Below are 110,158 nucleotides of genomic sequence, written 5' to 3'. Positions count from 1 at the left end.
TCAACCCAATGCTTTCATCGTGGACACGATGGCTTGATGTATATTTTATAATTCCTCATGGTAATCCCATCTGATCCCTACATCTCACCCTTTTTTATTTATTTATTATTTATGTACAGGAATACTTAAGAGATGAGAGGCGTTGTGTCCTCATAATCTGCCTGCATGTGTTTCTGTATCACAGAAAGATCTCTAGCAGACATTCCTAAAGAGAGCGTAATAACCTTTGCCTATTCTTTTCTAAAACTGAGCAACTAGGCTGGACCCATGAGGCAGCATTGAGCATCAAATAAATTTGCGGGAATGTAGTTATAACTTCTTTGATTACACATGAAAAACCAGCCATCTGGTAAACACACATGAGCATAATTAAAAGTAATCTGCTGAACACGTGAACAATTCCAAGTTGGCCTTCCTGTGTCCAGACAGTGAGTTGCCCCAGCTGCACTGGGCAGCTCCCAAAGAAATATTAAAAGCACAACTTGGTGCAGGGGACAGTGGGGGGGGGGGGGAGGTTGCAGAGAAAAGTCACAAGGAAAAGAATGAGCAGCAACTGACAGCTGCAGAGTTGTGAGGGAACCCCAGAGGTCCTCCAGCCCAGCCCTCTGCAAGTTGCAGGAGGCGAGTCAGCATGCATGAAAAGGAGCAAGCCACGTTTCCTTCTGGGAGGAAGGATCGTCCTTTTCTTAGCCACAGAAAAGTTGGACTAGGTGGTTCTTAGAATCCCTTCTGACACGGCCCTTCTTAAAAATCCAGCGAACACCTGGCGAAGAGCCGGAGGCGGCTCCACCTCGCTCCGCATCCTGGTTTCAACTGGGAACAGCCCAGTTTGGAGAGAGGGCAGGAAGGAGCTGCTGCTTCCCAGGAACTGGTGCTTCAAGATAGACTGCCCCTAAACTGGGAGCTCTTAACTGACCATTCTGTAGAGCTGGAAGGGACCCCGGGGTCATCTAGTCCAAACCCAGGCCACCTCCCAATCAATGCTTCTTTCTCCCCAAATTGTCTGATGCTGCCTGCTCTGACTGGCAGTGGCCCCCTGGGCACTCTCTTCCCTTGCCCTTCATGGGGAAGCTGCAGATAGGCCCTGGGCTCTATTCCTGCGTTAAATGAAAAGAAAGGTGCCAGTCCTCATGGGGGTTTTGTTTGGCGGTGATGTCTTGGGGTGGGGATTAAGCAGGGATCGGAGGAGAACCTTGCCCCTTCCCAGCCCCATTTGGGGAAGCTGTCAGGACACAGCCCTTTTTGCAAGCAGGGTATGTGGATTAGGGTTATAACTTTTTTTTACTCCTGTAGAAAAACAAAACCTGTATCAGAACTTTTCTCTGAAAGGCACTGAAAAAGGGACCCCAAAAGGAACAGTTGGAACCACTGTACTATGTAACATTACTACTCCATGAAAATCATTTCAAGAACTTGTCAGAAATGTTGAAACCTTGCAAAAAAGCCTTGCGGGTTTGGGAGAATCCCTGGAAGCAGGAAGAAGAGTTTGGATTTGATATCCCGCTTTATCACTCCCCTTCAGGAGTCTCAAAGCGGCTCACATTCTCCTTTCCCTTCCTTCCCACAACGAACACTCTGTGAGGTGAGTGGGGCTGAGAGGCTTCAGAGAAGTGTGACTGGCCCAAGGTCACCCAGCAGCTCCAGGTGGAGGAGCGGAGACGCGAACCCGGTTCCCCAGATTAGGAGTCCACCGCTCTTAACCACTACACCACCCTGGCTCTCAGGAGCCATCCGTCCTCCAGATCCCGAGAAGGGATCGGTGCGCAGAAGGGGCAAGCAAAGTGGTGTGGGAACATTTTGCTTCCTGCAGCAGAAACAAAGACCAGCAGCAACTTCGCTTGATTGTAAGCAGTAAAGTGGGTTGTGCAACGTACAAAATGTTGTACTAGTATTAGAAAATCTGCAATCTCTGTTTTTCCTGTATGCATGCTATGCATATGACATAATACATTATGCAGTTCCCTAGGCAAAAATCGCTTTATTGCTTTTGGGGTGACCTTTTTCCAAAATATTTGGAAATGACCGTTCATTCCTTTGCTTTAGGCAAACTTTTCTCTAACCTGGCTCCAGGAATAGGAGGTTGTAGAAAAGCTATAAGCTTTGTGCGGATCCTGCTGAGCTGCATCCCTGCCCCCCTAACACAGGGTGCTGTTTGGGACAGAGTGAGGCCCTTGAGCCATCCAGCTCGGTGTCGTCTGCACTGGCTGGCAGCAGCAGTGGCTCTCCAGGGCGTCAGGCAAAGGGGATTTGCAGCCCTGCCGGGAGACGCTGCCTGAGATTGAACCTGGAACCTTCTGGATGCCAATAATATATTTTTTAATAATATATTTAATTTGTATCCCGCTCTCCCCAGCCAAAGCCAGGCTCAGAGCGGCTAACATCATATAAATAAGGCAATATGCATAATGCAATATACAATATGCAAATAAAATAACATTCAACATTCATTAAAACAATATAGAATATTATTAAATATCAGCATTTCAGAATTAAACAGAAATCCACTCAACAGTTACAATATTATTTCTAAACTCCAATCCTATATAGTTCTCGTGAGTTGACCGTAAAACCCTCTTCGCTGTATTCCTTTAATGGGCAGACCAGTTTCCTGAGCCCGAGGTCTCTCGGCCGCCGCTTCAGCCAATCAGCGTTAGCGAACAGGGCTGCTCAGCCCGCGGACGGGTTTCGCCCAGCACACGCAAACGTCGCCGGAACCAGGCATGTCGCGGCCGCTGTTCCGCGCCGGCCGCCGTTCGGCAGGCACAGCCACTTCCCTGAAGGTTGGAGGACACCCTTACTTGCTGCACAGCAGAAAGGCGACTGTGGGGGGCGGGGCGAGAGGGAGGGAAAGGCCCGCCTAAGGGGCGGGGTCCACAGCGGACGGGCGGGCTGCTCAGCCAACGGGCGCCGCCATGACGTCAGTGGCAGCCAATAGGCGTCGCTTCGCCGCGGTTGCCAAGGCAGGCGAGCGAGGTGGGAAAGGGGCGGAAGGAGGAAGGACGGGCAGCGGCCGCGCAGGTGAGGAGGGGGCGGGGAGGAAGAGGAGAGGGGGCTCCCGCACCCCCCGGGGCCCGGCGCCCAGGACTGCCGGAGGGGCGGGGCCTGGGCGCCAGGGGCGAGGCTCCTCCCCGTCGGCGCCTCCATGAGGACTAGCCGCTTGGGTCTGCAAATGGCTTTGCCCCACTGCGGCCAGGGATGCGCCGTCGGGTGTGGGACATGAGAGGAGGAGGAGGAGGAAGAAGAAGAACAGCAGTGATAATCGTCATAATAGCAGGCTATTGCATAGGGTTGTGCAATCGAAGGGGCCGCCAGGGGCCATCTAGTCCAGCCCCCACTTGGGCACAAAGCAGTCGCAGGGCTGCAGGACTGCCAGCAGACGGACCTCTGCTGAACAGCCTCCAACAAAGGAGAGGGAGAGAGAGAGAGAGAGAGCTTGCCAGCTTGTGTGGTTTGGAGGGGTCAGAACTTCATCATCATCATCATCATCTTTGAACTGTCTTCAAGGACATGAAGAGCAGGTTGTGGTACTCTATCCGGGGCATAACTTAATAATAATAACAACAACAACGACGACAACAATAATAATAACAATAATAATAATAATGGCACCCAGTCTGACCCCTGCAACACAGGGATCCCCAACATGTGGCCATCCCAACTCTGCTTAAAAACTGCCAGTGAATTGTAGGATCCTAGATTTGGACTGTTAACGGAGAAATCTGAGGGCTCCCTTGGACAAAAAAACAAGGACACCAGCCAGGAATAGCAGAGCAAAACAGCAGCCAGGAGGCTTGGTCTTTATTGAAGACTGTCGCAACAGGACTCCCACCTGCCACCAGGTGGAACAAGATGGAAGCCCCAAACAAAAGAGCACCCAAACTTTTATTAGCTGCTAAACCCCATGTTACAGCCCCCCCAAACTACATCATGGTGGCATCATGAAAGGGGAGGTCTGGTGGCAGTAATCTGAGCATCCTGGACCCTGCCCCATGGTTCCCCTTGCCCTCCACCAAACACCCATCAAGTGAAACAAAAGAGATATTTACATTTCCCAGCCAAGTTAATCACACCCTTTTGTCTTCATCTGGGTTTGGTATTTCTGGAATGGCTACCTGTCTGGCACTCAGGTATCAGGATGCCAGGAATAATCACTCAGGCAGAGGGGCTGCTGAGGAGCTGAGCTCACATGTCTGTATGAATTTCTAAAGTTTTCCCAGTGAGCCAGTACATAGATACATTTATCAGTGAATTGTTACATTTGGTATCACGCAGCAAAGGCCTTTGAATAGATAGGAAGAAACTGTGATAAAGTGTTTTGTGGGGACAAGTCACAAAAGTCACAAAAGTGATGGTGCTGATTTTGGTAGTGGGCTGCATGTGTGTGATATCTGCTGGAGGGGCAACCCTCCCCCCAACCTACACATAAATTCCTGCAACAGGCTCCCCCAAGGGTCATCCTGTGCAACCTCCTCTGCAATGCAGGCATCACATGGCTGAAGTATTCCCAACAGAAGTCCATCCAAATTCTGTTAAAAAACCTCCAATGAATCATAGAATTGTAGGGTTGGGAGGGTCAGCCAGAGGGCATCCAAGTCCAGCTGCCTGCAAGGCAGGGATCACAGACCAAGCATCCCTGACGGGGCTGCCCAAACTGTTTAAATTTAGACTGGTCTCAACTAGGGCCAGGGCCTTTTCAGTACTGGCCCCGATCTGGTGGAACGCTCTGCCTCATGAGACCAGGGCCCTGCAGGGCCTGCAAGACAAAGCTGTTCCACCTGGTCTTTGGTTTGGACTCAGTCTGACCCTTATGTTTCCCTCCCCTTATGGTTTTAATCTATGAGCTACTTTTAAAATGAGGCTACATTTCAAATTGCATTTTAACCTGTATTTTAAATTAGTTTTTTTTCCCTTTTATATTTTTACTGTAATTTTACTAGTGTTAGCCGCCCTGAGCCCGGCTCCGGCTGGGGTGGCCAGGGTATAAATAAAATTTATTATGATCATCATCATCATTATTATTATTATTCAAGACCTCCAAGGAAGGAGAAACCCAGGAATAACAATGGAATAATGGAATGCATTTGTGAGCATAGATCCGCTCCATGCCTTCAAAGCATGAAATCCCCCTTGCCAAAGATTCTTGGGAGCTGTAGTTTCTCTTCGCAGAGCTGCATTTCCTAGCACCCTTAACAAACTAACTACAATTCCCAGGATACTTCTGCAAGGGGGAAGCCATGTAAATGTGCTTTAAAGTATGTGACTCTGCTCTTAAGTCTTCTTAGAGCGCCAAGTGATTCTCTGCTTTTCTAAATATTAGTATTATTGGTGCTCTCTTGAATTACACCCTGGATAGAGTATCGCAATCTACTCTTTGCGGGGTTGGCCTTGAAGATGCAATATTAATAATAATAATAATAATAATAATAATAATAATAATAATTTCAATTTATATACTGCCCTTTATCAGAAGATCCCAGGTGGTGTTCCACATTAAAAACACATTACAGAACATCAAGGATAAAAACATAATAATAAGAATACTGACAGGAAGCCTATTAAGGAAACAGTCATCATAATAACTAGTTATTACTGATACATTCTTTTTATGAAATTGCTTATTTATTTAGTCAAATTTATACACATCTTGATAGTTAAAAACAAACAAACCTCAAAGCAGTTTAGAAAATAATAACGCCGTAAAATCAAGAAAAATACGCAAGCTTTAAATGAAACAAAACTTTGTTTCAAGTACTAAAACAGATTCAAATCCCCGCCCCCCCCTTTCCAAGCATCCGAACAGGCTGGACTAAATGGGACGATGCCTGCCTGATATCAAGAGGCAGGGAGTTCTAAAGTCTAGGTGCTGCCATACTAACTGATCTTACTGTTCTTACTGTTGCAACTGGCGCATTGAGCTGAATTGAACCTGGGCAAATATTTCACTGCCGGTGCGTTTTCCCTGTGTCTTGAGGGCAGCATGCCCCAAAAGTCTGCTTTAATGTATTTTACATAAACAAGAGTTTAGTAGTAGTACGGGGGTTGTTTTTCTTCTTATTTTTATTGTCTTTTGTGTTTCTTATACTGAAATGTGATGTTGTGAACTGGATCTAGGGAGGTGTACAAATTTTAATAATAATAATAATCATCATCATCATCATCCAGTGGTACCTTGGTTTTCAAACATCTCCGTTGACGAACATTTCGGTTTTTGAATGCTGTAAACCCGGAAGTACAGTCATACCTCAGGTTACGAACACGGCAGGTTGTGCATTTTTGGTTGCGGACTGCGCCGAACCTGGAAGTACCGGAACGGGTTACTTTCAGGTTCGGCGCTTGCGTGTGCGTGGAAACACAAAATGACGTCACATGCATGTGCAGAAGCGCCGAATCGCGTCATGCGTGTGCACAGATGTAGCACTTCACGCTGCGGGTTGCGAACGTGCCTCCCACATGGATCACATTCGCAACCCAAGGTATAACTGTAAATGCTTCAGTTTTCGAACACACCTTGGAAGTTGAACATGCCAAGCAGCTTCCACTGAGTGCAAGATCCTGAGGCCTAGCTGTTGGCTATTGAGTTTTCGGTTTTCAAACATTTCAGAACTCGGAATGGTCTTCCGGAACAACATACGTTCAAAAACTGAGGTACTGCTGTAATAGTCATGAGTAATCATTTGTCTATTTATAGAAAGGATCTGTTTTGTTGCTGCAGGAAAACCTGCATCCTGGTTCCTTCTCTCCAGAAAAAGGAGTTTCTCAGAGCTGCTAACAAGGTATAAACCACAGTGAAAATTAAACCGCAGAATTATCCCTCTCCAAAAAGGGAAACACACAAGCGGGATTCAAACGCAAGAGCACCTCTCCCCTCCTGCAGTTTCCAGGAACTCTGATTCAGAAGCATTGGTGCCTCTGACTGTGGGTGCAGGCCATAAACATCCTGGCTAGGAGCCCTCCAGAGCCCTCTCCTCCTCCGTTTCATATTATTATTATTATTATTATTATTATTATTATTATTATTATTACTATTTTATGCCACCCATCTGACTGTGTTGCCCCAGCAACAGAATAGTAAAATTTGAAACCCTCCAGCATTAACAAAGGAATGTGTCCCGTTTTCTTTTAAAGCCATCCAGGATGGTGGCCTTTCTCCTGTGGCAGTCAGTTCCACAGTCTCACTGCCAAGTTGTTTCAATCCCATCTGTTTTTCTCTCATCCCCCCTTGCAGAGCTCCATGGGTTTGGTGGCCGCCCCCTACGCCTGCCGCCCGGAGCCCCTGGCACCCTCCTAACAGATGCCCCCGGGCACCACGCCACCATGAATCTCCTGGTGACCAAGGTGCTGTCCCTGGTGGGGGTCTTTGTGCTGATGCTGGGGGGGTCCTTGCTGCCTGTCCGCTTCATTGCCACCGACGGTGAGAAGGCAGAGCGCTCCCAGCGCATCATCTCCGTCTGCAACTCCTTCGGAGGCGGCGTCTTCCTGGGCACCTGCTTCAACGCCCTGCTGCCGGCTGTGCGAGAAAAGGTGGGGCGCAAATCGGGGGGGGGGGGCGATGCCATGTGGAAAGGACCTTGAGGGCCACGTTGAGCCTCCCGGGGCCTGAGGTTTCCCCATCCCGGATCTGTATGGCCATGCAATGGAGCCCCCCTATTCAGAGGCACTCTACCTTTGAATAAATAACTTTACTCAATCTGGGCTTCCCTCCCTGTCCGTTTGTGGAGGGCAGGATCAACACAACCTGTATGTGAGGGGGGTTCCCAAGGGGCGCCTTCTGGGGGCCATGGAGTGGGCAGGGCTTGGCCAATCTTCTTTTAAAGCCATCGCATTTGGTGGCCATTTGTGCTGCTGCCACCAAGGCGGCCCTGAGACCCTCCTCCCCTCTCCTGGCTGGGAAAGAAGGCGCCAGTCCCCGCTGAGGATGCCAAGGGGTGATCCTGGGGGTTTGTTCCTATGACGGTTCCCACCCTGTTAGCGGGTCTGAGAAACTCCTCCTGGGAGACCAGGATGTGAGTTTCCCTGCAGCCAAGAGACACTGGACCTTTCCTTATTGCTTGGCTGTGGTGGGCAAAGGAGAGGGAGGGGCTTTCCTTTGCAGGCTCCCCAGACGCTCGTGGGTGACCCCCAGGTCTCAGGTGCCATTGGCCTGATCCAGCCAAGCTGATCTCCACTGAGCTGGGCAGAGGGGATATTTGGAGAGACAGCAGACAATTGGCTCAGTCTGCAGACCATAAGACTCTTAATCTCAGGGTTGTGGGTTTGAGTCCCATGTTGGGCAAAAGATCCTTGCCTTGCAGGGGGTTGGGCTGGATGACCCTCAGGTTTCCCAGGGAGTTCCGCTGCTTCACAGCCTCTTCTCTCCCCTCCGCAGCTGGCGGAGGTGCTCAAGGTGGGCAACGTGGTGACCGACTACCCTCTGGCTGAGACCATCATGCTGCTGGGCTTCTTCATGACGGTCTTTGTGGAGCAGCTGGTGCTGACGGTGCGCAAAGAGCAGCCGTCCTTCATTGACCTGGAGACCTTCAATGCCGGCTCGGACGCGGGCAGCGACTCTGAGTTCGAGAGCCCCTTCCTGGAGCCGCCCTCCAAGCGCCACCACTACCACCAGGGCAGCTCAACCAGCCACAGCTCCAGCCAGTGCGGCCTCAACGTCCACGAACTCTCGCGCTCAACTCCGCTGCGCCTCTTCAGCCTGGTCTTTGCCCTCTCAGCCCACTCCATCTTCGAGGGGCTGGCGCTGGGCCTGCAGGAGGAGGGGCACAAGGTCATGAATCTCTTCCTGGGCGTGGCCATCCACGAAACGCTGGTGGCTGTGGCGCTGGGCATCACCATGACCAAGACGGGCCTCACCCTGCGCGAGGCGGCCAAGCTGGCGGGCGCCGTCAGCCTCATGATCCCGCTGGGCATCGTCATCGGGATGGGCATCGAGAGCCGCCACAGTGTGGCCTCCAGCGTGGCCTCGGTGCTCCTGCAGGGCATTGCCAGCGGCACCTTTGTCTTTGTCACCTTCTTTGAGATCCTGGCCAAGGAGCTGGAGGACAAGAGCAGCCGCCTCCTCAAGGTGCTCTTCCTCGTCCTGGGCTACGCCGTCATGGCCACCCTTGTCTTCTTCAAGTGGTGACGCCGTGGCCTCCAGGCGGGGAAGCTCTTTCCCACCGCTGCCACCCTCAGCCACGCCCCAATCCACGCCAAAGAGTTCGGAGGGCCGCGCACAGATTGCACGGCGTGATGTGGCACCGGCTCCGTGGCCTCGAGGCTGCGTGGAGGAACGAGACGCTTCCCGCTGCCCCCTTAGACACACACACTCCGGAGCAGGGGGACCAAGATGGGACATGGCACTGCCTTGCTCAGCTCCCCTCGCTCTCAGGGAGCTTGGCACTCATGCCTTTCTCCTCCCTAGATCCTGGGCAACCCCTCTCCTGCAAGGCATGAACCAGTCAGGAGCAAGGTGGCAAGGGCCATGGAAGGTGGCAGAGCCTGATCAGTTCCCGCTCCTTTTTCTGCCCTCCTGGCAAAGCTCTTGGCAGCCAGCTAATCTGTGGCGCCTCTTCAGGGTCAAGGGCGCAGAAAGGGTGTCCTTTCCCCCTCTGGCTCCCCCCTTCTTTTCCTGGAGGTGAGGATTGTGGCGGCAAGAGGGGAGACCTGGCTGCACAGAGTTTCCCTCCAGGCCTGTGCAGTTTCCCCACAGATTTTGCTCTTGTGGACGCAAAATCCCGCTGGGACGGTCGTTGGGTTTCTTAGGGGCGCAGGGAGGAGATCCCCTTGTGGGCTTTTGCCAACGGTTGGCTGGTGGTCTGGCCCAGCCAAAGCTCACTGGCTGCCAGGAAGCCAACATTCGCAGTCTCTCTCCCTGCAAAAGGTTCACCTTCCCCTCTCTCCAAAAGGCTCCTTTTCTCTTTCTCTTTTGCTTTGAGCAGATTTGCCAGAGAGCCCAAATCCACAGTCTCTGTCTCTCCTTTTTCATTTTCCTTTGATTCCCACCTTGCCAAAGCCAGCCCCCCTTTGAGCAGCCTCCTGCTTTCTCCTTCTGGCTTCTTCTCCTCTCCCTCTTTGCACCTGAGGGCGCAGGTGACACCTCAGCCTCTCCTTCCTTCTTCCCAGTCAGGGGACCTGCTGCTCCCTGGGCCTCATGCACTTTCCTAATCTCTCCGGCAGCCGGGGATTTGCAGCACAGACAGAAATCTCCTCCTGGCCCCCAAATTCTCTGCCTCCTTGTATTTCTAACGCTTTCCTGGAAGGGGAAGGGGTGGTGGAGCAGGGCTGTACCCCAAAAAGGTGGAAAGCCGGTTTGCTGGGACCCTTGTGGGCTGCAAGGAGGAAAGTTGCCATTGCTGTTCCTTTCATTTATTTGTTCATCTGGGGTCTGAAGCCAGAGAGAGAGAGAGAGAGAGAGAGAGAGAGAGAGAGAGAGAGAGAGAGGAAGAGGAGGCCTCTCGGCTGCTGAGTCCAGAGGCTTGGATGGGCTAATGGGCACAAAGAGGAGGTGACATGCAGACTCTTTCCTGCACCACTTTCAGGGTGGAAGGACATGAGGGGGGCGAGGGGGGGGTCCCAGTCTTCCTGCCACTGCTTCCCACCCCCAGCTCTGGCACCAGAGTTTTGGCTTTGATTCATGCTGGGAGAGAGACTCGAACACGAGGCTCAGAAGTAGCAGCTGGCATGTGCCGAGGCCTCCCTCTTCTCCTGTGCCCACCCTTCAGTTTCTGCAGTGGGAAAGGGAGCTGTCCTCAGCTGCCAGCCCCCTTCTTGCTGACCCAAAAGGATCCGGCAGAGCTGTCTTGTCAAAACAACATTGCGCTGGGGCTTTTGGCCACCTGACGAAAGAGGCTGGTGTGACCCGGAAGCTTGCACTGTCCTTTGGCCCCACCATCTCTGGCGGATCTCTCTCTTTTTCTTAGGGGTCTGGGATTAGGGTTCCATCGCCCCCCAACCAAGTCTGCAGGTATCCTGTGTTGACTTAGCTTGGCTGTGCACCTTCTGCAGAGGATCTGCTGCCCCGGCCCACGTTTTGCAGGGGATCCAAGTGCCTCCCTGGCTTTCCTTGGGTGTGGTGAGAGAGGGAGCCTTGGACTCTGGGGCTTCAATGCTGGGAAAAGTTACCTGCTGGTGAGCAGAACACGTTGACGCTGCTTTTCCATTTAAAGCCACATCCTTTCCCCCCACCAGGACTTTGAATTTAGCACAGAGGAAATTGTGCACATGTGATATTTTTGCATTCTGCTCTGGGGACAGGGTTTTTATTTTATTTTAATAATTCAGTGTAATCTCCACAGTGCTAAAAAATGATAATAACAGTCACCGGCCTTTTATTCAGCCGCTCTTTAAATAAAACACCTTTCAAATTTCGCCACTTTTCTCTGGCTCTGTTTATTGGGGGGAGGGGAGCTGTACTCTGTTCCAGGCCAATTTTTGCAAGTATAAAACTCCCAAACCAAAATTCCTCTGGAGATGTTTGGGTTCCTCTTTGCAGCGCGATTTCCTGCAAGATGTTGTTGGGGCAGGAATAAGTGCACCAGCGGTGGATTTACACTGGACTGTCCAGACTCCAACCTGCTTTATTCGTTTTTCTGCAATGCTCCCCCCAAACATGACCCCATTATTACATGGGCTTAAATGGTCCAGTTCTGCAGCAAAAAAGTGGGGTCAGAAAAATAAACGGGAGCATTTGCGGCCTGGCTGAAAAGCTACCGGGTTTCACCTGGAAGTTACCAAGCTCCCCAACAAGTTTGCATGTGCAAAGAGATTTCAAAAAGTGTTAAATTTATACCACAAAATGCATAAAAAGTGGGGGTTGTTTAGAGGCACCACAACACCATCCTGAGCACAATAGAAAGCGAAATTTGTCCTAAACTTATGGGGTCCTGCAGTTTTTGTGGGGGTTTGTGAATTCTGAGCCGCCCCCTGTGGAAGTGACTGTCGGACAGAGCTGCACCCCTTCCTTTTTTCTTGAGGGGGGCTCTGGAGTCTCATCCGGCTCCCCTAAGGACTCGGGAATCCAGAGGGACTGCCTTTGGGCCTGAAGGCTCCATAAGAGCATAGGAAGAGCCTCTGTCCAATCTTCGTTCATCTGCTGGAGCCGGTTCCCACCAGGGACACTTTCTCTGAAGTAAACCTTCATCCCGATAACCTTTTTGGTGGAACTGCGAACAACAACCCTGCGAGGCGGCAGGAAGCAGGGGCACCCAGAGATTGCAGGGCCCACCCCCATCTCCCTCCATCCCCAGCAGACGGCACAGTCAGGGCCAATGGAGGCAGCGCAGCCCGACAGCTGGGCGGTTGCAGGTGTTCCTTGCGCGCACACACAAGTCTGGCTCCTTGCCCACTCCCCGCTTGGCTTCCAGAGCTGTTGACACACACACACGCACGCACCCCGCCAGTGCGAAGCTGCTGAGCAACACAGGTGTCCCGCAGGGGGCTTTGCTCAGACCAGTGGGCCGCCTTGTCCTCTGCCTCTTGCGGGGAGGGGCTCCCCGTTGCTCCCCACAGCTGGCTGCTATATTAATAACAACCCCAGATATTAATTAATTGGCTGCATGAGTCACCCGGCGCTCTGGGAGGAATTCTGCAAAGAGGTACAGTGCATCCCCAGAGTCTGGCTTCCGCCTCTCCAGTTTGGGAAGGCATTGCCGCCCAGTGGTTACTGCAAGGGGGGGGGGGAGTAGGGCAGAAGGCCTGGCCTTGTACGTCACAGTGGCATCTTTTAAGCCCAGAATTTGGGGGTTTGGTTGGGCTGAGAGTCTGGCAGAAGCACCATAGAATTGTAGAATTTGAAAGGGACCCCCCAGGGTCATCTAGTCCAACCCTGTGGAATGCAGGAATCTCAGCTAAAGCATCCATGGCAGATGGCCACCAGAAGTGCCCACACTGGCTGGCAGCAGCAACTCCCTAGCTCCCAGGCACCTTTGGAACTCCTTGCCCAGGGAAACCAGGCAGGATCCCTCCTTGTCCTTCGGGGAGGTGGAGACGGCTTTCTTCTGTGGCCGCTCAACCCCTTCTTCACTCTTACCTGTTCTAAGTTTTTGGCTTTCTGCATTTTATCAGTGTTTGCTTTAGCTGTTTTTTTTTTTAGCCCCGCTGAGTCCAAATTCTGGCAGAAAAGTGGGGTTTTAGTAAGAGCAGGGTGGTGCCGCCTCTCTCAACCCTGGCGTCCTTGAACTACAACTCCCCCCATCCCTGACTGCTGGCTGTGCTGTCTAGAAAGGATGGGAGTTTTAGTCCAGCAACATCCTGCCTTGCGGGGGCTGGTCTTGATGACCTTTGGGGGTCCCTTCCAACTCTACAATGCTATGATTCGAGGGAAAGGGTGGGATGGGTCTGCATCTCCTCGGCCCGGACACTCCCTGGCTGCCTCTCACCCTGGCCCACCTGGCAGCTCTGTTGTGGGGAAGAGCCAAGCAATGGGGCAGAGTTTGCGCATGGCCCAGACGCAAGCTGGGGCTGCCTGGGAAGCCTTTCCTAAGCCACAGTTGCCACACTTTGCAGGAAAGTGGGGTTGAGAGGCAGTGTGGTGTAGTGGTTAGTGCTGGAGATGGGGGACCGCAGGGGGTGGCGCTGGGGGCCAGCTGCTGCCTCTCAGCCTGGGTGTAGGAGCCATTCCTGGGGGCCGAAGTCCCTTTGGTCCCCCCAATAAAACAACTGACATTCCAATGGAGTGTCTTGTGATCGATTAGGCAGGGTGGGGCATACCTGGTCCTGCCCAGTATTTTATTCAAGTTGGCACGCTTGTCCTACCTGGCAGGGCTGTCGTTGCAGGGATGCCCCTTCGGAGTCCAATGCGGCGGGAGAGAAGCGCAATTAGCTAATGAGCTAACTAGCCATGACAGATGGAAGAGATGGAAGCCCCGAGGTGGGGGCCCTGCGAGGGGCGGGGCGTGAGGCGAGGCCCTCCCCGCCTCCCTATATCGGCGACGTTCACACGTGACGCGCCTCCTCCTCCTCCTCCTCCTCCGCGGCGTCTCCGGATGGCTGCTGGGCGGCCGCGCTGCTGCTGCTGCTGCTGCTGCTCCGGTCCAGGCTGAGCCCCGCCAGGCAGGTAAGGGGGATGCAAAGCGGGGGGCTGGCCTGGGGGGAGGGCTTTCTTTGGGGGAGGTCGGGGGTTCCTCTGGGGTCGCCCTCTCCGCAGCCGCCCGTCCATCTGCATGCAAGCGACCCCCTCCCCGGGGATGCGTAAAAATATTCTCCCCTGCGCGCCCCGGATGCATTTTGGGGGGGCTGCGAGGGATGACGCGAGTGATGCAGGCAAGCCAGCGGGGGGGGGGCGCTGTTGGAGGAAAAGGGTGGGGAGGGGGCTCGGGCACCTGCATTGCCCCCCATTGAATGTCCTCATTCGGGGGACTCTTGGGGGGGGGGAGCAGAAGCAGCCGCAACATCTCCCATTTGGGGGCATCAGGAAAGGGTCCCCTCCGCGCACTGCAGAAAGGGGGGGACCCCCAAACACAAGACGCCGCACCCCATAGCCCAGCTGCCTGCCACTGAGGAGGAACAGCCGGCTGCCCCCAGGGTGGGGGGCAAGGGGGCGGAAGCTGCAGCAGCTCCCTCTTCCCCCAGTGAGATGCTGCTGCTCCTGCTCATGGGGGTTCTCTTTGGAGAGACCTGGCCGCATCCGGCTCAACAGCTCTCCCCCTCTCCCCCCCCCAACCGCCCTGGACCTGGAGGCTGCCGGCCAGTGTTGGTTGTGTGGCTTCTCTGCTTGGGGTGCCTCCATCTTTCGAGTGGGCAAGAGAAGGACATGGGGTGACCCTTGGAGATACAAACAGCAGCCCCCGCCAGGGCCAGGAGAGGGGCTATCTGAGGCCACAAAGGTAGCTGCTGCCTTATTGCCAAGTGTCCCAGCACGGACTGGCAGCAGCGGCTGTGTGGGATTTCTGACAGAGAGGTGCTGCTGAGGAACCTCTTCCTAAAGATCAGGTAAGATGCTGGTCCTCATGATTTGGGAAGGAAGCCAAGCCCAGCCCCTGCTCTGACTGGCTCAGGGTCACCTGACAGGCACATGGGAGCAGGAGGGCAGGGGGCAGCAGGCCTCTCCCCCCTCCCCCCTGCTATCCCAACTGGGACTTGGAGGCAGACTGCTTCTGGGCCTCCACAGACAGCCTTTCTCTCCTCCGTGAACTTGGCTGGTTCTGTTCCAAGAAGGGCACCCTGGGCTGGGTCAGCCTCCTCTTCGCCACAGGCCCCACCCCTAGAGATGCCCCCCATGGCCCTCTCCCTCCCACACGCTCCAATACCAGTTTGTGACTGACAGCCCTTGATAGCTCTACTCCCCCCCACCCCCACCCCCGCTGCCTCTCCTGCATTACTTTTCCTGATCCCCTTTCACAGCTGCTCAAGCTGGTGGCTGTCATGAAATCTTGTGGCAGTGAGTTCCACAGCACGTGCGAAGAAGTCCTCCTTGCAATGCAGGGGTTGGACTAGATGGCTCTTGGGGGTCCCTTCCAACTCTACAATAGGAGAAAAACCTATTTCTATCCACTTTTCCCACCCACAATTTCCCACCCCTCTTGCCCTATCCTCTGTCCCAGAAGCATTTTCCCTGCAGGGAACTATCTGTGGTGCCGGATTATTCACAGGGTCCTCTTGGGAGAGTTTCCCAGCACCCATCCAGATCCTTTGGCCCTCATTTTTCTGCCGCAAAATGCCGCGTTTGCACCCACATTTCACCTTGACCTGACGCCCTCCAGAGGTTTTGCCTGCCAGTCCCAGCTGCCAGAGAAGAAGAAGATGGTGATACAGACACTCTGCTTGAGCTCAGAGGCACTGTTGTTCTCCCAAACAACAATCCCAACAAAGCCAGAAGGAGCAGGGAGCAATTCAGGTGGATAAGAGAAATCGGATCTGCAAGAAGCATTTAAATCGCTCTTGATTTTTTAATCCGGGGGAGGGGAGGGGGGCGGTGACTGAATGCTATGTCAACAGGTCCCCACTTGGGGGTTGGGAGAGCGTTAATGAGCGCCTGAAGACCCCCTTTCCCCTTCCAGGAGGCCGATCTCTTGGCTGGCCTCCCTCTCTCGCAGCTCTGGGGCTTCTGAGAGCGCAAAAGCTCTCCCTCTCCCGAGAGCCGAGAGCGAAACTCCTGCTCCGTAATTAATTGCTGCTGAACGGGGTCCAAGATCTGGCCCGAAACATTGCAGTGCCTCTGTTTGCGTTGCAGTGCAATCTGCTGCTGCTGCTGCTGCTTCTGGGGTGCCCTGCAAATCTCAGCACCCCTTTTGTGCAGCGGGAAAGTGCATGCCAAGAGTGGCTGGGTAAGACAGCCAAATGGATGAGGTATTATTATTATTATTATTAATATCTTGCTGGACCCCTCAAGAGTTGGTGAGCAGAGGCGGAAAGGCTTGCAGAACTAACTCCGGGACCTTCATTCCAGCTCACTCCTGGAGGGCGCAGTTGGTGCCGGGGCCCCTCAGAGGACCTGTAGACCAGCCCCTGCTTGCTGGAGCCTCCTGTAGAGGAAGGGACAGGATCCGCCACTCAGCTTTTGGGGCAATGCTGAGCCAGACGCCACTTAGCCTGCCCTGGTCACTGCCTACATCCCTTAGGCAGGACGAAGAGGACTAGAAGATTGCTGATTTTTACAGGAAGGTCCTCTTCTTAGTTGCAGAGCAGATGCTCTGCAGGCAGAAGTTCCCTGCACCCTCTGAGAGGCTGTCAGCCTGAAACTATGCAACGGATTTCTTTGGAAGGTGGCAGACTCTCATTCATCTGCCAGACAGGTGCAATGTGATCTCTGCATTGCAAGGGGTTGGGCTGGATGACCCCTGGTGGTCCCTTCTAACTCTGCGATTCTGATTTTCAGAGCTGTTGCTACCCAGCCAAAATTTCTGGGCCGTGTTCCAGGCAGATAGGGAAGGGGTTCAGCCCAAGACCCCTGGCTCCCCCTCTTCCCAAATTCAATCTGGCTGCCTTGCTGGACTGTGGTGATATCACTGCAGGGAAGTCACTGGGCTCACACATTCATGCACTGAGAGTGCCCACCTCTCAGGACTGTTGTGGATTTGAGTCCACCTCAAGGACACATAAGAGGAAGTCCATCTTGACACAGAACAGAGTTAATCTGTGGAACTCCTTCCCACAGGATTGGGCAAATTCATGGTGGAAAATGAGGCTGCTGTGATGATGGTGGTGGCAGCTTTTTCCAGCTGGAACTCTCAGGGGGGCGCCATTGCCAGGCTCAGAGGGAGGCATTCATGGAGACTTCCAGCACCTCCTTTTCTAGAAAAATAGCACAGATTATTATTATTTATGAAGTTTGAATGCCATGCTTCATCTGAATATCACTGGGGGGGGGGGGGAGTTCACAACATAAAAATGCAAAATGAGAACACAAAATACATAATAAAACGAAAATGAACCAATAATCCCCCTTCCCACAACACATTTAAAAAGGCATCGGATGTCAATCAGCCAAAGCCCTGGAAGAAGAGGAATGTTTTTGTCTAGTGCCTAAAGATCTATAATGAAGATGGCAATTGAGCCTCGCTGGGGAGAGCATCCCACAAACCGGGAGCCACTGCAGAAAAGGTCCCGTTCTCTGGACCTCTTGTGGAAGGAGGCTCATGAAGAAGGGCCTCTGAGGATGATCTTAGCATCCCAGTCAGTTGATATGGAGAGAGGCAGCCATAGAATCATAGAATTGTAGAGTTGAAAGGGATCCCAAGGGTCATCTAGTCTAACCCCCTGCAATGCAGGAATCTGAGCTAAAGCACCCTTGAGGTATTGCAATCCTGAGTCATTTAAGGCTTTATAGGTCAAAACCAGCACTTTGAACTGGGCCTGGAAACTAATTGGCAGCCAGTGCAGTCGGAGCAGAATCAGTGTAATAGGCTCAAACCATCTTGCTCCAGTCAGCAACCTGGCTGCTGAATTCTGCACCAGCTGAAGTTTCTGAACCGTCTTCAGAGGAAGCCCTATGTATAATGCACTGCAGTAGTCTAACCTTGAGGTTGCCAGAGCATAGACAACAGCAGGCTCTCCCTGTCCAGATAGGGGTGTAGCTGGGCCACCAGCCGAAGCTGATGGAAGGCACTGTGGGCCACTGAGGCCACCTGAGCCTCGAGGGACAGTAAAGGATCCAGGAGGACCCCCAAGCTATGAACCTGCTCCTTCAGAGGAAACATAACCCCATCAAGAGCAGGCAATCTCCTGCCCATCTGGTCTAGGGAACCCCCCACTAACAGCGCCTCCAGCTTATCTGGATTGAGCTTCAGTTTGTTGGCTCTCATCTAGTCTGTGAGGCAAGACATTGGTCCAGCACTTCCATTGCCTCACCTGCAGATGTAAAGGGGAAACAGAGCTGAGTGTCATAGAATCAGCATACTGCTGACAACATACTCCAAACCTCCAGATAACCCCACCCAGCAGTTTCATGTAGATGTTAAACAACGTGGGGGGTAGGATTGAGCCCTGCGAAACCCCACATTGAAGGTTCCACAGAGCTGAAAAGCATTTCCCAAGTAACACCCAAGTAGGACTGGAACCACCACAGAGGAGTCCCACCCACCCCAGACTCAGACAGCCATCCTAGAAGGAGACCCTGGTTGATGGAATCGAAAGCCGCTGAGAGGTTGAGAGCTTGGCAGGGGGTTGGACTCGATGGCCCTTGTGGTCTCTTCCAACTCTATGATTCTATGAGAATTGAGAGGGACACATTTCCCCGTCTGTCTCCTGACAAATGTCATCATGCAGGGTGAAACTGTGGTCTAAACCACAGAGCCTAGGACTTGCTGCTCAGAAGGTTGGCGGTTCAAATCCCTGCGGTGGGATGAGCTCCCATTGCTTGGTCCCTGCTGCTGCCAACCTAGCAGTTCAAAAGCACATCAAAGTGCAAGTAGATAAATAGGTAACACTCCGGCGGGAAGGTAAACGGTGTTTCCGTTCACTGCTCTGGTTTCACCAGAAGCAGCTTAGTCCTGCTGGTCACATGACCCGGAAAAACTGTCTGCGGACAAACGTTGACTCCCTCGTCCAGTAAAGCAAGATGAGCGCCGCAATCCCAGAGTCGTTTGTGACTGGATTTAACTGTCAGGGGTCCTTGACCTTTAGGGTGACCAAAGCAGTTTCTGTGCCAAAACTGGCCTAAGCCCCAATGGAAATGGATCCAGAAAATCAGTTTCCTCCAAGAGTGCATGGATCTGGTCTGTGATCACCTGCTCTAGAACCTTGCCCAAGAAAGGGAGATGAGCAACTGACTGGTAGTTAGTTAGGTTTTCTGAATCCAGGGATGGTTAAGAAGTGGTTTTACCACGGCCTCCTTCAAGCAGGCAGGGAGCATCCCCTCTCCTAAAGAGACCTTGATCACCTCCCTGGCCCGGCCAGCTGTTCCCTCCCTGCTGGTTTCTATCAGCCAAGAGGGGCCAGGGGCCAGAGTGCAAGTGGTCGCCCTGACGTGTCCAAACTCCTCAGGTCTTACAAACTGAAACTCGTTCAATGCAACAGGCCTAGACTGTGCTCTGGACCCCCATGAGATTCATCTGCTATAACGGCAGTCAAGGTCTTGGTGGAGGCAAGCAATTTTATCCTCAAACTGCCTTGCAACCAAGTCACAGCGAGTTGCCCCTGGCTCTGTCACCTCCTTTGGGCCAGCCTGTAAAAGGCCCCGTACAACCCGGAAGAGCTCTCCCAGGCGACATGATGAGGATGCCATGAGAGGAGCAAAGTCGGCCTTCTTTGCTGCCTTCACTGCTACTAGGTAGGCTCAGTAAGGAGCCCTTACCAGTGTTCGGTTGTATTCATTCGCATCTTTCCTCCCCTTGCGTTCAAGCTGTCTGCCAGCTTGTTTCCTCGCCCTAAGCTCTGGAGTATACCAGGGGACCAATCAGGCTCCACAAAGTAGGAGAGGGCGCTCAGGGGCGATCGTGTCAATAGCCTGAGCCGCTCAGGTGTTCCAGAGGTCGGCCAGGGCTTCGAAAGGAGCACCAGCCACATCAGCCGGAAATGCCCCCCCCCCCGAGCTGTTTGGAATCCCACTGGATCCATCAGCCTCCAAGGGCGGACCTTCCTAATAGGTCCCCTGCCTCTGTGGAGGGGAAAAGGAGCTGACAGCCTAAATCTCACAGGAAAGCCATCTGCAAGTATCTCAGGAGCTATCCTATGGAAGAGGGAGCAAGCTTGGTTTTTTCCTGCTCTGGAAGGTAGGACTCAAACCCATAGCTTCACATTACAGGAAGGGAGATTCTGACTCAACATCAGGACGAACTCTCTCTTAGGAAGAGCTTTTCTACCACGGAAAGGAGGTGGTGGACTTTCCTTCCTTGGAGGTTTGTAAGCAAAGATTGGATGGCCACCTGTCCTGGAGGCTTTAGCTGAGTTTCCTGCATTGCAGGGGGTTCGGCTGGATGACCCTCAGGGGTCCCTTCCACCTTTATGGTTCTATGATTCTATGATTCCACAAAGTGATCTGGCCATGACGAAGGACTGGCATCAACACCCTCCATTTTCAGATCACCCTGTCTAGTCAAGAGAGCAAGGAGCACACATGTGTTGGGCTCGGGACATGTTGTCACAGCCCCATGGCAGCCACAGAGTCCTGAGCCCCCCAGAGCTGGTTGCCTCAGCATGGATGGTCAAGTTTGGGGTCCTCCACACCCCCCTCCAAGACTCTGCCAGCTCAGACAGGGAGACTGGCGGGCGATAAAGCAGCACAATCCCAAATCTGTCCAGCCCCAGGAACACCCCCTCTAGATCTCCCCCAAACTGGACACTCTCACACACGGAGAGAATTCCTCTAGGCCATGGCCAATTCCCCTCCCTGACCCCCAGGTCTCGCCAGATGCTGCACACAGGACCCAGGTGGGCACAGTGGGGTGAGACCAATGCCCAGGCCAGATGGGCCACAGTCAGATCACGAAGGAGGGGGTCTTAGTCCAAGCCAACCTGGCATTCAGCAGCCGCAGACAAGAGGGGGGGTGCTTTGAGTTAGGGGGGGGTTGGGGCGGGTTACCTGAACCCCCAATTCCCAGAGGTCCCCCAAACAGCGGCAAGACACTCAGGCACCAGGATTGCAAAAGACCAGCTCTGCTCAATTGCTCTTGCTGGTCCAGGGTGCCATATGGCCGCCCGGCAGCTCTGTCCAGAAATAGCACGGTATGCTGATCCTATTATGGGATGTCCACCTGGGGCAGCCAAGCCGAGTCTGCGCTCTGCCTCTGCCAAGGCCTGATCCTGCAACCAAGGACAGCTGGCATCCGGTGTCCGAGGGCTCAGCTGGGCATGGAGAGAGAAAGCAGCCCAGATTTTGAGAGCGGGAGAGGACAGCTTGCCTTTGGCACAGGCAGGCTCTTTGTTCAGGAAGCCCAGTGATGCCCACACAGGCCAGCAGCAGCTCTCGGGGTTTCAGACTCAAGGAGACGTCCCCCGCCTGGAGACACCACCTGGGAACTGTTTTGGAGGAGGAGCACTCACACCAGGAATCGAACCCAAGCCTCTGCTCGAAGCACCAGAGGAGAAAAAGGAGAGAGTGTGGCCTAGTGGGAAGGGTAGGGCAAGAATGATGTTGAGGGTCATCCAGTCCAAGGCAGGAATATGCAGCTGCCTCATATGGGGATCAAACCCGCAACCTTGGCATTATCAGCACCATGCTGTAATCAACTGAACTATCCAGGCTGGTGGAGGGCACTGGTTAGCCTAGACGGGTTTTGCACCCGTGCCCCTACAATAGCCGTGCAGGCGTGGGAGGCAGGAGTGCGGGTCGGGAGCTGCTTGCGCCAGGTTTTTATAGAATCGTAGCGTTTGAAGGGATCCCCAGAGTCATCTAGTTCAACCCCCTGCAGTGCAGTAATCATTTGCCCAACATGGGACTCGAACCCACAACCCCGTGATGAAGAGTCTCATGCTCTACGGACTGAGCTATCCATTGTGACCCTCCCAGAGATCTGTGGATGATGGGTGGTATACGCATAATAATGGTCATGATAACAACAGTATTATTATTATTATTATTAGGGTAAAGGGACCCCTGACCGTTAGGTCCAGTCGTGGCTGACTCTGGGGTTGCGGCGCTCATCTCGCTTTATTGGCCAAGGGAGCCGGCGTACAGCTTCTGGGTCATGTGGCCAGAATGACTAAGCCGCTTCTGGCGAACCAGAGCAGCGCACGGAAACGCCGTTTACCTTCCCGCCGGAGTGGTACCTATTGATCTACTTGCAGTTTGACGTGCTTTTGAACTGCTAGGTTGGCAGGAGCAGGGACCGAGCAACGGGAGCTCATCCCGTTACGGGGATTTGAACCACCGACCTTCTGATCGGCAAGTCCTAGGCTCTGTGGTTTAACCCACAGTGCCACCCGCATCCCTCCTCCTCCTCCTCCTCCTCCTCCTCATTGTTATTATTATTATTACTATTACTAAACCTGCCAGTGCCTGGGCAGGGAGATGTGTTTCTGGCATTTGACTCCCGTTGCAAAAAAGCCTATCCTTCCCAAAGAGTCTCTGCCAACTGCTTTTTTACAATCCCACTGAACCTCCCACGTTTGAGAATCCATTTCCCCTTTACATTTCCCCTTCTTTTCTCCACCATCCACCCATTTCCTTGACAGGAACTGGAGAGGACAAGGCTTTGGGCAGCTGCTATGCTCTGCCCTCTGCCGTCGGAGGCAGGATATGGCTCTCGTACCCGGATCCTGCTTTTGGGTTTCCCATGCTGGGCCGCTATGAGAAGAGGGGGCTGGTCCCTTTGGCCCCAGTGGCAGTCTGTCCCCAAAAGCCGGTCGCTGGCAGCTGCAAGTGGGGAGAGAAGTACTGCCGCCCTCAAGTCCCTGCGAGAGGCTAGGCGGGCTCCCTTGGCAGAGCCCCCAGCTCCAGAGGCAGTCTATCTCAACTTCGAGGCTCTCAGGGAGCATTTGGCCTCTATAGCCCAATCCGGCTGACATCCTCATACCAAGGCTGGGACCTGTGGCATTCTACAGCTGCATATTCCTGCATTGCAGGGGGTTGGGCTAGATGACCCGCAGGGTTCCTTCCAACTCCATGATTCAGGAAGAGGCTTCTCCTGTGGCGGTGAGCTCCCCTGCCCACTGTGTCTCCCAGGGTCGGGACACACCCCCCCACCAGGGCTTCTTGTGCCCTGATAGATGCCTCCAGAGGGACGAAGCCACCTCTCTCTATCTGCCCCCCCCCCCCAATTCTGCACTGCGGGTTTTCTCCCTGTTGCCAAGACGGCTCCTGCTTTGTGCCGGAATGATGAACCAGCCTCCGCTCTTCCCCACCTTCTCCTCTATTGTCAACCCCAGAGAACGACCCTGTTTTTTGGGGGGGGGGCAGGAATGAATGGGGAAACAATGAATGGGTGAACAATGAATGGGAAATGCAGTCTCTGTGTCTGCTTCCTGTCTTTTCCTCTTCCCCATTTCAAGAGGAGCAGCTGCCAAGGAGGCAAGTCCCCCCTCTTTTTGCAAACGCCTCCCAGAGATTAGTCAGTGGGGCTTTTGTGGGGAGGTTGGGTTTTTTTCTGGCAGACAAGCTGCTGGCTCTTTCTCTCCCCGCCCCCCTGCAATGGTGCCAGCAGGAGAGGTCTGCTCCGTAGGGCAGGATCCGTCCTGGCCAAACCCCTGACTCCATGCAGCTGCCCATGAGAAATTGCAGTATTCTGTTAGGGGGGATTGCTTACCCCAAAATGCACCTATTAGGGGATTACACACTTGAAATGCAGAAATGTGATGCATTGGACTTAGATTGGGGGGGGGGCGGTGGCTGTGAATTTGCCCAATGAATTTGGAAGAGGAGAGGGCTCTTTCACTTTGACCTGCCTTGAATCTTTGCTGGGGTTGCGGGGGGAGCATATCCTGAGCCTTATTTATCCCATTATTTTATTTATTGCAATTTATTTCCCCACTAAAGGGTTGTTTGCATGGTCCTGCCGCCTCCTTGTTTTAATCACTATTCCTGCATCGCAAGGGGTCGGACTGGAAGACCCCCTATGATTTGGGCTGCTTTTCCAAGCCTAGCAGACTCCTGCGCCCCTTGTCCGTCCCCCGTCCCCCGCCTAGCTAACCCCCCTGCTCTGACTGCTATGCCCTGCTGCCTCTGCTCCTTGAAGCTGACCTTGCCTGCCCTCCTCCTCTCTCCTGGCGCAGGTGCTGCCAAGATGCCCGAGCAGAGTAACGACTACCGGGTGGTGGTGTTTGGCGCGGGGGGCGTGGGCAAGAGCTCTCTGGTGCTGCGCTTCGTGAAGGGCACCTTTCGCGACACGTACATCCCCACCATTGAGGACACGTACCGGCAGGTGATCAGCTGCGACAAGAGCGTGTGCACGCTGCAGATCACCGACACGACAGGCAGCCACCAGTTCCCAGCCATGCAGCGCCTCTCCATCTCCAAGGGCCATGCCTTTGTGCTGGTCTTCTCCATCACCTCGCGCCAGTCGCTGGAGGAGCTGCGCCCCATCTACCAGCAGATCGTGCACATCAAGGGCAGCGTGGAGAGCATCCCCATCATGCTGGTGGGCAACAAGTGTGACGAGACGCAGCGCGAGGTGCCCACGCAGGAGGGAGAGGCCACCGCCAAGGAGTGGAAGTGCGCCTTCATGGAGACCTCTGCCAAGATGAACTACAATGTCAAGGAGCTCTTCCAGGAGCTGCTCAACCTGGAGAAGAAGCGCAACATGAGTCTCAACATCGACGGCAAGCGCTCCTCCAAGCAGAAGAGGACAGACAAAATCAAGGGCAAGTGCAGCCTGATGTGAGGAGGCCACGCCCACCCACCCAGCCCCACCCCACCCGCCCCTCCAGTTGGCTCCGCTTTCCCTGCTCCTCCTCCTCCTCCTTGGCGGCGTCCTGGCGGCGCTATGGGAACTGTGCCGCGTCCAGGTGCTGCTCTGTGTCTCAGTGGCGCTTGGGGAGCTGGACTATATCCCAGCAGCACTATGGGCACTGCACCACCTCTTCCTAGCACCATGGGGACTGTGCTACATCCCGGCAGTGCTATGGGAGCTGCGCTGCATCCTAGTGGTGCTGTGGGCGCTGTAGAGCCTCTTAACAGCACAGTCTGCTACTACGTCTGAGCTGCGCTGTGGGTGCTGCTCTGCCTCTCTGCAGGGCTATGGGAGCTGTATGACATCTTGGCAACAATATGGAACTGTGCTGCCTGGGCCTCTCAGCAGCGCAGGGGGAGCCCTCCTACATCTTAGCAGCCCTGCGGACGTGGCACTGTGTCTCAGCAGGGCTTGGGGAGCTGTACGACGTCCCGGCAACGCAGCGGGCACCGGGCGGCCTCTCGACAGCACCATGGGAACTGTGCTACGTCCTGTCAGCGCTATGGGTGCCGCACTGCCTCTCGACAAGGCACTGGGAACTGCAGGACACCTTAGCAGCTACGGGAGCTGCCCCTCCGACCCACTGGCTCCCCACAAGTGGGAGACGAGACTCGCTCCGCTTCCCTGCCCCACCTCCCACTTGTTCCCCTTGAACACAAGGACTTTTCGGGGTGGGGGTCCCTTGGTGCTGCCACTGGGGAGGGCTTCTGCAACCAAGGCGGGGCTGCCGCAGCAAACTGGGGGGCCAGCAGGACCAAGGAGGTTGCCCCCCAGACTCACCCATTTTGAGTCCCGAATCTCCCTGCTGGACTCTGGAGGGGGGTGAAGAAAAGAGGATCTTCTGTGACCTCCCCATCCCGCATTTATTGCCCCCCGCGCTCACCCTCCAGACTTTGGCCTGCGAAGATGTTGGGGGCAGCCAGGGGGCTGCCATGCCGCTGGGTTTCCCTGCCCTACCTGCTTCGAAGGAAACCCCCGGTGGAGATGACTGCTGCTCCAGGGCCCTCTTCACAGGGACGTCACGGGTCTCCTTTGTGGGCCAGTGGAGGCACAGGGGGAGCGTCAAGGCAAGGGTGCCCCCAGAGGCCTGGCCAACCGGCGCCCAGCAAGGCCACAGAGGAGAAACTGAGGTTTCTGGGGGCACACAGAGCAGCTCCCCCTTCCCCAACGAAGCACCCTTCTCAACATGCCAAACACTGAACGTGGCAAACGTCCCCGTGAACTTTTGAACATGTCATTTATTTTTTATTTTCAGGGTGGGGGGGGGGGGAATGGGCTTGATTTTTAAAAGCTGCATAAAACCATAAGGCACAACAGAACATTTCTGCCAGTGAGGTGAGTACGGAGGGGAGTGAGGAAGGGAGAGGGGGCTGGGGTTGGGTTTGAGAAGGGGCAATGGAGGCGCCAGCCCGGCCTTGAGCTGGACTCCCCAAACCTGGTTCTCGCCAGGCGCTTCCTTGCCCATTCATCTTCTTGCACCTTTTCTCTCTCTCCGAGGAACTTGCAGAGGGTTGGGCTAGATGACCCCTGGGAGTCCCTTCTGACTTGGCAATTCTGCGATTCCAATCCCCGCAGTGACCCTGCAAGGTGGGCTAGGCTAAGAGGCAGTGAGTGTCCCCCAAGGTCACCCAGCAAGCTTCCTGGCCGAGTGAAAGGGATCTGTTTTATTTATTTTCATTTATTAAGTTTATGGACTGCCCTTTATCAAAAGATCCCGGGGCACTCTCCAACATTAAACGCACATTGCAGAGCACCAATAATAAAAATGTAATAAAAAGTCTAATAGCAGACAGCATAGTAATCAAATAATCAGGCAATAACAGCCCCTTCCCCAAGCTTTAAAAGGCCATAGATTATTTAATTTGAACCCTAGACTCACCCAGGTCCTAGTCTGGTGCTCTAACCATTGCACAATCACTGCCTCTCAGTGTTTTTTTCTTTTTAACTTCAGCGCCTGTCAGTATGGCTATGTCTCCCCCAGGAGGAGGCGCTATGGGAGAAGTCTGATCTGCAGCTGGGTTATTATTAGATGATGATGATGATGATTATCATCATTAATAATATCCCACCTCACCGACCCTAAATTGGGACTCAAGGCGGCTGATGCCAGTTAAAACAGTGCAGATAAAATCCAGAAACACACAAAATATAACTGATAAGGAGTAATTGAAGCTTTGGTGGAATTAGAGCAGCAGGAAAAAAATACAAGCAGTAAAAACTGCACTGGCCCATTTGAAATCTCTTTCCCCAAGGCCTCTAGGAACAAGGATGTCCACAGCTGCAAAGGAGAAGCAAGGAGGGAGCTAGGCTAGTTTCCCTAGGCAGGGACTTCCAAGGTTGCCTGCAGGGGCAGATTGAGGGGAGTGCGAGTCAACGGCCCTGCATGCAAGGAAAGGCAGGAAGGAGCCAGGTGCTGGTGTCATGTGGGGCGCTGCTGAACATTTAAAAGCCCCCCAATCCACTGCTGTTGCTTAGAAGGAGCCACCACCGAGAAAGCCCTGTCCTGCTTCCCCAACAAGTGAAGGACCTAGGAGGGTGGCAGGAGAGAAGATCTCAAAACCTGGGCAGCTTTGTTTGGGGCGAATATGGCCGTCTAGACAGCATGGACCTCTGCTCTGTAGGGCTTTAGAAGGCATAATCAGAGTTGGGCCTGGAAACTGACCGCTGGTCGGTGGGGCTATTAATAATGCTAATTATTACTATTTCTTATTTCTTTGCCACCAATCTGACCGGGCTGCCCCTGCCACTATGGATGACTTCTAACAAATTAAAAACATCCAACACAGCAAAACATCCAACATCAGAACATTTTAAACTTCTGAAAGTAAGAGCTATTCAAGAGTGGAACGGTCTCCCTTCCTGGGAGGTTTTTAAGCAGAGGTTGGACGGCCATCAGTCCTGGATGCTTTCGCTCAGATTCCTGCATTGCAGGGGGTGGACTAGATGTTCCTTGGGGTCCCTTCCAACTGCAATTATGTGATTCTATGACCCTTCCTATACAGGCTTGCATTCAGATGTTGTCTAAAAGTCAGGTGGCCATTGATTTCCTTGACATCTGACACAACAAGGGCTCGCCTGCTCTCTCTAACCAGCCACAGTCAGCAATCTGGCTGCTTAATAATAATTCATTTATTTTCTTTCTTAGATTAATCCCAAAGATCTCTGGACAGTTCATGAGATGAAATTGGGGGCAAAGTTCCTCCGGTACAAAGAAACTGCTTTAGGTAGCTACAGACAAGCTTTGCGTTTTACAGCATTGAGAATTCCTCCGATGGTGCCGCACCGGCCTTTATTCTGGAGAGCAGGAAATAGCAGGAGCGGTCACTGAAAAGCAACTCTTGCGAGGAGGAGATCCTTGGCTTCGGCTCCGATTCAGGGTTCTGCAACTCTGTGCAGACTTGGAAATGGTTCCCAGGAAATGTGTGGCAGTGTTTTTGTCCCAGACAAATGAATGAATTTATTCATTTTTGAAAGTAATTTCACATTATTTTCCAACAAATCTTTTTCAAACCTTGACATCTCTGTACCAAAACCTTTTTTATCCAGTTTGAAGACATCATTTAATTGATGGTACTGTAACCAATCTGTTAGTAGCTCTCTAATGTCTTCAAACTTTTTCCATTTTAATTGATCTTCCACTTCTGCTAACAGCTCTATTTAGATTGCCCAGTCACCTCTCATGTTTAATTTTTTAACAGATACTGCTTCTAACAGAGAGAGCCACCATGGTGTCTTCTGCTCTAATAGATTTTTATACTTCTCCCATACCTCATAAATTGATTTTCTTACCAGGTGGTTCAGGAATCGCTTATGTCCTTTCGTTGTTTTCATACCATAGCTATGCCTGCCCCCCATACCAGCTATCATGACCTTCTGGGGTGCCCTGGAGCGGGGCGGGGGGGGACGAGCTCAAGGAAGGACGTTGGCGAGGGGCAGCGCCAGGGTTGTGGGCGAAGGGGGCTCCTGCCCTGCCTAGGGGACAGCACCCGTTTGCCCTTCTCCCGCCCCTTTTCAGCGGCCCTTCTGTCCCTTTTTTTGAAAGTGCATTTTGAAATATACACATTCCTAGATCTATAACTATATAAATAATTGCAGTAAGAAACGGGTGTTTTCAAAAGGGGTTTGTTGTTGTGGAGTCCAGGGGGATCTGGAAATTATTTTTCTGTTTCTTTTTAATTATTTACTTGTTTCTGTCCTGTATTTTGTTCTGTGAACCCCCTTGAGATAAGGGCGGTATAGAAATAATAATAATAATAATAATAATAATAATAATAATAGGTCTAAGATATCTGTATTTTCAAACAATATCCTCACCAAAATCTTAGTCCTGTGAATTTTAATTGATTGTAGAATTGTAGAGCCCCGAGGCAGGCATCTCTTGCCCAACATGGGCTCAAACCCATGGCCCTGAGATTGAGAGTCTCGTGCTCTTATCCACTGAGCTCACTCACCTCTCTCTCTCTGTCTCGCTCACACAGCCAGCAGGAGGAAACCTCTGAATCCCAGTTGCTGGAGAGCTGCTCTTGTGCTCAGGTCCCGCTTGGAGGTTTCCCCGAAGTGACCATTGTGGCCACAGGCGACTGCCAGGTTGACCTGGCCTGATCCCGCAGGGCTTACGCTCTCCCAGTGCCATCAGTGTCAGTTTCCATTCTTTTAAACAACCACCACCAAGTCTCTAGTCCCTATTGATTTTGGAAATGTAAAGGGAGGATTCTGCACAAGGAGAAGCTGCTCAGTCTGTCAGGTCCTGCTTGGAGGCATCTGCTTGGCCCCTGTGAGGCCATGGGCCCCCTTTGGCCTGATTCGGCAGCCAGGCTCTTCTGCTGTCCTCGTGGAACCTCCATGTCCAGAGGCAGTCTATCTGGATCCCCAGGTTTGGAGGAGGATTTGGCCAGTGTGAGAAGAGGAAACTAGGCTAGTCAGACCTCCTCTTCCAGTGGTCATGTTCTCACCCCCAATGGCCCTAGGTCAAAGCCTGCAGTCTTTGCTGCTGCCCAGGGATGCTGGCTTTTCCGGGGTGGGCCTGGGGGGAAAACGGGTGTTTCTGCATTTGCCAAGGGTTTCTGTAGCCAGGCAGCTCCTTCTCTCCTCACTGGCAGAAACAGAAGCAGTGGAGTGACTTTCTCTGCTGCGTTGGCACAATTTATATTGGTTATTTGAAAAGCACCAGGGGTCCGACTCAGCAGCACAATTCCGCGATCCTGGCACAGGGCGTGCAGTGCCCGGTCCCTGCGCTGTTCGTGTGCCTGTTTGCCCCTGTGCCGCTGCCAGCCATAGACCTGCACAAGGCCGCCTTCAGAGGCTCCTTTGGGCAGCGGCGGCGCGCTCAGGACCAGCACAAGCCTTGGGGGTCCGGGCAGCTGCTCCGCTTTCTCCCTGGTTGTGGGTCGCTCGGATCCATCATCAAGGGGGTGAATTTTAATTTGAGTTGGATGTGTTCATTGCTTGGAAGCTGGTGCTCCTCTGGCTCCCTTTGGTCTCCCCACCCCGTGTGTGTGTGTGTGTGTGTGTGTGTGTGTGTGAATCTGCCCCATCTTCTTTGCTGGCCCAGGAATTGCACAATCCGCTCTCTGGTCTGCTGGGCCCAGGACAGTGAAGGGGGTCTCTTCTCCCTCACCCACTGCCTCCTCTCCATCTTCGCCGGCTGGGATGTCTTGTCTTGGATCATGAATGGTGCTTCTTTAAAATTTCGAACGGAGGCAGTCCTTTGCATTGTAAATAAATTGAAAAACAATCCCTCTCACCCCACGTTCCCTCTTGACGATGGCAGCATGACAACATCAGCTACTGTGCATAACTGGCTTTTTCCAGAGAAAAAAGATAGCAAAAAGGGAAAATAAAGACGACCATATTATAATAATGTAATCCAACAAAACCGATGGTACAATATGTAGCTTTTATCCTAGAAATAGTCTTCCTTGAATGAACGAATAAAAATGGATTTATTGTATCCCATTCCTTCCCCGCTCCCCTCGCCTGGCGTTGTTCTTTGGTCAAGTCGGGACCCTGCAGGGAGGTGAGGGGATCCGATCCTATCCAGGGGTGACGGGGGGGGGGACTTGCCTGCTCTCCACCCAGCGGCAGCTCCCATTGCCACCATCCCCGGCCATACTGGGAGCAATGGGCAGCCATGGAAAAGGCTTTGGATCATCAGAGAAGGAAATGGAGGCAAAACTGCCAGGATTATAAATGCCATTATACAAATCTATGGGGCAACTGTATTTGCAGTCCTGTGTCACCTCGCCTCAAAAAGGATACGTGTAACTCGCAACTTACGCAAATTTAAGATTTACGCACTTGGAGAACTAAAAAAACAAATGAGTAGTGTTAGAAAAGTTGTGTGGTACCCCACTCTCTGCAAGATCCCCGGGGGTTCCAGGTGCTCACCCAGGGTCTGTGGTCCTTTGGAGAATTGAGAGACGCCAGAGACGGTTGCAGCTTTAAGAAATATGGTTTATTTCCCTATTTACACCTTCTGTCTGCATAGAGAGAGTCCAGATCTTACAGCGTGGTCATTTCAAGAGGGGCTGCCCAAGATGGATCCCAGTCTGTCTTCCTCCTCCTTCCCAGAATACCTTGCCAAAAAACTCTCTTACCCTGGCAAACCCCCAGTCTCTGTTCACACCTCCAGTTTTCTGGACTTGCCAATGGCCTTTAATTGCCCTCTGTTGTTTCTTAATGGCCCCAACTTGGCCACCTCCATTTGCAGAGACTCCCCAGAAATTCCTCAGCAGCTTCTCTTCTCCCTTCATCCCCCAAGTAATCAAAATCCTTGCATTTGTTAATTTCTAGGGTTGAGGGTCATGCCACCCCTTAAGCCAGGAAAAGGCCACCCTGGAGGGCAAGGGGTGGAGGTCATCTGTGGGGGCAGAACTGGGCACCTCCGTCTCTCTTCTCACTGCAGCAGCCCGGAGTGATGCTTGGTGTGGGGCAATTTGGGTGCCTAAAAGGGGGGGTTGATCTGCCTGCTTGACACAGACACACAAGATGAAGGTGGGGGAAATAAAGTTGGTGGAACAGGGCACTTGGGGGCAATGGAAGACCTACATAGTGAGAAGTTTTTAATGTTTGACATTTCATTATGTTTTTTGTGTGCTGGATGCCACCCAGAAACGTAGCCTGATGGGTTGTTGTTGTTAGCCCTGAGGCTTGGTCATGGGGGCCCCTTCGCAACCAGCAACCAGGCCTCTTCTTCAATGGGGCTGTCCTACAATAGATCACTCTGCCCTGGCAACCTTTGTGTAATGGACTCTCATACTTTGGGGTTGTTGAAATACATACACCAAAAAATTAATGCATTTGAGCTGGGCAACTCAGTTGGCGTCTATGAGAACCCAGATTTTTAAGCAATGCAGACTGAAGTTGCTTCTGGGGCCCTGAAACATCACCTTCATTTGTTTCATGGGAGATCTGCCCCGGTGGGGGGCGACACCAGCGATGCATCCGTCTCTTTTTCCCAAAGGGGGATTCAATGCTCCTTGAGATTCTGCCTGAGCCACGGGCACTGCGCTGCGAGCCATGCCAATGCCGATGATTCCAGATGGAGAGGGAGGGACATGGCAAGCATCTCCTGCACCAAACAGGCTGCATCGCTCGGGACTCTGAGGGGTGTTTGCAGAGGATGGGTGCGTGTGCAAATGCGTGAAAGGCTGCGTCATCCGTGTGTGCTGCGCAGCCAAGCTTTCTCTCCATGCACCGCTCTTGAAAAAGCAAAAGTGCCATGCCTCTCCCTTCCCTCGCTTGCTGTGCTGGAGGGTCCTGCATTTGAGGCCTGCGTTTGCACAAAGGTGCGTCTGCGCATGAAGGTCACCAGAAGAGCCTGGCTGCTGGATCAGAGCCTGTCCTCAACTAATCAGGATAGACTGCTTCTGGGCCTGGAGGTTGCATAGGGACACCAGAAGAGCCGGGCTGCTGGGTCAGGCCCCAAGGGGGACCAGCATGCTGTCCTCACAGGGGCCAGCCAGACCCCCGTTATGGGACACCTGCCAGCCTTGCTCCCCGGGTGTGTGGCGCTTCTGTGGTGCATCTGTGTGTGGATCTCACAGTGTCTCTGCCCCCCTCACAATCAGAAATGGCAAGTCCCCCTTAGGCCCTGCATGGCAAATCCCGAAATGCGTCATTCACAGGGTTGCTGTGGAAACCGTTGGCTCTCTGCTGGCGTTTGGGAGCGGAGGAGACAGGGAAAGGGAGGGGAGAGCTGCAGCCCTCTTGGAAAAGGGGGGCACCCCCATGCCTCTCCCTGAGCCCCCTTTCTCCGATGGAAATAGGGACGTCCTCCACCAGGAAGCTTCTCCCACATTTGAGCTCACTGCACACAGAGATGCCTTATGCGCTTCAACCTCAGCCACCTTGAACCAAGGGCAGCCTCTGCTGAACTGACCTCACAGGGTTGTTGTAAAGGAAAAAGGTGCGAGGGAAGGAATCGTGTGCAACATCTTCTACAGATAAATGGAATGAAACAATATTTCAGCTGTAAGCAGCCCTGAGTCCCTGGGGGGGGGGGGAGGCAGGAAAAAATAATACTGGAAACAGAATGATCCTACCAGAGAGTAAATGCTATTGCTATTGAACTCAGTGGGACTTAGTTCCAAGTAAAAATGCTTCAGGTTGCAGTGTAAAGCTGCACAATCTTTATACCCAATTACTTGGTCACAAGCTCCATTGACTACAGTGGGACTTACTTCTGAGTAGGCAGAGTGAGGCTCCATTTACAATAAAGGAATAAACCTTCTCTGTGCTTCCTAAGAAATGGCAGGCTGCAGAATGACTTGCAATGAAAGACTTTAAAGTGGATGGGTGACCTTTTCCTTCAAAATTATAGGAAACTTCACCATTTCCTCCATTTGGTGCAGGGATTTTATTTTCAGTATAAACAGGACTCCATTTTAGTCCCTGCACACACCACTTTTAATTATTCTCCAAGATGGGGAGGGAAAAAGGAAAGCGGGACATTCCGGGATCAAATCAGGAACCGGGATGTCTTCTGTAATTCTGGGACTGTCCCTGGAAAAGCAGGGCCCTCCGAGGGCTGACGGAGGTGTTTGCTTTCTCCTCCTGCCCTGGGCTTTGAATTCACACCGGCCTTCAGGAAAGCTCTGTGTTAGCTCTGGTTCTAATGTGTCACGAGATGATAAACTATGTCTCATGCAAGAAAAGATCTTATTTTGAGTTGATTGGACTCCATCACACGATGGCATAAACATCCGTTGATGACAGCCTGCTGTTGGAGATGCAAAAAGGAAAACGCTTCTTTTAAACTTACGTTTTTTACAGTGTTCATTATTGGTGAATTTGCGTCTCTCTCTCTCTCTCTCTCTCTGTGTGTGTGTGTGTATGTGTATGTGGGGGAATTAGGATGTATAAATGCTGTTGTGGGGAAAGAGCTAAAAATTTCAGAAGATATCATTCATATACCTAACCTATGGGGCTTGATAGATGGTCAGCAAAATAGAGTCTCTGCCCACACATCTGCAAAAAGATTTACTGCATTGGAAGGGCAAAAATATGTCCCCCTTCGATCGATGGATAGAGGACATGACAATTCTTGCAACTAATGAACGGACAAAGATTTCGCACAATCAAATTTAATGATATTTGGAACGTATTTGTCAAAACCACATAGTTAATCAAATATTTGAGGGAAACAATGAGTTTATTCATCTACATAGATACTATATAGTTATATTTTATGGTTCTTTTGTTATTTAAAATGCTTTAAATTTATTTTTTTATGTATTCTCTTCCTCTTTTCTATTTCTCCCCTTTCTTATTTATTTTAATTTACTGTAATAAGCTCAACAAATTTATAAGCAAACATTTTAAAAAGGAGAGGCCAGTGTTGACTTGGAAGCTTGCAAGGTTGCTGCACCCGCAAGGTCTGGAATGTCACCCATTTCATGCCCTGTTTCGGGTGACACAGTCTCCCCATCGATGGGTGACTCTCCACCAATGCACCACCTGCCCTTGGCCACCAGGGGGCACCCTGCACCCAAAAGCGAAACTGGCTTTGCTCCTTTGCCTGGAAGAATTGGGAGTTGGGGGCTGAGGGTGACTTGCCCAGGGGGCGCTCTAGGGTGGGGGGCCTAATGGACCAGGGTGCTCCCCCCCCTGATCAGCGCCTGGATCAGGCCCAGGTGGGCAGGCCTAGTCTGGCCTCCTGCGTCCGACAGTGGGCAGCCCATCCCTACCTAAAGGCAGCCTTTGTGGCAGCTGCTCTCTCTCCCCCCCTAGCCTTCCTTGCAGGGCTGGTGGTCCCTGTTGAGGCCTCATCTCTTCGGCATGAGCTGCCTCTGCCCAAAATTAAGAGATAAACGTTGCTTTCTCTCCAAGAAGAAGCAACTGGTTCCCTCACTGAGCTGAGTGTACACTTTCATAGAACTGTAGAGTTGGAAGGGACCCCCAGCGGTCATCCAGCCCAACCCCTGCAATGCAGGAATCTCAGGCAAAGCATCCCTGGCAGATGGACATCCAAGCTATGCTTAAAAACCTCCAAGGAACTAACTTGCTCCAGCCACAGCCAGAGTCCAGCTTCGTTCCACTTTAAAATGGTTCTGATAATGGATCATTCAATTTCTCCTGATGCATTCTCTCCCTGCAAAGCATGTTTCTGCCTTAATATCTCAGTGCAATTCCCTTTGGCAGGAACACTTGTGCCCACAGCCCTGCAAAGGGAGTCTGTCTTCCATTTCCCTTTGTTTTCCCATGGACAAATCAAATATCCTAAAGCCTTTTGCATTCAGCTGCAGCAATTTTGTTCTGCACCCAGCTGGTAGAAATCACCATTTCCTTTTATTCTGCCCCCTCTCTGCATGCACATGGGCACAAAAGTGTGTCTCCACAGCAAAATGTTACGGCACATTCCTGGCATGGACATGTTTCCGCAGCAGGGGGCTGAGGAGGCTGGGGAAATGATAGTTTTTGTGGTCCAGGATTTCCTGTCTTATCGGCCACTCGCCGATAAGACAGGAAAAGTGAAGACGAGATGGGAGTTCCTCATCTCTTGCGGGAGTCTTTCTCCATGTGCAAAATGTGTTCATTTAAATTTTATTTTTGGGCATCTAAAAGTGCAGCCAGTCAAGGGGCAAATCTGGGAGTGGGCATTGAGCTGAATCTTTGATTTGAGCTGCAAATAACTCATTTATTGAAATAAGTTTATTGTCCAATTTATTGCCATCTAAGACAGGGGGCAGCAACCTTTTCCAGCCGTGGGCCGGTCCACCATCCCTCAGATCATGTGGGGGCCGGACTATATTTTGAAAAATGGTACGAATGAATTCCTATGCCCCACAAATAACCCAGAGATGCATTTCAAATATAAGGACACATTCTACTCATGTAAAAACATGCTGATTCCCGGACTGTCTGTGGGCCGGATTGAGAAGGCAATTGAGCCGGATCTGGCCCCTCGGCCTTAGGTTGCCTACCCCGATCTAAGAGATTTCGTTGGGGGATTGGAGATTGAGAGATTTCTCCAGGGCTGCAGGCTTTGAGGGATCCACAAAATGGCCGCAAACGGCTCTATCCTCCCTTCCTCTTTTACCTGAAGTTTAAGGGCATTTTTTTAATCTGGAAGTTTTTAATGTTTGGCGTTTTATTTCATTTTTATATGTGCTAGAAGCCACCCAGAGTGTTCTGACTCTCATTTTAAAGAACCACCTTGCATTTGGCAAGACAGATGGGAGATGTACAAACAATAAAATTATTATTATTATTAGTATTGCTTTGTGGAAGGGCTTTTCTTAAAAAAATAAAAAGAACCTTTTATGCATTAAATTTATGCACCACTGAAGCTGATTGTTTGCTTTGTTTGCCTAATGAATCTCAGGTTTTTCTTCCTGTTTGGGTTCACTATCCTCCCAAATTTGCACATATTGGTTGCTGTCCAAATACTGGAATATATATATATATATATATATATAGGGCCTCAGCTTCTCTGTCTGCGTTTCAAGGGTTGCCTTCCGGTTTTTACTTCTCTGGGGATTGTTGGGTTGTTTTCGTTCTTATTTCTAGAATGTATTTTGTGTTTTTCCTATCATGATTTCATTGCAAACCGCCCATGAAGATTTAATAAAATAAAAATAAATAACATTATTTGGCGTTTTTTTCGGTCAGTTGTCATTCTTCAAATGCCACTGCCAAATTGGGAGAAAGGTGGGAGGCAAATGCAGTAATGATTTTATGATTATTATTTGTTAAAGTTTAATAATAATTGGTATTATTTTCTCATTTTTGAGGTACTGATGCTTTTAAACAATAATAGTTAAATTATTAATATTTTTTAAAGGCTTTATTGTGGAAACTGAATACAGTGGTACCTCGGGTTACAGACGCTTCATGTTACAGACTCCACTAACCCAGAAATAGTACCTCGGGTTAAGAACTTTGCTTCAGGATGAGAACAGAAAGAACGGACCTCTGGAACGAATTCCGTTCTTAACCCGAGGTGCCACTGCCCATAAAGAGACACGGACAATCGGCACCTCGGGCTCGGCGCTTCTCTCTTCGTCGCCCTTCGCCTCGCCCCGCCCCTCTCCTTTCCCGCCTTTTCCACTCCTGAATAATGAAAAGGGGAGCATGCGCAGTCTGGCCCACCTCCGCAATCTGCATACGAGTCGCGGCCCCGCCCGTCCTCGCGGGCCCTGATTGGCCGCTTCCGCGCTCGCTCGCTCTCTCCCCCGCCCTCGCCCGCGGGGACAACCTAACGGCGCAGCTCAGCGCTCGTCCCGCCTCCGCGCTGAGGGACGCGCCGCGCGTATTGGCCGAGTGGCGCCGTCGGTCATCGCCCCTTTGACGGAGGACGGGAGCGGACGGCGGGGGGGCTGCCCTGCCCGCTTTCGGGACTTGGCAGCAGGTTGGGTTGCGCGGCAGGGCGAGGGAGGCGGCGGCGGCGGCTTCGGCAGCAGCGGCGAGGCGGAGCGGCCGAGAAGGAAGGCAGAGAAAAAGGCGAGCGGGGCAAGAGGGTAAGAGGCGCCCGACTCGCAAAGCCGCCACCGCCGCCCTCAGGGTGACGCGGAGGGGGAGGTCACGTGGGCACCTGCGAGGGGCGGGGCCGAGGAAGGAAACGCCCCTTGCGGTGGGGTCTCCTGGGGCGGGGCTTATGTGGCACCGCCCTGTGATGCGAGCGGGCGGGGCCACCGAGGAGGGGCGTGCAGGGAAAAGGGGGAGGAGGCAATGGCAGGTGGGAGGGGCTTGCACGGTAATTGAGGGGGCGGGGCTGAGAGGGGCGGGACCATAGGAAGTGGGAGGGGCCTTAAGAGGAGGGAGGCCTTTCCAAGGGAGGAGCTGCTTCTGTGCTGGTCAAAGTGGGAGGGGCCTATCAAATGAAGGAGGGGCTTCTGTACAGTTCAGTGGGCGGGGCTTGCATGTTGCTTGAGGGGCTTCTATGCTGATCCCAAAAGGGTGCTCAAAAGGAGGGCAAGGGTGTTCATGTGGTGTCAGCAGCCTCCTCCACGTTGCAGGCACAGCATGAGCTTCCGGAACTCCCCGCCACAAGACGTGAGGTGGACTGCTTTTTGGGGGGAAGGGGCAGGTTTCCCTGGCGGGGTGGGGATCTGTAGCTGGAGCTCCGCCTGCCTGGCCACTGAGGTGAAGAACAGGGCCTGGGCCGGTGGGGAGTTGTTGGGCTTTCCGTTGTGGTATCTGGCTTCTCACTTCTGGTGAGAAGGGACCCAGTGGGGAAGAGTGTCTTGCCATTTAGATAGCAGACTGGAAGCACCTTGCAGGGAGGGCGGGGGACTGTTGGGGCTTGGAACACGTAAGTAGTCATTGCAGAAGGTGCTTGAGAAGGGCAAGTGGTTCCTGTGCATGCCCAGAGCGCCTTGATGGGTGAGGGTCACTGAGGAGTTCCGGCGGAGAGGGTCCGGCCAGCTTCTGGACTCTACAGCAATCTGTCTCCACTTTGGGTCCCCAGGCGTTGTTGGACTCCCACTCCCATCATCTCTAGCCAGTGGTCAGGGATGATGGAGTTGTAGTCCAACAACACCCGTCTAGCTCAGTTGCTTAGAGTGTGGTGCTGATAATGCCAAGGTTGCAGGTTCGATCCCGGTATGGGATAGCTATGCATTGCAGGGACTAGATGGCTCTCAGGGCCACTTCCAACTCTACAATTCCATGATTCTATTATTGTGTCTCATTTATTCATATACCACTTTTTGGCCCCAGTAATTCTGGCAGTGTTAGAAACTCACATATACAGAACCTCGGTTCTTGAACGGCTCCGTTTTCTAACGTTTCAACTCCCAAACGCTAAAAACCCGAAAGTAAAGGCTCCGGTTTCCAAATGCTTTTTGGAACCCGAACATCTGACGTGGCTTCCGCTTGAGTGCAAGAAGCAGTGCCTCGGTTGTCAAATGTTTCAGAAGTCGAATGGTCTTCTGGAATGGATTAAATTTGACAATCGAGGTTTGACTGTATAAGCTAATTGCCAAATGGCACCTTAAACCTAGGTTACCATCGCCATAATAAAATGTCTAGGCTCCTCTTTTTTTACAGCGAAATTTATTTTTTGTTATTATTCATTTTATTTCTGTAGCACTTTATATTTTAAAGAAAAAGCCTCAAAAGCAGTTTACAACACATTAGAACATCAAATAAAACAATCCAGAATCCAAAAAAGTTTCAAGGGGAATATTCCAGATCCTTCTCTAAGTAGCATTTTGCTTTTCCCACTTTTATTTTACCTACTTAATTTATAGAGCTGCCCCATAGCAGAAGTAGTGTCAGCTAGGACCTGGGAGATCAGGGTTCAAATTCCAGCTCTGTCCTGAAGCTCACTGGGGGACCTTGGCGTCAGTCATGGCCTCTTAATCTACCTCACAGGGTCATTGTAGGAATTAACGGGGGGGGGGGGTCACCCATGGACTCTTTGGAGGAAAAGGTGGGATATAAAGGTAGTGAACAGGCTCTTCTGCTGACCTGCTTAAGAAAGCTGGAGGGACCAGCCAGGTGGAGATATATAATAATAATATTTTTTTATTTATACCCCGCCCTCCCCAGCCAAGGCTGGGCTCAGAGCGGCTTACAAGCAATAATAAAAATAAGATGAATGATTGCAACTTAAAAACAAAAGTAAAATACATTAAAATAATGGAACATTAAAATATTAAAATGTAGCCTCATTGAAGGAGGAGAAGGAAAAGAAAAAAGAAAGAGAGGGAGGGAGGGAATCAAATTGGCTCCAAGCCAAAGGCCAGGCGGAACAACTCTGTCTTACAGGCCCTGCGGAAAGAAATCAGATCCTGCAGGGCTCTGGTCTCATGAGGCAGAGCGTTCCACCAGGCCGGAGCCAGAGTTGAAAAGGCCCTGGCTCTGGTTGAAGCCAATCTAACTTCCTTAGGGCCCGGGACCACTAGGGCGTTGTTATTTATGGAGCTTGAGGCTCTCCGTGGGGCATACCAGGAGAGGCGGTCCCGTAGGTACGAGGGTCCTAGGCCGCGAAGGGCTTTAAAGGTCCAAAGCAGCACCTTAAATCTGACCCTGTACTCCACCGGGAGCCAGTGCAGCTTGAAAAGCACTGGCTGAATATGCTCCCATGGCAGAGACCCCGTGAGGAGCCTCGCTGCAGCATTCTGCACCCGCTGGAGTTTCTGGGACAGCTTCAAGGGCAGCCCCGCGTAGAGCGAATTACAGTAGTCAAGCCTGGAGATGACCGCCGCATGGATCACTGTGGCCAGGTCGGGGCGGGAAAGGTAAGGGACCAACTGCTTGATGCGGTGAAGGTGGAAAGATGTCAGTTGCCAGTCTGGCATCCAGAGATTTCTGCATGGTCGCAACTGAACCTGTGCCAGTAGCAAAACACGCCTGGCACCTGGGAGATTTCTAGCACTGAATCATGGGTTCATTGGATTTACTAGGCCTGTAAGTACACTGGAGTGTTTAGCTGGGGATACATCCCAAGTGGCTGTTTGGCAGAGTGGGGCTGCTGTTAACACACGTTGCCAGCATTAGAAACTGAGATATGAAAGCTAGGAGCTAAAGGGCACCTTAAACCTCCGTTATGGGTGCAACAACGGAATTTCTAGGCACGCTTTTTTGATAACAAGAATACAAAGCTGAAAATCAATGAACTGCAGCTAAAATATTATGTTCATTTTTCACATGGTCTAGTCCTTCCCCTGCCCACCCCCCTAATATTCTTACGAGGGACTCTTCTCCAGTCTTCAGAGAGTAGCTAGAAGGGGGAAGGCAGAAAAAGGTCCTCATTTCCTTTCAGTTTGCAGTTTTAATCTGAAATCTTAGGCGCAATACTGTGCTCAGAAACTGCTTGCTCTAATGGGCAAAATGCGCCTAGAACAATGGGAATTCCCAACACCAGTTATTGCACCAGAAATGAGCCCCTTGAAATGATATGCAGGAAGGTCTTGGGGGCTGGTGCCCTCTAATTAATGCCAGGGGGAAACACTCCCCACGAACCCAGTACAGTATTTGGACAAACAACTCATTGCCACTGGGTTCAGTCTGCTTGTGACTTGGCTTGCTTGCAAGCGATATGATGGAGCCAGAGGGGTTGTGTGGGGCTTGGAGAGGGAGGGGGGCTGGAGCTGAGGGGCTGATGCTCAGGTCTGTTCTCCTCTTCCTGGATGGGCGCCATGAGGATGGGAAATGGGTGCTGGAGTCCCATGGGGAGGCAAGGTCGATTTGGCTACTCCCAGCCCTGAAAGCTGCTGCAAGAAGCTGCATTTTACCTGCATGGCAAAAGCTTTATTTTGGTTAAATTTCTGCAAAGCAGCAAGGAGCATGCCTTGCCGTGTGCCAAGTGCTTTTTCTCTCTCAACTGCTTTCAGAATGTTATTAATTGTGTTTGGTTTTGGAACGTTTTGATCTGTTTCAGGACATCATTGCTGCTTTTCCAAGTTGTGGATCTGTCTGTGAAGGGAGAGGGGAACGGTTAATCATTAATATTATCTACACATAGTAAATTCCGGCACTCTGCTAGGATGGTTACACAAGCTCAAACCCAAAAATGCAGTTATTTGCAAAGTCTAAATCAGACAGGTCAGGAGGCCGTTTCCTGTCTAACCAGCTATCTGAAACTGCTGATGTTAGTTAAAGGTCAGAAGGTCGTTTCCTGCCTAGCCAAAAACTGCTGTCAACTAAAAACCACTAGCAAGATGTTTCCTGCTTTGCTTCTGCTTTAAGTAATGCAAGATAAGAAGAGATACGAAGGACACGTGTACAAGGAGGTGGGAGGGGGTGCTTAAGAAGTGCTTAGCTAACAGCCTTAGCCAGCAAATATAGATGTGCCATATAAGGAATAAGTTGGAAACTTGCCAGCTGATTGGGGGAAGTTTTGGGGGAGGTCTGGGAGGTGGGTAAATACTCTAAAGTATAAGAAGGCTTGCAGATGCGTATTGCTGCACAGTCAGATTTCAGAAACTATATTCTGCTGGCTGTCTCTGTGCACAGATTTGCAATAAAACTCTTTTCTCCAAAGAAGAAACTTTCCTGGAATTTTTTTATTCTCTTCTCGGTCCTGGGGACGCGGGTAAGCAATTCTCTGGCAAAGTAAAGGGCATAAGCCTACAGCTTGGTGCGTTGGCCGGGAAACTGCCCCACCCCAAGGGGGCCGGGAAGAGCCAGGCTCGACCAGGTGAACAGCTCGGACCGGAGTCCGCAGGCTTCAGCGCGCACCCTACTGATTCGTGGGAGAAGCCGGCCACACCGCTCCTGAGTAGGGACCTCGGTCGAGGGAGAAAAGAGGACTGGCCAGGAGGGAATCCGCAGCGGAAAACGGTAAGCCCAAGGGACAGGGCGTGGGCCCCAAGGAAAAGGGGGGCGAGGTCTGATCAAGCCTCACCTGGTTGTGCAGAGGGCCGCCAGTAAGGTTGGGTACAAGGGAAACAGAGGGGAGAACTGGCCGATTGCAGTAGTTTGCCGCCAGAAAGGTTGGGTAAAAGGGAAACAGAGGGGAAGTTGTATTGGTGTGTTTTGTGTGTTGCATGTTGAAATTATAATGGTGTGATTTGTATGTTATATGTTGCATGTCAGATACTCCAGTGACTGAATTGTTGTCAAGTGTGGGTCGGGGCCTAGCGTTCCCCTTGGCCGAGCGATTGCAGGGTTGTGCGTTTTCTGCCAGGGCGACCTCGTGCAGACCACAATCTGTATCGTGTGAACTGTGAAAGAATTTACAGCCCAGTCAGGTGCGGAGTATCTGAAAGAAAAAAAAAAAAAAAAAATGGGGTCTGGGGCAAGCCAATGTAGTCCTCTGGAATGTTTTTTAAAGAACTGGAAAGCGGCCACAAAGCATGATGATTGGGGAATCAGATTGCGAAAACAGAGAATGAGGACATTATGTGAAGTTGACTGGCCCGCACAAACTAATTGGCCGTCAGGAGGAAGCTTTGATTTGCAACTAATCAGCCCATTATACCAGAACATATTGAATGTCCACCCCGACCAAATCCCTTACATTTCTACTTGGAAAACCAATGTAGAAAAGAATCCACCGTGGTTGAAAGCCTGCCAAGGCGACGCCCCACGAAATACAATTTGTACAGTTCGACCGGCAGGGAAGGCAGAAAAGCCCCCGGTGATACCAGACCCAGAAGATGAGGAGGGGGGAATCATCAAACCGCCACCACCCTATGCTCCACCAACTGCCCCTCTAGCAATTCCCCCAGGCCCAGGTCCCCAAGCACCGGAAGGAGCTAGCCCCCAGCCTGAACCCCCCAAGGCTGATGAATCAGAAGAGGAAGAAGAGGATGATGAGGAATTTGTAAAGGGATTGGTTGAGTTAGCAAAGAAGGGAAGAGAGTGGACTCAGTATCAGTCTTTGAGATTGCAACAGTATGTACAACCCTATGCGGAAAAAGTGGATGTTAGCCCCCACGTGTTGGCTGCAGCAGGATGCTCCTCAACACAAGGGAAGAAATGGCAGAAGGAATGGATAGAAGCAGCAACCAGGGCAGCCTTCCATAAGTCCCATGAGGCACAGAAAAAGGGTGGGGTCGGAGTAATGCCCCTCCGAAGGGTTTATGACCCACCGGGACCTCCAGGGCCTGGTGGGGCGGAGGCACCACGGACCTACACGGTCCAGCATATACCCTTTTCAAGTGCAGATGTTTGTAATTGGAGAAATCAAAATCCTTCCTTTGAGGAGAATCCAGCTAAAATTATAAAATTGTTTGAAGGGATTTTTAAAACCTATAATCCCACTTTTGATGATGTGCAGTATTTGATGGATGCGCTGCTAACCACAGAAGAAACTAGGCGAATCCATGTTGAAGCTCGAATACACATGAGAGCACAGGGAACACCGGATCCAGACATTATAACAGGATACCCTGATAGTACCCCGAATTGGAATTATCAGACTGCTGATGGCCAGAAAACCCTCACTACCTACCGCCAGAACGTATTAAATGGTATGAGAAGGGCAGCCAGGAAACCCACCAACTTTGTGAAGGTCAGAGAGGTAGTGCAGGGGAATGAAGAGGCCCCAGGGGCTTACCTGGAACGCCTGAAGGAAGCCTACCGTCAGTATACTCCTGTAGACCCAGATGAGGCTGCCAACGCCCTTATTGTAAAGGCTGCTTTTGTAGCTCAGGCAGCGCCCGATGTCCGCCGAAAAATTCAAAAACACGAGGGGTTCATGGGCCACACCCTTGAGTGGATGTTAGAACTGGCTCAAACCACTTACAATCAGAGGGAAGAAGAGGAACAAAAGAAAAAGGAGAAGTATCAAGCAAAGAAGTTGATGGCATTACAGGCCACCGCACCCATCCCTCAGAAAAGAGGAAGTGCCCGGGGAGGAGGGCAAGGCCGCCTGGGGAGGAATCAGTGCGCCATCTGCCGGCAGGAAGGGCACTGGAAAGGAGAATGCCCACAGGCCCACTTAGGAGGGAGAGGACGAGGAGAACGAGCCCCAGGCCCAACCCCCAGGGGACCTGGACAGGAACTGAGACCTTGGTCATCGACAAATGCCAGCAGGGGTAGAGGACGTGGACAGGGACCTCCCTGGTACCCCTCAGCCCAAAGGCAGCCCGGCATGATGAGCCTGAGAGAGGAGGAAGAATACTAGGACAGACCGGGCCCAGCTGCTTTAGGTTCCCGTGAGCCCATGGTCAAAATACAAACAGGGAACCAAACTATCCCCTTTATGGTTGACACAGGAGCCGCCCACTCTGTTTTGCCAGTACCAGTGTCCAAGCCCACCAAGCAAACAATTAACATAATAGGAGCTACAGGCAAATCACAAAGAGCCCCATTCCTGCAATCTGTTGTCTGTCGCCTGGGTGGCCAAGTAGTCCAACACAAGTTTTTATATATACCAGAGTGTCCCATCCCATTATTGGGCCGAGACCTGCTATCAAAATTGCAAGCCCAGATTTCCTTTCAACCGACAGGAGAAGTGACAATGACTACAGGGCAAACAGGAGAGCTTTCCTTAGAAGTACCCTTAAGGGAACACTGGCGCTTAATGATGGTAAAAGAAGAGGAGGGGATTATTCCAGAAGACCTCCTGCAAAAAGTAAACCCTGGTGTATGGGCAGAAGGCAACCCGCCCGGAATGGCAAAGAACATCCCACCTATAATAGTCAAGCCCAAACCATTCGCCAACCCTGTGGCTGTGAACCAGTACCCTATCCCCCGGCGAGCTGCAGAAGGAGTATGGGTACATTTGGAACGGTTACTTCGCCATGGCATCCTGAGGCAGTGTCAATCTCAGTGGAACACCCCACTCTTGCCGGTGAAGAAGGAAGATAACTCGTATCGTCCGGTCCAAGACCTCCGATTGGTCAACCAAGCCGTGGAAACCCTCCACCCCAATGTGCCCAATCCTTACACACTGTTGAGTTTAATACCTCCTACTGCCTGCTATTTCACGGTACTGGACTTGAAGGATGCATTCTTCTGCTGCCGTCTGGCAGAGGAAAGTCAGCCCCTGTTTGCATTTCAATGGATGGATCCAGGAACAGGCACCAAGGTGCAATATACGTGGACGAGACTTCCACAAGGTTTCAAGAATTCTCCAACCCTTTTTGGGGTAGCATTGGCCTCGGACCTGTCTAGCTTCCCCACCAGCCCACACAGGGTCTTGTTACAGTACGTGGATGACCTTCTTTTGGCCTGCTCAGACGAGGACACGTGTATGAAAGCCACCAAGGATTTGTTGAATCACTTGGCTGAAGCAGGATACCGGGTATCTAAGAAGAAGGCCCAAATATGCCTACCCACTGTAAAATACCTTGGATTTGATATATCCCATCAGCAACGGACCCTTAGAGAAGAAAGGAAGCAAGCCATTATCCAGATTCCAGAGCCAAAGAATCGCAGAGAACTTCGTGGTTTCTTGGGCTCGGCAGGATTCTGTAGAATATGGATCCCTGACTTCAGCACAATTGCCAAGCCTCTGCACGAGTCAACCAGAGGAACTGAAAAGGACCCCTTTGTGTGGGGAGAGGAGCAACGGCAGGCCTTCAAGGATCTGAAAAGGGCATTGCAGCAAGCACCAGCGCTGGGTATCCCAAATCCTGAGAAGCCTTTCTCCCTGTTTGTGGATGAAGACCAGGGAACAGCAAAGGGAGTGCTATGCCAAAAATTGGGAAGCTGGCAGCAGCCCGTGGCATACCTATCTGAGCGCCTGTCGCCTACAGAACAAGGCTTACCGCCGTGCATGAGAGCAGTTGTGGCAGTAGCCACCCTACTGAACAAAGCAGACAAATTTACTTTTGGCCAAGACACTGTTTGTGTGACTCCGCATGCAGTCCCAGCACTGCTTGACATGAAGGGTACCTATTTCCTCTCCCAAGCGAAGATGAGGAAGTGTCAGATGTTATTGTTGCACCCACGTTTGAAGTTCCAGGTCACCACCGCCCTCAACCCAGCTACCCTGTTGCCGGTAGGAGAAGGTGAGGAGCAGACGCACGACTGCATTGAAGTAATGGACGAAGTATATTCCAGCAGGCCTGATCTCAAAGACAAAGCAGACCCCCACTGGCTTTCATGGTTTGTGGATGGAAGCAGCTTTGTCGAGGCTGGGCAGCGAAAAGCAGGCTATGCAGTGGTAGCCCTGGACGACCAGGTGGTCGAAGCAAAGTCACTCCCGCCTGGAACATCGGCCCAGCTGGCAGAACTAACTGCGCTTACCAGAGCCCTGAGCCTGGCAAAGGGACAGAAGATAAACATCTATACTGATTCTAAGTATGCATTCCTGACCTTACACGCCCACGGAGCCTTATGGAAAGAGAGAGGTTTGCTTACCTCCAGAGGAAACCAGGTGGCCCACCCACAAGCTTTGTTGAACCTTCTGGATGCTGTATGGGAGCCTGAAGCGGTAGCGGTTATCCATTGTTATGGACACACAACTGGACCAGGGGAAGTGGCCAGAGGAAATCGATTGGCAGACAAAGTGGCCAAGGAAGCAGCTCGGGAACTAGCCCCCATCCCGGTTATCGGAGCACTAGTCCCAGAAGAGATTTTAAGCACCGCTGACAAGCCAGCTTATACCAAGCAGGAAAAGGACACTGCAGACGCCCAGGAACTGACATTGACCAAAGAGGGATGGTACCTTACCCCTGATGACAGGATATGGATTCCAGAGTCTCTTTCGCGGCAAATAATTCAGAGGTACCATGATTCAACCCACATAGGACCCGATGCTACAACCAAGCAGCTGGAAAAATGCTTCTATATAGCCCACCTCTACCAACTGGCAGCCCAGATTTCCAGGAAATGCCTGCTGTGTCAGAAGAATAATCCCAGAGCCGGACCACTGGCTCCCCCAGGGATTCAGCACAGTGGAACGGCACCTATGGAAGATCTTGTCGTGGACTTTACTGAATTACCCCGTTGTGGACTGCACCGCTACCTGCTGGTAGCAGTGTGCACCTACACCGGATGGGTCGAAGCATGGCCCACAAAGACTGAAAAGGCATTTGAAGTAACCAGGTGCCTGCTTAGGGAAATCATCCCTCGCTATGGATTGCCAAGGTCCATAGGATCTGATAATGGACCAGCATTTGTTCATGCAGTCCTACAGGGGCTGGCAAAAGCGCTCCAGATCAACTGGAAGCTGCATACTGCTTATAGACCCCAGAGTTCTGGAAAAGTAGAGAGAATGAACAGAACTCTAAAGAATCAGCTGTCCAAGCTGACACAGGAAACCGGGTCTAATTGGGTGGCCATGTTGCCCTTGGCATTACTCAGGGTCCGCAGTCTTCCGTCAAAACGGACCCACTTGTCACCTTTTGAAGTTCTGTTTGGGAGACCAGTCCCATATGTTAGAATGTTAAATCCGTATGTTAGCCAAGATGTGCAACTGAATAATTATGTACAGTCACTCTCCCGAGTTCTTTCTTATCTCAACAGGTGGACCCAGGCTCGCACCCCATGTGTGTTGACTGAACCGTTCCATCAGTTCGAGCCAGGTGATGAAGTGTGGGTGAAAGACTGGCAGCGAGCCCCCCTACAGCCCTGCTGGAGGGGACCATACACCGTGCTACTCTCTACTCCTACTGCTGTGAAGGTTGCCGGCATCACCCCGTGGGTCCACCATACTCGAGTGAAGAAAGCCATCTCGGATTGGACAGTAACACCAGATCCAGAGAACTCCCTTCGGCTGACCATCTCCAGACGCCTGGCAGACGACCGCTCTGCTGATATCACACCGGAAGCTGATATCTCAACGCACAGCTGAAGAATTGGATGGGAGGGGCGCCCGCGGGCAGCGTCCCCAACTCCGTGCCAGGACTAACCCAGGAAGCTCACCAGGACATTTAATATTTCCATAGGGACTTTATCTTTTCTTTTTGTTATCTGCTTTATGTCCCACAGCCCTGACCCCACTGAGCCATACCGCATTTATTGGCCTGATGGACTCTGCTACGACTGGTTCGTCTTACCGGTGGTAAGATATGGTGTGCTCTATGGCTATTGGAAACTGGGATTTGATGAGATTGCCGTCTTAAAACACCCCACTGCCCCGTTGTGGCTCCTCTCCCACACCACTGTCCGGCATGCGTGGATAGTGCTCATACGGGAAGTTGCAGAGACGCTCGAACTCTATCGAGTTCTGGACCGCTTTTGCTGTTGTGGGAGGGTAGTCAACTGTTATATGGGAGGTAGAGCACTGTACCAACCTCATTTGATAGACCAGGTCCTACTCTTAATGCAGGCGATAGATGGGACGGAACCTATCTTAATGCAAGTATTGCAGGGGTGGGAACCTTAACCAGGTGTGCATTGAAATTGCTAAACAAGTGGTTCAATCCACCCATCAGGGTTAGCAGAAAAGTTGACCCACGTAGTGGGAGCATCAGCTCACCAGTGGACTCTCATCCTTGAGACTCAACAGATAGTCGGGCACAAATATCAGTGAGCTCTTCAACAATGAGCACACCCCCTGAATATTGGTGGGAGGAACCATGGAAGGATTGGGGTTGGTGGATAGGGGTTATCTCAACCGCTCTTGTCATATGGATGTGTGTTTTCTTTTGCTGGCATGAGCGTCACCGATTTTGTGGGAGGGAACAACCAGCCCCCATCCCCTTGACCCTTCTGGTACTAGCCCTACTTGGGTTGGGTCTGGGAGATGACTCACATATACGGAAAACCGGCCGGTCAGAACCCTATCATCAGATTTGGAGTAATAATACCTATGTTAGAGATATAGATCGTTTCTCTTCTATGCTTAATCTTTCTGAATGCTGGGTTTGTATGCATATCCCTCCACAATTTAAGAAGCCTGGCATACTACTGCATAGTATTCCAATAAATGAGTCATTTAGAATTAGTAATCTTATGTCAGATGGTCGCACCTATTCACCCCCAGTGTTTCTGTCACTCATGGAACAGGCACCTCGTTGTCTCCGTTTCAATCATAACAGCAGCAATTTTTTAGGTCACTATCCATATTGCAATTGGACTTATGAGTATATTAACGGATCCTCCTGCTTCCAAAAAGGTACTTCCATTTATGATGCTATGTGTGTCGATTTTTATACTTGGTTTACCTGGATGACGGCGCGCAGCAGATCTAACTGCCTGCTCCAGTCTGATTTGTGGTTGCTCTGCGGCACAAGAGCCTACAAAGAAATCCCCTCTGCCTTTTCTGGAACCTGTACTTTAGGAGTAGTCGTACCCCTGGTGTATAGGATGGATAAGCTCCCAACAGTCCGTCTGCGTAACAAAAGGGACGCGAAATCACCTATTAACCAGTATACCGGCACAGCCATCTCTAGGTCCCTTCTACCCCCTTTGGGTGTAGCCATGAATTACCGGGATCTGCATAGATTGGCAAACTGGACCGAGGCTTTGTTTAACTCCACCATCTCGGCCTTAAAAGCAATTAATAAGGAAATGTCAGAGATAAGGGAGGTAGTCCTTCAAAATCGTTACGCTTTGGATGTAGTCCTTGCCTCTAAGGGCGGAGTTTGTGCCTTAATTCATTCCCATTGCTGCATGTACATTTCAGACCAGTCAGCAAATATTTCAGCCACCATCAACCACATGGAAACAATGATAGCTGAAAACCCGCTGAAAGCCACAGGGAGTGATGCATGGGGTTGGATGTATTCCTGGCTCCCTGATGGCAGTTGGCTCAGGAATGTTATAGTATTATTAGCAGGACCGCTATTAATCCTTTTGCTTCTTTGCCTCTGTATCCCCTGCTTATTGCAATGCTTGCAGCAAATAATGCAAAGACTCCTGTCACGGAAGCTAGGACCCACAGTCATCGCTGTGATGAGGGAGTATAGGCCCATACCCCAGAACGAACCTAAGTATTAGGTTGTTCAGAAGAAGAGGAGGGAGTGAAGGGAGAGGGGAACGGTTAATCATTAATATTATCTACACATAGTAAATTCCGGCACTCTGCTAGGATGGTTACACAAGCTCAAACCCAAAAATGCAGTTATTTGCAAAGTCTAAATCAGACAGGTCAGGAGGCCGTTTCCTGTCTAACCAGCTATCTGAAACTGCTGATGTTAGTTAAAGGTCAGAAGGTCGTTTCCTGCCTAGCCAAAAACTGCTGTCAACTAAAAACCACTAGCAAGATGTTTCCTGCTTTGCTTCTGCTTTAAGTAATGCAAGATAAGAAGAGATACGAAGGACACGTGTACAAGGAGGTGGGAGGGGGTGCTTAAGAAGTGCTTAGCTAACAGCCTTAGCCAGCAAATATAGATGTGCCATATAAGGAATAAGTTGGAAACTTGCCAGCTGATTGGGGGAAGTTTTGGGGGAGGTCTGGGAGGTGGGTAAATACTCTAAAGTATAAGAAGGCTTGCAGATGCGTATTGCTGCACAGTCAGATTTCAGAAACTATATTCTGCTGGCTGTCTCTGTGCACAGATTTGCAATAAAACTCTTTTCTCCAAAGAAGAAACTTTCCTGGAATTTTTTTATTCTCTTCTCGGTCCTGGGGACGCGGGTAAGCAATTCTCTGGCAAAGTAAAGGGCATAAGCCTACATCTGCTGCCCTGGGGAGGAAGGGCAGGATATAAATTCAGTAAGCAACAATAAATAGACATGCAGGTGTTTGGCTTGTCTAATGCAGAAGGAAACTGTAAATTCTAAGGTCACTGCATCCACTGGTTTATTTTGTGTCAAATCTCCATAGAAGATTTATACTTTGCTTTTCTCCCTTGGTCACTTGAAGCAGTTTACAGTGCAATATAATGCTTTAAAAAATGGATAACTTTATATTCTTCTCATCTCCCTGTTTCCATAGCTGTACTGTTGGTGCAATTTAATTTTAAGGGGCAGCCTAGGCATGCTTCATCTGCTACATCCCACGATATGGCTTATGTGTTTTATGTGCATGTGATGCCATGGCTCAGGCAGCGGTGCGATATCTGGCCTTTAGAAAATTCGGGCTTATTCTTTTTGCTGCGGATGGAGAATTTGTAGGGAGTCTGAAGCAGAGGAAGACTCAGTAGCACAGAAAGAAAGTTATACTCTTTCAGAGGTGAGAAACATGAAAATTGGAGGCTGGTTGAAACTTCTGTTTGAATGGAGTGTACTGAATAGGATGGAGAGCAGAGCCTGGCCCAGTTGTGTGGGCAACACTTGCTCTTTAAGAAAAAACCACCTCTTTGCATCTGCTTCCGTGGAAGGCATTATTTGCATCGGATGGTTGTTGGAGAAAGAAATCTTTTCTCTTGTTCAGAATTGGTTCCAGGATCTGCGTGGTTTGTGCGCTCACAGTTGTGTCAACAGAGTTTGGGCCTCATGGCAGGCAACAAGATCTCGATGAGGAGATGTGTGCGTGCAATAAAGGAGTTTGTGTTTCGCCACAGCCTCAGTCACCAGCAGCATCTCTCGGCAGTGACAGCAGGGCACTGATGGATCCATGGGCTTGAAAGCAGCCGAATGCAGCCTTCCCTGGCCTGGTGCTGTCTGGATATTGTCGCAGGCACCAGTCCCCCAGGTTTGGGAAAGAGCTCTGCACACTTGCAGTCTCGCACCGCCCAACTTGTTGGAAATCTGCACGCCTTTGCCTCTCGTTCTCTTTCTGGGGGACTCTGAAATGCACCGCCAGAGTGGATTTCTATCTGATTACAGATAAATTACTTTTATACTATTTTTCCCTGTGATTACTTTCCTAAATTACTTTTATAGTATTTTCAGGTTCCCAGGTTGGTGAAATGCCACCCTGCCCGCCTGGGGCTGCATCACTTCAGTGATTTCCAAGTGTTACTCGTTTCTTAGAAGGAAGTTGGCCTAAATTTAGCTCTTGCCTTTTGTAACATCCGCTGTTTGTCCTTTGAGGAGGTGTGGAGCCCTTCTGCTCCAAAACGTTTTCTGAAATACTGCCTCTGTGATGTAACAAGAGGAAGGGAAGGTGTCCCTACAGTCAGCTTTAAGGAAGTGGGGTTTGTTTTGAAACCAGGATCTTGTTCTCGGGATGCAAGAAATGACACCCCCTTTGGCACATGGTAGGAGTTCTCTTTTTAAAAAAGTAAATGGTCCAAATAGACCTGCTAGTTAAGGGGGCTGCTGGAAGTCAGTCGCCTGGGCCTTGTGCAGATTTGCAGAGTTTGTCTTGGGGTTAAAAGTAGTTGGCAACTGAGTGTGGTTGCTGGGAGGACAGGAGCTTCCAAGGGAGCAAGAACCGGCTAGAGGCCAGCCTTTAAATTTGCCCTTGTGCAGAAGGACAACGCAAAGAGTTGGCACATTTCTGTACCAAGCGCCACATCTTTCCTGTGTTTTCATGACAGCCCTGGAAAGTCATTCAGGGAGTGATGTGGGGCTGTTTGGATGAGGTTCCCAGTGAATGCCACCTCTGAAGGCAGCTTCCACCATTGGCATTGAGGGAGAGAAGTTAGGTGGAAGGGGGCCACATGACTCGCTTGGAGGCCAGTGAAGCCTTTCTGCAAGTGCACTGCTTGGGGGGTCCTCCTGGATCCATTGCTGTCGCTTGAGGCTCAGGTGGCCCGGAGTGCCTAAAACCTTCAGCTTCGGCTGGTGGCCCAGCTACACCCCTGTCTGGACTGGGATAGTCTACTGGCAACCTCAAGGTTTGATTTTTGCAATGTGTTATACGTAGGGCTACCTCTGAAGACAGTTTGGAGACTTCAGCCATTGCAGGTTGCTGACCGGAGCAAGACAGTTTGAGCCTATTACGCTGATCCTGCTCCGACTGCACTGGCTGCCCAATTCCAAGTGCTGTTTTTGACCTCTGAAGCCTTAAAAGGCTCAAGACGGCATTACCTCAAGGACCGTCTCTCCCTGTATAAACCGACACAGACCCCGAGATCATCTTCTGAGGCCCTTCTTCATGTGCCTCCTCCATGAGAGGTCCAGAGGGTGGCACAGGAGAACGGGGCCTTTGTTTGTGGTACGCTCTCCCCAAGGAGGCTCTCCTGGTGCCTTCATTACATATCCTTAGGCACCAGCCAAAAGCATTTCTCTTCTCCCAAGCCTTTGGCTCATGGGACCATTTACGGCCTTTTAAACTCTGTGTGTCCGTGTGTGTGTGTGTGCGTGCGTGCGCACACACACACACACACACAAACACAGATATATAAGGGGGTGGTATTGTTTTTGTCTGTTACTATGGTATCTATTTTTGTGTCTTTATATTGTAAACTGCCCCGTCATGCTCTGATGAAGGAAGGTATAGAAATTCAGTAAGTAAACAAATAAGATTAGTAATAAATAATATTCCAAAGCCATGGCATCAACACAGCGGTCGCCCTGGCCTGGGAGGGCTCTGCAGAGATGCCATTTATTATTTGCAGAGCAAACATGGACACAGGTTGCAGGGGGTGAGAGCAGACCCTCCAAATGTCCCTATTTTCTAGGGACGTCCCTGATTTAGAGAAGCCATCCTGGAACATCCCACTTTTCCTTAGAATGTCCCTGTTTTCATTGGAGAAATGTTGGAAGGTATGGAGTAATCTGACCCCCGAGCTGTCGGAAGGCAATTCTGAATAGGGAAGTTTTTTAAATGTGAATGTTTTATTATGTTTATATATATATATTCAAAGCTGCCCAGAGTGCTGGGGCAGCCCAGTAAGATGTGTGGGGTATAAATAGCAAAATTATCATTATGGAACGGGACGTCCCTATTTTCAGCGAAGAAATGTGGGAGAACGAGAGAGGAGGGCAGTCGTAACTGGGGATAAAGCCGACCCCTGCATACTCATTCTTGGAATCAGCAGGACAGGACAGGAGCCGCCCTCGGTGAGCACAGAGAAAGCCTTTCTGTCAGCTGGGCTGAGTGGTTGAAAGGGGCACAAGCTTCTCCCAGAGGCATCTGAAGGTAGCCCTGTTGAGGGAAGTTTTTAATGTCTGGTGTTTTATTGTGCTTTTAATTCTGTTGGGAGCCACCCAGAGTGGCTGGGAAAACCCAGCCAGATGGGCAGGGTATAAATAATTTCTTGTTGTTGTTGTTGTTGTTGTTGTTGTTGTCTGCATCCTGCATTAATGCCCCTCTCTCCCGCCCAGATCGGTCTGCCTTGTTTTCATTATCAATGGAGCAGCTTAAAACCATGACTTCACCCTTCAGATATGTTCTTGGAAGTGCTGGGAAAAAGAAGTCCTCTCTCCTGCAGGGTTCAGTCGCTTTGTCTTGGGGAACTGAAGGGTGGAGAGGGGTCCTTGGCGGTGGGCCCAGCTGATGGGCATCAAACAGCCCCTGGGAGGGTCTTCTGGGCACAGTTTCCACAAGAAACCTCTCCTCAGCTGCTGTGAATTATTTTTCTATGTAGTTCTGGGCGAGAAAAACTGCCAGGAAGTTGGAGTTGTCTTTCTTTCTAATTTATTGCCTTCTTGTGAAAAACTTCCTGGCTTTCTCTGCTGGAAATGAAGGCAGCAAACTGCAGAGGGCCATTGGTGTGCAGTCAGAAAATGGAGCCTTCCTTCCCTGTTCGGCCTGGGTTTCTTGTCAGCGTTAGAAACACAGATATATAAGGCAGTTGCCAACCTTAAACCTAGATTGGGGTTGCCACCACAGAATCAGTATTAGCCATTATCCAGGCATGTTTTGCAACTGGTGCGTCCAATTGAGACCACGTGGAGATACCTGGGTGCCGGGTTGGCGACTGGGCAAAGCAAAATGTCACTTAGAGAAGGATCCAAAATATTTCCCTTGAAGCTTGAGTTTGTTTCATTCTGGATTGTTTTATTTGATGTTCTAGTGTGTTGCAAACCACTTTGAGAATTGTTCTTTGAAATACAGAGCGGTATAGAAATGAAATGAATCGCCCTCATCATCTTCAAAGTGTAAAAAATGGTGCCTAGGCATTCCATCGTGGCAACTGTAACTTAGGTTTAACGAGATACAGATTTTATATATGAGTTTCTAACACCAAACAGAATGTCTAGGTGCCGTTTCTTTTTCAATGAATTTAATTATTATGAGGTTGTTTATTTCATAAAATTTACAGAATCATAAAATCGTAGAGTTGGAAGGTATCTCAAGGGTCATCTATTCCAACCCCCCGAAATGCAGGAATCTCAACTAAAGCATCCAGGACAGATGAACATCTAAATACTGCTGGATTATGTTTATGGGAGGGGATTTTTTGTGGGGGGGCAGGAACGCTGGCAATCTTGGTTCTCCCCACTTTTTTTTTGTACTAAAAATTTCCTGCACACAAAAAATTGCAGCTCAGGCCCCCAGTTTAGGGTTATCTCCCATTTATGTAACCGATGAGGAGGAATGGTTTGGAACTGGGACGGCCAAAACATGTCCTCCTTTCTTGTCCTCTGCGACTTCTTTCTTCCTCCCTCCTTCCCTCCTGAAGCAATAGGACTGACGCTTAATGACAGTGGAAATAAATTCTTTGTTGTTACCCAGCTTGCTCTGGTCTTCCTGAGGGCAGCAGAGAGAGAAAGGGGTGGGGATGCGGATGGGGGAGTCCATTATGGGGGAACAAAGGCCCGTTTCTGCTCTGGCGCATCTTCCTTCCTGCTCTGCATCTGATGTCCATTTCAGGAGGCTGGTGGAGCCTTGGGGGCATTCTGTCCATTACAGAGGCTTAGCTCTTTCCCTGTCAATGGGATTTTCTTTGGGTTGGGGGGGCTTGTTCCCTTGCATCTTCTTCTCCTCCTGCATTTAAAACAAAACTTCACAGAAGTTCGTTAGGAAGCTCCTCCACATCTGTTTAATGATGCTTCTTCCCATGGTGCCTCCTGCCCCCCCCCCATTTTTTGAATTTTATACAGCTGGTCTCAGGGCGCTTTGCAGCATAAAACCACAATATAAAAACACAAAATGCATAATAAAAATAATAAAACAACAACCCAATAACCCCCTGCCTCCCCAACACATTTTAAGAGGGCATTGGGTGTCAATCAGCCAAAGGCCTGGTTAAAGAGGAACCTTTTTTGCCTGGCGCCTAAAGGTGTATAATGAAGGTACCAGGCAAACCTCCCAGGGGAGAGCATCCCACAGACCAGATGCCACTGCAGAAAAGGCCCTGTTTTCATTTTGTCACCCTTGAGATATTGGGGCCTTGAGCCATTGAAGTCTTTATAGGTCAACACCAGCACTTTGAATTGGGCCTGGAAACTAATGGGCAGTCAGGCAAGTATCAGTGCAAAATGCTCAAACTCTCTTGCCCTGGTGAGCAGCCTGGCCGCTGAATTCTGCACTAGCAGAAGTTTCCAAACTGTCTCCAGAGGCAGCCCCATGTATAAGGTTTTGCAGTAATCCAACCCACTCTGCCCTACCACCATGCAAGAGTTTTCCTGCTCCCTGGAGGAATCCCCTCTCTCAAAACATGGCAGGCTGCTTCCAAAATCTCCATGTTACAGTCGCCAAAATGGAATGCCCAGCTGTCATTTTTGGGCCAGACGGCTGAAAGTCTATGCTGCTTTTGATTTTATTTCTTGATTTTTGTGTTTTGTGTTGTTTCCCCCATAGTTTTGTTCGTTTGCTGAGCGACCCCAAGAACTTCATTACAGGGCAGTATGGAAACCCTGTGAATAAACAGTGACTAAATGCTAAAACAGTCTTTTTCATGCCACCTTCAGTCTCTGAAAAAAATGTGTGATATTCCGTCCCCTGAAGGTCACAGAGTTAAATGAAATCACTGGACCATCTTGATTGACACTGTGGCAGGAGCATATTTAAGAAGAGATCATATTAAATCAGATATTTAGCCTGTGAGTATAGCAGGAGTGATTTTTGATGTTAATGAAACCATGGTGTTTGGAAGTAGTTTCCCTCTGTTTTGCCCATTGCGTGGAGAATTCTTTGAGGATTTATTTCGGCCATTCCTTCTACAACCTGGTGCCCCCACCTGCTCCTCAAATAGCGACCTGGATCCTCGCTTGTGGCTGTGGCGGTGCAGAAACCTGACCCCCTCTGCCTCAGAGCTGTGCGAGTCGTGTACACTTCAACAGGTTCTTCTTGCATTCTTTCTCCTGCCCACAAACCCTTTGCAAGTTCAGATTGAGCAGGAGCTGTTTCTGAAGGTGGCTGCAGCGGCCCTCCTGTTCCAGAATTCCTGAGCAGGTGAACTGGGAGTCCCGCCAGGCTCACCTGTTGTGCAAGCTGGCCTGGAGGAGTTCTTATTTTGGAAGATGCACAGCCGCCCTTCGCTCCCGGAGGGGCAGGCAGAGGCTTGCCTGGGCGGTGCGCATGCCAGAGGTTGTGTCTCTTTGTACCTGTAGGCTCCCTTCCAAATCCAGGTAAGACATTTGCACCTGGAGGCAGAAACAGCAGGTTGGAGGGAGCAGTGCTTCTGGACACCACGTTTCTGGAGACCAGCGGGGACCGGGGGCAGGCAGCTCTCCTGCTTGGATCCTGCTTGCGCATTTTACATTGATACAGAGCTAGAAATGTGTGTTTTGCACCTGGTGTGGGTCCAATTGCAACCCTGTGAAGATCTCTGGCTGCCAGGTTGGCAACTGGCATCTCCCTCTGGCTGCCCCTCTGGCTTTCCTAAGCAGATGCGCAGAAGAGCTTGCACCTTGCATTTATATGACAAGGAGTGCATGGTTCACCCCCCCCCCCCATTAATTCCTACAACAACCCTGTGAGGTAGGTGAAGAGGCCATGACTGACTCCAAGGTCACCCAGTGAGCTTCATGACGGAGTGGGGATTCGAACCCTGATCTCCCAGGTCCTCGTCCAACACTCTAACCACTACACCCACTGGCTCCCTAGAGTCCTTCTGCTATGGGGCAGCTCTATAAATTAAGTTGGTAAGTAAATATGGAGAAAGCCAAATGTCACTTAGAGAAGGACCTGAAATACTCTCCTTGATGCTTGAATTTGTTTTATTCTGGATTGTTTTATTTGGTGGTCTAATGTGTTGTGAACCGCTTTGAGGTTGTTTTCTTTAAAATATAAAGCAGTATAGAAAACAACAACAATATAATACCCCATTGGAAAAAGGTGCCTAGACATTCCATTGTGGCAACTGTAACTTAGGTTTAAGGTGCCATTTGGCAATTCTAACCCTGGGGGACAAAGAGAGGGTTTCTCCACGGATCTGCCCTCCCCAGCCATCCCAGGCCTGGTGTATCAGCAAATGAATGCAAGCCCAGCCTTCTGTTTTGATGGGCACAGAGTGCCTCTCTCCCTGGAGGGGCACCAGGCATGCTTTCTTAAGGAGGTGCATTTGTGGGTGCAACACTCTTCCTCCCATGCCACAATATTCACACATGCATCCCCCTCTGCCCTGGATTCCTGCAGAAGGGTCTCTCCGAGTGGTCAGGCTCCCTGGGCCCACCTGCGATCCTGCATACATGTCTCCCACCCTTCGCAACAGCGTGGGCATCTGCAGAATGAAGCCCACTCCCCACCCCAGGGCCCAGCTCTGCCTCCTGAGACCCTGCTCTTGGGGCGTTTCCTACCCCAGGGCCTTGCTCCCTAGGGAAGGCTCCCCACTGGGTTGGGCCGGAGGATGGATAGATGAGTCCAAAGATGAAGGCCTTCTCTTCTCCTCCTCCTCCTCCTCCTCTAGGGATGACCAATCTGCTTCTGCTCGGCTTGTTGAGCTGCTGTTGGTTGTTTATGAGGAGAAGCTCCTGGAAGGAGGACGGGTGGCTGGCGATCTGCGACTTTTGCTCTCACTGCCGGACTTCTTGGTGGTTCCTCCCACCTTGCAAAATTAGATTTGCAGAGATCCCCAACTAATCCTTTTTTCTGAAGGAATATTAGCTTCCTCGGTCCATAATCTGGCCTTGCTGGTTTTATCTTATTAACGGGTGTGCCAGCATCTGTCTGTGGGGCTTCTCCCTCCTCCTCTTCGGGAAGCTTAATCCGGTTTTGCTGCCTTGTTTATCCTCACGAGGGATGCGGGTGGCGCTGTGGGTAAAAGCCTCAGCACCTAGGGCTTGCCGATTGAAAGGTCGGCGGTTCGAATCCCCGCGGCGGGGTGCGCTCCCGTCGCTCTGTTCCAGCGCCTGCCAACCTAGCAGTTCGAAAGCACTCCCGGGTGCAAGTAGATAAATAGGGACCGCTTACTAGCGGGAAGGTAAACAGCATTTCCATGTGCGGCTCTGGCTCACCAGAGCAGCTATGTCACGCTGGCCACGTGACCCGGAAGTGTCTCTGGACAGTGCTGGCCCCCGGCCTCTAGAGTGAAATGAGCGCACAACCCTAGAGTCTGTCAAGACTGGCCCGTACGGGCAGGGGTACCTTTACCTTTACTTTATCCTCACGAGAGGCCCCAGATAGCCTTGAAAAAGCCTGCCTGCCAGATCTCACATTATTTATTATTATTATTTGTATAAATATTGTTTGCATACATTGGTATACCACTCTATACAGTGGTACCTCAGGTTAAGAACTTAATTCGTTCCGGAGGTCCGTTCTTAACCTGAAACTGTTCTTAACCTGAAGCACCACTTTAGCTAATGGGGCCTCCTGCTGCCGCTGCGCCACTGCTGCATGATTTCTGTTCTCATCCTGAAGCAAAGTTCTTAACCCGAGGTACTATTTCTGGGTTAGCGGAGTCTGTAACCTGAAGCGTATGTAACCTGAGGTACCACTGTACCAGTAGATCTCAGGGCAATTTTAATACAGTGGTACCTTGATTTAAGAACAGTTCTGTTTTTGAACAATTTGGTTTACGAACTCTGCAAAACTGTAAGTAGTGTCCCGGTTTGCAAACTTTACCTCGGTCTACAAATGGAAACTGAATGATGGGAGGGCACTGGCAGTGGGAGGCCTCATTAGGGAAGGCACGCCTCGGTTTAAGAATGGTTTCTGTTTAAGAATGGACTTCTGGAACGGATTAAGTTCATAAACACAAAATACATAATAATAATAATAAGAAGAAAGACAACCCAGTAATGCCCCCTTCCTTAACCCATTTAAAAGGACATCATTGTTTTCCCCTGGTGCCCAAAGATATATAATGAAGGCACCAGCCGAATCTTCACAAACAGGGAGCCATTGCTGATCTCAGAGCAGGGCTGAGAGTTGGAGGGTTGGAAGGGAACCTACACCTCCTGCAGTGCTGGAATCTCAACTAAAGCTTTCATTCCACCCACCCTGGAGCAGACTCACAGTTCTGCAGGCTCCGTTGCACTGGCTGTGAGGGTTCCCCGCACCCAGAAAGGCAGCTGGCCAGGGAGCAGGAGGAGCAGGGCTCTGGCCTAGCCTGGCAGGCTGGCTTTTTCTGTGTGGGGAATTGATCTTTCTAGCTTTCTCTATGTCAGAATGAGCTTTTACCCTGCAGGCGTTTCTTTCCTAATTGGGATCATGTGGGGGTCTTCCTCTTTTCCTGTCATCACAAGATGAGCGCATTCAGCAAATAATGCTGCTCTTCTGGCTTGCTCTTGAACTCTGGTGCGTTTTACGACCATGAGTTATTTCATAAGATTTATACGCTACCTGATTGTAAAATAAGCAAAAATCTCAAAGCAGCTTATGAAAGGACCAACTGAGAATTACAAGTCACCTTGAGAACTTTTCTGCAGTAAGCCATTAATAAATGTAGTAATAGATAAATCATTTTGAAAGCAAACCCTGGATTTCGCCACTAGCGGTGCATAATTTTGGGACCCACCTTATTCCTGTTGATGGGAGGTTGTTTTAAACTGTTTTTAATATTGTGTTTTGATTCTTGAAGGGCAGGTAGTAAATAATGGTAATCATCATCATAATAAACTGCAGTTTGAAATTATATTGCTGAGATATCCTTTTAATGGTGCTGCAAATAAAAATGCTAGCACATTTGCAAACCTAGGCAGGGTCTGGTCTGGTTTCAGATTGGATGGCGGGGGGCTTAAGTTGAGATTCCTGCCTTGCAGGGGGTTGGACTAGATGACCCTTGGGGGTCCCTTCCAACTCTACAGTTCTATAATCCACACTGAGAACTAGGCCCTTGTTGCGTGGGGACGGAGGGAGGTTGAAATGCTGGTTGCCCACAGGCAGAGAAATGAGCAGGAAGTGGTCCGGGGTGATGCTGGGTGGGTCCTGGGCAGGGTAGGATTGACTGGGGTGCCATGGGCAGACTCTGCCCTGTCCCTCTTCGCCTGTGGGTCCCTGAAGCACAGAGCCACCCTCTGGCTCATTCTTCTCAGTCCTTCGCTCCTTCTGATCTCCCTTGCAGGGAAAGTCTCCCCCTCCCACCGCGCTGTCCTTGCAGTGGAGGAGAGCCCTAGCAGGAAAGGCAGCAAACACCCTGTTCTCTCTGAAGCTGCAGCAGCCATTGCTCTTCCTGACCACGTTTCTCTTCTCTTCTCTTCTCTTCTCTTCTCTTCTCTTCTCTTCTCTTCTCTTCTCTTCTCATTGTCTCTCTCCCCTCCCCTACAGCCCTGGGGTCCTTCCTTCCTTCCTTCCTTCCTTCCTTCCTTCCTTCCTTCCTCCCACCCTTCCTCTCTCCCTCCCTCCCTCCCTTCCTTCCTCCCTCCCTCTCTCTCGCAGCATCTGTGTATATGCCCCCCCCCACAGCAGTTGCCATGAAGACGGGGCTGGCAGCAGAGCCATAAATAAAAGTCCTGTTGAACTGCATCCATCGGAGGCTCTGTGCCAAGCGCATGGCTCCCCCTCACCCTGCTGGCAAAGCTCCCCGAGATTATTGAGCTGGGCTGACCTTTCAGGACGGGGCAGGCTCCCTCCCTCCCAGTGCTTAGAACCCTAGCATCCCAGCACTGCTGAGCTGGAAGGGACCTTGAGGGTCGTCTAGTCCAAGCCCCAGCAGTGCTGCACCCCCCTTGGGGAGACCTCAGGGGGTCCCATGCCTTGGAAGTGCCAGTGGGGAGAGTGCTGTGGTCCAGCTGCACAGTGAAAAGGCAGGGAGCAGCCTTGCCCAAGTGGCTGCCTCTGGAGGAGTCAGACAGCAGCTGCCCCCCCCCCCCATCAGGCGACTAGGCTGGCCAGGCCTCTGGATGGGGAAGGATCCTGAGGACTGTGGGAAGCTGCATCCCAACTTGCCGAAGTAAAATGTAAATAAATGAAATGCTACACGGATTCTCTTACAGCTCATTACGCAAAGGGCTGTTTTATGGATGGGCTGCTTGCTGGGGGGGGTCGTTGCTAAGACTCAGGCCTGCAGTGTGTTGGGGGGGGGGGGACTGCTGCTGTTCCCAATAATTTATTTGTTTGTTTACATCAATGTTAGAAACTCAGGTATATACATTATTTGCCAAAAGGCACTCACCACAACAGAATGTCCAGGTGCGATTTACAACACTTGAAAACATCAAATAAAACACTCCAAAATAAAACAAATCCAAGCTTCCGGGAAAGTATTTCAGACCCTTCTCTAAGTGACATTTTACTTTCCCCATATTGACTTACCTACTTAATTTATAGAGCTGCCCCATAGCTGAAGAACTCTCGGAAGGCAGTGGGGTGTAGTGGTTAGAGAGTCGGATGAGGACCTGGGAGATGAGGGTTCGAATCCCCACTCTGGAGTCAGTCACAACCTCTTCGCCTCCTTCGCAGGGTCGTTGTAGGGCTTAATGGAGGAGGGGTGAACCATGGACTCCTTGGGATAGAAATGAGCTGCTCTTCTGCTGAACCGCTTAAGAAGGCCGGAGGGGCCAGCCAGCCAGAGACATCAGTTGCCAACCTGGCGCCAGAGATGTCGCGAAACGCACCTGGCAGGTTTCGAACACTGCTCCCAACCCCCTGAGCCAAAACCTCCCTCCTCATTTCAGTTCTGTACACACATGTGCCTTTTCAGTATGGTTTAGCTCTTGTGTGGATTTGCTTATATGGCTTCTGCCTGACTTGAGAAGGAGTCTGATGTTGGGGACGACGTCTTCAGCTTGAGAACGGTCGCTGTTAACGGGTGTGTTGGGTTGGGAGGGAAGCATGAAGGAACAGGATCCTGCCCTGACTTGGGCCCTCTCTGCTCAGGGCTCCTTTCTTCCTTCCTGCAAAGGCGCCTTTGCTGCAGCCTGGCCATGGGGGGGGGGGGGGGCTGGGCTTGCATCGGGGCCATGGAGTGCCAGCCGCCAGCCTGCCTTCTGTGTGTGTCTCTTGGGGAGGGCTGCAGCAAGGGAGACGTCTGGTGGGGGCACTCAGCAACTGCACTCCCTCTCTTCTCTTGGCACATATGCTGGATTGCAATAACACCTCTCAGCAAAACCTGCATCTACCGCCAAAGTCACAAACCTGGCTACTCTTTCCATGCCATCTCTGTCCTGATAAGGAATGCCACCTTCCTTCGTCCGAATGCCACTCCCTGCTAACAACCGACTGATGAATGAACTTGGATCGACTTGTCTGATTGCAGGGGCAGCGCAAAAGAACATAGATCATCAAATGGCGGAGTTGGAAGGGACCCTGAGGACCATCCAGTCCAACTCCCAGCAATGCAGGAATATGCACCTGTTCCTTACAGGGAACCTTGGCGTTATCAGCACCACACTCTCACCTGTGGAGCTCTCCACAGGGGCATCGTCTCTCTGCATATTTCCCCCTGTAGCATTGCCAAAGGGAGCATGTTCCGTTTCACCAGCATGTGTGCCTGTGTTGGTTCAGGTTGATCAGATGGGAGATGCAAGTCGTTGCTCAGCAACTGCGCTCTGCGAGAAGAGCAGGATCAGAACTCCGGCAGTGCTTCTCTCCCTCTGCCTGGCAGGCAGCCCCTCACCCTTCAGCTGCCTCTGCTGCTGCTGCTGCCTCCTCTTCCTCCACCTGCTCTCACGGATCTCTGCTGAAGCTGGCTTGGCTGTGATAGAATTATAGACTTACAGAGCTGGAAGGGACCCCAGGGGACATCTAGCCCAGCCTCCTACGATGCAGGAATCTCAGCTAAAGCATCCATGACAGATAGCCATCTGCTTAAAAAGGATAGAGAGTCCACTAGAGATCTGGAAAGGGCTCCAACACAGGGGCAGAACAGCTGCTTGGTGTGCAGAAGGTCCCAGTGCAATGCTGGGGAGACCCCCCCCTTCCATCTGCATTCCAAGCAGGTGTCCTACCGTGTCCTTTTAGAACTTGGCTGCCATGCTGCTCCCCCCCCCCCCCCGGCAATTGTTTGCTGGCTTTATGATGTTATTAATTGTTGCAATGGCTTTATTGATTTGCTTTTATGTAAGCTGCTCTGGGAGAGGCTTTGTTGGCTGAAGAGCAGGATAAAAATATCTCCAGCAAACAAAGCAGTGGAGCCAATGGTGGCTGGGAGTCTTTCCGCCCCCAGCTTTCCCCAAACTGGTGCCCTCCAGAGGTTTTGGAGCGGAGCTGCTCTTGCCCCTGCAGGCAGCGTCCGGAGGGCGCATCAGGGTGGTTGCTGGGCAGTGGGTGCACCTGTCCTCTGAAACGGATCTGCCTCCCCTCCCTCTCTGGAGACTGTGCTTGAGGTCAGTTGATTGCCTTGCCCAGCCACTGGTGCCCCTTGCGCTGGCAGAGGCTGTTACGAACATTGGAGGAGCCAAGCTGCTGGATCAAGCCCCTCTTTGAGGAAAGCTCTTTGGGGGAACTCCTGCACACGAGAGCCCTCTCCCCTCCTCCAGTTCCCAGCAACCGGCTTTCGGACGCCTTGCTGGCTCCGACCGTAGAGGCAGAGCAGAGCCACCCTGGCTAGGAGTCCTGGGTAGCCATTTCCTCCTCCATGAATTGGTCCCGTCCTCTTTTAAAACATCCAGGTTCGTGGCTGTTGCTGCTTCCTGCGGAGTGCTTTCCGCAGCTCAAGTCTGTACTGCATGAAGAAGGCCCTTTTATCTGCCCCGAATCTCCCACTGCCCACGAGTTCCAGTGTGACGAGAGAGGGAGGGAAACTCTTCTCTGTCCTCTTTCTCCATGGCAGGCATAATTTTGCAGACTTAGGTCCCAGCAGCTCCCAATTTACGCAGGGGCTGCATTCCAAGGTATCTCACCTGTCACTGCCTGTGTTGTAGTGTTGGCTTCTGTTGTCTTATTGTGCTTTTTGGTGTTTCTGTTTCAGGAAGCCAGGTCTCAGCCCCAGCCTCATCTAAGGGCGCAAGATCCCTGGGATTGCAAGGAGTCCATTTTGCTGTCTGCTTAACAGGTAAGTCCTGGCGAGGCCACAATGAGCAGCTGTGCCATAGCTTGGGCTCCACCACCGGAAAGGGCTTTCTCTTGCCACCGCTGCCTGCATTTCTGCCGCCTGCAAAGGGACCGTGAGGAGAGCCTCGGAAAGCAAGTCCAGCTCCCCAAAAGGTGGCAACACGAGAACAGGCCTTTTCGGTGGTGGCTCCCTGATTGTGGGATGCTCTCCCCAGAGAGGCTTTCCTTTGGCTGTTAAATCTTCTGTGACCTGTCAAAGCTGTTACTATGATTATTTTCTTATCATGCTGTTTATTACTCTGCTTTTTATTACTTTTGTATTACTGTGCTCCATAAAAAGTGTTTTTAATGTTGGGATCTTCTGGTAAAGGTATAGAAATCAAATAAATGAATTAAATAAAAGTGCACACCGGAACTTTAGGTTTGCTCAACTTAAGTGAGTTGGCCCTTGCACAATAAATCCTCGCTCCACGGCAGTAATGAAAGGCTTTTTGCAGCTAACAGCCTAATGGGGGAAACGCAGAGCCAGCAAATCAGGGTGGCTGTTCAGCAAACAAGTTGTCTGAGATGCCAATTGCACATGACTATAACAGCAAAAAATAAAGATGGAACCAGTCACCTGAAGAGCAACATACCACAACAAAAAAAGATTCTGCAAAAAAGACAGATTAGACTGCTTTTTTTTTCTCAGGATGAGAACAGAAATCGTGCTCCGGAGGCACAGCAGCAGCAGGAGGCCCCATTAGCTAAAGTGGTGCTTCAGGTTAAGAACAATTTCAGGTTAAGAACAGACCTCCGGAACAAATTAAGTACTTAACCCGAGGTGCCACTGTATATTGCATTGCAAACGGCATTGGGAAATCCTGCAGACACCCTCTAAATCTCTGGAAACCCATGAAAATGCCTTTAAAAAACTAGCAGCACTCATCAAATCCACTGCAATCCCTCCCCCCAGCCCCCTTGCTCTCCACAGGCCTCAAAATTCAGTGCAAAGGCTTGTGGGATGACTAGGTGCTGTTTTTGCACTGTTTTGCCGTTTTCGTGCTCTTTTGAGGGCGGGCGTTTGCTCCTTTTGTGCCACTTCCCGGTTCGTGGCAATGCGCCCGTGCCTCAAGCGCGCGTAAATATGAGCTGCCTGTACTCCAGTACTAAACAAAAAGAGTCTAAAGGAAGCGTTTTCATCTAAGGAAGACATTGCATGATATCAGTTTTGGGATTTGAGAGTTCCTTTGCAATTGATTGCATTTGTTGCTCCATCAAGGAGTAGAGAGCCCCAAATCCTGCCAAACGTGATTATTAAGTTGGGAGGAGGGAGGGGGAGAGGGTCACCAAAGCCGCTTTTTATTGACCAAATGTCTGCAGTTTGTTTCTGATTTGCCTTCTTTTTCCTGATAGGGGAGTGGAGCTTGGGAATAAAAGGCAGCACTTCTAAGTGCTTTTCTTTTAGTGAGTGAGTCCCACCTTCAAGAGAGCTTTCCTGGGAAGCATTTTGGGCCCAGGAACAGGGCTGTCCCGTGACTGTTGCGCTCCTTTAATTTGCATCAGCACGGAGTGGAATCACTTAGGGGAGTTTTTGTCCTGCCCTTTCTTGGTCCTCCAGTTCTAGGTAGGGGGCAGAGCAAGCTCTTGTCATTGGGAGAATGGTGTACAGAGCCTACCATTGCCTCCTCCAGTGGTGTAGTGGTTGGGGGGTCCATATTGAATCATAAAGTTTGAATGGAGAACATGCAGTGGTGTCCCTGTCTCCAGCAGAGTCGCGAGGAGCTTCTTAGCCACTGTACGCTGCAGAGCTATCCCTCTTACAAACCCCTTTGTTAAAAACAACAACAACCAGAACACACCTCAAAGTCGTAAATAAAGCTAAGCATTCGGGAACACTGAAAACACAGGGCACTCCAATCTCTAGCATGTGGGAGATTGTGGGCTCCAGCAGAGCCCCCCAGGCTATCCTTCCCTGAGTCCCTTTTAACCTGTAAAGATGGCAGCTTGTATCCTAGCTATGTTTCATGCCGAGTAAACCCATTGAAATAAAATCTACCCAAGCTAGGCTTGCCTGCTGATTTCCCTGGGTCTGATCCAGCAAAACATCTTCCTGCATATTCTGTACCCCTCCAGACCCGGGAGCCTGTGTCGGAAGCTGCCCTGTGCATAGTCAGACCCATCACCCGCCTAGCTGAAGCTTTGCTACACTGCCAAGGTGGCAGGCCAGGGGGACGTTATCTGGTAGTGTCACGGGGGGTGGACCAGGCAGCCCCCCCCAGCAGGTGGTCCACTGGTGGTCCACTTTGCTTGGTACCAGGAAGCTGCGCCATAAAGGGGAGCAATGGAGCATACCTTGCTGAGCACGGCTTCTTCCTCGAGAGGAGATCCCGGCTTCTCCAGGGCTGATCCTGAGGATGCCTCTGAGCTTGTCCTGGGTGCATCTGAGCGTAAGATGGGGCTGGTGCCTGCTGGCTCAGGGGTAGGCTATTTTTAAGGGAGACCTAATTAGTATTTGGGTCTCAGTCGGCCACTACCAAAGTGCCCTAGTTGTGGTTCTTGCCCAGGCAGCAGCAGCAGCAGCGGAGACGCCCACAAGGGGGCAGCAGACGCCCATGCAGTGCATGAAGGAAGATGCTCCTGACGAGAAGAGCTTCCCCTGCTTCAGTTGGGGGGGGCGGGGGGGCTTTCTCTCCCTGTCTCCGCAAACAAGAGCCCTGGGCAAGCCTGCAGCCACCAGCAGGCACATGGCAGCCCTGAGGGTTTTATTGCAATATTTCACAAAGGTGAGGCTAAACCATTCAATTGGATCCAGGGTGTGTTTGCTGGTGTTCTCAAACCCCAGTGTAATGCTCGCCTTGCTGGGTGGCCTCTCGCCCTCTCAGTTCTCTGTTGGGATGAAAAGGAATCTTAGAATGGAAGCGAGTTTGGAGGGACCCCCAAGGGTCATCCAGTCCAACCTCCTCCAAGGTAGGAATCTCCCTGACAGATGGCCGTCCAACCTCTGCCGATGCACCATGGTGTCTCTTCTCTTAGCGGTCATTCCTCCTCTGGTCACTGCTGTGGCTGCATGAGCTGACCGTCTGTCTCCAGGCCCTGCGGTCGCCCGCAAGGGATTCCCACCTGGCAGGGTTGGCGCTGCCAGCCTTCAGGCCCCACTGGCAGGCACCTTTGTTCTGCCACCGGGCCTGGAGCTAGACGCCAGCTCCCTGCAGAGCATGTCCTTGGCGATTCTGCTGCCCTCCGTTCTGTGGACACGACCAGGCCAGCTGGACGTTGTTGAGAGGAGTTCTTACTGGCAGCTCTGCCTGCCATGGGACGGCCACAATCCTGACTCAGCGCAGGTGGAAGCTGCTACATATATAATATTATATACACAATCTAAAGCAGGATGCATTTGCCTTGGAAGACCACACTTTGTGTTTGGGAATTGTTTTTAAGATTTTCAGTAAAGGGGGGTGGGGAGAAAATAGGACCATGGCCCTCATGGATCTCTGGGGAACAGACTGATTTAAATATAACAGCAACAACAACAACAACAACAACATTAATATTTTATTTATACCCTGCCCTCCCCAGCGAAGACTGGGCTCAGCGCAGCTAACACCAGGTATATAAACAATTGATTAAAATACAACTTAAAAACAAGATTAAAATACAACATTAAAATGCAGCCTCATTTCAGTAGAAACTCAAATCAAAAACTTTTTGGGGATGAAAACGTCAAATCTTCACCAAGGCCAAATATCTAGACTTGTTCCATCACAGGAGAAAGGAAAAAGGAGAGAGGGGAAGGGGATCAAATTGGCTCCAAGCCAAAGGCCAGGCGGAACAACTCTGTCTTACAGGCCCTGCGGAAAGAAATCAGATCCTGCAGAGCCCTGGTCTCATGAGGCAGAGCGTTCCACCAGGCCGGAGCCAGAGTTGAAAAGGCCCTGGCTCTGGTTGAGGCTAATCTGAGTTCCTTAGGGCCCAGGACCTCTAGGGTGTTGCTATTTATGGGCCTTAAGGTCCTCCGCAGGGCATACTGGGAGAGGCGGTCCCGTAGGTACGAGGGTCCTAGAAGCATCTGAAGCTGCCGTGTCCCAAGGCAGACTATTGGTCTGCCTGGCGGAGCATTGTCTGCCTTGACAGTCATTGGCTGACCAGGGTTTCAGGCAGGGGGTGTCGCTCCCAGCCCTACCGGAATATTATTTAATCCTCATTGTTATTTATCAGATTTCTATAGAATCCTAGAGTCGGAAGGGACCCCTGAGGGTCATCCAGTCCAACCCCTTGCAATGCAGGAATGTGGGGCTTGAACCCACGACCCTGATGAGATTAAGAGTCCCATGCTCTACTGACTGAGCTGTACGTTTATAGAACAAAAAACACAAAAGTACATAGTGTAGTAACAAACTGAAACAATACCCCCCCCAAAAGGCCATAAATTGTTTAATTAGCCAAAGGCCTTCAGGGGTTGAATCTGGGACCTTTGGCCTGCAGGGCGGGATATGATAGAGCCCAAATCTGTTATGCACTATGCACTGTCCAGAATGACCTGGGGGGGGGGCTCTGCAGCCCCCCCCTTTTCCTCTGCAAGGGCTTTGTGAGATCTTCCACAGCACTTTGTACAGAGGGATGTGGGGCCAAAGTTTTGCCTGGCAATCTGCCCTAACACTAACACACACACACACCCCGCTCTTCGCTCCTCCTCCCACCCACCTCTTTGCAAGAGGGAGCGGGTGCTGGCCTGCTGCTCTCGTTCATCTTCATCCCTCTAATTAGGGTGAGCGCTCACTAATGGAATCTCATTGCCCACTGGGGTTTTTTGGGTAGAAATTGTTCTCTCTGTCATTGCAGAGAGATGATGATGGCAGAGGGCTAAAAATAGGCCTGCAGGTCACACTCTGGAGGGGCTGGCTGGGACACCAGGGCTCCCTCTGGGACTTAGGCTGCCTCTGTCCCCGGAGGGAGGGCTGTGGCTGGGGGTCCCCTGCCGTTTCAGAGACATCTGTCCCTGATTGTGCATCCCAGCAAAGGGGCGCGTGGGACTCTGAATCTCAGGGCTGTGGGTTTGATCCCAGCGTTTGGCGAATGCTTCCTGTGCTGCTGGGGGTTGGACCTCCAGCTCTACCATTCTATGATTCTAAGCTGGAAAGTGAGCAGAGGAGGGTAGCTGAGATGGTGGAGGGTCTGGAAACTAAGCCTGATGAGGAACGGTTGAAGGAGCTGGGGATGTTTCGCCTGGAAAAAAGGAGGTTGAGAAATATCTGAAGATGGGCTGTCACATGTAGAGTTGGAAGGGGCCCTGAGGGTCATCCAGCCCAACCCCCTGCAGTGAGCTATTCCAGGTCCTTGAGGTGTGCTGGGCGAGTGAGGTGGCCTCTGCAGCTGGGGGCCCCACAGTGGGTTGGTCTCGGGGGGCAGTGCCAACCTCTCCCTCTTCCTTCCAGCAGTGACTCTCCTCCTGTTACATCAAGGTTGGGTCACTCTCTGCGTCCCTCTCCCAGCTGAGCCCATGACCTTGTGGCCCAGAAGTCAGGCCGCTGGTGAGCCACCCCGACACGCACTCCCTGGTGCGTGGCCGCCTTGCGTAATGCACAGCGTTTCCCTTGCGAATCCCGTCAGGCGCTGCTACCTGTCCCTGCCTGACTCAGCTAATGAGGCCTCTGGCAATTAGCCTTCATGGGAACAGGATGCAACGATGTGCCGGGCGCGTTCCTGCGGGATGAGCCTGCCGTGTGCATGAGCGTCGCATCAGCCCAGCTGCTGTGGGCACATCCATCGCTCTGGGATGCTGAGGGGCTCGGCGGGAGGGCGGGGGCACAGCTGCGTTGCATAACTCATCCATCGGTTGCCTTCGGGGGGAACCTGACTCTCACCAGCAAGGGAGCGGTTCCTGGGGGTTGACACTCGGGAGACTCAGGCCAGCAGCACCAAGAAGAGGCTTCCCCCGTGGGAGCTGGTGGGCCCTTTCTCAGGAAGCCCCGGGGCCAAGCCATTTACTGCCGGCGGTGCATGCCGAGGTGTGTGTTTGGGTGTGGGGTGGTTTGCACCTGCCTTCTCCAGACTTACGGTATTAGGATTACATTTGTAATTACATCCCTTAGGGGCAGATGGGGCTTGTCCACCTGGGAAGGAAGGAAAACTCTGACCCTAAACCTCCACTGCCTTGTGGCTATATTAATTTATGAGAAAGGCTTTGGGAGTAAAGCCAGAGGAAGAATCTATACCTGCTGCCTTGTGGTACATTTTTGGGAGAAGAAAAGGCCCAGGAGTAAATCCTACGCAGATCTGGAGCGGAGCCCCTAAGCAACTCCTGCAGCCAGAACCCACAGACACATGGACAATCTTGCGCCCCAGGGAGGTAACTTGGGTGCTGCTCATGCAGCAGGTTGGCTTCACCCTTGGAGGCGCACTCCGTTGTCTCTTGAGACAGACAGATGCCAAGAATACAATATACCTTGGAAGTTGAATGGAATCCGTTCTGGAAGTCTGTTCGACTTCTGAAACATTCGGAAACCAAAGTGCAGCTTCTAATTGGTTGCAGGAAGCTCCTGCAGCCAATCGGAAGCCGCGGAAGCCCTGTCGGATGTTCGGCTTCCAAAAATAGTTCACAAACTGGAACAGTCACTTTCAGGTTTGTAGTGTTTGGGAACCAAAACATTCGAGAAACTGTTCTCGGTTTGACTGTACTGTCCTTCCTCCAAAAACCCCAGGGCAGTTCATGAAAGAGAAATGCAAGGTGAGAATACAAAAAACATAATAAAACAGAAACAGAAGGAAACAAATTCCCCCCTCCCACAAACCCATTTTAAAAGCCGTCCGCCTGGCCCAGTTACGTAGAATTTGGCTGTTTATTGAGTGGGGCAGGAGAGGGCCCAAACAAGGGCAGCTCCTCCTGTCTCAGGATACAGGTGAGCCTGTGTGGAAATGGGCAGGGCCTTTTCCTGGCAGAAACACCACTGCTGCAGGCTGGGGCAAGGGCCCTGCATCCCCCCCCCAAGTGCCTCACCCCCCCTCCCGACACCCTGCAGGATGGGTGCTCCTCAGGGTGCCCTGGCCCATGGAGAGGGCAGTGACTGGATCCAGTTGCTGTTTACTGTGAGTGGCTGGGATGGCGCTGGCGGCGGAGGATTCCCCAGGAGGGTCACTGGGGTCATCCTTGGAAGACGAGGGCTTGTGGCAGGATCCTGCGAACCTCTTTCTCTTTGGCAGAGAGTCCTCTCTGCATCTGGGAAACAGAGGCTCTGAGCCTCTTCCCTGGCCTGGTCTCCTGAGTCACCCGCTTGGACTTCACCTTCGCTGTGATGGCGAGAGGAAGAAAACAGGAATCACGGGGTGGTGTTATTCTGCTTTCAGCTTTGCCCAAAAGGCCTGAGATGGGGGGCAGGGAGAAGGGAGGACTCGGACAGTCCTGTTTTCTGCCTCTGGTCAGGAGCAGCATCCTCCCTCCAGCTGCTCACTGTAAACAAAAGGGGTTCATAGATGGTCATCCGTCATGGATGCTTTAGTTGAGGTTCCTGCATTGCAGCGGGTTGGACTAGATGACCCTTGGGGGTCCCTTCCAGCTCTACCATTCTAGGATTCTGATTTCTGGCTATGTCAGAAGGCAGGTCACTGAGGCGTCTCCAGGTCATCCTGCTCTTTCGCCCTCCTTTTGTGGAAATGGCTCATGCATGACTCAGACCCGCAGTTGGCTTTTGTGGTGGAATGGCCAGGGAGGTGTGCCTGTGTGTTTTGGGGTCCCTTTTTTGCCCCAAGTGTCGCCCACCCCATACCAACCCAGCCTGGTTCCTGATACCGTGGGAAGGTAGAGGGAGCAAAGCCTTGCCAGGAACGAGTCCCAGGAGGAACCTTGCCTCAAGCGAGTTGTGTGACCAAGCCTGAGCCTGAAATACCCATCTGCATGTTGCCTGCAATCTCTCTCTCTCTGCTTCCCAAGAAAAAGGGACTTCTCTCTGTATCACCTGAGCACCGGCTGGCTTGCTCTGGGAAGCAGAAGTGACTGCCATGCAGTTGACGCCAAGGGCTTGTGAAACGGGAGCCCCCGCAGAATTTCACCCTTGACTGGGCCATGGCGAGGACGGGCACAGCTGAGATAGCTCAGTCGGTAGAGCATGGGACTCTCAGGCTTGTGGGTTCGAGCCCCATGTTGGGCAAAAGGTTCCTGCATTGCAGGAGGTTGGACTAGATGACTCTGGGGGTCCCTTCCTTCCAACTCTATGATCCTGTGATTCTATCCCTTAGATGTGGCACAACTGGAAGGACTGAGAAGGGCTGTCAGGAGAGGGAAGCTGCGGGGCAAGCCTGGCGGGGGGAGCCTCTCCTGGGCCTGCAAAAAGCAAAATGCAAGAACTGAGGAGTAGCTGCAGCTGGGGAGGAACTTCTGGCTTGGAGCTCCAGGCTCCTGGTGTCGCCTGCAAGGTGCTGGCGGGGGCCGCTGTTGGGAGGGCAGCTTCTGCCACCCCTGAGTTAACTCAGAAAGCCATCGGGTGCCTTGGGGGGGGGGGAGCCAAAGGGCTGCACCTCACCGGGTGTCAGATTGCACTGAAAGGATCTGAGCTGGGCTGGGAGAGAGCCAGAAGGGGCTCGGCTGAGGCGCTTGCTTTGACCCTCCTGTGCGGGGCGGGGAGGGGCACAGCCCCTGCTCTGCCTGCAGAAGGCAGGGTGTGGGAGTCAGGGTAGGCACCACTGAGCTAGGTGAGCCCAAAGCTCTGGCTGTGTGTGGTCATACTGGGTTGGTTTTTGTGTGGAGTGCATGCGGGGGGAGAGGAGGGGCAGAGAGAGCTGGCTTGAATCCCAGCTCCGCTGCCTTCTTGCAATGGACCTGCGCAGGGCACCTCAGCCTTGCCCCCCCCCCAAGAGCCCAACCAGAAGCAGGGCTTCCGGGAAGGGAGGAAGTGGCTCTTTGGAAGAAGAGGAAGCACGCCAAAGAGCTTCCTACTCGCCTGCGTCTGCTCATGATCCAGCAGCCCTGCTTCTGGGGTGGGGAGCAAAATTTGGCTGCGATCCGGGGACTGGCAGTGATGCAGCCTCCCCTCTCCTCTCCCCCACTGCACCCCAGAGTCCATTTGGGGCTCTCCTTCAGACGCTTTCTGCTGTGGGTGCCGCTGGATCGAGGGGGCAGCTTCACGGGGAAGCACATTTGGATGTTGCACATTTCAGTGGGTGCGAGGGAGACCCCTGGATCCTGCTCTGCTGATTTTCTCGCTTCCTTGCCTGCAAATACGGCAATGGTTGGGCGCCTCTGGTTATGCTGCTTGCTTCTAGGGCAGTTTGAAGTCCATCTCGTGATATCGGTTTCATAATGGTTGACCTGGCAATATATCACAAATCATGATATGTGTGTGTGGGGGGGGGGGTGCTATGCAAAAATCACAATGCAGGAAAAACCGTGAAGCCAGCTAGTGCCTCTCTGTAGCTCCATCCTTATTTCAGACATCGTGATCTATCAGGCTGTCGTGATATTTAGGTGGTGATATATCACATGGTTGAAAACCAGATATTGCCCGGCCCTACTTGCTGCTTTGTACAACCAAAGCAACCCCAACTTGTGGGGCCTTGCAGCTTGTGTGCCTTATGTGCTCTTAGAGTGTGTCTCTCTCCTCCCGCCATTCGTGATTTCCAGGGTGCTTTGCAATCTGGGCACGTGTGCCAACACAGCCCGGGCTCTCCCTCCCCTTTGATGCCAGGTAAGCCTCCCGCTGCTGGTCCTGGGGGAGGCTTTTCCCCAGGTGGAGATGCAGGGCACCCGCTTCCTCCTGCCAGCTGCAGTTTGTGCCAGGCGCCTGGGAGACAGAGCGCCCCAGAGCTGGTTTGGAGGCAGTGCCTGTGCCAGGCCAAGCCTGCCAGTGCGCAGCTGCCATGCATCTTCCCTGGCTGACTCAGAGGCGGCATCTCTCTTCCGTCACAACCTGGACGGACAGATTGCCAGCCCTGTGATCAGTGCCATCATCAGCCCCACCGCCAATCCTTATGTAACAAGGCCAGGGAGGCTGACTCCTCTGTGGCCTGCCGTTTGATGGTGGGGATCGTTATGTAACTGCAGGATCTGCCTTGGCTCTTGACTTTCCTTGTCTAAAAGTCAGCCTGGCCAAGGTGTGGGGGCTTCCCAGACTGGCCCATGGACCACCTGGGCTCATCCAGCCTCATTCAGGCAGTGAGGTGCAGCCTTAGTTTAGTTCAGATGTGTGCCCTTAGTAAGCAGAACTCTAGGGCAGAGTCATAGTTGGAGACCCAGGTTCAATTCCCCACTCAGCCATGGGCTCGCTGGGCGACCTTGGAGCCAGTTGCTCACTCTTGGCCTAACCCTGCCTCCCAGTGTCCTCAGTTACACTGGGCTGGGTCATTTCTTTGCTGTTCTCTTGCAAACAGCAGCAGCAGAAGAGGAGTTTGGATTTGATATCCCGCCTTTCACTCCCTTTAAGGAGTCTCAAAGCGGCTCACATTCTCCTTTCCCTTCCTCCCCACAACGAACACTCTGTGAGGTGAGTGGGGCTGAGAGGCTTCAGAGAAGTGTGACTGGCCCAAGGTCACCCAGCAGCTGCAGGTGGAGGAGCGGAGACGCGAACCCGGTTCCCCAGATTACGGGTCTGCTGCTCTTAACCACTACACCACACTGGCTCTCGCCAAACAATGGACTGCATTTCTAGGGGTTTTGGGAATCCAGAGGGCTTGAGCTGGTGGGAGGGGATCTGTTTGCCTTCACCATCAAGGCAGTGCTGGGGGAGGTGGATGAAGAGGTGAGCAGAGGTTCCATACGGATGCAAGAAGAGCCTGGCTGCTGGACGAGGCTGGGATGGGGCCAACCAGGTGCTCATTAGGGGAAGCCCGCAAGCAGCTCTCCTCTCCTGCGGAGACCCCCAGCTGGGACCCATCTCTGCCTCCGGCTGGGGAGGCAGGGCAGAGGCACCCTGCCTTGATAGCCCTCTCCGCCTCCTCCCTGGGTTTGCCCAGCCATCCAAAAGTGGGTGGCCGTCCTGTAAAAGAGGGCAAGGGGTGGGCAGCCCCCTGGACGGGCATTTCGGAGGAGCTTCCGCCGCAGAGGCCCTGTCTCAGGAGGAGGCGAGCTTCACTCCCATGTTAAGGGGGGGACTTTGGAGCAGCAGCGGGGCCTGTGCTGCTTTAAAGCAGAGGAGCCACCGAAGAGACTCCGAATAGACCGGGACACTTTTGGAATCTCCTTGGAGCTGATGTGCTCAGGCTTCGTCCCAGGCGGCTTGCAGTGGCAGGTGCTGGCCACAAGGTGGCAGTAGTGGCCTTTGCTTCCCATCCACCAGTGGTAAATTTTCCATCCTGTTATTTCTGGCTGGCAGATTCCGCGCTCAGGCAGCCTCATCACCGCAGTCTAGACTGCCTGGCAGAGTTAATTCCTCCATGCTTAGGTAAGCGGGACGTAGACACCTGCCAGGCAGAGTTTCAGCTGTGGGCACCTTTAAAAAACACAAAAAACCCTCCCCCAAAACAAGGGATTTGCCGACATATCAAACATCTTAGCCAGTGTTAGAAACTCAGATATATGAGCTAATTGCTAAATGGCACCTTAAACCGAGGTTGCAGTCACCACAACGGAAGGTCTAGGTGATTTTTTTTTTTTTGGCAGTGAGGATTATTATTTTTAAAATATTTTTTATTAATTTTCCAACATACATTTGTAATATCATATCAAAATTTGTCACATATTTTCTTTTAGACTTCCTTCAGCCTCTCTGACAATCATTCATATCCAATTTTTTTAATTACGCATTTCCTAATTTTGATATTGCATTTTATATACCCTCTCACTCTTATTTTCTTTTTTACAATATTCCTTAAACATTCACAGAGCTTCTTGAAATCCCACTAGCGTTATTTGCTCATCACATATACATTCCAGATAATCTACAAATTTTCCCCAGTCCTCGATGGGGTCTCGTAGATATCTAATCTTCCCTGTTAATTTATCCACTTCTGCATAGTCCATCAGCTTCCTTCTCCATTCTTCAAGCGTTGGTAGTTGCTCCTGTTTCCATTTTTGGGCAGCAGTGAGGATTATTATTGTTAGTAGTAGTATTTTCATTTCTATATGGCTTTATATTTTCAAGAAAACAGTCTCAAAGCGGTTTGCGACACATTAAGACATTAAATAAAACAATCCAGAATAAAACAAATTCAAGCTTCAAGGAAAGTATTTCAGATCCTTCTCTCAGGGACATTTTGCTTCCCCCCTGTTTATTTACCAGCTTAATTTATAGAGTTTGCCCATAGCAGAAGTGCTCTGGGAACGCAGTGTGGTGTAATGGTGAGAACGTTGGACAAGGACCTGGGAGATCAGGGTTCGAATCACCCCTCCATCCTGCTGCTCACTGGGTGCCCTTGGAGTCAGTCGCAGCCTCTCCACCTGTCTCTGAGGAAGGATGTGAACCATGGAGAAAAAGTGCAATCCGTGAGCTCTTCTCTTGACCTGCTTAAGAAAGCTGGAGGGGCAGCCAGAGGGAGACGTCAGTCGCCGACCAGGCACCTGGTGTGGTCACAACGGGACCTGCACCAGTCACAGAATGTGCCTGGCGCCTGCGGGATATCTAGCACTGAGCTTGGCTATGCGTATGGTGCAATGGGGTCATTGCGTGCTCTTGCCAGCCTGGGTTCTGGCCCTGCACATGGGTTGCAATTTAGCCAACCACTTCCATACTCTGGGAAGGGCAGGGAGAGGTGGGGGGGCACATTCCACCAGCGGGCTCATGTGAAAAACTATTGGGATGTTTTCCAAGACTGATTGACTCCTGATAATGAAAATGGGCTTGGGATGCTTGGTTTATGCCGAGCTTTGGCAGCGTGGGGTGTTGTGCCCCCCGCTTGATATGTGGGGCCCAGTCCAAAGCTCACACACCTCTACAAATTGCACCAGCAAGAGAGCGGCTGAAGCACCCACCTTGGATTCCCCCAGACCTTCTTTGCTTGCCTACCTTTCCTGTCTGAGGAGGAGGGTGTGCTCCCACCATGACGAGGTAGCCCTAGGCGGGTGATGCTCGGCAGGCGCACCTTCTTCCCAGGTGCTCCCAATAGAGGCTCCCTGCCCTTTCTGCACCCTCCCTTCCTCCTCTAGCTGTGCCAGCCTCAGCCGCTGCTTTCCCCCCTTCTCTTCCTCCTCCTTGGCCAGGTGCAATTTCCAATTCCTGCCAGCATCTCCCGGCTGGGGAACTTCCTGTCGACAATCTTTGCAGCTGCTCATTAGGCCTGTGGCTCCCTCAGGAATGGGGAGCAGCCTGGTGCCCTGGCAGAATGCAGAGTGCATGGGCAAGATGGGCACCCTGGTAGAGTTTTGAAAAAAGCTGGTGGGGTGTAGCTCTGAGGAGGTGGCGCAGCAGCCAGCCTCTGTGGATCGAAAAACCCTCCCTCCCTCCCTTCCTTCTGACATGGGCATTGCCACACGCACAGGAGTTCCTAGCTTCTCCCCTTGGGAGACTTGGCTGTTGACCCCTGATCAGATCAGTGGAGCCTTCTTAGCAGGGCTGGGACCACTCCTCTTTGGTGCATATCCTTCGAGGTGGAGCCCATCTTTCACAGTGCCCATCTTTCTCTTCAGCTGAAAAGGATCTAGGAGTCTTGGTTGGCCACAAACTTGACATGAGCCAACAGTGTGACGCGGCAGCTAAAAAAGCCAATGCAATTCTGGGCTGCATCAATAGGAGTATAGCATCTAGATCAAGGGAAGTAATAGTGCCACTGTATTCTGCTCTGGTCAGACCTCACCTGGAGTACTGTGTCCAGTTCTGGGCACCACAGTTCAAGAAGGACACTGACAAACTAGAACGTGTACAGAGGAGGGCAACCAAAATGGTCAAAGCCTGGAAACAATGCCTTATGAGGATCGGCTAAGGGAGCTGGGCATGTTTAGCCTGGAGAAGAGGAGGTTAAGGGGGGATATGATAGCCATGTTCAAATATATAAAAGGATGTCACCTAGAGGAGGGAGAAAGGTTGTTTTCTGCTGCTCCAGAGAAGCGGACACGGAGCAATGGATCCAAACTACAAGAAAGAAGATTCCACCTAAACATTAGGAAGAACTTCCTGACAGTAAGAGCCGTTCGACAGTGGAATTTGCTGCCAAGGAGTGTGGTGGAGTCTCCTTCTTTGGAGGTCTTTAAACAGAGGCTTGACAACCAAATGTCAGGAGTGCTCTGATGGTGTTTCCTGCTTGGCAGGGGGTTGGACTCGATGGCCCTTGTGGTCTCTTCCAACTCTATGATTCTATCTGGGCAGTGCATATTTGAACTCTGGAACTCCCTGCCACAAGAGGCAATTGATGGCCGCCAACCTGGATGGCTTTAAAAGAGGATTAGGCCACAAAGGCAATGCTCTTCCTTCCGTGGTCAGAGTCAGCAATTCTTCCAAATCCCAGTTGCCCAAAACCCCCGGAGGGGAGAGGTGCTCTTGGGCTCAAATCATTCTTAGGGGTTTCCCAAAAGAGGCATCTGGTTGGCTGCTGTGAGAACAGGAGGCTGGACTGTGTGGGAGCCTCTTCCTATGCTCTTAAGGAACCTCCAGCTCCAGAGGCAGTCTATGTGGACCCCTAGTCCTTAGGGGTATTTGGTCTCCGAGAGAACAGGATGCTGGGCTAGGTGGGCCACTGAGAATTAAGGAGACGGGGCTTGACAAGCAGCTCTGCTCACTACGTGGCAGGTGTTGCCTTTCCTTGACTTTGGCCCTGGCTTGTTTCACAGCGCTTTGTTGTTTTCGCCCTTGGCCTGTGTAAAGAGTGCCTCTGAGCATGTCGTTTGCCAGGCCGGCCTTTGATATCTGGGAGGACGAGGCTGACCTGCTGGCCCCAAAGAGGACCACAATCCTGACAGCACCACAGCAGCTGAAGGGATTGTGGTCCTACGCAAGGCGTTTCAGGTCAGCACCAGTGCTTTGAATGGGGCCCGGAAACTCATTGGCAGCCAGGATAGATGGCATGGTTGCCTCCCCACTGGTGGTCAAGGTGATCCTGACCCCAAGCCCCCTCTGCCCCCCCCAGCTCCCAGCAACTGCAAGGGACTCAGGAGCCCCTCGCTTTGCCCCCCTTCTAGCAGGGGCCTCATCCCCCTTTGCAGGGGGTGGCAGCGGATGGTGCCTGCTGCTTGTCCTGCAGGGCCAAGGCGAGGGGGTGAGTGGCAGTACTGGGGGCTGAATCCGTCTTCTGGCTGCTGCCGCCAACCAGCCTCCTCCTCTTCCTCCGCTTTCCCTTTGCAGAAGGAAGTGGAGCAGGTTCTTTTAATGTGCATCCCCCAAAACAAAAGGTGGTGAGGAGCAGCTGCAGCTCTTCTTCAGCCATGCCAGGCTTGGCCTTCGCCAGTTTGGGAAGAAAGTGCCTGGGCACTAAAACATCAAGGGAGCCCCAAGGGGGACCCAGAGCCAGGGAGGAAGAGCAGAGCAGGGGCAGAGTTCGCCCACCCCTTTTGCAGGGTCATTGGCAATCCGTGGGTCTGGCCTTGCGACTGCATGGATGGCGGGGCCTTGAGAGGATGCCCTCCCGGTTCCCGTTTGACCCAAGGAGGCGGAGACACCAGTTCCCCGGGCGCTGCTTGGATGTCTTTCTCCCATTCCCCTGGGGAAGAGGTTTTCCAGGGGAGATTCCCGGCAAGGGTTCCTCTTGCCCCTGCCCTGGAAAAGGGCGGCGTTCTTCTCCCCCCTCGCTGGAGAGGGACGTCTATTCCTGCTTCCAAAATCTGCATTCTGTGCGTGCACTTTCTTTAAAAATACCTTCCAGAAATGGTTTGAAAATCCCCATCTGCCCCCCTCTTCCGTCTGTTCCACGCAGCCCCCCCCCCTCACTGCCAGCGCCAACGATGCCTCATCATCCCTTTTTGCTAATAAGGGAGTCGCACCCCCCCTTCCCTAAGCCGGTTGCCATGGCTCCTTTTTGGGTGTGGGTTTGACTTGGAAGCCCAAAATACCGTCTGATTCAGAGCCCGTGGTTGGAGCGTTGGGAGTTCTGCTCTTTGGACAAAGTGTTGTTTCATTCTCTTCAGCCAGGAGGAGGGGAGCTGGTGGAAGACCCCCCTGTTGTGGAGGCCTTGGTACCTTTTTGGCCTTTTGGGAATCGTCTCCGTGGTGTTTTCTGAACTTGCCTTCTTCCATGTGCCTGGAGCAGTCCCTTCCCAGCGGCCGCTCCTGCTGTGCCAGTTCTGATCTAGAGGAACCCTTTGGCCTGTTCTTCCAGGGCAGGAACAGTCAGCTGGGGACAAGGGTGGGGTGGGGGAGCCCCCAAAGCTGCTCCCCCCCCACACCTTCCAGCAGTGGCTTCCTGGCTGTTCCTTGCTGACCTCCTCCCTTTCTCTGTGCCAGCCTTGCTGTAGCCTCCCTGAGGTCGCGTAAGTTCAGGAGCAGCAGCTTTCTGCTCCAGAGCTATTCCAGGACATCCCGTTCCCTCAGCCTTCCTTGAAGGCTTCCCCAGCTGCCACCTTTGAGCCTCTGCTGCCCACCCTCCCAGAATCCTGCAGCCAGCAAGCTGGAAGGAAACATTTCTTAGAAAACCTCAAGCATCCAGCCAGGCCTGCAGCAGTGCAGAGGCAAGGCTGAGGCTCCCTCTGCAAAAGTGGAGCTGCACAAGAATCACAGAATGGTAGATTTAGAAGGGACCCCCAGGGCCATCCAGCCCAACCCCTGCAATGCAGGACTATGCAGCGTTCCTGCATGGGGCTCGAACCTGCAACCTTGGCATCATCAGCTCCACCTCTATCCAACCAAGCCACCTTCAGGCCATTTGTCAGCAGCATTTGTGAAGCGCTTCCCACGAGGCCTCATAAAGCGGTTTGCAGTGTCATAAAAATGCGTAAAAGCAGTTCAGAACACTTGCATGTATAACATACGCTCAAACCGGCAATGCCTGGGGCTTTCAAGGTCAGAGCACAGGCCAGTACGAGGAAACACAACAGAAGTCTTTCATGTTACGCACAGCATGGGGAAAGCGGGTGGAGAAAAGCACCCCCCCCCCCCCAGTGCTAGAATTCATCGGCACCCAGTGGAGCTGAATGCTGGGAGAATCAGGACAGAGTGCCCTCGTTCATGCAGCGCAGAGTTTAACTGTGGAACTCCCGGCCACAGGAGGCAGTGATGGCCGCCAGCTTGGATGACTTTAAGAGAGGGGTTCATGGGGGGCAGGGCTATCGATGGCTCCTAGCCAGGTTGGCTGTACTCTGCTTCCACAGTCAGAGGCAGCCACGCTTCTGAATGCCCGTTGCTGGAAACCACAGGAGGAGAGAGTTGTCCTTGTGCTCAGATTCTGCTTGCTGGGTTCTCATCATGGGGACCTGGTTGGCCGCTGTGAGGACAGCCTCACCCAGCAGCCAGGCTCTTCTTGCATCCATATGCAGGGCCAGTCTGTTTGGATGCCTAGGTCCTTAGGGCTCACCCACACTTCTCTTTGTCTCATGAGGTTTTTCCCCTCTGGGGACTGCTGAATCAGAACGTAGAATCATAGAGTTGGAAGGGGCTCTGAGGGTCATCTAGTCCAGCCCCCTGCAATGCAGGCATCCAATGGGTTTTCTGCACATCAACACTTGTTCTAATTTTGCAGCAGACAGCAGGCTTTCCTGGGACGGAAGAACCTCTATTGCCCATGCCTGGAAACCGCAGGACAAGTGGAAGGAGGGAGGAGCCCTGGCCCAGGCACCCCCCTCCCTTGCCAGGCGGCTCGCTCCAAGAGGAGACTGCGCCTGCTTGATAGTCTCACAGGGGCCCTTGCAGCCACACCTGAGGCCTGACCTGACATGGGCGGGGGATTCTCCTTGTTCCCAGTCTCCACGACCAGAGCAGTGCAGGGTGCTGCCTCACTGGCTGCGCAAGCAGACTGATGCCTGAAGAGGCTGGGTATGTTTAGCCCGGTGAAGAGAAGACAGAGGAGATCCGAATGCCATCTTCAAATATCTCAAGGGCTGTCCCATAGAAGAGGGAACAAGCTTGTTTTCTCCTGCTCAGGAGGGTAGGACTTGAACCCGTGGCTTCGTGTCACAAGAAAGGAGATTCCGACTCACCCTCAGGAAGAACTTCCCTCCAGAGGTGGAAGACTCTCCTTCCTTGGAGGCTTTTAGGCAGAGCTTGGGTGGCCATCTCTCAGGGATTTGTGCCTTGCAGGGGGTGGACTAGATGACTCTTGGGGTTCCTTCCTCCTCTACAATTCTAGGGTTCTAGGGTTTTGTGTGGCCTGGGCATCTCTTGGGACAGAAGCAGCCTGTGTGTGTCTGGCGCCTCTGCAGAGCCTGGCTTCTCTCCTGCCTTGTGTGCAAAGGCGCTGGGGGGGCCTCCTTATCGCCCGCCCTCGGCTGCCCACACCTCCCCCATGCAGCTTGGAGCTGCACGGCTTTCGGCAAGGAGGGAAAGCCCCTGGTGGCAAAGGAGCTCTTCTCAGAAACATCCGGAAGGCTGCTCTCCTTCTCCCCAGGACAAGCCTGCCAGTCTCCAGCAGGCCTCGCTTGATCTCTGCCGGGCCTGGTGCTCATGCTGCCGCCTCCGCGCCCCCCCCCCCTCGCGAGGCAGCGCCTGGCCCTCCTAGGGGCTGGGCTGCACTTATCTCATTCTTTCCAGGCCAAGCAAACCGCACACATGCTGTGTGTGTAACGGTCGGTGCTGAGCACACCCCATCACGTCTGCCTGCCAGGGGGAGTCTGGCTCAGCTGCCTGCCTGTGAGAGAGAGAGAGGCAGCGAGAGAGAGCTCTGCTTGCTCCTGGCTCCCAAGAGAAGCTCTTTGATCTCCACCTCTCCCCGCCTTGCTGGTGCCTTTCCTCCCTTTTGTCGCCATCCAGCAAGCCAAGTGCAGCTCTTCTGTGCGGCGCAGGGCTCCTGCCGCCCCCAACTGGCAGCTGTGCATCCTCAGGGACTCTGGAGGGAGGCTTTCCTCCCTGACCCCTACCTGGAAAATCCAGCCAGATGGGTGGGGTATGAATAATAAAATGTTTATGGTCACGATTATTACTACTCGGAGGCACCACGAATCGAACCTGCTGCCTATGGACAGCTGCTGCCCAACAGCGCAAAAGCAATATACAGTTACAATCGAACTTATGCAACTCCCATTGCAAATTGGGTTTATTATTGACATTTACAGGCTTACACAGTTATATTTTCAGCTGAATTTGGGGAAACCACTAGAAGCATCCATTGCACTGAGCTAGTTCAATTGCTTTTCTTTGGTTTGCTCATTGCAAGCTGCTGAAAGTCTGTACTGTAAATGTTGATAATAAACCAAATTTGCAATGGGGATTGAATAATTTTGATGGTAACTGTGGAGCTCGTCTGGTCAGTGGTCTCTCTGAGCCTTGAGCTTGGACGCAGAGCACCTCTGCGTGCACGGGGGGCCCTAGGTGGGGCCTGGGGGGACTCTCCGCAGAGCTCCTGCCAGCATCCTGCTCGAGGCCACAAGGGACAGGGCAAAGCTTTGCTGCCACTTCCTCCCCTCCTCTTCGGTTGACATTTTCCAGGCGCTTTGTTGGCAGAGCTGATGAAGGGCTTGATAAGAGGAAGGGACATTTGCTTCTCCCCAGCTGCCTGGGCTGCTCTGCAGACTTGGCTCTCTCAGCTGTGGCCCAGGAGGTCCCTGAGAGAAGGTGACAAGGGCCTTTCTGAGCAGGGGACTCTCCCTTCCCAGCTCTTCACATCTGCATCTGGGAGAGGAGGAGGAAACTGCACAGCACTTGCTCAGCATGCGGAAGACGGCAGGGTTGGGAGAGACCCCCGAGGAGTATTTCTCTCCGCCAGATATTTTGCAAGTCCCCCTTTTCCTGGCTGACTCTCAGGAGGCAAATAAACTCCCCCCCCCCTTTTTTTTTTGCAATTTTCAAAGGAATGCTGGGTGCACGGAGGACAGGCTGGAACGGTTCTATTGGCGCCTGCCTCTTTCCAGGAGCTAGGCAGCATTGCGGATGGAACAGCCCTTTACAAGGCAGCTGCAATCCTCCGCTCTTGGCACTGGGCACGGCCTGGCAGAGTCCCTGAGAAGATAGACCTGCCTGCCCAGGAATGCTGTCTCTGCCTGTGCAACATGCCTCCTGCTCTCTCGCTGCCTCTTCGCCTGTGGCTGGTGCTGGCACCCCTCTGCGTTTTCCTTCAATGGCTCTTTTGCCAGTTTGCTTCTCGCTGCCTCCATTCTGCACTGCTCTCCCCTCCAAAGAAGCAAAATTAATATTTTTTTGGCTACGATGCTGCCTGAGGTTCTGGCCTCAGCACCAAGCTGATGCCTCAGGCTGTGCTCGGCAGACGGCTCTGTTTGCAGGCCCGGTGCCAGCTTCTCCTACTCTCTCCTGTGTCCTCCTCTGCTCTGCTGCATGTTTGCAGGATGAACCCTGCCTTGTCAGCACTGCAAGGCTGCTCTCCTTGTTTGTCCTTTGACCTGGGCAGGATCAAAAGGAGTGTCCAGAGTTACGTTTGCTCCCGTTTGCCTAGCAATTCTGATTCGGTAGCTACCGGCTGTTGGACAGGGCAGAAGCTGCATTATGTCTCTGGATTCAGACCTTCTTGCTCAGTTTTGTCTGCACTGACTGCCAGCCACGGCTCTCTCCCTTTCAGATCCACGACAGCGGCAATCCTTCGGGGGATTGGTCATCACAATATTTATATTTTATTGAAAATGTTCAGTGGAGAAACGTGAAGGGGGTGGAAAACCCCCCAGAAAAAGTGCTTGAAACTGCAATGCAATGCATGGGTATAGACAGAAATAGTGCAATTATTCTGATGTGTATAAACTTATTAGCAAGTATTTGTGCTTTTTATAAATGCTTTCCAAATATCATTGTATTTATTCATACACAATCTGTGCCTAAAAGCAAGACGTCTGTATGCTGCACGTCTCTGGTGTCAGACCTCCTTTCTCAGGTATGTGTGCACTGAGCGGCAGCAATGGCTGGGTTCCAATTAACGCCTTGCTTTAAATAGGAACATATGCCGAGTAAGGCAGTGGGCCATCTAGCACTGTACTGCCCCCCGCCCTCAGTGTTTCTCAACCGTGGGTCCCCAGGTGTTGCTGAACTGCAATTCCTATCATCCCTAGCTAGCAGGGGTGTTGGGAATTGTAGTCTAACCACAACTGGGGAGCCGAGGTTGAGAAACACGGGTGGGTTTCCGGGCAGGGCAATTTCCCAGCCTGTCCTGGAGATGCCTCTGGGGATGGAACTTGCAGGCAAAGCTCTTCCTCTGATTCCGCTAAAGAGAGAGCAAGATCCCAGCCTTCTTGGTTCAGCCAGGAACGTTCCCAGGCCTGACGGGAGACTCTGGTGGGAATTGAACCCAGGGTCTCTTCCATGAAAGCACCCGCCCTAGGGCTCATTCAGACTTTTGCCACTGAATCAGAGCAAACGGCAATCAGATTCAACACGGGCTGCTGTTTGCTCCGGTTCAGGGGCAAAATTTGCATGTTCCTGTTAACGAAAAAACAAAAACAAAACCACCACTCAGACATGGCGATTGGCAGTGCGGACCTGTGCCTGCAAAAGGAGGTCTGGATGAGCCCTTAGACGTCGGATTGTGTTTGCCTCTGTCTCTCTCACCTTACCTTTGTGAAAAGGTTGTTCTGCCCCACCTATATATAAGCCAAGACTCTAAATCCCAAGGCTGTGCTTTGAGCAAAAGATTTTTGCATCATGGGGTTGGACTAGATGGCCCTCGTGGTCCCTTCCAACTCTGCAATTCTAGGATTCTATTAGAATGGGGGCCCCAAACCCCTGCAGTGCAGGAGTCGCAACAGAAGACTCCTTGGCAGGTGGCTTAAAAACCTCCAGTGAAGGAGATGCATGACCTTTTGCAGGTGAGCGGGAGTCTCTGTCTCTGCGTGTCCTCCCTCTTGGGTTGCATTTAAAGGCAGGAGGCCCCCTCCTCACCGAGAGTATCTTGCCAACCAGGCAAAGGCCAGCATGTCCCTAAGCAGCTAGCCAGGTGAGTAGGGCCCCTCTTCCACTTGCTGCCTGCTTGGGCGGCAGGGAGCCTCCCTCTGGCCAGATCCTTCCTTTGCAATCTCCCTCCTGTCTCTCTGCAGGGGCTTACTTTGCCATGCGCGTGGGTGGGGGTGCGGGGTGGAGCTGTGCCTGCCATGTGCCACCCATATATGCTTGCGTCTGCTTTGTCTCCTGAGTGACTCAGCCTCCTCTGCTCTCCTGGCTAGTTGTGCCAGGCGTCGAAGGGATTCCTTTTTGGGTCAGGCTCTGTTTCTTGCTCTTCTGCTTTGCCAAACCAGGAGGCATTCTTTCCCCACAAATAAGATTTTTTAATTGAGATTTCCCCATGAGACAATAACATTTCAGCTCCCAAAGATGCAAAACAAAGAAAAGAAACAGAAGAGGGAAAGAAGAAGGAGCAATTCATGTGAGGAGAGAAAAGAGAGAGGAAAGCAAACTGTTAGTAAGAATTACAGAAGACAAACTTCCAATTTTCCATCTGCCAGTTACATAAAATGAAAGAATGTGATTAATTTAAAACATCAGCCAGTGCGGAAATCTATCTGCTCTGCTTTCTGTTAAGGTTAAGGTGCTTCAGAATCATTCGATCCACTGTCCTGTGATATCATATATGAGTTTGTACTACTGATGAAAGGATTCTGTGGAACTGTAACAACCTTTCATGTGGACTGTTGGACTTTATGAACCGACAGGTGGAATAGACACTTTCACATATATGGACCTTATGCATAAACAGATTAGAGAATGAACTGATCCACTGGTTCTTCTACTTTTTTCGTTGAACTTTATGAGCTACTTCTGTTGAAATCTACAATTCAGTAACATGAATAGTATATCTTATTTTTTCAAACGTCTTGTGTGTTTATTGAATATCCAGAAAGGAGGGCTGCATTCTTTTCCAGTTGCTCCAGGATGGAGTTTCTCTTTCTTTCTCTCTTGGTCACAATTAGTTCTCATTGTGGCAGTTCAGTTGAATCATTAGTGAACTTTCTTGTAAAGGTGAGTTTCACTTTTCCTGAACGGGGAAGGCGTGTCTCTCTCTCTCTCTCTCTCTCTCTCTCTCTCTCTCTCTCTCTCTCTCTGTCTCTCCCTCTCTTGCAGCACTCTCTTGCATTCCTGGCATACCAATACATAGAATCACAGAGTTGGAAGGGACCCTGAGGGTCATCCAGTCCAACCCCCTGCAATGCAGGAATCACAGTTAAAGCATCCATGACAGATGGCCACCCAACTTCTGCTTAAAAACCTCCAAGGAAGGAGAGGCCACAATCTCCCAAGAGAAACCTTTTTGTGTGTGTTTTTCCCACTGCTGTTCTGGACTGCCGGGGGGGGAGGTCAGTCCCTGCCTCTCAGCCTAACCTACCTCGCAGGGCTGTTGTGAGGATTAAATGAGGATGGGGAGAACCACACACTCCACTTCAAGCCCCTTGGAGGAAAAAGGAGGGATAAAAATGCAATTATTTCCTTTGAAGGTGGTGATGGGGCCTGCATTTCTTCTGGCAGAGAAGATCATAGAATGGTAGAGTTGGAAGGGACCCTGAGGGTCATCCAGTCCAACCCCCTGCAATGCAGGAATCTCAGCTGAAGCATCCAAGACCGATGAGCACCCAACTTCTGCTTAAAAACCTCCAAAGAAGGAGAGCCCTCAACCTCCTAAGGGGGGGGGGGGGGATGAACAAGAAGGTTTCCAACTGATTGACACAAGCTTACTCCAAAGTTAATTGGCTGCATTTGCATATGAGGAGCAAAGTGCAGCCCTGTGCCTTCCTCCCATCCTTTTGGAGGTGCCCTGGTGTGTCATCACGGATGGAGGCTCCTCCTAAGTGCCAAGTGTGAGGCTACTTCTGATTCTGCTAGATCTAAATCATTGCACCCTTTTTTCCCATCCAGCCATCCAGTGGCCTCTGGTCACCTCAACTCCCCCGAAAGGTTGGTGGGGAGGAGCTGGCCTGGAGCAGCTAGGTGGACCACTGGCTCTGGCCTGGGCTGAGGAAACAGAGGCAACCAGTGGCTGCCTGTTCGCTCTGCATGGTCCACAGAGACCTGGATGATCGTGAGTTGCTAAGGTCAGGCAGGAGGAGCCCCAGGGCCCTAAGGAGAGCCACACTGGCCAACCAGAAGAAGCCCCCAAGCACGACTTGAGCAGCAGCAGCTCCCCCCCCCCCTTGCAGTCCCAGCAGCCGGTCTCGTTCGGAGGCATTCGCTGCCTCTGACTCCCAGCAGCCATCAGGGCTGGCTCCTTTGGCCTGGCGCTTGTGGGCTCCTTTGGCCCTCTGCAGGGTCTGGGGGCTGCTGGGGACCCTTCACCCCAGCACAGAGGAAGGGGCTGCTCCGCTTGCAGGGTGGATCAAAGCGGCAGGGCCCTGTGGGATGTGCAAGAGGCACCGAGTGTGTGCGTCTTGTGTGCCTCACGCCTGTCCTTTTCCACGCTGGTGATAGGGTGATGCTGTCGCTATGGGGAACCCCTTGCCAAGCTGCATTGGCTGCGTGGGCATCCCAGGGCTCCCCAGCTTAGCGGGTGCAGGTGGGTGACGTGGTTTTCTCTCCTGCGTCATCACACGGCCACCATGGCCTCCCCACTGCACCCCCCAACCTTCTTGAATGTTCTCGTACAAAGCTGCAGAAAGGACAGAAATGCTCTTGGGCAGCTGTGCCTTGCGCAAATCCCTCTTTCTTTTGCTTTCTTTGTGGCGGGGGGAGAGATGGGGGGAAAGAAAGAAAGAAAGAAAGGAGCTATTGTCTCCAGTGATTTCTGTGTCTTCCCTTGCTATGGGACTTTTGAGATTTGTGGAGCAGGGAGCAAGAGCCCCCAGGACCCTACAGGGTGTCTCTGCCCCATTCCTTCTCTCACCACTGATCACTCAAGGCAATTCCTGCCGCCAGGCGGGTGCCAAGGCTGAGAGGGGGGTCTTGTCATCTGGGCAGCCCAGGACCCCCAGTCACACAGCCCAGGCTGGTGCCCCAAGGAGGTCACTTTGGTGCTGCTGGCACAGCGATTTGGCTTCACCGCTGGAGGCACACTCCTTTGTCTTTTGAGACAGGCGGATGCCAACCACCTCACTGAGCTCTGTCATGGATCATGGAACCACAGGCAGGTCAATGTGTCCCTCTTGCTCAGCACTGCCTACTCTGGCTGACAGCAGCGCCTCGCCTGGGTCTCAGGGAGGGAGTGTCTCCCAGCCCTGCAGGAAACCAGCAAAATGGACATGAGCCTGAGAGCCATTCTCAGAACTGGGGGGGCAGAGCACATCCTGACTCGGAGCCAGCCTTTTTCTCCCTAAGTTTGACTAATCCTCTTTTAAAGCCATCCCAGTGGTGGCCTTCGCTGCCTCCTGTGGCAGGGAGTTCCACAGTTTAACTGTGCTGTGCAAAGAAGTTTATCCGCCCTGAATCTTCTGATGTTCAGGGTGTCACCAAGTTGCAGCATTACAAGAAAACTTTTCTCTCTCTGCTTCCTCCACTCCATGTATGATCTTACAAACTTCTGTCATGTTGCTGCGTCTGACCAGACACCTTGAGAAAAGCAGGGTGCCGGATTCGATGGAGCTCCCCTTGGCCCGATCCTGTGGCAGAGTTCCCCGTGCCTCACCATGTTCTGCTTTGGAGGTGCTCTGCCTCTGATGTGCAGGTGGGCCGTGTGCTGCTGCTGCTGCTGCCGCCCTCATGCCCCGTTTGCCGGCTTCCCCCGGGTTGGGCGTCTGGCTGGACACCACGGTGGGGGACCCAGGAGGCTGTGCTCAACGGAGCCCCTTTGGGCAGCGCTCAGCATAGGGCCTGTGTACTATGGGATGCCTGCTGCTGTGCCTCCTGCAGGATGCCCCTTTGCAGACCTTGAGCCGCCCAGAACTTGCAATCTGTTTCCACTGCCAGCTGCTCGGAGGAAGCTTCTCTTTGCTGCTTCTTCTCCTCTGATAGCAGAAAGCGGAGGTTGCCCTCAGATATTGTGGCTGGAGACAGACAGCACCTTCCTCTCCCGTCTCCTTGGCTGGCTCTCGGCGCTTTTCTCCCCTCCGCTCTTGCTGCTCCTCTCTGTCTGTTCAGCACATGCTGCACCAAGGCTGTAATTACGTTTCCAGAGCTTGTGAGAAAATGCTGGACTGTCTGTATATCTTCTCTCCTTTCTGCTTGCTTTCTCTCTTCTTCTTTTCTTAATCAGCAAGTATCAGTGATACAGATCTCAACAGCTTTAAAAAAGGAGGGTGCCATTGGATTAGCAATCGCCTGGCACCAGCAGTGGTGGTGGTGGTGTTTTTAATCCTTGCTTCTCTACGTTTTGACTTGCTCTCTTGGCTGCAGAAGATGGGGCTTCATTTGCAGGCAGCCAGTGATCCTGCATAAGTACGGTATATTCAGTTGAAAGGAGGTGGAAGGGGGCCGAGGGCACGGAATTCAGCTCTGCTTGCGATGAGCCAGGGCTGCCCACCCTTGGAGGCAGGATCCTGGGCTTGGTGGGCCTGCTTGGGGCCTGGCCCTCTCATTCCCGTCTCGCAAGCATGCAGTGGAGAGAAAGTGGGAGAAGCACATTTTGCAGGCAGGGCAAGCGAGGAGGACGAGCATTGCTTCATTTTTGTTCCTGAATCTGCCTTAAATGATCCTTTGGGGAAGGGCAAGGAGCTGGCCCAACCCCTTTGCTCCCCTTGTTGTTCTTGGCGGGGGGGCGGGGGATTCATCGCAGGTGAGGGTCAAGGTTCATGCTGCAGAATCTGTTTTCCCACCAGGCAGGCGGCAACAACACAGCATCCCTCCTCTCTCTCTGTGTGGAATAGTTCAGGGTGTTGGGGCGGTAAAATTCCATATGTTGCCCAGGCTGACCCCCCTCCTCCCAGGTCTGCTCTGTTCCAGCTTATCGGAAAACATCTGGCACTGCTGCGCTCCCTCCTCCCGTGACACGCCTGGGGCAACCGAATAGGCAGTCCTCAAAGGCCTTTGCTCTGTGCCAGGTGGGTCGGGGGCCACCATTTTCCAGGGCTGCCTGTTGCCCCCCACCCCAGAGACTCCTCTGTGTTTTTCCAATATTCACATGCCTTTGCAATCTCTATATCCTGCCCTGCCCTGTAACTTTGTGAGGAGCAAAAATGGTTTGACGCAGGCATGTGGAACGCTGCAGAATCCCCTGAGGGGTTTTCAGTCTGGCTCCTGAAAGGGCACCACAGCAGCCAAAACAGCCCCAGGCTCTACCCAGAACCGTGAGCCATCCTGCACTGGGTTCCTGAGTGTCTCATGGCAGCAGCCCCAAAGCTGGAGGGGCCAATCAGGGCAGAGGAGGAGGTGGCGGCGGCGGCAGTGGCCCAAGGCTAGGGGAAGCCGTGGCCTGGCTTGGCATCAGGTTGCTCCAGGTGAGCCCATGCCAGACCTGAGCTTCTCCTCTCCAGCTTTCACAGCCACAGGGCCTCGGGTTGCACTCGCATTCAGCAATCAACCAGCGGCTCAGTTCCTGGTTGTTGTGCTGTCTCAGCCTTGCCTGCAGCTCACCTGCTCCCTGAACAGGCCCGCCTTTAATTGGGTGCCAGGATTGGGAGCCTGATTTCCCACCTGTGCACAGCAGATGGAGCATCTGGCTCAGGGGTAGGCAACCTAAGGCCCGGGGACCGGATCAGGCCCAATCGCCTTCTCAGTCCGGCCCGTGGACGGTCCAGGAATCAGCGTCACACTGTTGGCTCATGCCAAGTTTGTGGTCAACCAAGACTCCTAGATCCTTTTCAGGTGAACAGATCATAGAATCATCAGAAGGGACCCCAAGTGTCATCCCGTCCAACCCTCTGTGATGCAGGAATATGGGAACAGAGCCTGCAGCCGTGGCGTTGTCAGCACCACACTCTCAGGAATGGAGCTGCCCTGCCCAGGGTCCTGTTCTCACAGTCGCCAAACACAGTTAGCACCAGGGAGCCCAGATAGACTGCCTCTGGGCCTGGAGGTTCCCTAAAGGCACAAGACGACCCAAAGCCCCCCACAGAAACTGCCACACCCATAGGATCAGGGCCCCATTGGGAGGGGGTCAGGCCTCCCCATGCACGGAGAAGCCATTTTGCACAAGCAGCTGTTACGGGGAAATCTGGGTGCGAGGCTGCTCTGCCACGCAGCTCGTCGGACTAAGTCCCTGCGGAGCAAAATGAGCGCAGCCGGAGACGGGAGCAAGATGCAGAAGATCCACGTTTATTGCGCAACAGGTTCAAGGCGAGATTGAACCCCGAGGATGGGGTGACATGAACATTTAAAACTTCCCTCCCTTACCCATGAAACAGTGCAGAAGCATCATCAATACGTCACAGTTACATCATGAATAAATCAAGAAAGGGTTGGGTTACACAGGATTAACATATGGAGGAGGGAGGGGGAATATGCAGAGTTGGGGATATGCACAGATAAAATGCTGGGACAGATTCTTCGGGCATATATAAGTATATGCCATCCCCGGAGCATTATATGGTAGCATTTAATTTGGAGAGCAAATTAAATTCCGTATCACAGCCATTTGAGGTCACAACTTGCTGCATTCTGAACTTTATTGGGAAATGACAGGCTGTTTAGAAACCGGGTTTTGCTTCATAAATAGTCCATTCATAAATGGGGACGTTGTGCCAGAGGTGGAGGGGCAGCCCCCACCATAAAAGGGGTCTCCTCTCCCTTGGGCAAGGCGGATGGAGGGTGCCGCGTTGGACAGCCATGTGCCCCCATCCTGCCCTCCCTGCGGAATCGGGCCCCTCAGGCCTCCTTGGGGCCCCGGCTGGCTGGATTCTCCCCCTCCCCCTTACGATATACGGCACTGTCCCATGCAGGACAATGAAATTGAAAAAACTACATAAAAACTGCATGACGCCTTTGTTTGCCGCTTTTGTGGGGAGCGCTGGGCGGTTAGGAGCTGAGTCTGTGTGTAGCCGCCGCAGTGACAGGAGCAGTGCTCACCTATTGAAGTTCCTGCAGCAAATTATTTTGGAATCTACTTCAGCCATGGCTTCTTCTGACATTCAGGTGAAAGAACTAGAAAAACGTGCTTCTGGACAGGCATTTGAATTGATACTTGGCCCTCCTTCAAAAGAAGCTGTTCCAGAGTTTCCCCTCTTTCCTCCAAAGAAAAAAGATCTCTCACTGGAAGAAATTCAAAGGAAGCTAGAAGCAGCAGAAGAAAGGCGCAAGTCCCATGAAGCTGAAGTGTTGAAGCAGCTAGCTGAAAAACGAGAGCATGAGAAAGAGGTGCTGCAGAAGGCAATTGAAGAAAATAACAACTTCAGCAAAATGGCAGAGGAAAAGTTGACCCACAAAATGGAAGCTATCAAAGAGAACAGAGAAGCACAAATGGCTGCTAAACTGGAGCGCTTGAGAGAGAAAGACAAGCATATTGAAGAAGTACGGAAGAACAAAGAAGGGGGGAAAGAATCTGGTGACAACGAAAGCGACTGACTTCATCCTGGAAACTGACTTTCTCCCCTTTGTCTAAATATCCAAAGACTGTATTGGCCAGTGTTTTTGTTAAGTTTCTAGAAAACTGATGTAGAGCTGTATAGTTAGATCCAACTGTACACATGCTTTGGGGAGCTAGAGGGGAGCCCTTTTCATGTTCACTCTTTTTCTAAAATGTTGTCTTTCCAGTGTAGCTATCTTGTTGCATTTCTTCTATTCCAGTGCATTTGTTCCTGGATTGATGGCTAGTGCTGTATTCAGCTCTGACATATTTGTGAAAGAAATATGTAGTGTAATGCTCATGCTGAATCTGTTACACTTCAGAATCTGTCGGTTTTAAACATATTACTGTAACCAAGTGACTTAATAAAAGCTGCACAGTGCTGTTAAAAAAAAAAAAAAATAAAAAAATAAAAACTGCATGAAACTACCACAAAACTACATAAAAACTGCATAAAACCACCACAAAACTACATAAAACCACATTAAAACTACATAAAACATTCAAAAACCCCTAAAAACTCTAAAACCCCATTTTAAAATACACTATGCTGTAGAAACCCTTTGGCTCTGGGGGGCTTGGACCCCTGGTCAACCTTGGCTTTCTTGGCCGCTGCAGGTGCCTGGGGGGGCCCTCGTCCTCGGCCCCCCGTCTTGCTTTCCTTAGACACAGCTTTCCAGGGGGCACCGGGTGTGTTTGCCGCGAGGGCCTTGGAAGATATCTGTTTCTTGAGGATTTGGGCCTCTTCCTCCCCCCCCCCCCGGGGGACCTTTTTCCCTTGGGCTTCGCTGGACGTTTGCCTGGATCCTGCGAGGTGGGAGAGAGAGGGGAAGGGGCTCAGCTCGCAGAATGGCAGAGTTGGAAGAGACCCTGAGGGCCATCCAGCCCTGCCAGTGTGAAGCCATGCTGGACCTGCTTAGCTCTGCAAATGTGCCAGCAGCCTTATTGATGCACACAAGTCACCACAGTGGCCCTTGAGGCTCTGAATCTCGGAGCCAAAGATTCCTGCATTGCAGGGGGTGGACTGGATGACCCTGGGGGTCCCCTTCCAACTCTACACTATGGAGAAGCAATGAAGGAGTTCCCCACTTCCTTGGGTGCAAGCTAAACTGAGATCCAAATGCAAACATTTGTTCCTTCAGGCCAGGGATGGGGTACACTCTCAAGGGCCAGATGCGGCCCTCCATGACTTACTGCCTGGCCCTCAAAAGGCTCTGCCAGTGCTTTTGCCCTTGGACAATTGCCTCTCATTTTGAGGAGGGGTGAGTGTGCGTCACCTGCTAACCAAAGGCAGCCCTGACATTTGCCACTCCTTCGCCTCCACCACTGGCCCCTGGAAGGTTGTGCAGATGGGCGTGCGGCCCCCGGGACGGAAAGCCTTCTGACTGAAAGGGGACCTGGACTGTGCAGGAGGCGAGGCGGCTCCATGGCAGCATCTCGGCGGCCTGAGGCCGGTTCTGGATGCTGCTCTTTGGAAGAAATTCAGAGGAGGGCAAAGAAAAACAATCAGAGATAAGTGGGGAGACAGAGGAAGCCCCTGGAGGAAAGTGTGAAGGAGCTTGCAGAGAGAGGTTCAGCTTGGAGGGGCGGAGGCAGAGAGTTAAGACCTCAGCAGGCTTTGAGGCCCAGCTGTTAGAGAACCAGAGTTGGGAGGGGTCCCCAGAGGTCATCCAGCCCAGCCCCCTGCAATGCAGGACTCTCAGATAAAGCATCCCTGACAGATGGCCACCCAAGCTCTGCTTAGAAACCTCCAAGGAAGGAGAGGCCCCCCCCCATCTTCTCAGGGACCCATTCCAGACAGAAAGGGCTTCCTCGTTCTCAGCTGGATTAGTGACCCCCACTCTGGCCCCTTCTGCCCCATTATTGCCCTTATTAACCATTATTAACCTTATTAACCATTGCCCTTATTCTCCTGCCTCCGTCCATGGAGGCACCAGCCCCCTGCAACCACAGAGCCAGGGGTGGTTGTGGCCCTTCCTCCTTACCTCCCAGCCTCGCTTTCTCCTCAGGAACCTTGGCCGCTTTCTTTGGTGTGGGCGCTGTTTTCCCCTCCGAGTGCTTTTGCGGGCTCTTCTTCCCCCTGGCATACGCTGGGCCCAGCTGGAGGCGTTGGGACACAAGAAAGGACATTTAAGAGCAGGGAGAGAAAAGGCTCCCTCTCCCCAGGAGTTCTGGGGTGTGTGGGGGGGTCTTTCTGAGCTCTCAGGGCAGATTCCACAGAGACGTTTGGCTCTAAATCAGTGTTTCCCAAACCTGGGTCTCCTGCTGCTGTTGGACTACAACTCCCATCATCCCTAGCTAGCAGGAGCCTGTCTTCACATGCAAGGGAAGCCCCAAACTCACTGAGGGTCAGAGATCCCTCAGCTCCCATCAGCTGATTCAGCTGACCAGTCGAAGCCATCCTGGGATTGTGGCCGCTGTCGCCTGCTGACAGCTTCTAAAAGGCGGGAGCTGAGTGCAGGCGGGGGGGGGGGCTCAGAAGGAGCAGGACATGTCCCCCACCAGATACCACCCCTCCACTAACCCCCTCCAGCCCCTTCCCCTCACCTTGAATCTCCCTGTGGCCCCCAGTGCGGAAGAGTTTTGTGGCCGGATGAGCCAGTCCCTTTCCAGGCCTCTGGCCAGGGCCATCTTCCGGCCGTACTTCAGGCGGATGGGTTCCACCCCGGGGCAGGTGCCCAGGATGTAGCGCTTGTTCGGGGACAATCTAGATGCGAGGCTGCTCCGTCCCCCAGCTGGTCGGGCAGAGCCCGCGGGTCCCTGCGGAATAAAGGAAGGAGTCCAGCCAACCGGAGCAAATAGCTGTAGACCAAAGTTTATTGCGCAATAGGTTCAAAAGCAAATTTGAACCCCGAGGATGGGGTGACAAAGACTTTTAAAACTTTCCCACCACATCCCAGAATACAGTTTGAAGGGGAGGGGTTAACCTTGGCAAACATGTCCAGACAAGTCCTTGGTACAAGATTAGCGTAAGCAGACATGGCGGGGCAAGACTCAGGTATAAGATGAGCATAGACAAATATGTCTTAAGTGCCCACCACCCAAAAGTACAATAGGAGTTCCTTTGCATGTCTGGAGCCTGAGGCGAGTCAAGTGATGAGATTTGGCTTCCTTTGGCTAACAATGAGCCCAGCAATTGTCACCTCTGGGAACTTCCTGGATTCCTTTTTCAAGGGGAAAATAGCTTTGGAATGGGGGGAACTGGGAAAGGAGATGATTTTATATTAATTTTAAAGCTGGGGGGCTTCCCTGAGCTGTCAAGTTGGAAGGATATATTCAGGCATAATATTTGTAATATTTAACTTTAAAGATGTCCCCCCCCCCCGTCATTTCCGTAACACGCTTTATGGCCACGACAGAGACCCCCTTGCGCTCATTCAGGGTCTTCACCGCCTCCATCCCCATGGTCAGCGTGGACGGGTTCTGCGCCTTGCGGCGGTTCAGGGGGGCCAGGGGGCCGGCCAGCGAGGCAGAGGACTTGGCTGCAGAGGCAAGAGGAGGAGCGCATTTGCCAGGCACCCTGCAACCGCCCCACCCTCCCTTAAGGACCACTGTCCCCCTGGGCAAGCATTTCCCCTCAGAGCCGTCCAGTGGTGGGACTCGGTCCCGCGGGCGACTTTGCGGCGCCCCCACCTGGAACGCTGCAGACTCGGCAGAGAGGGGCACCTGTGGGCAGCCATTGCCCCTGCGGCTGTTGCTGCCTCCTGCGCGTCCATCAAGGGGCGCATGAAGAGGCCCCACTTCCACCTCCCCAGTCCAAAGGGGCTTTGCCCCCACATGGGAAGCGGCTGGGGCTTTGGACCTACCCAGCGTCGACACAAGTGGCCACCACCCCTGAGCTGCTCTGGCTAGTGGGGGCCACTTTGGGGCCCCCCTCCCGCAGTGCTGCCACATTGTCCAGCCCCCACCAAATTCCTGTAGCTGAGTCCCAGAGTCAGTGGAGCCCCCAGCCCTGCAAGGGAAGACCTCCACCTGCAGCATGGGCAGGTTCTGGGCTCAGGTGGAGACACCACCTGCAAAGATTACTCGCATGTAAGCCTTCCCTCTGTTTTAAGAGTTCTAAGGTGCCAGAAATAAAATGAATGTTTGCAAGTACACAAGGTAAAACACACACAAATATAACCCAGTCAGATGGGCGGACTGTAAATAATAAAATTATTATTATTATTTCTAAAATAGAACAGGGGAGCAATCCAGAAATCATCTTCACACTTAAGGACCCCAAGAGAATAGCTTGGAAACACCTCTCCCAAAGGTTCTTTTCACTTACAAATCCTTCCAATCCAGTCAAAAGAGCACATTTTGTGTGTGAATAGGGCAGGTTTCAGAAACCATTTCAAAAATGTCCCAGACTGGCCAGGATAAGGCAACCTGCCAGCATTATCAGATCTTCTGACAAACCCTCACAAGCCACACTCTCAGAGTTCTGCTGCAGATGCACAATTCGGTGTGGTGCTTTTGGGTGGTCTTTGGCTAAGGGGCGGGGCAGTCCCTAAAATCTTTCAAAACTGCCACACACCTTCGCTGGGGGTCATATCTTTTGAATAACACCTACAAGGACTCCTGGGAGGACAGGGGGCTGAGGACCCCCTGCTTTCTTTCTGGGTGCCTTAAGAGATCCTCTCCTTCACCCCCCCTCAAGTGCTCCCAGGCCAAGGGACCGGCTCCCTCCTCCCGGGAGAGAAGCCTCCAGGTTTCGCTGGAGAAAGCTCCAAAACCAGCACTCCCAGTCTGAACTGGAGGAACTCGGCTCTCTTGGGGCACCTACCTGCTGACAACGCCTCCAATGCAAGCAGCTGCCTCTCCTTTGCTCCTGAAAGCTTCTTTCAGCTAAGCCCCTTGCTAATGTTGGCTTTTTGCAGTATGGTAGCGCTGCAGAGAGCTTGCTGGGGAGACCATGCATTAAAAAGGGACTCAAAAATAACTTCAACAAGGTTTTAATAACAAAAACAAAAACTCCTTTTACACTAAAGATAACAACAACAAACCAGACCCACCCACCAACCCACCCCCCAGGGTAATGGGAGAGGAGCTAGGTGCTGCTCCTTATATACTAGACCCAATTGCTGACACAGCTTGATGAACACAACTCAGCAGCACCTGCTATGTTTCACAGCTGTAAAGCTGGGTCTCGTTATTTTGCTCTGGCCCCTTAAAGACATACACATTGGGTGGAACAATGATGAACCTTTACATTTAAAAAAACCCATTCAACATTTCCCCTGCGGTTCATCATTGTGGAACAAAAACATAAAGCATATTTCTTACATGTCTTTCATGTGTAACCCTTGGAAGTGCTTTTGTAAAAATGTCCGCAATTTGATTATCACCTGGAACATATTCGAATACAATCATTTCATCAGCAATTAGTTTCTTTACAAATTCTAAACGTAATCTTAAGACTCTAGTGCGCTGCGTATTGGTCTCTGAACACAGGATAGCGAGTCCGCTCTGGGAATCAAGGTAAACTTTTACTGGTAGTGTTACTTTCATCTGTAGGTCTGCAAATACTTGCAGATACCATTCCACATCACGAGTGGCCTGAACGCATGCACATAATTCACTCTCTGTTGTGGAGAGACAAATAATGGTTTGTGTCTGCGACTTCCATTCAAAAGGACAACCGTTATAACAAAACACCATACCAGACACACCCCTGCAATTATTTTGTTCCACTGCATGAGATGCATCGCAGAAAATTTCAAAACCTTTGTCAATACTTGATGTAAACTGCAACCTATAATGTTTGGTATGTTTGAGGTACATTACTACTCTCTTAAGAGCAGAGAAACATTGCGTAGTGGGCTTTTCCACAAATTTTGCCAGAAAGTGAAAGGCATAAGTTATATCTGGTCTTGAGATTCTTTGAATGAAATTTAGCTTGCCTATAGCAGAACGATACAAAGTTTTGTTAAGAAATGGCTTATCTTCACCTGTAAAGGTAAAACCACACACCATAGGTGTTTCCTTCCCATTTGCATTTTCTAAACATAGCATTTCAACAAGATCATCAATTTTTGCAGTTTGATGAACCAGAAAAGATCCATTTTTGCTTTTCTCAATTTGCATGGATAAGTAATTTTTAGCTATGCCTAATTCCACCTCATCAAATTTCTTCTGTAACTGTGATACTACTTGTTCATATTCCTGTTTAGTTTTTGTAGAAACTAACACGTCATCTACATACACACATATCTTAGTTACAGAGTTTGCCCTTTCCTTTATGAACACACAATTGTCCGCCTTTCCTTGTGAAAAACCAATATCCAGCAATTCTTTTGCTAAAGTTTGGTGCCAATTTCTCCCACTTTGGTGCAGACCATAAAGGGATTTATTTAATTTGCATACCAAACCTTCAGCGGCGTCTATGCCTTCAGGAACACGCATAAAAATTTGTTGAAAACCTCTAGCGACTAATCTTGCCTTGTACCTTACAACTTCATTTTTGGCATTCATTTTAGCTCTATAAACCCATTTTGAATCTATAAGTCTCATATCTGGGGTTTGTGGTACAAGAGACTAGGTGTTATGCTCTTTTAAAGAAGCTATCTCAGAGTCCATAGCTTTATACCAATTTACAGCTTGGTGCTTAGGTAAATTCTGAACATCATTGTAGCTTTTTGGCTACAATCTAATTTAAAGTTAGATTGAGTTAAGATAATCTATAGAACAAAAATTGAGAAAGAGGGAAAAGATTTGCTGAATTAGCATTTGAACTAGAATACAAAAAAGGGAGGTGTGAGGAAGTCGAGGAAACAAGTAAATGAAAGATAATGATACGGAATTTGGATGTGTGTGTTTTTTCTTTTTATTGTGTATTGTTCTTTTTTCTTTTTCTTTTCTTTTTCTTTTCTTTTTTTATATATTGTTTGTTAACTTTTTCATCGTTTCTTTTTTCTTTTACACTTTCTTCTGTAACTATAAAACTTTTAATAAATATCTTTTTAAAAAAAAGATAATTCTCCCATAGAGCTTATACCCTGCTGAAATCCCCTCGGTGCAGAAAGCTGTTCAAGGCGCAGGAACCCGGAAACAGAAATGAGAGAGCAATCTGAATCCAAGCAGGGGTTGGGGTGTCGCAGGTCTGGGGCAGAATCCTTACACCCTGGGGGGGGGGGAGCAGCATTGCTTTCTGTACAGCTTGACTCTGTGCAAGCTTCTCAAACACGTCTTTCTCCTGGGACACTGCAGAGCCACCCTTTGCCTGGATTTATTCCTGCTGGGCGGAACCACTTTGAGTCTCGGTTCCCATGGACTGCTCCTTAGCACTGTCTCTGTACTTCAGGGAGGGGTGGGGTGGGCAATAATGTTATTGTAAAAAGGGGGAAAGGGAAGAGGCCTCCCTCTTATTGATTGATTGATTGATTGATTGACTGACTGACTGACTGACTGACTGACTGATTGGTTGACTGAGTTCACTTACATGCTGGGTAGCTCAGTCTGGAGAGCAGGAGACCCTTAATCTCAGGGTTGTGAGTTCAAGCCCCACATTGGGTGAAAAGATTCCTGCGTTGCAGAGGGTTGAGCTAGATGACCCCTGGGGTCCCTTCCAACCCTACAATTCACAGTCATTTTCCCACAATGAGCTGTGCTCAAAACCGCTTATAGCAAACATCCAAAACACAGAAACACAGAGCATGAGAAGTACAAGTATACAAAATGCAGAGCATGTCAGAAGATTAAGAAATGACAAACGTAGCATAGCATTCTCCTTTGAAGCAAATTGTGCCTTCTAGATTTGTTTCAGATTGATAGCCTGTATTTTAAGAAAGGGAAGGTCAATATTTAAGTTTAAAGATACATTAGCAGGAGATGCCTGAGCTGCTCTTGCTCACCTGGGCGGCGCCCTGAGAGGCAGGAGCAGGAGGGGAGTGGGTCACTCTAGGAAAGAAGGAAGCCCCACGTGCTTTTCCTCTCCTTTCCCCCTGGCAGCATTCCAGGCGCTGGCGCAGAGCCCATGGCAGACCATGTCGACCACTAACAACATCGCCCAGGCACGGAAGCTGGTGGAGCAGCTGCGGATCGAGGCCGGGATCGAGAGGATAAAGGTGCGCCAGGAAAGAGGAGCCCCCCCCCCAAGCACACCCCCACAGGGTCCTGCAAAGCTCTCCCGGGGGCAGGGGGCGTCCTGGGCTGTCCAGACTACTTACGCACCCCACTCCTCATGCAAGAGAAAGAGCCCCCCCCCGCATCTTCTCTGGCCAATCACTCTGGCAATGGGGGGCTGAGTGTATCTGCCCACCCTTCTTGTCCGGGGTCTCGGGGAGCCTCTCTTGGGGTCTGGCTCCCAGAAGAGACCTTGGGACAGAAATAAAACTCTGGCTCCCAAACCCCATTGCTGCAAGGTCTCCAAAGGAAGACGAGGAGGACAGGAAGAGAGGGGGCGGGGGGGCATGGAGGGACCCCTGCTAAGCGTGGAGCTGAAACACAGCTCCCGTCTTGCCCTTCAGTGTTTCCTTCCTTGGTTCATGGTTCTCCTGAGATTAGTCCAGACCTGATCCTGCTGCTGCTCTCATTCCTCTCTCTCCTTCTTCCCCACTCAGGTCTCCAAAGCCTCCTCGGAGCTCATGAATTACTGCGAGCAGCAGGCCAGGAACGACCCTCTGCTGGTGGGCGTCCCAGCCTCTGAGAACCCCTTCAAGGATAAGAAGCCCTGCACCATCCTATAGCCTGCCCCTGCCTGGCCGGTCTCTCGGCGGCACTGGACACCCGAGGCGTGCCGGGGCAGAGGGGGCTCATCAGGGTGCAGGCTGCACTAAGCCCAGGTCCGATTCTGACCCCCAGGGGATCCCAGTCCCGGGAACAAAGTTGGTGCTTGGGGGAGGCGGGCATGCCCTTTTGGAAACCGCCCTGATGTCCGTCCGGTGGGCTGGGGTCAGCCTGGACGCCAAAGTTCCCCACTTTGGCCCTTGGCAGGTGAGACCAGAGGTGTGGCTCTGTGGGAGATGGGCTCTCTGCACGCGCGTCTGCGCACTGTGCCCCTTTGCAAATGACCCACCCTGGAGTCCTTGGTTCAAAAGCCTCACAGGAGCAGTGGGGAGAAGGCAGGAACCATGACCCGGCCCCCGCCTTTCCCCAAGGTGGCTCCTGCCTTGGAAGTGCCACGGACCCCCTGCAGAATCCCTGACAGGGCTGGGTGGGGGGCCAGGGGGCGCCTTCCTGTCCCCACGGAGGAGGAGAGTCTCCCTTCCTTGGGGAGCAGACCCCCTCCTGTGCACCCCTCCTAACCTGAGCCCCTCGCCCTGCTAGGGCTGCGTCTCCCTGCATGAGTCCCCCATCAACAACTCCCTCGAAGGAGAGAGCGAAAGGCTCCTTCCTCGATGTGGGGGGAGCAGAAAGTGGGCATCTTCCTGCCCCCCACCTGGCAAGGGAGAAAGGAGGTTCTCTCCTTGGGGGAAGAGCGGAGGGGACTCTGCAGACGACAGCCCTGCAGGAAGAGGCCGAAGGTGGCCTGTCTCAGGGGGATGGGGGGCAGGCCGTGGGACCCCACAGCCCAGGCAACTGTTCCTGAAGGAGGGAGGGGGAGAGAGAGATTGGAAAGGCCCCGTCCCAAAGCCCCTTGCCCCTCGCTCTGCCCTGGCATCCAGGCCCCGGGGGGGGGGTCCATCCAAGCCAGCAGGTTTGCTCTCGGATGCCCCCAAGGGAAGGAGGCCTCATTTGGCAGTCGGTCCCTGCTGTCCTTGGGAAAGAAAAATGGAGGGGCCACAGTGGAAGGGAGGGGGCAGAAGGAGCTCTGCTTTGCTCCTTTCCCTCCTGGGGTATTTGGAGGAGTGGGGTTGACACGCCCCCCCCCCCGCATGGCGTGGTGTGTCCTCTGCAGAGAGAGTTTGGCGGAAAGGGACACCCCCTAAAGCCCCCCCCCAACCCTGTGGCGTCTGCGTTCTCCCCCTTGTCACACATTGAGCCAGATGGGGGGGGTCCAAAGGGGTGCCCCTGCTGCTCTGTCCCATTCCTTCCTTCCCTTCCTCGCCAGGGGGGTGGCCTTGCTGTGACTCAAGCAGCCCCCCACCCCCAGATTTTTTCAGCCTTCCCTGGGCATTTCTTCCTCCTCCTGCTGGGCTGCTGACCCCTGAGAGTTGACCCCAGCCATTTCCCCTTTGCTTTCTACCCCAGCGCTCTCAAGCCCTCTCTGGACCTTTTGGGGTGGGTCCCCAGAGCAAGACATAGGCGCATGCACACCACAAAAGCAGCAAATGTGGCCCCTTTCTGCTGTCCTTTGGCCTGGGGGAGTCTTGTTCTTTTCTCTGGTTCCACCCTCAAGTGGCCTCCCTCCTGCTGAGCTCTTGCAGGCCTCCCCCCCCCCCAAAATCACCTTCTCTCTGCTGTCTCTCTCTGCCCACCCCACAGCCAACCAGCATCACAAACCATGGAGCAAGGCCTAGGGCAGAGTGGGAGCTCCCCCACATACCCACATGGTTGGAGCAGGAGGGGTCCTGGGGGGCCAGACCCTGAGAGCAGGATGGGGAGTGAGGGAGGGGTGTGGTTCACCTATAGGGTGAGGGGCAGGCTGTGCCACGGCTATGGTGGCTCAAGGGCGGGGGGGGCACCCCTGCCACATCCAATGGCCCCATCCTGCCAGGGTCCCTAGGAGGAGCTGCTTCCCATGGAGGAGGCAGGGGGGTCGGGGCTCCCCACTTCTGACCTCTGTGGGGAGGGGGAGCCCTCTGCATTTGGGGGAAGGCAATGGGAGTCCAGAAGGACCCCCCCCCTTTAATAGGAAAAGAAATCTTCTTGTGGGTGGCTGTGACTCGTGGTTGCTTTTTCCTGGCTGCATCCCAGGGCAGACTGGCGCTGCTGCTTGTAGCTGTCTGCATCTCTTTGGCGAGGGGGGGCTTGCTCCTCCTAGGGGGTCCGCACAGTCCTAGGGGAGCACCGGCCCTCCCTTCCCAGCCCTTGCCCAAAACTGGGAGGGAGCAAGAGAGGGGAGACCCCGGGAGCCCCGGAAAAAGCCATGGCAGGTGCGCCAACCCTCCTCTCCCCTGGGGGGCACTTTAACCCCTTGCTTGCCAGCCAGAGAGTGTCTGCTCCCTGCCCCTCTCCACCTGCTTGCCCAGGGCCATTGCTGCACCAAAGAGGGGGTTTGGGCAGCTGGGCTGGGGGGCAAGAGAGAGACGCCCCAGGGCCGCCTCCTCCTCGGCAACCCCCTCCCCACCCAGCTCTCCTGCCCCTCGCTTGCAAGCTCTTCCTTCTGCGCTGCTCCAGTTGAAGGAGGAGGGGGCACGGCTGTCCTGTCCCAGCACCCCACTCCGAAGCAGGGGGAACCCCCTAAAACCCACATCTCTTCTCCGGAGATCCAGGCCTTACGTCCCCCTGACTCTCCAAAGGTGCCAATTTGCCCCCTTCTCTCTTTTTGCCAAACTGATGAAATAAGTACTTTCCGAGGTTCTCTTTTTAATTTAACAAGCTTAAAATGCATTGATTTCAGAGGTGGTTTTTCTTTTTTGAGAAGAAAAAAAGATTGCCTGCCACACAGGTGTTTTGTGCTTTTGAATTCTTTCTCCAATTCCTTGTTCTTATTTGCCAAATCCTGATATTGTTGCCAAAAGCAAATCGAGATTTGTAAAGATTGTATTTTTAGGGAAGTGAAAACCCGTGTCTGTAACGTAGGCTTGATCATCTCTCTCCTCCTTGGTTTCCTTTCACTTTTTGCCAAGCCCTTCATCATTCTTTTCTTCCTGTGTGCCATAGACCAGTTTCTTTCCTCGCACAGTGTTTAATATTTTGTGGAATTGCTGTTTAAAACAATAAGGATATTGATCACACAACGAATTAAAAACTCACTTTTGCTGGAGCGTCTTGTCTCTGCCCTTATTCCAAGGGGGGGGGGGCTCTGAAAACTTCAGTTTGGGGGCCTGTCCACACCTCCCCTCTCCCCATCCTCTGTGCATCCTCCAATTCCCCTGGGGAAATCCGAGCTGAATCCAGAGTTGGGAGAATAAACTCAAGAAGACATCTGCTCCTCTTTAAAAAGGCTCCATCCTGCTTTCCATTGGCTCCTTGCTGCATTTCCACACCCCCACCTTGCGGGTGTTTCTGATGTGCAGCACTATCTAGCAAAGGGTGCAAAACCGGGAAGGGGGAGCGGAAACTCCAGGTGAGGACCACCCTGAACCTTGGCCACTAGGGGAACAAACTGGTTGCGTAAAATGGGGGTTTTGTGGAGAGTGTTGGGGAGGGCTTGTTTTCCAGGGTGGGGAGTCCTGGCTCTGCTTTAGGCCAACCCTCGAGGGAACCACTTGAGGGGGTCAGAGGGGCCCCAGTTTGCAACCTGAATAGGGCACCCACCTCCTCCTCTGAGAATTTGCCCAAACCGCACCCTAAAGCCCTCCTTGGGGGTCTTTGCCTGGCTGAAGATGCGCCCCTGAAATCTGTTTGTGCCTCTTTGCGCCCCTGGGAGAAGGACAGAGAAGAACGCGGGGGGAGGAGACACCCGACTGCACAGAGTTATCATCTCACATGAGCCGCCCCGTCCCCCTTTGCCCAGACTGGAAGACGCCCCCGGATTGAAAACGCCCTCCCCCTTTTCGGGTCTGCAGGAAGTTGCTGCGGAAGGAGGAGGGTTTGAATACCACCGCTCAGCCACAAAGCCCATTGCATGTCTTTGGGGCCGGTTGCTGTTTCTCAGGCTGACCTACCCCACAGGGTTGTTGTAGGGTTTATTATTAATTTTTTTGCAAAAAAATTATTTGTTTTTACAATTATCAGCGACAAACAAAAACATAAAACAAACAAAACATAACAAACATAAATCATAACCTTATTGAAAATAACAGTTATTTACTTTGTAAAACGACTTCCTCGTTTCCCCTTAGTTGAATTTCTTTGCATATCTTTACGAATATACTCAGATAAAACCTTTTTTAGCCTATTAACCAGTATATTTGCAAAAATTTTATAATCCACATTAAGTAGGGAGATTGGTCTGTAGTTTTTAACGTTGGATCTATCCTGACCCTGTTTAGGAATCAGAGTAATGTAAGCTTGTTTCCAGGTTTCAGGTGCTCCCCCCCCCCCCCGTAAAATTGAATTAGATATTTCTACCAGAGGTTGTATAAGCCAATCTTTCAATGTCTTATAATATTTCGCTGATAGACCTTCAGGTCCTGGTGCCTTGCCAAGTTGCATTGAATTTATTGTATGTTCCACTTCCTGACTTGTAATTACGCCATTTAGTAGATTCCTTTTATCCTTCGGAATCCGTTGCAGTCCGTTGTTCTTTATAAATTGCTTGATTTTCCCTAGATCTTCTTTTTCTTTTTTATACAGTTGCTTATAATATTTATGAAAGTTTAGATTTGAAGGGAAAAGGAAGAGTTAAAGAATTTTGGTTGCTGTGGTTCAGAGAACCCAACCCACTACCCATGTTTCCTCCTAATACTCCCTTCCGCATGCGCTGTTCCTGGCGATCCCGGGATCTCTTGACTGGTTGTTTAAGGCCGGCCTGATCAAGCGTTGCTTCCTCTGGTTAACCCCGCTGAACCTCCAGTTATTTCCAGACCCTGGGATCGATGGAGGACTGGTTATTCCTCCTGGCAAACTGCCTGGTGCGCGCTGGATAACCAGTCCTTCCTCGCTCCCAGAATCCGGGTAACCAAAAGTCCCTTCGTGGTCGCCATCTGTTGTAAATAAAAATATGCCCTTTTCCCTTATGGGGTATCCAAGAGTCCATATAGAGTCCTTACATTGGTAGGAGAAAATAACAGAGGCCAAGCAGAGAATATTGAGAAGCAAAGCAGCTAGTAAGCTTGATCTTTATTGATCTGTTGCAACAGGGTACTCCCCTCACACACAGGAGAGGAAGAGGACCCCCAAAAATGCTGTGCAAGGCCTTATAAAGACTTTTGAAATTCCACCCTGTAGATGAAGACCACCCCCAGAAACATCATACATACATCACAGAAAAAGGCAGTCTAAACAGAAATTTGAATATCTCCTTGTTTATCTCTTGTCTGGCAGGTTACTTGATTGGATTGCCTGCGGAGCCTGGCCAGTCTTTTGCAGGGATAAATAGTGATAAATATTTAGTTCCTGGGCCATGTCACAGGCTCACACCCTATTCAACCCCCCCATAAGACAGGGTTTGTGAAGGAAAAGACAATGGGGAGGCTTTTTAAGTTTGACCTTGCAGAGAAAACATTTGGTCAGTTTAGGAATCAAAATGGTTCCAGGTTGGTCTTCCTGTGCTGATCTATGTATGTGCTTGGTTGGTACATTATGAACATTACCATATATCTAAGACCATAAAATTCCTATCACAGTGGCGTAGGTATCTGGAGCTGGAGAAGTGACTGCGAGTGTTTCATGTGACAATAAATATTTAATTCTCCACCATGTGCATTTCTTTGACTGAGCAGCGCCTAAAAGCCGTGCCCAGGGAGCCCCAAAACCCTCCCTTCTCTTCGCAAGCACTCTGCACATGCACAGGTACCGCAACGTCCTGTGTCCCTGAGCCAATTTCTGGCGGCAGAGGGAGAAACATGGGTGGAAAGTGAGGCTGCTGCTCTCTCCTCTCTCACTTAGCATCTCTGTGGTGAAAATAAGTTGTTGGCCTCCGTCTGTCTCAAGAGACAATGGAGGAGTTCCTGAGGGGGTTGAGGTCAAGCCCTTGAACGGCTGCAGTGTCTGCTGTGGTTGCAGAGACTGATGTGGGAGAGACGTGTTTTGTTGCAGCCAGGGCCGAGGAAGGCCTCCGGTTTTGCTGCTGCAGAAGTGCCAGGGCGTTTTTTCTCTCTGCGCTCCTCCCAGTGGCCATTCCTCCTCTGGTCACCTGACTGCCTGTGTCCAGGCACCATGGTCTTCAGCAAGGGATTCCCACATGGCGGGATCAATGTTGCCAGCCTTCGTGCCACGTTGGCAGACATCTTTGTGAGGCTCTTTGGGGCTGGGAAAAACTTCCGGCCACAGGCCCAGGGCGACTTTCCAGGCTGTGTTTGAAGATGGGCCCTGGGACTGGGTGACGTCTGGCTTTCAACATTGTGCTCTATCCCCAGATAAACATTGCAATATACCGACCGATCACAGTGTCTGAAATAAGAATGGACCTAGGTAGAGGCGAACAGGGCAATGTCCCGGCAGCCGCTACTACTTTAGGGGTCTGAAACAGACTTCTTTTTTTTACTTTACAATGGTCATTTTATAGTACAGAGCAACAGATCCATGAGAGAAGCAATGATCAGCTTCACAGTTTCCCCCACATCACGGTTTTTTACACAGCACATGTAATGCAAGTTGCGATGTATGGCCACATCAATCAGCCTGGAAAGCTCAGTTGTTTTGAGCTGATAACGCCAAGGTTGCAGCTTCGATCCCCGACTGGGCCAGCTGCGTA

The 110,158-nt window shown here is 51.8% G+C and overlaps 4 protein-coding genes across 8 annotated transcripts; all 4 read left to right on the top strand.

Annotated features, from left to right (window-relative positions):
* The first annotated feature begins 2,946 nt into the window (after window positions 1-2,946).
* Window positions 2,947-11,340, top strand: SLC39A3 (solute carrier family 39 member 3). Of its 3 annotated transcripts, XM_083422056.1 has the most exons (4): window positions 2,968-3,018; window positions 6,713-6,773; window positions 7,226-7,521; window positions 8,366-11,340. In XM_083422056.1, exons 3-4 carry the CDS (start codon window positions 7,315-7,317, stop codon window positions 9,113-9,115), a joined length of 957 nt encoding a protein of 318 aa, XP_083278182.1. In that variant the 5' UTR covers window positions 2,968-3,018; window positions 6,713-6,773; window positions 7,226-7,314; the 3' UTR covers window positions 9,116-11,340. The 3 variants fall into 3 exon arrangements, with proteins under 3 accessions (XP_083278181.1, XP_083278182.1, XP_083278180.1); XM_083422055.1 differs by lacking the exon at window positions 6,713-6,773 and having other exon boundaries at window positions 2,947-3,018; XM_083422054.1 differs by lacking the exons at window positions 2,968-3,018; window positions 6,713-6,773 and having other exon boundaries at window positions 6,788-7,521.
* Window positions 11,341-13,919: 2,579 nt separating this feature from the next.
* On the top strand, window positions 13,920-25,062 carry DIRAS1 (DIRAS family GTPase 1). 2 transcript variants are annotated; one of them, XM_083422060.1, is made up of 2 exons: window positions 13,920-14,022; window positions 24,058-25,062. In XM_083422060.1, exon 2 carries the CDS (start codon window positions 24,069-24,071, stop codon window positions 24,663-24,665), a length of 597 nt encoding a protein of 198 aa, XP_083278186.1. In that variant the 5' UTR covers window positions 13,920-14,022; window positions 24,058-24,068; the 3' UTR covers window positions 24,666-25,062. The 2 variants fall into 2 exon arrangements, with proteins under 2 accessions (XP_083278186.1, XP_083278185.1); XM_083422059.1 differs by having other exon boundaries at window positions 13,929-14,026.
* A 12,318-nt stretch (window positions 25,063-37,380) lies between these two features.
* Window positions 37,381-106,621, top strand: GNG7 (G protein subunit gamma 7). 2 transcript variants are annotated; one of them, XM_083422063.1, is made up of 4 exons: window positions 37,381-37,584; window positions 65,480-65,594; window positions 102,763-102,878; window positions 103,374-106,621. In XM_083422063.1, the coding sequence occupies exons 2-4, from the start codon at window positions 65,585-65,587 to the stop codon at window positions 103,497-103,499; spliced, it is 252 nt and encodes an 83-aa protein (XP_083278189.1). In that variant the 5' UTR covers window positions 37,381-37,584; window positions 65,480-65,584; the 3' UTR covers window positions 103,500-106,621. The 2 variants fall into 2 exon arrangements, with proteins under 2 accessions (XP_083278189.1, XP_083278188.1); XM_083422062.1 differs by having other exon boundaries at window positions 37,381-37,693.
* On the top strand, window positions 94,256-95,246 carry LOC310668273 (stathmin-like). Its single transcript, XM_083421300.1, has one exon. It carries the CDS (start codon window positions 94,380-94,382, stop codon window positions 94,827-94,829), a length of 450 nt encoding a protein of 149 aa, XP_083277426.1. The 5' UTR covers window positions 94,256-94,379; the 3' UTR covers window positions 94,830-95,246.
* Window positions 106,622-110,158: the final 3,537 nt, after the last annotated feature.

Source organism: Podarcis tiliguerta, assembly GCF_965153285.1.
Source record: "Podarcis tiliguerta genome assembly, chromosome: 18".
Lineage (NCBI taxonomy): Eukaryota > Metazoa > Chordata > Lepidosauria > Squamata > Lacertidae > Podarcis > Podarcis tiliguerta.
This window is presented reverse-complemented; position numbering and strand designations above follow the sequence as displayed.

Bases quoted from the DNA above. Each gene is read 5' to 3' on its own strand.
- SLC39A3 (XM_083422054.1), top strand. From the start codon at position 7,135: ATGGTGGCCTTTCTCCTGTGGCAGTCAGTTCCACAGTCTCACTGCCAA. The intron at 7,522-8,365 runs GTGGGGCGCAAA...TCCCCTCCGCAG, and splicing joins TGCCGGCTGTGCGAGAAAAG to CTGGCGGAGGTGCTCAAGGT.
- DIRAS1 (XM_083422060.1), top strand. From the start codon at position 24,069: ATGCCCGAGCAGAGTAACGACTACCGGGTGGTGGTGTTTGGCGCGGGG.
- GNG7 (XM_083422063.1), top strand. The intron at 102,879-103,373 runs GTGCGCCAGGAA...TTCCCCACTCAG, and splicing joins CCGGGATCGAGAGGATAAAG to GTCTCCAAAGCCTCCTCGGA.
- LOC310668273 (XM_083421300.1), top strand. From the start codon at position 94,380: ATGGCTTCTTCTGACATTCAGGTGAAAGAACTAGAAAAACGTGCTTCT.